The 144,179-nt window shown below is 39.5% G+C and overlaps 2 protein-coding genes across 3 annotated transcripts; both read right to left on the bottom strand.

Annotated features, from left to right (window-relative positions):
* Positions 1-28,459: 28,459 nt before the first annotated feature.
* Positions 28,460-40,105, bottom strand: SLC35D3 (solute carrier family 35 member D3). Its single transcript, XM_053461039.1, has 2 exons — positions 39,296-40,105; positions 28,460-29,707 (listed from the first exon to the last, which is right to left on the bottom strand). Exons 1-2 carry the CDS (start codon positions 39,729-39,731, stop codon positions 28,884-28,886), a joined length of 1,260 nt encoding a protein of 419 aa, XP_053317014.1. The 5' UTR covers positions 39,732-40,105; the 3' UTR covers positions 28,460-28,883.
* Positions 40,106-52,187: 12,082 nt separating this feature from the next.
* On the bottom strand, positions 52,188-143,896 carry PEX7 (peroxisomal biogenesis factor 7). Of its 2 annotated transcripts, none has more exons than XM_053461040.1 (10): positions 143,669-143,896; positions 138,860-138,917; positions 136,897-137,047; positions 127,589-127,666; positions 123,833-123,941; positions 99,449-99,555; positions 89,895-90,008; positions 84,111-84,166; positions 67,124-67,223; positions 52,188-53,050 (listed from the first exon to the last, which is right to left on the bottom strand). In XM_053461040.1, the coding sequence occupies exons 1-10, from the start codon at positions 143,793-143,795 to the stop codon at positions 52,979-52,981; spliced, it is 972 nt and encodes a 323-aa protein (XP_053317015.1). In that variant the 5' UTR covers positions 143,796-143,896; the 3' UTR covers positions 52,188-52,978. The 2 variants fall into 2 exon arrangements, with proteins under 2 accessions (XP_053317015.1, XP_053317016.1); XM_053461041.1 differs by having other exon boundaries at positions 84,116-84,166.
* Positions 143,897-144,179: the final 283 nt, after the last annotated feature.

Here is a 144,179-nt window from a genome sequence, read left to right as displayed (position 1 = left end):
CCAAGTAGTTCTATGAGGCTTGGTTTCCATTGGGTTTTTTTTTGCTAAAAACGCCTATAAAAACGCCAATAGCGCCACCTGGCGTTTTTTTGTGAAAAACGCATGCAGCCAGATGTTAGCTGTAATTCAATAGGAAATCGCAAAATGCCATTTCCACTTGGCGTTTTTCTGTTTGGCGTTTTTTCAGTCCTCTTTGGCGTTTTTCTGCTTTTTTGGGCTCTGTGGCAGTTTTTCAAAACTGCAGCATGTTGACACTCTGGCGTTTTTTGCAAGAAATCTTGGCTTTTTTTCTCCAATAGAAGTCTATGGGAGAGAAAAAACGCCATGAAAAAGCCATGTGGGTTTATTGCCTTGGCGTTTTTTATGGCGTTTTTTCCACAGTTACAATGCAGAGGATGGACCCAGTATCTGTGTGTCCTACGAGAAATAGGCTGAAAACAAACAGTTTCACACAAAACAAAGTCCTGGACTGGTTCATATTGAATTTTACACCATTTGGAACAAACATGCCATTACAAACAAACATATGCGACCGGATCCTGCGTGCCAAAAGCAACAGCAAACAATTTGCACCATCATTTGGGGCCAATCTTCCCAGAGGAGCAGACATTCGGAATAAAGCATGCCTTACAAACCACAGAAAAGAGACAAAAGGGTCTACCAAGTAAATGACATCAGGAGAGGGCAGATACTTCCCATTTATCCTAATCCCTTTTAGCTGGGTGAAACTTCTAACTTGTAAAGGCTGGAAAAACTGCCTAAGGTCAAAAAAAGCAATTTCCACAGAAAGGCTAAAACGCCAGAAAAAACTGCAGAAAAAACGCCAAAACGCAGGTAAATGCAGTGGCAGTTTTCTTGGCAGTTTTCCTGGCGTTTTTCATCAAGAAAAAAACGCCGGACAAAAACCCAAGTGGAAACCTAGCCTAAGGCTTGGTTTCCATTGGGGTTTTTTTTGCTAAAAACGCCTATAAAAACGCCAATAGCGCCACCTGGCGTTTTTTTGTGAAAAACGCCTGCAGCCAGATGTTAGCTGTAATTCAATAGGAAATCGCAAAATGCCATTTCCACTTGGCGTTTTTCTGTTTGGCGTTTTTTCAGTCCTCTTTGGCGTTTTTCTGCTTTTTTGGGCTCTGTGGCAGTTTTTCAAAATCGCAGCATGTTGACACTCTGGCGTTTTTTGCAAGAAATCTTGGCGTTTTTTCTCCAATAGAAGTCTATGGGAGAGAAAAAACGCCATGAAAAAGCCATGTGGGTTTATTGCCTTGGCGTTTTTTATGGCGTTTTTTCCACAGTTACAATGCAGAGGATGGACCCAGTATCTGTGTGTCCTACGAGAAATAGGCTGGAAACAAACAGTTTCACACAAAACAAAGTCCTGGACTGGTTCATATTGAATTTTACACCATTTGGAACAAACATGCCATTACAAACAAACATACCCGACGCATCAACTGGATCCTGCGTGCCAAAAGCAACAGCAAACAATTTGCACCATCATTTGGGGCCAATCTTCCCAGAGGAGCAGACATTCGAAATAAAGCATGCCTTACAAACCACAGAAAAGAGACAAAAGGGTCTACCAAGTAAATGACATCAGGAGAGGGCAGATACTTGCCATTTATCCTAATCCCTTTTAGCTGGGTGAAACTTCTAACTTGTAAAGGCTGGAAAAACTGCCTAAGGTCAAAAAAAGCAATTTCCACAGAAAGGCTAAAACGCCAGAAAAAACTGCAGAAAAAACGCCAAAACGCAGGTAAATGCAGCGGCAGTTTTCTTGGCAGTTTTCCTGGCGTTTTTCATCAAGAAAAAAACGCCGGACAAAAACCCAAGTGGAAACCTAGCCTAACTATCCATTTCAATAGTGACTGGTTAAATTTATCTAATAATAGTTTTGCCAGAACACTCCAAAGCTCTTTGAACCCCTTCAGTTTCCTTAAAGTACATCCTTAAAACATGTGACAAGAAGCCCATTAGGACATACAGGTATTCAACGACAGTCATTCAGTCGGGCATTCCTTTCTGGTAGAGGTCACTTTAGGACAGGAAAGCCTCAACAGCGTCTTTCTAGACCCTGCTGGGCTCTCCCATTACTTCCCCTCTGCAATTATGGCAATCGACAATGCAGGGCTGTGGAGCCTTGCTTGCTGATCACATTGTGATCAGCTCAAACAAATCAGGAGGAGAATAGGGAGAAAAGTTGTTTCTCACCCTTCCAAAAATTGGAGAAAATAAATAAAAAATAAAGGGAACAATGGCATCACTGGCATAAAAAAAATATATGAGAGAAATAAATAATATAAACATTAAAAAAAGCGCCCCTCCATGTCTCAGTAGCAATTCTACCACCACTCTCACTCAAGCTGCAAGTCCATCAACACATACCTGCTAAACATAGCTCATCTGGAGGTGAAGATCTTAATGCTGGAGGCCCAGGGGACCATTTCCTCTCTCCATCTTCTCCAGATAATATTCCTAGACAACTCCTATGGTATCTACCTCACTCATTCAAACCACTGTATCTTTAAATGGCTTCTCAAAAGCCTGTGCCCCTGTAGCTGAAGGACTGTCCCATAATCAGGATGGGAATTAATTATATGCATGTTCATTTAAAGATTTGGCTGTCAATGATGTTTTAAATGGTTAATATGTTTCATGGAAAGGTATGCTATACTATGCTGCAGAAAATGTTTTTTCAGACATGCATTTTCTTCTACTTTAGTGGATCCCACTGAATTTTTCCCAGTACCACCATAAATAAAAATGTATACATGTAAACTAAATGTGATGCATTGTGTTTGTTTTAGCTGCTAAGTGCTAACCTATTTTTATCATGAACAAAAAAAATCAAATATTATACCTTCTCTCACATAACTTTTTCAGGGCCAGGTGCTAAAATATAAAAATATCTGCTTTACAAACTTATACTGTAGGTTTTACTTTAATTGTAGATTAAACTGTAAACAGAATAATTTACAAAAATGGTTTTGACCTTGAAGGGAAAAGCAACAATTTTACTTGAAACTGTTACTGAAATCTGTCATTTCTTTTCGTCTTATCAAGCAGAAGTAAATTGCTGCTGTATACACCAAGATAACTTATTTCCAGATGTAGACTCTATAGTTTTCAAAGTACATTTTTTTAGATGCACAAATGATATAACAACTGCATACATTTCAAGCAATTGCAAAAATTAGTGTGCTTTAATTGAACAGCTTTCCAATTTCTTGCGGGCCAAATTGCCAAGCATGAACATATAAGTTAATTCATGAACAGCTGATAGTCTGTTTGCATTTATGTGAGCTCAATTCTAAAAGCAGAAGAGAAGAATCAGGAAAGAATGAATAAACATCCATAAAGGATAAGAAATCAGTTCCCCCCAAAAAATAGGGGCACAGGTTATCTGTCAATTGATTAATATTATTAATTGATTAATTTGATTTGAATATAGATATTATTATACAAGGTTTCAGACATTGAGATTTCAACTTTAAACAGATTTGGTTCCAACCTGGACCACAAATGCATTGGCCTTGCATGCCTGATATCCAGACTTACTGGGGTGATATTCGCAGATGGCATCCACTGACTGGTTTACTTACAAGGCTATGATTGTCCTTTTGTCTTTTTATACACTTGTTTTTTTTCTAATTCTTTTAGTGCTTCTGTAACTTCAACATTTTACTTTTAACACGTTCCTCAGTAGTGGTGTTGGTATTGTATATCTTTGTATTGGTGAAAGATAAGCAGAGATGCAACCTTAAACTGAAGTCAGTTGTGTTGCAGAGGTGCAGTAAAGAGCCTGGCTTAACAACTCCTAACTAAGCCACCTTGCACAGTAACATCTCTGTTCTCGTAACTAAGCCAAATAACAAGGAATCTTGAGTAAGGTTCTTGTACAGAAATGCAGGTTTGTATTGACAAAGACAACTTGGTTATATTTGATTTTGTTCCAGAAAACTTCCTTTATCTGCAAACCTGAAGGTTCCTGCTCAAATGCCTGGGGTGAGCCCTAGGCTAGGATAGTGGCACCTGAATGCAGTATTTCTTCACCTCTTCCCCCTTAAAACACATATACTAACATGCTATCTTGTTTTAGCACCCACTCACTCTAACATCATACACTTACACATACTATCTCTCTCGCGCCACTAACCTTAGTCTCACCATAGGAACTCTAACACTATACACATACATTAAAACCATACAATAACACACACATGCGAACACCAAATACTAACACACAAGCTCATGCTACCTCCATACACACACTCTAACACCATATGCTGACACACACTCATAACGCCATACACTAACACCTACCCACACACAGAGACAGAGAGAGACAGAGAGAGATTGCTCTCTACATTGCTTCCTACATACTGCTGGGCAGTACTTTGCAGGGACAGAGTTGGAAACAACATATTTGAATAGAAGTAAATTTAGAATTTGCTTGATACATTAATATTGCTGTATTGATTCTTTGCAACTGTTATCTCATTTGATATGAATAGAACCTTTGATCATGTTTGATGGGAAGACCACAGCTTTATTAATTTATTTTTATTTCCATAAAAATGTCAAAATATTGTGCATAGACGATTAAAAGAGAACTAGTTTCAAAATCTACATATACTGTAGTTATGATTATTCGATTACCTTTAGGACCTAGAAAAAAATGGCTTAATGTGTTCATTAAATAAACATCTAAATGTATTACTGTAATAATAACATTTAATTATATACAATAATAGACACTCTCACTCCGTACTTGGGAAACAACTTTGCTGCAGTGAGAATTTTTCCTTCAAATAGGCCCTGTATGCAAATCTCTCCTCTCTATCTGTCTCTCCCCTTTCTCCCCATCTCTTAGCTTTCTTAATTCCTGTGGTGGGAGCACGAGGTCTGTTCCTACAAACCTCTGTTTCAGTCACACAATATTCTAGAGATCAGCATGAATAGCTGACACGCTTTGCAAGACAGCTGTGAAACAAACCTGCTCCATTTATTTTGGGCCAATTTAAAAATGTACCAATTGGTTACCTCTGGCTGCATGCCACAACAGTGTCCTTGGCGTGCCTGTTGTAGTAATAGAGTAGGGATGCTGGGCCCCCTGCATGGCTTGCCAAGTACACCAGTACCAGTGGGACCCTCTGATTGCAGCCCTGCTGCTGTGTACATGAAGGTTCATGGTGGTTTCAAAGGTTATAGTAAGGCACATCATAGATTAGGACAGCAGGGTAAAAAAAAATACAAACTTAATAGAGGACTCCTTAGGCCTTGGCTGGTCAGATCACCCTCATGACAAGTGAGTCTGTCAGTCACAGACTCACAGCACAGCACAGCAGGGAAGAAACTCAGACCTCAGACCACCCCAACTGAATTGCGGCCAATCCTCTAGGCAGAGTGATGTGACTAAAAAAAGTCATCATACACGGAACCCCTGAAGCCACAATTTAGTGCCACTAATCCTTTTTAATAAGATACGCAGGTTGAAATAGAGTAAATAACACAATACCTTTACTTTTGCTCTCACTGATTTATGGACCTAGACCGTTTTGTCCTCTGAAGTGACTACAAATTCAGGAGGGCGTTTTATCTCTGGATAAGTAAAAATTAAATAGTTCTATTTATTCCTACAGAAAGTAAAGGGCCAGAAAACAGATGACTAAATACACACCAGGACAGGTTCTGCCACCCAGACACACACAAGGACAGACTCTGCCACACTGACACCCAAACACACACACACACACACACACACATCAGGACAGGCTCTACACCGACACCCAAACACACACACATCAGGACAGGCTCTGCCACCCAGACACACCCACATCAGGACAGGCTCTGCCACACCAATACACACACCAGGACAGGCTCTGCCACACCGACATTTCCTTGGGCCCTGCTCCACGCTCCCTAGCATGCAATCACTCCCTCCACTACCACACCAACAAAAAAAATTGTCACACCAACTACAGATTAGGGGAAGACTGTGATAGTCAGTGCAGTCTACCCCCCCTTTTCACCCTGACCATGACTTTGAGAGGTCCTCTCCCCTGAAATCATTCCCAGACCCTTTGTCCCTCATTCACTAAGCCATACCTCTCCTTTCCTTCCTCCCTGTGAACTATAGATCAAACACATATTAACAACACTTGCATGTATAGATCACATACACACCCTATATTGGCAGATATGCATAAATGATGTATGGAAACATAGCATAGCAGGTATAGATCAACAGAATCAACACAAAAACCAAGCTTTACAGGTATAGATCAATTGAAAATCACGTTAACTCAGCATTGAAGGTATAGATCAAATAAACAGAATCAGACATACAAACCCTCTTTTTGTAGGTATACAATAATAATGTATGGAAACAGAGCGTACCAGATACAGATCAACTGAATAACACACACCCAGCTTTGCAGGTATGAATCAATTGGAATTCACATATAAACTCAGCATTAAAGGCATAGATCACAGGTTGCACACCCCAAAGCCAGCCCTGGTGTCCACATTGTCCACATTGAACTTGATCAGCACCAAGGCATATTTAGACTGAATGCCGGATTGTAGTAGCCGGTAACTATGCAGGAAACACAGTACTTGAAGTAACAAACATTAACCAAATTGTGTGCAGAATCTGAATCCGATGTGACCTCCCCTTTATCACACACACATTACAGCCCAGCCTGAGCCAACTTTGTCCCCTCACAGCCCAGTGTAAGACATCTTTGTCGGCAAACAGCCCTCCCTTCATGTACCATCTTTGCATTTCCCCAAATCACTTAAACATTCATGACAGATATAAACACTTACACAGTTACTCACTCATTCACACAAACCATTTACACATATTCATTAATGCAGTCTCACAAATCATTCAAGCAATTCATCCACACATTAATTTATTAATTCTCGTATGCATTCACACAATTCATCCACACATTTATTCATTCATTTTCATACACATTCACACTAACCCCTATTCACATCTACCCCTCCCCTTCTGATCTGCCCCTTCTCACTATGTACCCCCTCTCCCCCTTTTCACTGTCTTCCCCCTTTCTCACTATCTACCCCCTTCCCCACTTCTCAATATGTACCCCCTCTCACTATCTATCCCCTCTCCCCCTTTCTCACTATCTAACCCCTCTCTCCCTTCTCACTGCCTCCCCCCTCTGCCCCTACTCATTATCTATCACCTCTGCCCCTTCTCACTGCCTTCCCCCCTTTCTCGCTATGTACCCCCTTTCCCACTTCTCAATATGTACCCCCTCTCCCCCTTTCTCACTATCTAACCCCTCTCCCCCTTCTCATTATCTACCACCTCTGCTCCTTCTCACTGCCCCCCTCTCCCTACTTACCTTGTTGCCGGAGTCCTGCGGTGGAGGCGTGAGGCGTCCGTGTTCCCACTCTGCCGGGGTGCGCGCTTCACAGCTGAGCGCAGGAATATGACATCATATTCCATCACTCAACATGAAACGCCGGCTCCGCGACGGAGTACCGGAGAGTGGGGGCGCCAAGCGGTTGCTGAAAACTTCACGAGCGACCACTCGGGGGGGGGGGGTTTGTGTGCACACACTTTCCATTATTGGAGGAAAGTACTATAGGAAGCCTGAATAATGCTTAAGTATCCATGGAGAAAGAGAAGAAAAGTTCTGTCTGCATTATTCTGTCCTCTTGGAGTACTACCGTAACAGGGTAGAGCCTCAATGGACATCACAAATCAACCTCTAACCCATTCCTACAAATGTGGCAGATGGTCTGGCGAAGGCTTTGCCCTGTTTGCAGACTCACTTAGAAGAGGCCAGTATAATACAGCTGAGAGCTAGGAGAAGAACAAGACGCAGAGAAGACCAAGAATTGGAGAAAAACAAAAAGAGGAGCTGAACAAGAAGTGGAGACAGCTACAGGAAAAGGTAGAGAGACACTGAGGGAGAACATGGGAGAGAGAGAGAGAGAATGTGAGAAAAAAAACTTTTCAGCTTTGTCCTTCATTTTCATTGGCAACTTTCATTGAAATAAAAATTTGTACAAATCTGAATGCACAAGTCTACTGCATACATTTGAGGGCTTTCATCATTTTTGACCCACCATAAGTGTACAGAATCATTTATTAAAACCAATTCTAATAGCCAGTTGCAAGAGCCAGAGTAATTCTTATCCTGATGAAGAGATGTATATTTATATCAAAATAGCTAGTTTCATGCATTTTCAAACTGATTAAAGATTATACAGTTGTGCATACCCTTGCAGAAATTGTGAAATGTTTGCACTGATTTTGAAAATATGATTTTATTTAAGGCTAGTAATCATATGAACGAAAAGTGAGGGTAAGGGGTGGTGACCTATAGAAAAAAGGTCGCACTGCTGCAGGGTCCAAAAACTACACAAAAACTGGGGAAACATAACATAGAAGAGGAATAAACCCCGCGCAAAGATGACCTAAAATAGAACACCAATATGTGCTCCAATAATACAAATGGAGCAACTAAAAGGCAGATAAGGAACACTAAGCAGTGAAGTAGGTTCTGCAAATAATGGCGTTTAATGCTGCAGTAGGAACAGTAATGCACGATGGATGTACAAGCAGTGACTGAATCCAAATGCTGGTAGAACAAAAGACGGGGCTATTCACGTAGTAGTCCAAAGGGAATAGAGTCCACGCCGCTAGAGATGAACTGGCATACATACAGCGTCAAGCGTATGTAATTGTTACAGAATGGCCTGTCATACAGGGCCCCAAGGTAGTCAGGGATGGCTCCAGCCTGGCTGCCAAACAGGCAGGAACTCCACTGTGTAAACTAATCCCATTAACAGGATTGCTGCCAGGGGGAGATTCAGTAGCTAAAGGGGATTAAAGGTTGGGTTGTCTACATGTACCTGTTTATCAATGTTGATTTATGTTAATGAAGTTCTGTGGCTATATGAGTCTATGTTTTACAACAATAAACTGTTCATTCCTGCTGTACTCAGTTCAAGGTAGTTGTGTCTACTTATTGGGTACACATAGCAGTGTTCCAAGGTGTGCATGCTGGCTGGTGCTGGAAGTTATTCCGGGGACAACAGGAGGATACTGGATGATCTCTGGGTGTTACTACAGCTCTCTTGGTGAACCCGTTACATTGGCGGCAGCAGCGAGATCCTCCTTGCAAACCTCCCAGCAGAATACCAGCGGGTATACCAGCAGCAAGCTAAAGATGTGTTGGAGCGCAGCAGAGTCATGGGCTACCTGAATGCCTGGATGGAGGCTCTCAGAGTGGACCAGGGTGTCCAGGGAATAGTCCTCCCATCCTCCAACTAGATTGGCGAATGCCGTACCTGGAAGAGCAGCCTCAAGAGGACTTGGTGGCTGAATTGGAGACGTTGTTTCCACTTGAAATGAGTGTGGATTGTGGATACCGGGCCCTGTATTGGCAGGCCGCACAGTGGTGTCCAGAGCTGAAGGGTGACTACCTGCCAGAGGGCGACGACTTTGGCGGCCCGGGATTGATAATGGATAGCCTACAGGTGGACCGAGAATTTGGGAGCCCATGGAAGTATCGGAAGCGAGGAAATCCAGGAGTTCAGGGAAGGGATTCGCAGATGTGCCCTGTTACCTGCCAGACCTGTGGGCTGTTTTGGATTATTTGGTTTACCAAGAATGGATCCTGGAGCAGGCCTACCGAGGACTCTTTGACCCTGCTCAGCAGTGTGGCCCTGAGGAGGTGGATCCTGTGAGTATTGTGCCCCCACCAGAAGCACAAACAGCCTCTGCCCACTCCCTTCCCTCACCCCAGACCCTTTGCCCTATTCCCCGCAATATGGCCCAGGAACTGACTGAGACCTGCCCTGCATGTCCCAGCCAGATCCCCCAGCTGAACTGCTGGCATCAAGGCAGAGCACTGTTGGCCTCTGCCCACCCCTTCCCATTGTACCCAAGCTTGACCGCAGCAACCAAGGAGGGTCCGGTCGGGCAGCCCCAGAGTTAGTGGTGCCCCTGGATTTTACAAATGTAGCTGAAGTGCTACCCTTGGGGCAGAGTGCCCGCTCTCCTCTGTGACCCCAGCTCCATTGGCTTTACCCCCGCAATATTGCCAGGAGGTGGTGATTTCTATGGATCCTGTATCCCCAGCAGAAGTGTTGGCAATGGGAGAGAGGCAGATCGACAGTATACAGGAGGGGATGCATGTGGCTTCCCTCCCCTCGCAGTGGATCATACAAACATTTGTACCATGCAGGTGGATTGGACTACGGTCGCCACCAGCAGTCCCCAGAGGTGCCGGGCAGTTAGCCCAGAACCCCATATCGAAAGGAACCCCAGCCATTCTGTTTTCTCCCCAGCGGCAGGGAGGACTCCAGGGAGAAGGCACATTTGGCCCTTCTTCCCAGCGGCAGTTATGTTATTTGGGAGAAGCAGAGTGCAGCTGGGTGAGTACTGCTCTTTTGTTAAATTGTTTTGTGGCTGGCAGTGGTTGTCCAGATATACAGACTGACTTCGGAGTCAAACCGTGTGGGGTCTTATCAGACGTCAGTCTCCCCCAGAAAAAGGAGATATGTGATGGAGTGTGCGATGGAACTGTCCATCACTGGGGCCCCTGGAGAGGACTGAAAGCAAGCCTGCTACCCACAGATTATGAACCCTGTCTCCCTACCCTGTACTTCTGCTGTAGCTTCTATGAGGAGCACCGGCATCACATGACCTTCCAGTGCTCATAGAGGTTCTGGTGGAACACCTGCTGCCCCCACCAGACAGAAGGGAGTCAGAAGCACTGATAAGTCGGGGGGGGTGTTGTATGGGTTGCATAAGGCTTTTCTAGAGGTAGAGTGCCCCATGATATGCCTTTTAACCCCCTTTATGCCACTCTGCCTCAAGAAATGCCCTTTAACCCCCTATATGCCACTCTGCCTCCAGAAATGCCTTAAACCCCCTTGTATGCCACTCTGTCCCATGTGACATAAAGGGGTATAAGGCATTTCTGAAATAAGGCATTTCTGGAGGCAGAGTGGCATAAAGAGGGTTAAAAGGCATATCTGGAGGCAGAGTGGCATTAAGGAGGTTAAAGGCATATCATAGAGCACTCTGCCTACAGAAATGCCTTATGCCCCCCATTTAACACCCCCACCAAACTTACTGGTGCTTCTGACTCCCTGGTGTGTAGTCGGGGAGGCGGGTAGACGTATATGCGATTTTCGTAGGCAACTTCCGCTGCAGCCGGAAAGAGGTGCCGTTAGCAGCGGGGGTTGTCTACGCGAACCGCGTAGATGTCTACCCACCGCCCTGACTACACACCAGGGAGTCAGAAGCACCAGCAGCTGGTTACCAGACAGGAGGTCTCCATCCAAACAAATTTGGCACACTGGGCAGTTGCCCAGGGGCCCAACATTCTAAAAAAGCAGTACCGTATTTATAAGGGAGGGGGCGAGCAGAGAGGCCACCTCCCCTGGGCCAGTCTTCAGGGGATTACCGAGGTAGCTGCACGATTGTGCTCTCCCAACCAGCCCTGCTCAACAGGGACCCCCGTGGGCAGTGTGCACCCAGGCACCATCAGCGCTGGTCTGGGGAGGAGGTGTCCGATGAGCAGGGCTGGTTGGGGAGTTCACAATCCCTCTCTAACCGGCCCAACATTAGGGAGTGTGCCGGCAAATGATGCAGAGCACTGGGATATGATGTCACCTCGGCGCTCTGCATCAGTAGCCGGCGCATAGTGATGAGGGAGCACTAAAGCAGAGCCTGGAGCGACAGACCTCGTGCTCCCACCACAGGATGGAAGATAGAAGATGATGGAAGGTGATTGAAAATGATGGAAAATGAGAAAAGTAAGAGATGGGGAGAAAGGGGTGTAAGGACTGTGTATATGTGTGTGTGTGTAAGAGCAGTGTGTGTTTATGGGCAGTGTATGTGTAAGAGTAGTGTGGGTATTTGTGTGTTTGTAAGCTGGTGTGTGTGTGTATATGTGTGTGTATGGACAGGCATGTATAAGGGCAGTGTATGTGTATATGTGTGTTTATGGGCACGTGTGTAAAGGCAGTGTGTGTAAGGGCAGTGTACGTGTATATATATATGTGTGTGTTTGTAAGCTGCTGTGTGAATGAGCAGTGTGTGTGTAAGAGCAGGGTAGGTATTTGTATGTTTGTAAGCTGGTGTATGTATATGTGTGTAAAGGCAGGGTTGTGTAAGGGCGGTGTATGTGTATATGTGTGTTAATGGGCAGGTGTGTGTAAGGGTAGTGTATGTGTATATGTGTGTTAATGGGCAGGTGTGTGTAAGGGCAGTGTATGTGTATATGTTTGTTTATGGGCAGGTGTGTGTATGGGCAGTGTATGTGTATATGTTTGTTTATGGGCAGGTGTGTGTAAGGGCAGTGTATGTGTATATGTGTGTTAATGGGCAGTCGTGTGAAAGGGCAGTGTATGTGTATATACGTGTTAATGGGCAGATGTATGTAAAGGCAGCCTGTATGTGTGTTTATGGACAGGTGTGTGTGAAGGCAGTGTGTAAGGGCAGTGTAAATAAAATAACCTCTGTAAAAAAATAGCTGCGCGGCACAATTTTCCATTCTTGCCTCAGGCGCAAAAGGAGCTAGCTATTTGTTTGGCTCATTTTTAAATCATAATGATAACAGATATAAATGGGCCAAATGGCCCTGATCAAAAGTTTACATACCCTTAAATGTTTAGCCTTGTTACAGACACACGAGGTGACACACACAGGTTAAAATGACAATTAAAGGTTAATTTCAAACACCCGTGGTTTTTTAAATTGCAATTAGTGTCTGTGTATAAATAGTCAATGAGTTTGTTAGCTCTCACGTGGATGCACTGAGCAGGCTAGATACTGAGCCATGGGGAGCAGAAAAGAACTGTCAAAAACAAGGTAGTTGAACTTTATAAAGATGGAGAAGGATATAAGAACTGTTCAATCACTTATTAAGACTAAGAAAAATATGGCCATTTCTTACAATACTTGAACAAAGATGAGCTGCATGGTGGAGTTGCCAGAAGGAAGCCTTTACTGCGCCAATGCCACAAAAAAGCCTAGTTACAATATGCCTGACAACACCTTGGCACAGCTTCTGGCACACTGTCATTTGGAATGACGAAGCAAAAATAGAGCTTTATGGTTACAACCATAAGTGCTATGTTTGGAGAGGGGTCCACAAGACCTATAGCAAAAAGAAAACCATCCTCACTGTGAAGCATTGTGGTGGCTCACTGATGTTTTTGGGGAGTGTGAGCTCTAAAGGCACAGGTAAGATAAATGTTATCAAAAATACTGGTAGACAATTTGCATTTTTCTGCACGAAAGCTGCACGTCGTTGACTCTGGGACTTTCCTGCACGACAATGACCCTAAGATGAGTGTGTAAAAGAAATGTGTTTTGCCTGCTTACTCATGTTTTCTTTAAAATGGTACATATATTACCAATTTTCCAAGGGTATGCAAACTTTTCCTTACAATTTTACTTGAAATAGCAAGTATATGCAAATGAGGGACCCATATTTTTTCTTATCTGATTGTAGTAAATGTTTCACATATTTTCAGTAAACGTTATGTTCTCTGGTAAATAATCCTGTTCTCAGTAAAGAAGCATCATATCTCTTGGGTTTCCCATCAACTTTGAATGTCAACAAATTCCACCATTTACTATGTTACACTTAATAGTATGCTGTTCATTCCACAAAGGTGATAAAATTGTTCTATTTAGTTTTCTTTCTGCCTTCTATGATTATTGAATATTGTCAGAGTAACACATACACGATGAAATGTTCTATGGTGTTTACTTCTGAACCTCCTTTATGATGCTTTCTGACAGGAAGTGTTATGTTTCCTTGGATAGTTCTACTGTAGATGTTTAATATTTTCAGAGCTGGCACTACCAACTGACACACATATTTCTTTTATTATAATCCTCAGATAAGAAGTCTTTAAGGATTTAAACTTTTAAAACTTATAGGTTATAACCATATCTATAGAGTGTAATGTATTTTTTAAATATATGTTCGATTGCTATTTTGGAACAATTCTGTCATATTGACTATAGGTCCTATCCATTAAACAATATTTTTGCTGAAATATAGTTTTTATTTTAGGCTCATTTGTAGCCTATATTTTGTACAGCATTATTAATCCATTTTTAAACATAAAAACTTCATGAAATCTCCCTCTTGTAATCAAGATAAGGTTTAGATGCAGAAATCGTGTGATCTTGCCACAAGGAGCACAAGAACCCTCTATATTGTCTCCTCTCTATATATATATTGTAACTGAACATCCTTTGAAGCACAAGGAGTTAGTCAGAGATCTTTCAGAATCACTTGTCTTCTAGGGTAATATAAAAGCCAATTCCAGATCCAGATAGAATTTAAATATTTATTTTCTTCAAATCAGCAGCTAAACAAAACACGCCAAACAAACAAAATAAATCCAGCAAGGCTTTTTTGTCCAGTAGCTCTCTTGGCTGGCAGTAAGAAGAGAGAGTGAATTGAACCAAGCTGGGCTTTTTAAACCCTCCTGATTAGACCAGGTGAGCTATACTTGGTCACCTGTAAATCCTGGTCTGGATTTTAAAAACTGTTGGAGCACCAGCCCACCCTGCTCTTCTGGATACTCCACCCCAGGGACCCATTACACAATTTTCTTCCTATATTGTAGTTTTTTATTGTGCTTCTCTTTCCCTGGAATTTTACATATAAGGACACACAAAATTAGCCAAAGCAGGGCGTATATACCACCTATCCACTACTGTACTGGCCTTTCTGTCATAATATATATATTTGTAAATATTTTAAAGGCAATTGATTCCATTGAATGTGAGGGAAATAGCACACTTTGGTCACACTTTGTTAGCCAAGAGTATAATTCATTTCATAACTTGCCAATCTTACCATTTTTTAGTTTTGATCCCGCAGAAAACATTAACATGTTCAAAGAGGAACATGATTTATAACATTTTTTATAGCTATGCATATATGGTAAATTGAACAATCAGTCAGTTAGTGGCCTGGTTGTCTTGCTTACCGAGCTTGAATTATAGTGCTGGGGAAAGCATAAATGAACGCCACATGAAGGCAATTATCATTAATAAAAGCTGCACACATGGATGATTGAAATGCACAACAGCACTATATTTTAACTGTGTATGAGACAGTGTTCTTTACAGAAGTGTTCATTTGTTCATCTAGTGTGTGTGTGTGTGTGTGTATAAATATACAAACATATAAATATACAATATTTTTTTTGTAAGTTGTTCTCTAGAAAGGCAGGGTCCGGGGCCAGCAGAGCACAGGCACAGGCCCCCTTGAAGACGCAACGTGACACTGGAGGGGCCAGGTCACACAGTCATCGGAGTTCCTCGTGTGGCAGGCAATCCCGTGGAGGAGAGAGCAGAGCAGACAGGAAGCTATGGTACTACAAAACAGGGGCTTCCAGGTGGAGGGCATGAGTACACAAGGCGATGGGGGCTACAATACACAATGGGGGAAGGCTGGGGCATTACATAAATCAATACCAAAGGGGGTGCTGGCTGGGGGAATATATACACAATGTGGGAAAGGCTGGGGATAATACACAAAAGGGAACTGACTGGGGGCCATTACATAAATCAATATAAAAGGGGAGGTGGCTGGGGGCAATCCACAAGGGGGCAAAAACACAAAAGGGGGGTCAATGACAAAGCAGTGCGGAAAATACATTTTCTTAATTTTTGTAGCTTAACCCATTCAGACGTGGGTGTCGGCTTTGCACAGCCTGTCCTGGTGTGTGTGTGTTTGTGTCGGTGTGGCAGAGCCTGTCCTGGTGTATGTGTGTTTAGGTGTCAGTGTGACCGAGCCTCTCCTGGTGTGTGTGTGTGGCAGAGCCTGTCCTGGTGTGTGTGTGTGTTTGGTTGTCAGAGCCTGTTCTGGTATGTGTGTTTGGGTGTTGGTATGGGAGAGCCTGTCCTGGTGTGTGTTTGGGTGTCAGTGTGGCAGAGCCTGTCCTGGTGTGTATTTGGTCATCTGTTTCCTGGCACTTTACTTACTGTAGGAATACATTGAACTATTTAATTTTTACTTATCCAGAGATAAATCCACTTCAGAGGACAAAACTTTCTAGGTCCAGAAATCAGTGAGAGGGAAAGTAAAGGCTTTGTGTTATTTACTCTATTTCAATCTGAATATTTTATTAAAAAGGATTAGTGGCACTAAATTGTGGCTTCAGGTGTATGATTATTTTTTATAGTGTACTGATATACTCCCAATCCCATCACATAAGATTCTATCCTATATTATCTGCCTTAGCACTGATGTCATCTTTATCCAACACACATGGATGCCAAGGAGTTAAGATTCTGTCTATTCCCAGGTACATATTTGTACCTTTTGGTTCCTGGAATTTTAATAATAATGTGGCATTCTGTTATCATAAAGGAACAATGTAATATAATTTTAGAAATAATGATTTATAGCTATATTGATGGTAAGGGGTGTGGCGTGTGAGCACAAGAGCTTGACCACGCAATACAATACATGGGGCTGGTGTCCAAATATTTTCAGGGCTGCTTTTCATTCCCAGTCCGGCCCTGTAGAAAGGCACTGACACTAATTTGTCCAATTTTTTATAGGTCTTTGAGTGGGATCAGAAATCCTTTCTTCTGGTAAACCTCACATCACAATTTTCAAAACAAATAAAGTGAAAAAGTTTACCTGTTAGATAGAATAACAGGAATTTTTGGCATGATCGACAACAATTTCTCTTGGATACATAAAAGAACACCACATTGAAGGCAATTAATAATAAAAAGCTACACACATACATGATTGGAATGCACAACAGCACTATATTTTAACTTCATATGAAACAGAATCTTTAAAGTATTCCTTGGTGCACCTAGTGTGTGTGTATAAATAGATATACCGCATTGGCTCAAATATAGGCCCCACACGACTATAGGCCCCACACGACTATAGGCCCCACACGACTATAGGCCGCACCCTTAAGTTTGGTTTTATTTTAAAGAAAAAATACGCATTAGCGGAATGGTAAAACAGTATTTTGTCTAATGAACAGGAATATATGTATTTTAACATTTTTGGTATCTATCAGTCTTTCAGCATATGTTATATACAAACAGAAAACCAGAAAACCAATAGCCATTTTAAGGTCCCCCCTTAATACACAATGCACCTTACTAACAGATATGCCCCTCTGCCCACTGATATGCCACTCTGCCCCTCATATATTCTTTATAACCCCTGATATGCCACTCTGCCCCTGATATGCTTTATGCCCCAGATATGCCACTCTGACCCCCAGATATGCTTTATGCCCCCTATAAATGCCCACCTGCCCCATAGAAGTGCCACTCTGCACCCCTGATATCCACCTCTGCCTCCTAGAAGTGCCACCCCCCTGACTTACCAATGCACCCCCAGACTCCCTGGTGTCTAGCGCGTTGGACGGTGAACGTCTGTGCGATAAGCGCATTGGAAAGTCAGGGAGTTGGCACTTCTAGGAAGTCTGCACTATACGGGTAGGCAACCTCAGCTGCCGACACTTCTATGGGTGAGCGCCAGACCGTTATGTCATGCCGGTGCTCCACCATAGAAGGCCCGGCGGAAGTTCTGGCAGCGGAGGTTGTCTACGCACATCACGCAGGCGTCCATGGCTGCCGGAGAGGAGGATCCTGCAGCACTGTGGGGGATCTGGATCCTAACCCTCCTGCTTATCCACAGCAGGGCTAAATGAAAAAGAAAAAAAAACACCCGCCCCGCACCCGGGAAACTGCATGTCCTGGGCGTCGGGCTATGCGAACTGCGCATCCCTGCGCTAAACCACAAATTTAGGCCTCACCCCCACTTTAAAGACCTAAGGTGGGGAAAAAAAAGTGCAGGCTATATTCAGGCCAATACGGTAGATAGATATAGAAAGATTGTAAGGTCCATTTATAGAATATAAGATTTTTTTAAAGTAACCTGTTCACCAGAAAGGTACTGAACACTTTTAATTTGTCCAAATTGTTTATAGTTCCTTGAATGGGATCAGAAATCAGTGCTTCTCATGAACCTCGCATCACAATTTTCAAAATAAACTTTGCTGAAAACTTTACCTTTTACATAGAATAATAGGATTTTCTTAGCATGTTCAACAACAATTTCTCTTGGATATATAAATTAATATTTGTTCTTTTCTCTATTGCTGGAAACAAAGTTGACTAAGTATCCATAACTGGGCTAAATTTGAAGGACGTTGTCTGCCTTCTGAGTTCTGAAGTTGGGTCCTATTGACAATAACATTGAAGATGAGGACAGTGCAGGCAGAAAAGCATCTTTAGTTTTGATGATAAAGTGTCAGCTCTTAACCGTCTTGTCCCAGTTGTGGCAAAAAGTGTAACTTCTACTAGGTCCCAAAGAAAACATAAAACATGCAAAATTGTCATGATGTTAGTATTTCCTCTTGTCCTGTTTTGATTTAGTAATTTCTGTGTAGATGAAAAGTTTTTATCATTATTTTTGGCATTTGTTTTTATAACATTTATTTTATTGTTTGAACGTAAATAGTTAATTTATGTTAATTACAGCATATTTAAATTGTAACAGTGGAAATTGCCAAAATTAAAAAATCTAAATGTTTTTTCATCACATTTTCTTATAGAGGAATATTTTAAAGATCATTTTTCTATTTACTGCAGTTTTGAAGGTAAGCATTTTATTTGAAGTTATATAGCAATAATTTGGGTAACAATATCTAAAAACAAAGATTATTATTTTTAAAATAAAACAAAAATGTTATCATCAAACACACAAAAAAATTGTTTAACAAGCATGATTTAACTTTCTATTTTTTAACTTTCCGAATTGCAACAGATTGTTATTATATCACCACAATGGAGTAATACTGAGCTTGGCTCCAGATATATCATCTCATTTTTCTTAAAGAGGCATCTAAATATTTAGCCAAATGATATGATTGGCTTGCAATCCTCATCTGCTTCTAATAATGCAACCCTAAATAGCACAGAAAGAAACAACATTTTGAAGGATTTTTGTTCTTCTAGTCAGTTCGCTGTATAAATCAAGTTTTAGAATAAAATGAAAATGTTGGAAAGTCAAAGAGGTAATTTAGACTCCATAATAGCCAAGACTTAACATACTGAAACAAAGATTGACAATTATTTGGAATTCTGCTACTGTTTTCCTGATGAAGATTGTCACGAATTAGTTGGTCCCAGCTGTAATTCAAAATGAAAAGTCAGTAATGAAAGCTTTTATTAATTCCGCCAAGTGGCCAGGATCCTCCAGCTCTTGCTAAATGCAAGTACAAGCACCAGAACATACCGTATTGTTTTCAGAGCATGTCAAGTGAGCATATGATAGGATACAAATTAACTACTGAGTTTTATATCACTGTTTGCCACCAACAGTCTTTGGTGAAACTGATAGCAAAATTGAAAACCACAATCTTTCAGTTCTATCCTAAAGGGCAATAACATACACAATCACACCCTCTCTGCCACAATCTCCCTCATTCCCAAGGAGGGCAAAAGACCCCAAACTTTGTGGAGCTACCACCCTATTTTGCCGCTTAACTTAGTCCAACTCTTTGTTAAGATTCTGGCAAAGCGCGTTAAAAAGGTTTATGCCCTATCTTGTTCAACCAGGTTGGATTTATCCCAGGCCGTGAGGCTCATGATTGCACTGTCTGTGCCCTTGATCTTATCCATCGTGCTAGAACATCACAGACCCAGGCAATCCACCTGTCAACCGACTGAGAAAACTGGACTTAACATTTATGACAGAAATCCTTCGACACATGGGCTTGGGACCAAACATCTTACAGTAGATTCTTTCTCTATATTCTGCCCCCTCTGCCAACATTTGGATTATCGTTACTCTATAAGACTCATTTCCCATTATAAATGTCACGAGGCAAAGCTGCCCCCTCTAGCCATTTCTGTTTGGGCTTTGATTAGAGCCTTTCCTACAAGCCATTTGTGACAATCTGGATGTAACTGGTCTCTGCTTATTCGTGACCGACCATAAGGTCCTTGGCTATGCTGATGACCTTTTGTTCACAATCACCCAACCCAGAATCACCCTACAAGCTATCATTAGGGAATTCTGTACCTATGGGGAAATCTCTAATTTACAGATTAACAACTCTAAATCTCAGATTCTGGATATCTTCCTGTCACCCGTGAGCATCAAGCCCTGGCGAATTCCTTTACCTTTGCATAGTGCCCCTCAAAGCTAAAATACCTTAGCACCTGGTTGTCCAGGGACCTTTCGCAAAGCTACCAATTCAATTTTGCTCCTCTCCTGAAAAAAAGAACTTAAATCATTGGTCCAGGTTGTCTGTCTCATGGACGAGTAAGATCAACACCTTGAAAATGAATGTCTTGCCACGCTTATTATACTTTCCCCAAACACTCTTGATTTATTTCCCGCCCTCATTTTTCACCTCAGTTCACAGTTTGTTTCTCTACTACATTTGGGAGAGGAAAGCCCCAGGCTTTTAACCCTCCCCCTTTTTTCTTCACCATTCAACCATCTTCAGTGCTGTTGAAGAGGTGGTATTCCCACCTTAACTCTTGTGGTTACATAGCCTATCATGTTATATCTCTCACTTCTGGGGTCTGTTACCCCCTTTCCCAATAATATCTGTCCTTTGAAAGCAATAAACAATGATTTACCCTGAAAACCACTTGTATTTTTTATTTACATTTTGTTGTGTGTATGTATATGTGTGTATGTGTACAAATACATGTGTACATATATAAATATGTATATATATATATATATATATATATATACCCAAGGAAAATATAGGTAGTTGTATATATACTAAAAGTTTTGTCAAGTTGAGTACTCAAAGTACATATCATAATACAGATCTGTGTTTATATGGACATTATACATTATACTCGACATTTTACCAACATTTTAGCTATACAAAATTTTGTAGTGCTCTTTGTAGGGCAATAATAATTTGGTTTACACTGTAACAACTAGTATTATTTGGTGAATGATGATGCTCTAAAATGCAGAAGAGAGAAAATTGTCTGTTTGCTGTGTTATTTGGTGAGATCTGTATTAAGAGCTATCTACAGAAAAACACAAGGTCTGGTGACACTCCTGTCGCTGTTGAGAATGTATGGATTACACATTAATAGAATCCTAATAGAAAAATATTTAGTGAGACATTACACAAATAGGCACATGTAGGGAAAAAATAATATTTTATACTGTATTTTGTTCTAAAATAATATAGTGTTTGCATACAAGTTTTTGCATTTAAAAAAAAGAGAAAACATGAGTTCATATCCATACATAACTGAAATCGTATGAAATAGTGTGAGTGCTCTCACATGCTCATTTCCAATAAATATTGATACACAATCTAATTATCTGCATGTAGATCAACACAGTCACGATAAATGGTAAATTTTTTACTTAGGTGTGCAGTTAAAAACAAAAGCCCAGTGCACCACAGCCACTCCATACAAGTAGATGGTCCATAGTAAATCATTTTTTCTATTGTACAAAACATTTCAAGGGAAAACCATTGTTTTTAGTCTTTAAGTTAAAGGTTTTTGGCAGACACAAAATTCCTTAAGTAGCTATAGATCTACACTGTTAGAAAGAATAATACTTAACCCCTTCAGTCCCCTACGGACGTACCGGTACATCCAAAAAATGCATCCCAAGAATTCCCTATGTACGTACTGATACATCCTGCCCTTCTTGCAGCGGCAGGGACACATCCTGACAGCCTGAACTCCCCCCTGACAGCGGAAGCCAGCATCTCCGGCTTTCTGCTGTCCGATCTGATGTAACAGCATGAAAACCAGAAAACTGTTACATTTATAAACGCAGATCGCGCGATCAGGCATTCCCTTCCAGGTTGCGTCACTGCAGACGTCACCCGGAAGGTCATCGGAGGACAGGATATCCCCTGCAGGGTCTGTCCAGATATCCTGTCCTCGGACAGTCTGTGGGGACTTGCATAGAGATCACAGTGTGATCGGTGCAGGGGGGTCGCAGGGAGGAGAGTGAGAAACCATGTTTCTCACCCTCCTCCCATGCTGAAAAATGAAACGGAGAAAAAAAATTGTTAGTAATTTAAAAAAAATTAATCATAAATAATACAATAAATAATAATTAAAAAACAATAAAGTGAACTAAGTGATGTCATTGTGACATCACTGGCATTAATAACATGTTCAAGAGGGCCCTAAGAGGACCTCTAACCATTTTGAAAAAAAAAATATAAAAAAATATTTAAAAAAATAAAATTAAAAAATTAAAAAATATAAATATAAAAAAGATAATAAAAAAAGAAAAAAAAACTTACATCCCATTTTCCTAACACAACATCTATAACCCTCCTGCCCCCTTTCACAACCCCCAAACCCGTTAAGCCATAAGCATAAAAACTCTACGAATAATGTACACCTTTTAGTATGACCCTACAAGTGTTGGAAAAGTATGGAAAATCTATATAAATTAGGTATTTCTGAAATCAGGACACCTGAATTGATAAACTTGGAGGCGATTTTCCATCACTTTACCTAATTTTGTGAGGATTCAGAGGGAAAATTTATAAAAAAAAATTAGGTGTTTTTTCTAATCTTCACTAGTTTTTACTAGATTTCTCATTCTAAATTTTCAGCTAATCATCTAACTATGGTATCAAAAGAAAGCCCTATCTCTCCTCGAAAGAACAATATATAGTTTACATGAGTACACTATTCACAGGAAAAGAGAATAATCGCTGAACCGACATAGCGCAAAAATGGCAAAATTGCTCCGGGACTTGAGGTACCAAAAACCCCTGGCATTGAAGGGGGAAAATTACCTATGACTATAATCTATTATTATAGTTCAGGCTTTTTTTTTGCTTTGTGCCTTGACCTATACCATAGAAATATTAGTGTGCAAAGCAAGACATTTTGTTCCCAATGGGCACCACCTGGTCTACATTTCTCATAAGGCACACTTATCAGGAACATAGCAGGCAGCAAACAATCTTATCGAAAAATAGCCAGTCTATTTCCTATTAAACTCTAGTCTGCCTCAGCAATGTCCCTGTCCTACCCAGGCCCAACCCATGCTGTCTTTTGTTGTAAAGGAAAATATTTAGTTAATGCATTTTAACATCTCTGCATCTGTGAGGATTAGTAATTTAGATTTTATACGCAAACGTCTTTAAACTAGAGACACAGCAAGCCTTCCATTGCTGATAAGAAAGAGGCAAACAAGCCCTTATGTCTAGAAGAGTGGTCTCCAAACTATGATCTGGCCCACTACAAGTTTTTGTCTGGCCCGCATCAACTTGCCCAGCTGGCAGGGCCAGACTGAAATTTCTCAGTAGGCTGCCTCACCTTGGGCCGTTCTCAATGTAGGCCATGCAAATATATGTGGCCGCAGCCGCAGCTGTGGCCGTAGCTGTCAAAGAGATCTGTGCCGATCGAGGCACTGATCTCCGATCAACTGCACCTCTTCCAGTCAGCATCGCACAGAATTTGACATTAGCGTTGACAGGTAGACACTCAGAACAAGACCACATGGCAGACCTACAGGCAGGCAGACTGACAGACTTGGTCAGGGACTGAGAGATAAGATGTTAAATACACACAAAAATATGAATCGAAGCATGCTGAGGGAGGGCATGAAGGGAAATTTTGGTGCAATACACTTACACACACACAATCTAACACCTTACACATACTGTATTATGATTATTATTATTAACTTGTATTTATATAACGCCAACAATCTACGCAACACTTAATACAATACATATATTCAAGGGGTTTGACAAGATGATCTTACACTCTTGAGGGAATGAGGTGACAAACATAAGGCACAGAGAGGGTGAGAGGTAGTGTGGTGGTTGTATCAATGACAAGGAAGTTCAATCAGCTAAGATGGTATGCTTCTCTGAAGAAGTGAGTTTTGAGATGTTTCTTGAATGTTGGGAGGGCTTATGCTGAAGGTTCTGTGGAAGTAGATTCCAGAGAGATGGGGCAGTGAAATCTTGTATCCGGGAAAAGGTCATAAGTGGGGAGGAGAGCCTTAGCCCATGGGAAGAACGTAAGAATCAAGTAGAGAGTGTTTGCTTATGAGGGCAGAAATGTATGGAGGAGAAATGTTACGGAGGGCCTTAGATGTTAGTACTAGGATTTTAAATGTAATTCTAAAGGTAATTGGGAGCCAGTGGAGGGTTTCACAGAGAGGGGAAGCAGAAGAGGAGCGGCATGCAAGGAAGATAAGCCTAGTAGCAGCATTTAGGACTGTAGAGGAGAGAGTCAAGACAGTGGAATGGCAACCAGAAGAGTGTTGCAGTAGTCAAGACGGAAAAAGCTAAGTGAATGAACCAGAGTTTTTGTGGATTCTTGGGTGAGGAATGGGCGGATGTGAGAGATGTTTTTTAGGTGCAAGTGGCAGGATCTGGCAAGGGACTGAATGTGAGGGATGAAGGAAAGGTTAGAGTCAAGGATGACCCCAAGGCATCAGGCCTGGTTAGTAGGAGAGATAGTTGTGTTGTTAATGGTGATGGAGATGGAAGGAGGGAAGATAATGAATTCCGTTTTAGAAAGATTAAGTCTCAGGTAGCATTGTGACATCCATGAAGAAATAGCAGACAAGCAATTGGTAATACAGGATATGAGAGATGGAGAGAGATCAGGAGAAGACAGGCAGATTTGGGTATCATCTGCATATAGATGATACTGGAGGCCAAATGAGTTTAATAGTTTGCCAAGAGATGAAGTATAAAGAGAGAACAACAGAGGGCCAAGGACTGAACCTTGGGGGAAACCAACCAAAAGTGGAAGGGGTGATGATGTCTTGCAAGAGAAGCAGTTAGACAGATCCAGGAGAGAGCTGTATCTTGAATGCCTATAGAAGCAAGTGAATCAAGAAGAAGGTGGTGATCAACAGTATCAAAAGCAGAAGAGAGATCCAATAGTATTAGAATGGAGAAGTGACCTTTTGCTTTGGCAGAGAGCAAGTCATTGGAGACTTTTGTTAGAGCAGTTTCAGTAGAGTGAAGGGGTTTGAAACGAGACTGTAGTGGGTCAAGGAGGGAATTAGAGGAGAGGAAGTTAGTGAGGCGATTGTACACAATCCGTTCAAACAGCTTAGAGGTAAAACGAAGCAGAGAGATAGGGCGGTAGTTAGTCAGATGGGATCTGAAGAAGGATTTTTTAGAATGTGATTAGCGCATGCTTGAAGGCTGGTACAGTTCCAGATGATAGAGAAAGATTAAATTGGTAAGTGATGGACCCAGGGATGGAGATACTTTGTGAGGTGTGATGGGATGGGGTCAAGGGGACAGGTTGTCGGGTGAGAGGAAGAAAGAAGAGTGGCTATCTCTTCTTCGGTTGTAGGGGAAAAGGCAGTTAGGATGGGATGAGTGGAGAGAGTGGTGGTGGGTGGTGTAGAAAGAGGGTTGTAAAGAAGAGAGGTCTTGTCTAATAGTCTCGATCTTGTCTTTGAAGTGGGTAGCAAGATCTACATACATTAACACACAGCCACTCCAACAACATAAACTTGTGAATACATATGAACACAGCCAATCCAACACCATACACTTGCAGATACATACACACACACAGCCACTCCAAAACCATACACTTGCACATACATACACTTTATTTTAATTAAACTTGTAAGATCTTCTTAGGGTATTTATTAAAAATGTTATAGGCATATCTGCTTATCTTTTCTTGGTTGAACTAAACCTTCAATGCAGAGTTTGCATGTGATATTCAGTTGATCTATGTTTCTATGTGGTTATCATTTCATCTATACCTGCAATACCTGCTGTAAGCACAGCATCTTTTCTTTGTAATTGTCACCTTTCTCTTTTGTTCTGAATCATACCAAGCACATTAAAATCCAAATCCTAAAAAATCCAAATAAAACATATTCATTCATTTCTAAAACTTTCTTTGGCCTGCACAAATGTGTAAAATATACAGCATAGCCCTGTGACTGAAAAGTTTGGAGACCCCTGGTCTAGATGAAAGACAAGCACGAATGTAGTGACAGATGCATAGGAAGTATGCAAGATGTTAAAGAGTGAGAGGTGGGAATACTCTAACATGTTAGCATGTTACACTCAGATAAAGGAAGACACATACACAGACTGATGTCAAACAACATAGAAAGAGACACAGCCAACTGCATACTGAAAGAGAAAAAAACTGACAGACGTAAAGGATTCTGCTCCAATCTGTCCGCTACATCAGTGTTTTTAAACAGTCCAGGTTTTCTGAATCTCTGTATTGAAATAGAATGTGGTAATTACAAAATCCTGCCCTGTCAGTGTGCCTTAGGACTACTGTATTTAATAACATTTGGTGCTGATGAAACCTGTGTGTGTGTGATTGTTATTGACCTTCTTCAATGCAGCTTAACAGTTGTAGTTAGAGTATACAATATTAAACCTTACAGTTTATTTGTAATTGGCATCCAGCATACCACAGCCTTGAGGGCTTCTATAATTTAGTATAATTAGTAGTTTTGCACAGTGCAGCATGTTCATTTTCAGGGCATAAGTTCTTCCTGTGCAGTGTTGCTTACCCTACTTATACGTAATAGTCAATATAGCGCAATAGAGCTCCAACTCCATGAACATATATATCAAGTGGATTTCATGAGAACATCCAATACTAAAGAAAGCAATATGTAAACTCAGTGTGTTTTGGTTAAGTGATGCTTTGAAAAATTCAGTTTGTAGTTTTGTCAGTAATCACCTCCATGTATTATTAGTGTTGTCATTAAAATACACATTTTCATGTGTAGGGGTCTTCTATGTATTTATTCATGCAGCACACCACAAGAGATTAACACAATGGCGGACAAACCACAGCTCATGACCAATATAACTTCATGCCATCTCACTTGGACCTCAGACAGACCTGCAAATGCGACCATGAACACTTACTGTTTCTCACACACTCAGTGTCTCCCTACTCTCTCCCTACAGATCTCTTCTGTGTCCTTGTCTCCTTTTCTGCCGATCTGCTTCTTCTCTTAGTTCTTCTTGTTCTTCTAAAGAGATTCATATAAAGAGCAGGGACGGGGAGAGGCTGTCCACGTTGTGCGTGCCATGGGTCCGTTTTTTTCTGGAAGTACTCCAAGAAGCCGAAGATAAATTTGTAGGGCAACAAGGAAGCGTTTCTTCACTTCTCCACAAATCCATCTGCATTATTCTGACTTCTTAGAGTACTTCCGCAAAAGGGGGGAGCCATCACGAACACCATGTGGACAGCCTCTCTCCCTTCCTCCAATCAGGGGTGTGGGTGGTCGGGGAGTTTCCACTGTTTTGAGGAAGAGCTCTGTAAGCTGTGATGAACACAGCTAATACCAAGGAGAAGCGGATGAAGAAAGAAGACAGAAGAAGGGGCAAGAGAAGACGCGGTGCTGTGGGAAAGGATACAGGGCCATGGAAACAGTTGGTGTAGAATGTATGGGGACATTGAGAGTGTGTAATGAGTAAGAGCATGACAGAGTTTGAGAGAGCATGAGTAAGAGTGAGTAAGTTATAATGTGAGTGTGAGAGAGTAAGTGGGAGTGTGAGAGAGCATGAGAGTAAATGGGAGTGTCTCTCAAATATCTAAAGTCTATAGTATATGGTTCTTTCGTAAAGTTGGGCCACCTCTGTATTAATACAAAAAGAATTGTTAGTATTAATATTGGTCCAACAAACTAGTCTTCCTTTTTACACCAGGTTTCTGCCACTTTGACATGTACCACATCAACATTTTCTTTGTTAACAGGAGCACATTTGGAGGCAATAAAATAATCAGTTGGTGTAATATACCTATAATGCCTTTGTCACTCTACAAAGCTCATGGTAATTTTTTTATTTTCTTCCCTATGCTAGGTTCAACTTTATTTTACACATTTTTCACACCTCCTGCCATATATGTATTTCTGTGCAGAGAGTATTTCCTAATGATGAACTCATTTAAAACAATCGTGCAAAACATTTTAGCCATTTATGTTCCAAAATATTTGGAACATAAAATACATATTAGATATGTATATAATCTACACTGCCCTACTATAACAAATTACATGCACACTGTGGTTGCCAGCCCTAAATAATGAGCATTAAAATAAATAAAAAATACATTATGTTTGGTAGGTGAAGGGGGTAGAATATTTACCCCCTGTTCAAGTTTTCATTATGTCCTGCATTTAGGAAACACATTTTGTGTGGTGTTTATCCAACTTTATCATAACTTTTAACTTTCCTGTTTTTAGACTTTGTGCCCCTTCTCCTTCCAAAGATCTCCATTCAATATCTTCAGTCTCATGATTGTTTGTTCGTAAATAATTTAAATTTTCCTTTTTTTCCGTTACTACAGGAACATCTAGCACTTGCTGCATGCCTGAGAACCAAAAACTACAGAAATATTAACTATATAACGGTAAACTGTATTATCCATCAACTCGCAAAAATTGCGAGTAGTAAGCAGTAAACAAGTTTCTTAAAAACAGTAAAAGTATAATACAACTGAGAAATGTAATTTAAATGTGAAGGGGATCATAAAAAGCAATCAAGTACAATTGTTGGAACCTTACAAAAATCTTCATCAATCAGTTAAATAAATGATTGTTTTGGTGATCATGCATCTCCTTCCTTCATAGTACGTAAGATGTTTAAAATTTGATTGTTGCATATTTTTCAATTAACTTAGATTAAAACTCATGATGAAATGTATAAGACTATGATCTTTATAACAGTTAGAAAATTCAAATTTAAGTCAAATGAAATACTTTTACAAATGAATGGAGTTTATATGACAGACCATTTTCATGAATACTTATTTTTCACGCCTCTTAGCATAAAAAGTTAGTTATTCTCATTATCAACAATTAACATCCACTTTACAATTATGGACTTGGCAGTTCCTCATTCTCTATCAGGTAATCTTTCTTCAAAAATCTTACGCCCCTCACCATCCTCCATACACCAAGATATGCATCCCTTAAAGAACCCCTATTATCTCCATTAGGGTAAGATCCTACTGGCTCATGGGATTGCAAAACTGCCTTCAGTGAATTCTCAGACTCAATTTCTTCAGTCGGACAGACAGTAGGTGGTTTTTCATCTGCTTGCCTTTCAATAATGTTGTCCTGTGAAATCTCTTCCATTACAAATGGGGGTTGTTCTCCAGTATGCTCTAGTTTGCCTTCCTTAGTAGCCTCCTTTTCCAGATCTTCATAGTTGATCTGCCTTTTAGTCTCAATATATTTGGCTACACAATAGATTACAGAACCAAAAGTGTTGACAACCACTCCTGCAATAAAAAGTGAAGTGGGTGCGACATCGCTGAAAGCCAGCATGCCGACAGTAATAGTGGCAATGCTCTTGACCACACCAACGAAGCTGGTAGTGACAGCAGAGTTTATGTAGGTGCAGTGAAGTGTGGTAAAATTCATGGCACAACCAATAAGAGTACATGCAATAAATGTGCATACCATAGTTGGATCCTTCCAACCAGGGAAAGACCAAGCATTAATAAGGTCCATGCTGGCAAAAGAGAATATAATCAGCAGAGGGGTGGCTGTAACAGCAATGATGTACTGGGCTGTGAGAGGTCCATGGTCACTATCAATACTTGTCTTCTGAATGATTACTAGATAAGCAGCATGTACTAACACAGCCAACACTCCAGTAATGTATCCTACGGTCTCACCACTCAGATCACCAGCTCCTGTTTTGAACAGAAAAGGAAACAAAACAATGGATCAGTTTTTGTATGAATACAAGTACTTTGTAACAACACATTTCTATTTGAATTGGAAATACGTAGCAACATCTGAGCAATTGTATGTTATTAATAAAAGTAAATAGTGAAACAAGTCCACTGTATCATGCTATACTATGGACACATTTAAATGTTAGTGAAAGCTGTTCAGTATACAGGACAACAATTATATCTAGTCTCCTTTTGGTAAAACTGTATTTTATACAAAACAGAGAAGTCCTGGGGACCTAAATTAATCTATTTGAGATTTATGGGGGGGTTTTCAACTCAGTTCTAACTAGTCAATCACTTGTGGGTTAACGAATCACAAAATTGCTATTAACCCGCAGGAGTCAGACAGTATTGAGTCATGTTGAGTTGTTGTTGAGCGTGAAGTCATGTTGGCAGTAGCCAGTCTGAAAATTGGACATCTTTTCCAATGCATACAAGTTTGCAAACTCAGTTGCATTCAACATTTATTGAACTAAGACATCAGGGAATTTAGCGGTGAATACAAATATTGTAGAATTGACTGTTAATGTTTGAATACATGTCTTGGTTTTGACCTCTCAAACTAATTTTTGTGACTACATTGTTTAATGGAACAGCATTACAAAGATACATTACAAGTACTTTAATAAGCATTCTTTGGAAGTTAAAAAAATAAAAACATTTGCATTAGGGAGAAGCAGCATAATGCCTCCTCAGTAGTATGATTCTCACCACTGACTGGGTACTTGAATGAGCAAATCATTGGCACAAAGGAGCTTCCACTGAATTTCTTTCGTCGCATTTGCAAGGGGGGAACCCCATGCAACATTAATTGATACAGTGTTCCAGTGCTGGAGCTGGCTGCAGGTAAGTATACTACATGTCAGAACACATCTCCTGCATAGAAAATAGCTGGTAGGCATTGAAAGGGCTAATGCATATGGGGAAATTCTACAGAATCCCCTATGCATTTGCAAGGGGGCCACCACGTAAATTTAATAGGAGCCCTCAGTTATCATATGCATCAAAGTGCATATCATGGATGGAGTGTCCCTTTAACATTCAATTCAACTCAACAAGCTGCCGATGGACCATCTGAATTGAACTGAAAAAAATCGATAAGAAAAATTTTCAAAGTTTTTGCATTTGATGAAGTATGCGTCAGTAGTGATTTTCCAGAGAACAAGCTTACAGTTCACTTCCATATGGGCTTTTTTCCGCTTTTCTCTTGTAACAAGGTATGGGGGAGATCACAGATGTCCCATCCACTATGAGGTTGTGCACAGCACATAAAAAATGGTGATATCCTTAAAAGAAACCTGAATGATCATTATTGCCATTATTGATGATTATTGCCAGCCCAGTCCTCATTTATAATTTAAAAGTCTCTCAGTGGGTGCTCAAGCTGAGATCGGGGGAGGATCCTAACTCCCAACACATACAGCCAACAAATTGCTCAACGATAACAAGAAGTATATACCAGTTAAAATTATAAACTCACTTTAGCCCTTCATAGTAAACTCCATGGCTTTTGATGAAGCACATTAAGTGCTCCTTCTTTCATTCATGCGCTACTGTCATGTTTTTTTCTATTAAGGACTAAGGACCGTAATAAAACTGAGTTTACAATTTTATCTGATGCTTAATTCTCTGAAAATCTTCTGAAAATCAACACTGGCATATAAAAAGATAAGAGCCATGAAGTGTAAAACTAATAATAGAAAGAACGGAGTCGATTAAAGTAGCCTAACATGATTTGAAGTTATCTAATAATGTAAATAGTTTAAGAACAAGTTGATTTGGGAACTTTGCTTCAAATAACCCATCTTATTGATATAGTGTATGTGTAAAAGCGCCAGCTCCTACCACTGATAATGTAAAGCTTATGTCTTGTAAAACATTATTAAAATATTATTTGCAACAACCGTGTATACCTATACATGCAGCTTTTTTCTTACCTGCACCAAATTGTGAAAAAAACAAACATGACGTTTCTCTTAATTGGTTTTGTTACATTTGCAAATGTCCACGGAGAAGCAGACGAAGTAAGAAGACACAAGGAACAGCCGATAAAGAAAGAAGACAGTAGAACAAGAATAGAGATTAAACAAAGTATATAAACTGAGCTGCAGCTAATCCCCAATTAGATAGGAGAACAGAGCCTGGAGTCTTCAGCGCTAAAACATACTGTAGCTATTATTAATCCAATGTTAAAACCATCACAGCACGGAAAGGTACATACTTAGTTAGTGGACAACATGACGTGTTTTGTCCAGACAGGACTTACTCATAGGTGAACCACCATTAGATACGCCCAGATCTAAATACCTTGGGCAATCGCAAACCCTGCTGACATGTATAAGCATTTGCAGAAGCTCAGAAACACAAACACACATTAACCCCTTAAGGACAATGGGCGGTCCCTAAACCCATTGAAAACAATGCTTTTTGAGCCCGTACATGTACGGGCTTTGTCATTAAGGGGTTAAAATGTGTGTATAGGAGGGCGTGGCCTAACTGCAGAGCTTGATGGTGGCTTGAGTGAGGAGCTCTGCCTGCGTGTTGGCGTAAAAGCGGCTTTAAAAGCTTTCCATTACCGATTATTACATCGCTAGGTGTGTGGTTTATCACCTGGAAGCCTTTGGGATAGCATCTAAGCATACCAAACTCGGCTCCAACCGGCTAACTCAATGTCCTTGAAACAATATTTTTTGTTGAACTCGACGCCGGATCTGCAGCCTACAATACTCTGGTTAGCCCACAAAGCAGTAATTCGAGGTCACTTTATAAAGGTTGCCTCAGCAGAAAAAGAAAAGGATGCACTCACTCTCTACCCTCACTGATAAGCTTACGGCTCTTGAGCTCACAACAAATCCTCCTGGTCTCCTGCAACACACGCTGAACTGCAAGCAATAAACAACGAGATCCATAAAATTATTCTTCAACAAACTAAGTCGGTCTTACGACGGCTTCATTAGATTTATTACTCCAAAGGTAATAAAGCGGACACTCTATTAGCAAGAAAACTTCGGACTCACTCGTCATCCTCATTGATTCATTACTTACAAACACCGGAAGGATATATAATCCTAAACTCATCATGGATCAGTTTGCTGCTTGCTATGAATCTCTCTACAAACTTAAAATCCCATCAACACAGGCCACAACCATAAGACCTTTCTTGTGTCCCTCCCCATACCCAAGCTCTCAGAGGATTATTGTTACTAAACCTCCCACAGTGGAAGAAATGACTCAGTCTATATCTGCTCTCAAAGCACACAAGACGCCTGGTCCTGATGGTTTGCCTAATTCATACTATCAGAAATGTAAGCATGTTCTAGCTTCTCATCTCTGTCATCTCCATACACATCAAATGGAGTCCTGTTCACTTCCCTCAGAGATGGCTGAAGCGCATATCAATACAATACCCAAGCCAGGGAAGACCCCAACTGAACCGCCTTTTACCAACTCTGATTCAAAATGATCAAGTGGGTTTCATTAAGGGCCGTCAGCCCTCTGATAACACAAGCCGGATTGCAAATATCTTTCACTTAGCCACCTCTCAACGGCGTCCGTGCCTCCTTCTCTCCTCGGATGCAGAGAAGGCCTTCGATCGGCTCCACTGGGGTTTCATGTTGCTGGATTTCTGTCACGGCCTTTTGATATTTCTAACGGCACGAGACAAGGCTGCCCTCTCTCCCCGTTATTGTTTGCATTGGCAATGGAACCCTTGCGATAGCGGTACAGTCAAAAGCGGATATCAAGAGATTTGTGTGCCACTCACAGATCCTCTGACATCTGTACTAGTGTTACATTCTCTTCTTAAGGATTTTGGCAACATCTCGTACTATAAAATCAGTTGGAGTCAATCTCAAGCTTTGAACCTAGGCTTCTCTGTAGAGACGGTTGTGCGATTATCAGAAGCATTCCCGTATGGCTAGAGATCTGATTACCTCACATATTTAGGAATTAAACTCACTAAATTATTATTATTATTATTATCCTTTATTTATATAGCGCCAACAGTTTACGCAGCGCTTAATACAATACATAAATTCAAGGGATACGACAAGACAAGAATTGACAGACTAAGACAAACCGATACATTTGGTGGAGAGAGCCCTGCTCGCAAGTAAATCTATCCACACTCTTGCTAAAGTGAATTGCCAATACATTTGGCGGGCAATTTTCATGGACTGGTAGAATTGTCTCCTTCAAAATGAATTCTCTAAAGAAATTGCTTTATTTATTTCAAACGCTGCCAGTACCTGTATCACCTACCTTCCTACGGGAAGTTCAGTCAACGGTGTGTACCTTCATTTGGGCTAAAAAAAAAAAGCACGGCTCTCGATTCGGAGTTTACAGTGCCCCAGGATGTTAGGTGGCCTGGGGGTACCAGATATTAAGAAATATTACCTTGCAGCTACCCTCGCACAGGTGGCATGGGTTGATCTTGAAAATATGTTTGCAAGTCCTTTGGCATTAAGGGATCTGTTCGCCCAGCCCTCCCCCGTCCTTTTACCTACCACAAAACTGTCGCTGACCCTATGGGATAAATACAGATCACTCCTTGGTTTCCCATCAACATTATCTGAGCATGTCCCCATCACGGTTCTGCGCTCCCTCCTACCCCACGTCCCTATTGACTCCTGGATGCGAGCTGGTATATCCTTCTTTCCTCACTCTTTCTCCGTCCCTTCCTTCCATGGACAGAGTGCATATTACCATTAGCCAGGTTGGGTTTGATACATCTCCCATTTTTTTTTCTCTTTGTATACATTGATATTTGTATTCCTCTGACCTTTTTTCAATTCTGTCTTTTGGAATGTTTGTTTTGTTTACTATTGCATTATTCCGATGCTCAGTGGACCTTGTTTTATTTATTGATGCGTTACCACATCGTCTTGATCTGGGATGAGGTCAGATGAGCTATGTACTGCTCGTTTCTCTTGTTTTTATCGGCCATCGATTAGACTAGATGGTTGATTATTTTTTAGATTATTCGATTAATCGAATAAAAAACAATATGCAATTTTTTTGTTTATTTAAAATAATTTAATGAACAAACTGGGTGTTAGAAACAAACAGCAGAATAAAAAAAGAATTTACATTAATTTACATTTACATTACATGTTGCATACAACACTTTTATCTATTTATCACAATGGATTTCTCTAACCGCTTTCTTATTTTACTATGACATAATAATAAAAGCTAAGGTACAAGAACCCAAGCACAATATTTCTCAAACTAGGTTTTAATACCTAAAACGTTTTACTGGTAAATATTATTTCACATGTAAACTATTTTTTCATGTTCAGTAAAAACAATGATTGAGAAAAAATGCATTTCTTGTTTTTATTTGCCAACCTGTCCCCAGGCTTGCCACTCTGCCCCCAGATATGCAACTTTGCCCCCAGATATGCCTTATACCCACAGATATGCCAGTGTTTTAACCCTCTCAATGATTTGACACCCAAACACTGCTGGTCCTTCGTGATGGGACTGAAAGTGGGAGAGTGGGGGTTTTAAGGAATGCAAATGTTCACACACCCTGCATTTGAACTGTCTGCCAGTCCAACCAATGTACTGAATCTGACAGACAGTGTAGGTAATAAGGTAAACAACATTTTAGTGCAGCAATTGGCATATGTTTTTAGGTCAAATTGTACTCTAGTGACGGTGGAGAAGAATTGTTTGCCCGCATGAATATAATTGCAGCACATGCAAACCTGGTGGCAACACCTAAAGTTATGAACTGTCCTCAACCACGAGGGAAGAGGCTTGCTATTGCTTGTAGAAGTAAACATACAAGGGGACAACAGTGTCACCACCTTCCTGTGTAAAAACAGAAGTATTTCCTTAAGCAATCGGCTAGCTCTGTATTCTCATTTACATAATTAATTAATTTGTATTTAATTATTCCTGATTTATGTTTTCTTCTCTTACCTTTATATCTAAAAAAAAGGCTTTATCACTCATTTTTGTTAACCCTGTAATTTTCTCCTCTGTGTGTGCTTTGGAGCATTTTCTAATGTGCTTTGCCTCCCTAAGCTTAGGCTTGTATTTGCTTCCATCTTCTTCATTTTGTCTGTTTATATTTCCATAAAGGTCATTTCTTCTCAATAAGTATATTTGCCTCATCTGTGGAGTACCACAGTGGCTTCCTTTTTATTTTACTCTTGCTAACAAGTTTGATGCAATTTTCTGCTACCTTTAGCAGGACATCTCTTAAATGGCTCCACCTCACCTGGACTCCATCTAAAGATGTCCAGACCATCAAAGACTCACCTACCAGTCTCTTCATTTTTGGAAAATCCACATTTCTAAAATCAAAAACCTTGGTTTTAGTGTGGTGCATGGTAACCTCTCTCCTTATACCGTATTTGCTCGAAAATAAGGAGAAAAAAAGCCCATTATAATATATATATATATATATATATATATATATATATCACTAACACATTCAACAAAAAAATGTTGTATTAGTTTCCCTCCATTTACCAGCTCCTTGTTTCTATTTGGGTCTTGGTATGTAAATGTAGCAGCCTTTAAACTGGTTGGTTAATTTACAAAAGGGAGAGCTGGCAGGAGAGTTTGCAAAATAGTTGTGGTTTAAATCCCATTACTTTACTGTCCATTAAAAAGGACCACTGACAGCTTTCTACAACCAGGGGCGGACTGGGAATGTTTGTACACCAGCCCATATATTTTATTGTGTGCTTGAGCTTATGTGCCAACACACCACACCAGGGGCTAAACCACGAGACTCCTGTGTGAAAACTGCACTGGGGCATTTCCACCATCACAAACAACATGTACCGCAGTGCCACCTTTGCCACCAGCTTGTATGTGCCATCTATTCGGCCAAACATGTATTTGCCATCATTGTGCCCAAGCAGCGTGACTATGCCCCCAAGCAGCTTGTCTGTGTCATCTTTGTCACAAAACAGCTTGTATGTGTGCCAAAGAGCCTGCCTGTGCCATCTCTGCCGCTAAACAGCCTGTCTGTGGAACCCCTGCCCCTTAACAGCCTGCCTGTGCCATTTCTGCTTCTACTTATACATTAATTCATTCATTAACTCATTTACTCATTCATTCATTCACCCATTCAGCTTCCTTCACCCCCTTACCTCACCTGCAGGTTTTTTTCTGGTCCAGGGGCCATCTGAGCAATACTGGGGCCATTTTGATGTCTATGTTGCCAGACGACCGCCTAATGCTGGCCCGCACCTTACTGCAGTGGGATTCGCACACTGTATGAGAATCTCTCTTTTCTCACCTAGGTAAAGCAAGACATCGGAATGGCCTCAGTGCTGCTCAGCTGGCCCCTTTTGTTAATGGTAGGCCAGTCCATCTCTGTCTATAGCAAAAAGATCTAAGCTATCCCTGTGTTATGCATATTTAAATTAGTTAGGAGATGTTGAAAAAAATCTTACTTATTTAACTATACACAGGGCCAGTCAATCTGTTCCAGCGACCGTAGTTGTTTTATTTTTATCTGTACAGTATATAGTTTACCAACAATGTGGAGCTTATTAGCTGTTTTTACATCCCTTCGTCACTGTCATGCAAAATAAACTATACAACTTAACATATATTTAAAACAGAATTAACTTTTTTATGTAATGTCATTTAAACATACCTCTGGATACTATAATGGGAATTCACATTCAATTCTTTATTTTCAACATATTTTGAAAAAAAAAATCTTCTTCCTAACATATTTTTAGGTTAATTTTAACCATTACAATTGAGTTTGACTTTATTTTGCATTGCAAACACTAGGACATTAAAGACACCTTGGAGGTAGTATATTGTCCAGAGAATACCATTTTACATCAGCTACCTTGGTTTGGGAGATTACAATTTGCCTTCCCATACTGAAAACCAGATTTATAACCCAGACTTTAACTCAGGAAGCAACTGAGGTCTTCCACCCTTCATCACTATTGAAATGCTTTGCCCTTGCCACCTCAAGGGGAACTGTAACAACTATACATTGCTCTTTTGTGTGTATATATATATATATATATATATATATATATATATAAATAAATATATATATATATATATATATATATATATATATATACACACTGGTATATCTCAAAGATACTAATAACATATCATAGTTCTCTGGGAAATGTGTAGGTGACTTATTTTTATTGACACACCGAGTCTTGTGCATTCAGTCAAGATCAATAATAAAAAACAATAAACTATTGATGCTTTTAATGCAATTCTGGACCACATGGTGTTATATATGACTAGCAAAACCATTCATTTCAGATTGTTTGTGACCCCCTGTTTTACAACTTCACTGGGGTCATTTAGGTCCCCAGACAATGTTTACAGAAATGTGATTCTCACCTAGTTAGGTTCTGCTGCACATCCTAAGCCAGCTTCAAATCTGAAGGTTAATGTAAATCTGTCTATTATTTACTAAATAACTAAAAGAGTTTGTACTACATGTTTGTTTTTTCTTATATTTTTAAAATTATTTTAAAGATAACATAATGAAATTATTTTTTTATATTATTCCACAATTTTGGAAAATTAATAAACTCTTGTTAATTATATTCCAACATCCCATTCACTCATAATGCAAATGTTATCTAAAACATGGATGCATTCGATGCTGGGCTTCATCATGATTAAATTATAACCAATTTAATTTGCATCAGTAAGCACTTGTGCCTTTCAATGATTTATTTATCATGTGAACAAATACTGCACACCTTTAGGGGGTAGTGACTAGAATATAATTTCCAAGTCTCAAATTTGCCTTAAATTAAACAGACATAGTTATTAAAGTGTTATGGCAGAAGATCAAGTGTAGCACATTTTGTTATCCATACTTGATTGATACAGTTTGTAGATAAAAGGGTCCCAAACTGGTATTATTTCATCTTTTTTCTGTGTTTATCAAATAAAGGTATCAACTTCGAATAAATATTTCATTAAACGTGGTTAAAAAACGGATTGATCCACATCCTAGGCATATCAGATTCAGGTGTGTTTTACGTTACAGAGAGAAAATGAGATTTCCTTATTAATGAATAGTCCCCACATCCTGGGGAAATCTCTTGCTGGTGCTCTCTCGCTGCCAATCAATTGATCAATGATCGACAAGCTTTGACAGACTGCATAATTTTATGAAGATCATGACCTCAAGAGAAGTTCCTAAAGTCTGCTACAAGGAGTCTAAAGTCGAGATTGCTGAGAAGCAGATGACATGCCCTCCTTTTCCCTTCCCCGGTATCCACGTTCAGTTAATACTACTGCATTGTCTAAATCCTTCCAAGTGCTTTGTTGTAACTCTGCCAAATAGGGCTTCTGGGATTGCTTTTAGCGCTGTCATCTGATGATCACCATGCAAACCACCTGAGGCTTGGACAACTCCTACTTAGTCTAAAAATGACATTATAAGGGCAGGTGACACATGAAATACTTGTTGAAGTAACATCTCTGTCATAGTAAACCAGGGCACAACTACTCCATTTATTCTTGTAACTTCATGTAAAAGATTGAAGCTCACCATAGTGGCCATTGGTGACTTACCTGCCAATGCAGCACCGCAAGTGGTGATGAATACGGCTACCAGGACCCCTATGGAAGGTAACCCGTTCCTCAGGACCAGCACTCCAATCAGCAGGGTTACCAAGGGCAGGCATCGCTTGAAGACCACGTACATAGGCAGGCTGAGACCCCTTAAGGACCACAAGGTCAGACTGGACTGTAGGGTGGAAAGTATTGTCACCCCAATAAACATCCGAGCCAAGCTCAACCCATATGGTGGGACTGAGATCTTCCCCCAGCGTCTTAGCACTTCTAAGGTAATTGCTGCAATGGAACTGGTCATACATTGCACCAGAGTCAGGAAGGAGAATTGGTACCTACTAATAAGAAACTTCAGTAATATGTTTAGAGAGCCAGAGAAGATCCCATGCGCTACAGCCACTGAGATCCCCAGCAGTCGTCCTCTGCAGATTTGCATCCTGAGCTCAGCACCTAAAGCACCAAAGAAGAGTTTGCCTACACTGCGAGTACAGAGTCTGCAAGGGGAATCCCCTGATGTCTTACGGTCTGCCTGTGACTCAGTGCATCAGCATTACACAGTCAATCCCTTTTCTTGTATTTCTGGATAGCACCACCAACCACCCTATTGGTAATGCTGAGTAGGATGAAGATTGGAGGAGGAAAAACTAACTCCCTGGATGAAACTGATCACTGATCAATAGAGGGGTACAGAAAAAAAAAATCAGTGAACAGAGAAACCTCTCTGGAGTATTTTATCTCCCTCCCCCATACGGGATCCAGAGTCACTGACGCATTTGGACCAGGGTACAAATGCTGTTTCCATTTACTTAATTATATGTGAGTAGTTTATGGAGATTGCTATTTTTTTCTGTTGGCTTAATGAGTCACTGTTAGCAAAAGGGGAGGAATGGTAAACTGGGATAAAATTGGGTATTTTATTTAAACTTTCCTAATCAACGCAAAACTTTAGAAGTAATTTTTCTATATGTTTGAAACTAATAGTGAGACATTTTCTTTCGATTCATCAGTTTATAGTAAAGATAGCTTGAGAATTAGACGGTTTAAGACAAGTTAATTTGACAATAGGGGGTCGCCATTGACACCAATATATCTCACCATTAACCATTTAAGTAACCCATTCAGTAGTTCCGATTAAGCCTCAGAAAACCAGCTATCTTGCACAAGCATCTGAACATAGGTCTGTTCTATCGTCCTTTATGTCTGGCAAGGGTTAAATGATGCATCTATCCTATGCATTGAAACACTGATATTGTATAGAGATGTGAACAGTGTTATGTTAACTCTTGCATTAAAATAAAAATGAAATACTGCAGTAGTCTGCTCTTTGCCCATTCAAACAATAGGTTAATCTTGAATGAAATTTCCCCCAGCTCTCCATCTCAGTGTAAATTGATGTGTGTGTGGGGGGGGGGGGGTTAGTAGTATGTATCCTTATCTTATCGCTGACTTTTTTCCCTATATTAATTTAATATGCAGTGTATTGAGTGACACCCTTGACAACAAAACAGTCAAATGACTTGGTTTTATTATAGCATGATGTCAATGTAATCGTAGAACATAAAGTTAAACTATCAGATACTGCAGTGGTGTATTAGAATAAGCTAAATTGGTTACAGTTTGTAAAAAGAATAATTCATTAATGTCAGTAGGTGTTATTGTAGACCCAGCAGTTCCTGTGAACCATTAACTCTATGCATTAGAAAAATCCCAATCCATGCTGCAGTCTAGTAACAGGTTATTATATATATATATTATATATATAACAGTATTATTATATTATTATATGAAACATGCAGAATGTGCTTATTAACATATAATATGACGGCTGAAGGGACACGTGGAGGACTGAAGGTGGGTAAATCACACAAAATACTACCTAGTGTGTATGTTAAAACCCTTTAGTTTGTATTCACATCAATTTCCAGCATTAATGTTGTCTGAAATAAAAATAGAAGCTCCATAAAACACTTTATTAAATATCCTATACTTTATGTAGGCACCTATTTCGCAAGTGTGTTAATAGACTCCCTGGCAACGAATGGGTCAGCTCGTACCGAATACGTGTTGATTCCGAACTTGTTTCGTCGTTGATCTTTCAAAGTGAGTTTGGGTGTTGATGCGCCGTGAATCTCCCGTCCCTTTATTTCTTATAAATGATCCGGGTGCCCGGCAGCGGTATAAAAAGCAGCGAATGCAAATCCCTTTCCTTAAGGCGTTTCTGTGTTGGTGCTGAGGACAGCTCCTCTCTCTGTCTCAGGGCACTGCGGCAGTGCTTCACTGCTATCCTTACAGTGTCCGCAAGTCACTGCATGCATGTAGTTTAGCACTACAGAGCTAAAGGACTCTTCTGTTACGGATTATTAACTCGGATATTCTGTCCAAGTTTCTGTTTCCCAGCTCTAGGTGTATGGGTTTATTGGCACAATATACTGCTGTGCATCTAGTGTGGAACCTCTGTAGATATATTTAAAGAAACACGCTTGCTAGATACAGTTTAAGCCAGTCTCATTTAATGAGAGCTATTTATGATTAATGAAGAATTTTAAGGACTGCTTTGAAAGTTTTTCAGGGTTATTTTAGGGATTAATGACATCATTTAAACTCAATTGTTTTATGTTTTGAGACTAACCGCATTTCTTTACGATAGGCTGTTATAGAATAGACATAAATACATTCTCTAGACATGGCTGGCATGATTCAATGGCCCTTCTAAGAATAATTGAACACTGCAAGCTTAAAGCATGTTCAAAGAATCTTAGCCACTGCATCTATAAGTAGTTCAAATAAAAACATCTAATTGATGTTAGCAGATGTTGTTACCACAGTTAAAGCTCATCAGTTTCTATTGTGGCTTTTTATGGATGTCCATGTTAGCTGTGATATATATATATATATATATATATATATATATATATATGTGTGTGTGTGTGTGTGTGTGTGTGTGTGTATGTGTGTGGCAAAAGTGGTTTGCAGAAATCAACAGGCACTCTATAGTCTTATACAAAAATAAAGCATTCACTTATTGTGACGTACAAAAATAGTGGTATATCGAATGTTGCATGTGCTCTAGCTCTGTTGTCTTTTGCTCAATCTTATTCATAGTCAGGGACTTTGACTAATGCAAGGATGTGGAGGAATAGACTTCATTAGTATTGCCATAAAGAATCAGCTCAGTGTGGTGTTTGAAGAGGCAAAGTCACCCAAAATAGTACATGATATGATGTTTATCAAAGCAAACAAATAAAACCACAATTTTCTTAATACTAATCTACATTACTGTACATAACATTGAGTTTCATTCTCAAGTAGAAAATATATTTTCCCCATAGAATTTCCCTTTACATTGGATCAATACTGAACACTCCTTTTGCCTAAATCTGTTTATATTGATTTCGATGTAGCTTTTAGGGGTTGCAGTATAGATTCCACAACTGCTGTTTAGGGTCTAGTTCAATGGCAAACCATGCAATTTCAACCGCCATTAGCATCAATTAAGGTTTAGGTGGGTTATTAAATAAGGCCAGTGTGTGTCGAGAGCTACTAGTAGAATACATGCTACCTATGGCGAACCACTGGTTGAAGTAGACCTATCCGTAGCACTTTAGTTAACTGATGTGCACACTGAACAGTAATACAGAACACAAACCATTACGAGATTAGAGTTTCTGATATAATTAATGTGGAAGCTTGACCATTTTTAAAAATATAATTACAGATATAAACATGGACAATAATGCTCAAATGTTATTATGCTCAACTAAATTTTAATTTATGTTTTACTTACTTGCATGACTGTAATTGATTTCAAATGCACAGAGCTCCTCCTTTATGCTTTGGTATATATAGGGTTAAGGAAATATGTTCCTCTCTAGCTCTGATATGTTTTCATGTCAGGCATTTTAATGTGCTCATCTATACACTGTTTTGACATTGTAGTCAGTGTCTTTGGAATTTTGCATATGTAGCAGTACATATTTTTTGCTAAATTCACAAGTAGGAACAGACAACAAAATTCATGTTTTGACATGTAACTGGGTCATTAATGCATAGAATTAAAAATTTCCCCGATTTTCAAGTTGTGAATTTGTCAGGGTATGTGTGAATAGTTATGGCCTTTGAAACTACAACTGTGTCTGTCAAACTCTTTGTAATGCCTTAGGCAAAATAGTCATTTAATACAGTATTGGAGTCAACACAAATCTTATTTAAGTAATAATATAAAATGTTTGTTTGAACACCAGTCATAAATCATCATAGATGCAGAAGATGTAAGATGTGTAAAACATGTAAATTACAGAAAAAGATGACATATTTGTATGTTTTGAAAAGTACATTACCTGGAAAAGAATATAAAATAAAAAAATCCATTCTAAATCACATAATGTAATCTACCTGTTGAAATGCAAATGTGGCATTCAGTATGTCTGTCAAACCACCAGAGAACTTAAAATAAGAGGTTTAGAACATCTCCGTGGTATATGTAATAAAAATAAAAACACAGTGTTCCCAAATTGTAGCGTTTTCATTTTTTCTGATTTACAAATTATAAGCATTGATTTGGTATTGCCCCATTGGCGGGGGGCGGGGTTAATATAATACAAGACCTTCAAAAAGATAGACTGAATGGATATATAGATTCTGCAAGCATGAAAAAGGCGGTCTCAATACTGACTAATTTAGCATTTATTGGCTAATGTTATTTTCAGTTTTGCACACTATACCTTCCAATTCTATAATTATTTTTATAATATATTTTTATTCATGATTCATTTTTATTATATGTATTTATAACCTAAATATATCCATAAATTATGTAATGTAGTTTATTTTAATTGTTCCCTTTTTTGAATTTCAAATGAGATGCAAAATGTATTTATTTCAAATGAGACCTATACATCATGATATATTATTTATGTACTGAAGTTAATTAATTTTTATAATTAAATTTTTTATGGTATAATTGATATTATATATTTAGATAATATTTTCTACATTGTACATAAATAGCATATATTTATTTATTTATAACATTGATGTAATTTTCAACATAACTGTATAGCTACTATTTATTACTCCATTTTTTATAACAGTGTACATGCTTTTGCATTGAAGTACTGTGGTCCACAGTGGGCAGTACTGGCAGATCCGGCGTTTTATCTGGGACTGACGAGCATTCCTGAGAGCTTCAGGGCTTTTCGTGCGAGGTGGGCGTTTCGGTCCTTGAGGTGGAGCCCGGTGAGCTGTCTGGTCGCACTGCCTTCCCTTGAAGCTACACGCTGCTTTGATATGCTTAATCGCTTCATCAGGAAGCATTCGGCCAATATAAACGGACAGTAGACAGAACTCAACTGTATATACATTTTTATAGATTAGTTAGCAGACCGTACACTATAATTTTTTCTCCTGAATAACCGAGCTTGAACTTTACGAAATGAGTTGAGATCATCTGGACTACTATACTAAACGATTCATATTTACTCCTATGATGAGAAGCGGGACTTAATTCATGTTATTGAGCTCGGCGCACCTCTCTCTCCTCTGCAAGCCCTCTAGCTCGGTCTTGGTGCCGGCTTGTAATGCTGAGCGCCGGAATATGACGCCCTGGTGATACTGTACCATTGGAGTTCTGTTAAGAGGTTTTTCTCCATACATCTTGATGAGCTTGCTTCAAACCCTAGGTTTGTGGGGGGTATTAATCTTTATAATTTTTGATATTTTACTTATACAACATTGCATTATTATTTTTTATTTTTATTTTGCTCATGTATATGTGCCCCATGCTGTGTCTATTATTTTAAATTTAGAGGACAAGGATAGCTTTTCTTGGGAAAATCAAGTCTAGATGCTACAAGGTAAAAGGACATTCATAGGATTACAAGTATGATTTACTAGTCTTCTAATTAGACTATACCTATCGAAAATATTACCTGTCAAGGCAGAGTGTACATACCCCTTGAATGCAAAGTGCTATAGAATCTTGAAATTGTGTGTATGAAGTTTGACCACTGTCACTCCTTGATTGACTTGCCTTTGGACATAATGTGTCCACAGATTAATAGATATGAAGATTTCAAAACAGCATGCATAGAACATTTTATTACAGTCATAGTGGGACTACTACATCTGTGATGAATAGTTTCTGTATGTATAATTAACTAGTATAATTAACGAGTCCAGGATTCCTGAAGAATATGCTTGCATGCACATATTACTTTGATCATTTCTTAAACCCTTACAAACCGGGCTGTTTTTGTATTTTTGCACTAGTTTGTGGGATAATGAAACGAGGGATAATTTCATAGCTTTGCCTAGCCATAGACTGAGCATAAATGTGGGTACTACAGATGGGGCTGGTGCTCCAGTAGGAGCAGATGGTGGGCTTTTTTATGATGGCCTATTTTTTGGGAGGGTTCTGGTGCCATGGTGACATCACTTAAGTCTTTATTATTATTAAATGTTATTTCATTTTTATATTTTTTTATTTTATATATTTATAGGCTCTATTGCCCTGTGATTTTCTTTGATGAAAAGACCCTTTTTACTTTGTTTCCAAGGAGCAGAAGGGCACTGCTCCGGAGAGCAATCACACATCACTCCTGCATATTTTTTGGTGTTGCTGAATGCCTCGTGTAGCTGAGTTATCAAAGTGATCTTTGATCGCTTTCTTACCTCATTTAACCCATGGCACGGTGCCGGTCATTAAGGGGTTCATTTTGTAATTAGTGTATGCAAACTACCAATATAAAACTGCATTCTGTCAAGTAAGATATTCAAATCCTGCTTACATTGTAAATGAGCCATACAATATAGTACTCTTAAAATTGATTTGCCTCCTTCCAGATACCATCTATTTTTCCATATTTGTCTCACTTAAATCTGATAATTAGACAAAATAACCTTAGTAAACACAAACTGTAGTATTTAATTGATGTCATGTATAGAAGGAAACACTATCAAACACTACCTGACCTCAACCATTTAACCAAATTAAATTGATAGTCGGGATCAATTTCATAAGACACTCCAAGGTATGATTACTGACAGTCCTGTTGAATTTAAACATCAATTAAATAGGACTTGTGAGGTAAGTAAGTTAAAAGGTCTCAAAAAGCAGCACAATATGCCGCAATCTAAAGAAATTCAATAACAGATGACAAATAAAGTAATTGACATCTATCAGTCTGGAAACTGTTACAAAGACATTTCTAAGGCTCTGGGACACCAGCGACCCACAGTGAGAGCCATTATTTACAAATGGAGAAAACCTGGAACAGTGTTGAACCATCCCAGAAGTGAACCAGCCAACCAAAATTCCAACTCATCCAGGAGGTCACAAAAGAACCTAGACTAACATGTAAAGGTCTGCAGGCCTTATTTGCCTAAGTTAAGATCAGTGTTTACAATTCCAAAATAAGAAAGAATCTGTGCCAAAATCACATCGTTGGTGAAAACCACTGTTGACCAAAAAGAACATAAAGACTTCTCACATTTTTCTTCTTGATGACCCTCAAGGCTTTTAAGACAATATTCTGTGGACTGATGAGTCAAAAGTAGACCTTCTGAAGACATCTGGCTTCAAGCTAACACAGTATTCCACCATAAGAACATGATATCAACAGTCAAACATGGTGCCAGAAGTGTGTGGTTGTGGAAGAATACTGGTGTTCTACATATGAGTCATATGTTATTGACCTTAGGTCTTTACAACTTTCACCGGTTACAGATGGTTAAAATTGAATTAGTGTGAGTTTCGAGTAGCAAAACAGGAACCCATGATCTAAGACAGAAATCATGATTTAACCTGATTATGCTTAAGTAAGGGATATGCCAAATACGCCAATAGAATCATAAAAACTTCTGAATATAAAGGAATGTTTGCTTGCCTCATAAATATATATGATTGTACGCAATCAAATCAGAGATCTTCTGATACTTACACGCCTATCTGTGTGACTGATTTCTCTCGAGCCGCTCGGTAAAGTTATCTATATAATTTGGAACTCCAAGGTATAGCAGTACTCGGAAATTCTCGACAGTGGTGTTAGCATGAGTGTGTACACCTATCAACTTTCCTGAAGTTTTTCCTTTATAGCTGGCCACACATTGAACGGGCAGTTGCAATACTACCACAATTGCCCTCCTGCTAATATATAACTATCCCTTAAGGTTTCTAGTATCCTAGGCGAACTACACCTTTGCACAGTTCTCCTTCATGGACTTGCATGCTAAAATAAGGAGGGACCTGGCAGCAGCTCTGACCACAGTTCTGTGCCCTACACAGTCATCTACATTTACCTTTATGGAAGATGTTGCACCCTTCTGCCCTCATTTTGTAATGGAGTTGGCACTTCCAAGTCTCCTGTACCTTCTGTTTGCCATTGAATTACTTACTGTATCACTCTATTTTACTTCATAAAGGGAAAAATAATAATAATTAGATCAATAGTTTTGAGGTATGTGCTTCTGTACCCTATAGCATAATTGTTCTAAGGATGTGCATCACAACCTGGCACATATTCATAATGGCTGGTTTATTATGTGAAACATATGATCCAAAAACATAAGCCTTTCTAAGTCTGAATAATGCATAATATTCTACATGTTTTACTAATACATTCATATACTCTGAGCACAACTAATTATCTATACATTTTCTGTGGGTGCCAACTTACAGATTTAGTACATTTTCCATCTAATTACTAGTCTACAATATCACATGGCACTGCAACAATAGAAGTGCTAGAACCATTAATAAAAGGGCACATAAAAATTGCAATACTGTAGAGCTATTTTCAATGATGGAAAATCAAATGTGTAAAATCAAATAATGCATATCAACTGGTTCATATTGCAAATGTAAAAACAGAGAATACATGTACAATATTGAAATATGTGTTTATTTGTGTAAATGAAATTTGATGATTGTCAGATTTTAGACAACTAGATTCTGATTTTTACAATTGCCACCCTCGGTGTAAACATAACAAAATCTGAGTTTTTTTGTTGTTGTTGGTTTTTTTGCAGGACTCAGAAGTGACAACATGAAGAATTATTTCAGGATGTGTTGAGTTCCAATCTACCTAACTGGTCACTGAACCTAGTGTCACTGTGATATTAGAATAAACTCCATGTATACGAGTGTACTAGTTCAGATTAATAAAAGTTAACTTTTTTTAATCCAATTCAGGCGTGAACGCTGCATGTTCTTTTTTTTTAAAAAAACATTTGACTTATATAATTAATATTGGCATTTGAGAATTATATCAGTGAATCAGAGCTGTGCTGTTAGCATATGTGGACAATAAGCAGCATGGAAAATCTTCCAGCAGAAAAATATAAAATGCTGTGTCATCACTTGTTGGTGAAAATTAAAAGCAAAACCAGTGGAGTCAGTAGAAATGACAAACGGGAGATTACAAATGGCATGATTTTATAGATGACTGGAGGAAAGCACACTAAATCACACAGAAGAGCTGAAGCATGTTAGTAGCCCCTCTCAGCAAACTATGCAGTCAGTATGCTGTACTAAAGGATGGTTTATCAGATGGTGTGTTGTTTAAACACAGAGATGTGCAAAGGTAGATTATACCTTGCTCAGAACAATCTGTTACTCTCTATGAATAAATAGATGGTGATTTCAGTGATTTAGCCATCAGCGTACAGATTATTTAAATCTTCTCGATTAAATAATCTCTTTACTACAGAATAGAGTTATACAGTATCTCACAAAAGTGAGTACACCCCCTCCTATGTTCAAATTGGGCCCAATTAGCCATTTCCCCTCCCCGGTGTCATGTGACCCATTAGTCTTAGGTATTTCAAATGCTGGTATTTGAACCCTTTCCATGCAGTTATTCTACTACTATCCTTGGACAAACTTTGTGGTAGTAATTTATTTTGTGTTCTTTTATCACTAACATATGCACTTCAGGTATGGATTTACAGCTCCTGGTATATGTCAAACAACACCCCAATATGTGTTCAGCAACATCTTTTGATTACAGTGATCCACCCATGGATGGATTTCTCTAGTTGTTTGGGGGCTGAAAGGCCACATTTGGGAAGTGCGCTTTTTTCCCCCATTTTGGTCAGTCTGTGCCCTATCTTTGAACCCAGCCACTCCAATTCATCCCATCAAACCATATTTTCAAGTTGGAAAAGGCAAAAAATATATATATATATATATATATATATATATATATATAAAAATATTTTTGTGAGCAAGTCCTAAAATTAGCACATTAGCTTAAAACAATTCTCGCATGGAAAGAGTTAAAATACTGCCATGCCCATGGGGTGTCTAGTTAAAAAAAATTATGATTTGATGGGTCAATTGAATTGGCTGGGTTCAACAATGTCCCAATTAACACGCGGGGGGGGGGTGTTGCCACACATAGAAAAAACCTGACAAACCCATGCATGTGGGGTATCACTGTACTCAGGAGATGTTGCTGAACACATATTGGGGTGTCGTGTGACAGAGACATATACCAGGAGCTGTAAATTCATACATAACGTAGGTGTGTGGGGAAAAATACACACAATAAATACTACTGCAAACTTTGAAAAAATGCTGGTGGTAAAATGTGTGCATTCAAAGAGTTAAAATGCCAGCATTTGAAATACCCAGGGGTGTCTAGTTTTCAAAAATATATGGTTTTATAGGGCACACTGAAATAGCCGGGCTCAAAGATGTACCAAATAGGGCATGGGCAGTGGATCCCCAAATGCCAAAGTTCAACATTGAAAAATGTGCATTTCCCCCCCAAAGCCAGGCAAACCCATTCATGTGGGGTATCACTATACTCAGATGTTTGCTGAACACATATTGGGGTGTTTTATGACAGTGACATATACCAGGACCTGTTAATTCATACCTGAAGTAAAATGTGTGTGAAAAAAATGCAAAACAAAACTACCACAAAGTTTGACAAAGACTGGTGATCGAATTAGTGCATGAAAAGAGTTAAAATACCAGCATCTGAAATACTCTGGGGTGTCTAGTTTTCAAAAATATATGGTTTTATTGGGCACACTGAAAGGGCTGGGCTCAAAGATGTACCAAATAGGGCATGGGCAGTGGAATACCAAATGCCAAAGTTCAACATTGAAAAATGTGCATGCCCCAAATGTGGCCCTTTGCCATGGGGTGTCTAGTTTTCAAAAATATATGATTCGATGGGGTAAATTGCATTGGCCGGCTTCAAAGATACCCGAAATGGCACATGGGGGAAGAATTACCAGATTTGGAAAAAATGGTTTTGAAATAGCAAAACGCTACCTGTACTTATTGCCCCATAAAGTGCAGAAAAAAGCAAAAAAACATAAAAACATTGGGTATTTCTAAACTCAGGACAAATAGTCGAATCTATTTAGCAGGTTTTTTTCATTACCTTTTATAGATGAGTAAAAGATTTTTCAACTAAAATTTAGAAAAAGTCATTTTTTTTCAATTTTTTTCACCATATTTTACACTTTTTTTAATAGCAAATAATATGATACAATCAAAACAATGTCATCTAAAGAAAGCCCTTATTGTCCTGAAAAAAACAATATATAACTTGTGTGGGTTCAGTAAACGGGAAAGAAGAAAATTACAGCTAAACACGAGCAGCGCAGAAATGTTAAAACGGCCATTTCACGAAGGGTACAAAAAATGAAATCAGCCTTTGTCACGCAGGGGTTAAAGAAAAGCCACAATAAACCACGTTTTACTTTTATTGTGGTGTTTTCTTGTCAATAACCGGGCACACTAACAACCCGAAACACATATAAAAATCCTTAGGGTCTGGTTAAAATAAAAAAAAAACTGTTTTAGGACCCAGGGACCCAGTTTTCTGTCTCTCCTGCTCACAATCACAGTCAGACAGAGAGAGACAGAGAACAGAGAAAAGGCAGAGCTTACAACTGAAAAGGAATTGACAGCATCCCATTGTGTATTTAGACGTACATACAGGGCTGAACAAATAGGCTATATTTTTAGGTGTAACATCATTTGATATTACAGCCTAGAAGTGAAAAGCACATATTAGTTTATGTCTGCAACAAGACATCTAAAGGGTTAACTCACAAGACGGTAATCGCTGAATGCTAGTCAGTACCTCACTATTCCTCAGCCGTAAAAATCAGATAGAGATTTGAACAACACAGTCAATTGAGATTTGCAAGAACTATATATATATATATATATACTGGATGAAAAAAAGCATGCATGAGTAGATTCTATAAAGAATGTTAATGTATGAATTTAGAAAGGAATTCCTTATTGATTCAAATAAGTATGTTCTACTAGACTATTCAAGCTACACTTCCAGAATAAAAGAAATGACTAAAATGTTACAGATGCAGAAAATACTGGTTTATTGAGCAGTATATATCTGGTTCAGGCGATTCTGAATTGGATCTACAAAATATTTTTTCCCTTTTATGTTTAAAAGGATTTCTGGCCCTAAAAAGAGAAACCGTCTGTCAATAGTTCTGCATGCAGAATGTTAAAATTCTGCTATTAAAGGGTAATAAAGCTGGTAGTTATAACTTTGCACCAGGATCACTTTTTATACACTCCCCTCCCCCTTGTTTAATGGCCCAGTCATTACAATGAGGCATTTAATGATTGGTACAAGAAAAATACCATTAACAAGTCACCTGTTAGCTATGTTTCCATGATCAGCCATTTTCTGACATTCATGGGAGTTGTAATTTTAAATAAACAAGAAAACTCACTGTTGCATACTTTTGCAACAGTTATGCTACATTGAATTGTTTATTAACTCTGGTAAAACCCTACATTTAACGTCGATGGGGTTTGAGTAAATGTTTTATAAGTAGACAAAATATACATACATGTACACACATATTAACAACTTTTATTTGATAGAAAAATACACTTCAATATCTGTCAAAAACTGCCACTTTATTTTTAGAACAGTTAAAATAATCTAACACTGAATAAAAGGTCAGGAAACACAGCTCATTAGAATGAATTACATTATATGTCCATCATTGCATTAAACTCCCACCCAAAATAATAACACAGGCACACAATAACCCTGCTACTTATTTTGTTTATTTGGATTTAATATAAAGCATTGTCTTTAATAGTGATTTTGTTATAACCTTTTCACACTACAATACAGTTATTTTAGTCATATTTACCGTTAAAAAATAAATATTTACTATCTTTCTAGCCTCCTCCCCTTATGTGTCAAATGGCACGCAAACTGATGTCCACAGTAATGTCATTCCGGTAGAAGAGTACTGAGAAAATGGTAGAACTATGTTACCATGGCAACAACAAGCACATTTGCCACATCAGTTAAATGGTTTTGAGGCATGACTAAATATTGTCTTCATATTAGCTGTTTCAATATTTATGTTACGATTTTTAAAATGGGTAGTACCTTTAAAAAATTATACATGTACAAACACGTATAAAGTTAGGGCATATTGATCCATGAATTAATGAATAATCCTTCATTCATACATATTATACCATCATTCTGGCTTATATTTTTTTTATTACACACACTTCCTGCAACACACTTAAATTATTACCAAGATCAAAATAACATTTAAACAAATCAGAGATGTAAAAGATTTTCAGTTCCTCAAAAAAAGGTTATGTCATAATGATAGTGGATACAGAATGTTTCCTAATCATATTTTAAAATTAGAAAAAAACTGTTAAGAAAAAGGTAAGGACAGACATGATGGGGAGTATATCTTCACAGTTTCGTCCCATGCACAGTCTGCTATCTGGAAAATAAAACAAAAAAAATCTGATTATTAAAACAAATATGCATACCTTGTTCTAAAATGAATCACCATGAAACTACAAAAAATATTTCTTTAAGTGCCAGCAGTCCAGAAATATTTTTCCTTCCAGGAAGTCACACACTTAAATAAAACTTACAAATAAACAGCCTAAATTTTACTTAGAGAACCCTATGTATAAATTTCACGACGAGTTAAGCTATTCATAAATGGAACACTGAGTGCTGGGTGGTTGGGACACATTTTCCTTCTGTGATGCCAGTCTAATTTTCATAGTTTTGTTACTTTTAGGTGGCAACCATATAAACAGGAATCTGATTTTGTGATATAATGGTAAAAGTCCACCCCTCCTCAAGTTAATATTTTACCTATTTTCTATATTAACAAAATGAAAACTAAAGAATTTTCTTAAAAGCTCCTGTTACTTGATACATTTGCATAGCATGTGTGGTACATACATTTTGATTGCACACTTAGAACATGATGGGCTGTACACAGCACATCACAGGCTAGATAGACAAAAGAAAGTTTTAAATTCCAAAATGTTTGCTAGATTCCACTTATAAGCTTATAAACGTATAAGCTTTTTTTTGAATTTTTAATACATTTCTATCTATCTACACATATCCACTATATAACCAAAAGTATGTGGACATCCCTCCTAGATATTAAGCTCATGCGTTTGAGCTACATTCATTGCTAACAGGTTTGTGAAATAAATCACATAGGTATATCATCTCCGTTGAAAAATAATGTACTGAAGAGCTCAGTGACTTTAAACATGGCAGTGTTATAGGACAACATTTTTGCCCTGGTAGATCTGTCCAGTCCACTGTAAGTGCTATTGTTGTGAAGTGCAATTGTGTAGAATTAAGAACAGCTCAGCCATGAGGTTGTAGGTCATGCACACCCACAGAGCAGTGTCACCAAGTGTCCTCTGTAGCATCACTCACTACAGAGTTCCAAATTGCTTTTGGAAGCAAGATCAGCACAAGGACTGTACGTTCATCACTTCACGAAATGGCTTTCCCTGGCAGAGCAGCTGCATACAAGTCAAAGACCATTATGCCCAATGCCGAGTGTTGGCTGGAGCAGTGCATAGCACACTGCAACTGGGTTCTAGAGCAGCGGAAACACCTTTTCTGCAGTGATGAATCATGCTTCACTATCTGGAAGTCTGATCGGTGAATCTGGGGATGGTAGATGCCAGGATTACCCTACCTACCAGAATGCAAAGTTTGGTAAACAAGGGATATTTTTCAGGGTTTGGGCTAAGTCAGTTAGTTCCAGTGAAAGGTAATGTTAATGCTACAGTATACAAGTACTTTTTATTCAGTTGTATGCTTCAAACTTTGTGGCACTAGTTAGGGGAAGGCCCTTTCCTGTATAGCTGTGTCCCTGTGCACAAAGCAAAATTCATAGTTTGGCAGGACTGTTATGGAGGAATTCGAGTGGCCTGCACAGAGCCCAGACCTTAACCCTCTTGAACATCTTTGGGATGAATTGGAAGACCAATTGCAAGACAAGCCTTCTTGTCCAACATCAGTGCCTGGCCTCAAAAATGCTCTTTTGGCTGAATGAGCCCTTCAAGAAGAGTGAAGGGTGCAAAAAAAGGGGAGGGCGCAACATATTAATGCCCATGGTTTTCAAATGGTCCAACAAGCTCAGATAGGTGTAATTGCCAGGTGCAAATAATTTTGGTCATGTGTACCTACATACACACATGTTGTAATCTATATCTGGAAAATCTGGAGAACAAAATCATCAGCTGAGTAAATAAATTCTTCCTAGTCACAGAAGATGAGGTTTCTGTTATACTTCTTTCCTCTTGCTCTCGTCTCATTCCCTCTCATCTTACCTGGTCTATTTTCTACATACCCTAACACCTTCGATCTGTTCCTCCAGTGGAATTCTTCCCAGCCTCCTTCTAGCATGCCATTGTAATTCCCATTTTTTTAATGCAGTCTTAGCAGTCTGTCAAACTACCACCCCACATACTTTAATGTGACCTATAACAAACAATTCAATTGCAAAACAAGCTGAAATCTTGGAGGGGGGGACTATAAATAAAAAACTCACAATAACCTGGTTGCATAAGTGTGCACAACCTTAAACTAATACTTTGTTAAAGCACCTTTTATTATTTTATTACAGCAATCAGTCTTTTTGGGTAGTTATCTATTAGCATGGCACATCTTGACGTGGCAATATATGCCCACTCTTCTTTGTAAATGCGCTCCAAATCTGTCAGATTGCAAGGACATAGATGTTCAATTGGATTCAGGTCTGGGCGCTGGCTGGGCCATTCTAAAACGTTAATCTTCTTCTGGTGAAGCCATGCTTTTGTGGATTTGGATGTGTGCTTTGGGTCGTTGTTGTGCTGAAAGGTGAACTTCCTCTTCATCTTCCTAACGGACACCTGAAGGTTTTGTGCCAAAATTGCCTTGTAGGTGGAACTGTTCATAATTCCCTCCACCCTGACTAAGGCCCCGGTTCCAGCTGAAGAAAAACAGCCCCAAAGATTGATGCTGCCACCACCATGCTTCACTGTGGGTATGGTGTTCTTTGGGTGATGTGCAGTGTTGTTTTTGCGCCAAACGTACCTTTTGGAATTATGGCCTAAAAGTTCAACCTTGGTTTCATGAGACCATAACACATTTTCCCACATGCTTTAGTTTTTGCAAACTTCAGCTGGACTTGGATGTTTTTCTTTGTAAGAAAAGGCTTCCATCTTGCCACCCTACCCCATTCATATGACGAATACGGGAGATTGTTGTGACACAGTACACATGTAGGACACAGCCAGTACTTTAATGTTGCAGTAGGCCTCTTGTAAGCCTCCCTGACCAGTTTTTTTTCAGGAGCTCAGAATTATACTAATAATAATATAGCTGTAACACACACACACCAATATGTATAGAAACAGTAGGAATTTGTTTGCCAATTATGTAAAAAAAAATGCATTATTATTTGATTGAATCCCATCTTATAGCAGGTACATGTCAGCTCTCATAAGCAGATAGAAAAGGTGGCTGTGGGTTTAACAAGTATACTGAACAATGCATAGGAACTGTGAACATGACTGCTTAAAGAAATGATACATTATGACCATTGTACAAAGTATTATTTAAATACAGTACTGTAGCTTCCCTGAAACTGGTAATGGTAAAAGCTTATCAGAGCAGGTATGTAGTGATGCATAGCGTAGTGAGCACATAACACTGTGAAAAAAAAATGGTACAAGCTGCCAAGATTATTTGCATTAAAGAAACATGAGTTAAGTTAGATGTAACATGTAATAAACTGTAACCAATGACCCTATTGTTCACTGTTCAAAGGACAAAAAAAGTCAAAGTTAAGCTTAACTTTCTGAAACGCAAATGGCTGTGCCCTTTGCCGCTCAACATGTTAGAAAGACAGAAAAAAATAGAATGAAAACATGGTGTATTTGAAAATGAAGAAAATGCAAAAAGACTGGAAGTGTCTGTTCATTCTTCTCTTTCTTATGGAGCGGACAAGAGCTGATGAGGAGGAAGGCTGGTGTGAGGTAGGCTTGATTTGAGCAAAGAAATGTAAAAAAGGGCTTTGATATTATTACACTGGCCTGAAGTGCCAGAAAGAAACTAGAATAGTCACAGGTATGGGTGAAATAGCAACTATTTACTTATTATATTGATAAATGTTGTTTCAGTGACCAGGTTTTAGGTGTTATGAGTAAAAGAAACAGGTAATTGCAATTCATTTTACACCAGTATTTCCTACTGCATCTTTGTAGCATTCTCTCTTTTGTGCAGCAGGCAAAATGGGGAATCTGGCCTAGATAGAGGATGAGATGGTGTGCTGGAAAAGGTAGTGGGTGATTTTACATAGTTACATAGGCTGAAAAAAGACATGCGTCCATTAAGTTCAGCCTTTCCTATATCTGTTAATTTGTTGCTGTTGATCCAAAAGAAGGCAAAAAAAACCCCGGTTTCGCTCTTTCCAATTTTGCACTAACCAGGGAAAAAAATCCCTTCTTGACCCCAAAATGGCAGTCAGATTTCCTCATAATTAAAGATTATATCCCTGAATATTATGTTTTTCCAGGTATCCATCCAGTTGCAGTTTAAATGTCTGTACAGACTCCGATAAAACTACCTCTGCAGGCAGAGAATTCCACATCCTTGTCCTTACTGTAAAAAACCATTTCCTCTGCTTTAAACTAAATCTCCTTTCTTCCAATCTGAATTTTAAAACACATTGAAGAGAAGGTGACAAAATGACATGTTAAAAGTTAAAGTGAATCTTTTGTGTTTCCTAATCATACATATTTATAGTTCTATATACTAAATAAATCTATGTCATTTGGTTAACTTATTAGCAATACGCATGTTTAAGGAACACACATTATGTGTACCATATGGAGCACCATCTTTTGCTTGTTGTAAAGATTTGTAAGGTTTCACTAATTAAAAAGACACTCCAGCCATATGGAATTTAATACATATGATATGTGAGGGCCCCCTTTAAATTCACATTTCTAACTCTCAGTAGAATCTTATTGGTTCTTATAGGCTAAACACAGGTGGACTGAGGAAATGCATTTTTGGACAGAAAACAAACAATATGCTAGTTCTCCCCCTAGATAAAATAAAAAATAAATAAAGTATTTTATAACTAAACATTTTCACAACAAACTAGTTTTCATTAATTCGGATGTCGTGAAAGCTGTGAAGACAACATTTTCCATTGCAAAAGTAAATTTTAGATGCATTGAAGTAAACCATTCAAAAATGTGTAGATAATGTCAGCCACAGGTAAGTATGACACATTATATGTACTTTATGGCATCAAAATAGAATATATATACAAGTAATTTTACATGAATGCTACTGGTGATGGTTCCTGATGGTTTTTAATATGGTTGCCTGGGTTATGCATCACTAACCAAGATTTACCTTCTCTTGAATCCTAGCTTAATCCCAGATGGCATCGTCCAGGGAACTGTGGGAATGCATGCAGCCCATCTGGCAGACTAGTTTGTTTAACATGTTTTATCTCTATGTGGGCCTAAAGTCAACAGAGATATAACACATACTAAACTTAAGTTTTAAAAAAACATTTTAGGATATATTAGGGCGGTAGCGCGGGCAGCGCATATTGGAAGGGCTATCACCAATATACTAGAAAAGGGATCATTCACTGCCCTGGAGTATGGAGACCCGATGATCAGCTCCAGTTCCTGGATCTTCCACTCCGAGCCTAGCAAGTGTCAAGGTATGACTACGCTATAATATATCGTTAACATAAGGAAAAGTTCCTCAACATGTGGTACGCAAAATACTTATTTTAGTATAAAAGTGAAAAGAGCTTTTTCTAGTTTTATGACTACTGTTACGTGTAAAACCTTAACTCTTCCTCGGTCTGCAGATCTCTTCCTCCCCTGCCTGTCACCTACTATGTTAGACTGTCTAGCTGGGTAGGGTGCTATTAGTATCGACTGTGTTCAATCCTGAACCCAACTGCCAACGGAGAATACATTGGACTCCTACAACTAAGCAAATAAGTTTAAAATGCAGGGTGACACCATACAAAGAAAAGTACTGCTTGCCCTGCTTTAACTGACATTGCTGTGATATCTATACACCTGTGAAATATTTCAATAAATAAGAGTTGGAGGAAAAAAGCAGTAGGTGTTTGCAGCAAAAGAACCTGATTTTACAGTACCCTGTTTATTTTTCTCCCATATTCAGCTTTCTGCAAAAAAATATGTTTTGCCCTCAGCAAGCATGTCCTTTACCAATGTTAATAGCTAGATCTGTAACTTCCACTGAACTGAAGATAAATTGTTGCATTCCTGCCTCGTGGTGGTATGGATAAAGGAAACGGCCATATGCACATTTTCCTGTCTAAAATTAGAAAACCAAAACATAACTATAAACAGGAAAAGGATAGCTGAATAGAGATTTAGGAAATGTTGCTATGATTAACTAATCAATATAGCAGGTAACTGGGTATTTATGGACAAAGTGAATTTTACATAGCATCGCTCAGTGCCCTGTGGAGTTCAGTTGATTGGGGTTTTGATTTATGGAATCTGCCATGACCAAGTCTATGGGCAAGTCATTTGTTCCCTTTCAGAAGTCAAGCATGGACAGAAGTAATTTGTGTCCCCATCAAGCTCAGCTATTGGGTTATACTAAGATGATGATGATGATGAGTTGAGCTATCAAGGGTAAATTAATTAGCTATCTGGCTAAACTGGGTTGTTAAATTGCATATACAATCGTTAACAGATTCACTCTGAGAGTGTGAGTTCTTGTCTAGTTCACCGGTCTTTGAGTAACCTCTGGCTTCTTTGTGTTTAGGCACTTAACTTGTGGGAAACATGGTCATCCAAAAAGAGACTTACCACATTTCCATAACTGTGGACACTGCCTACACAGTACACTGTACCCAGCACCATTCATTTTTAAGAAGCACAATAACTGTGGCCGCAAAGGTGAGCCCAGAAGTTGAGGATCAATCAATTGTTGATTGTAGGGCAGTCCTGAGTAGAGAGAGTATATATATCCTGTACAGATGAGCAGCAAGTCTAATAGGAATTCTATTCTAATAAGTGGTTTGCCAGATGTAGTCCATCTATGAGTTACTGTACTGAAAACTGTCTGTTATTACTAATGTTTATAGTTACACCCTTTGGTAAGGAGCAGCTATATAGTCTCCCTTTGCTGGTAGAGCAGAGAGTCTCAAATGCCACCAATTAATCAAACAACTCAAATAATTCAGGCAACTGAGTCATTAAAAAGGTCCCATGGCGTATATACACACTATAAACACTGTACTGAGATCTTTTATTAAAGAATCAATTATCTGCAAATACTTATACAGTGTTTTGGTAAAATGAAGCAAATACAGATCTTGTTTCATTTCCCAATATTTCTATAATAATTCACACAAAAGTCAGTTTCAGCTCAAGGCCCTTATCTTGCTGAGAGTTCTTTCACTGAAACTGTCAGCAGGATGACTGGAAGTAACTAGCATTTCTCATTGAACATGTTTACATAACTTATTAGATTATTATCCCCAATACAGGTGGATAAAAAGTGCAATATACTAAGCACAATACCACTAATAAGCCATAAACCTTGAACACTTAAAGACACCCATTAACTATGGAGGACAAGCAGGGTGACCTGACCAGGAAGTAGGGTGTTTGGAACAATTGTTCCTTGGTAGAGATGGGTTGTGAACCCAGCTCTGTTATCACAGCTTCATGAAAACACATACGGCAGGCTTATTGATTTTTAAAATTAAAACTTTAAAATAACCTATTTAAAATGCCAGTAAATGTTTAAAACAAATTTAGCTTGTCTCATAGGAACTAACTTTAGTGTTCATTTACCACTTGCAAATAAAATGAGGTGTATCTACTAATCTGCTGATGCTTTGTGCTAAAGAAGCCATCTCGCACCGCTTACTGTTTTGTTGGCTCAAAAGTAGTAGAGAGGATACAGGTAAGATACAGGTAAGATACAGTATAGATCTAGTGATCTAGGTAAAAATCATGTGGGACTCACAGCAGAAGCAGTGAGTGGCTGTCAGATCACTGTTTTCAAGCAAACTGCCTTCTCAAAATTTTGTTGAAAAAAACAAAACAAAAACCAGCTTCTTTTGAATTACTCAATATACTTTTTAACATTTAGTGGGTATGCATAATGTGCATTTAGTGGGTATGCTTCTGCATGTGTAGGTCAAAAAGTTTAGGAATACAAAATGTGCCCTGTATTGAGATATCTTTCATAAAATTTTATATAACTTTGCTAAACATTTGACATTCATAAAAAGCTCAACTGATTAATGAAAAGTAAAGCAAAATATAGCAGATATTAAAACAAATCTAATAACAAAAACTATTGAAAACTGCTGATTTGTTGTGCAGCACATTACAAAGGCACAAATGTATTAAATTGTTTCTAACGTAACATACATGATCACTTCATTCAACTTCATGATAAAAAGTCTCTCATTAGAAAGCACCATATACGCCTCACTGTTCTTTCAGGCTAGTGCAACACTGAGCGGTCATAGATCCCATCCCATCCCATAGTCATCACTCACCTGATCTACATGCTCACATAATGGATAGGCTCCACTCCAACATTGTTTTGATGCAGAGCAAGGTATAGATTGTTATATGATACATCAGAATAAGATATCATATTTTGATCTGAGAGTGATTCATTTATGCAATATCAAAAATATATACAAATAGTGTGTATATATATATATATATATATATATATACTACTTGTGCAGTCAAGGGATGTGTTTTGTCTTTCCAGTTTTGAAACATTATCATAAGGAAAAAATGCGTATGTCCTGGGGTAAGGCACCACATGCTGATTTTTCCAAATTATCATCACAATAAATTTTCGTTTTCAAGCCAGACTAGTTTGTTCTCTCCGGATTATTAATTTATATTTGGGCCAGGCTTTATCCAACATTAAGAGTCTAAGATTAATGTTATTCTGCCATGCACAGTTGACGTAGTGGCATGTAAATAATAATACAATAAAAAAAAGTTTAGAGCCAGCTAGAAAATTAAATGTACCATAATGTACTGCACGTTTGTTTATTGAAAAATATTTGCAAGATCAATGCACATTCACAGTCAGTGAAAGCCAACATCTCACATTTTTAAAGGCACATTCATTCGGCCATGCTGCATAAACTCATATCAACCTTTAGAGTTTATTTTTCAATTAGCTTATATTTTGGGTTTCCAAGTGAATCGTATCTACCAGGCTTAATTAAAAAAAGTATAATAATATTATGTAATGCAAATTTCACTCTCGTTTCTGTAAGCTTTGCGTTCAACTCCAGTTTCTCCATGTTTTTTTATTTTGCAGGTTAAATGGATGCATATGAAAGAACTTACAAAATACTTACTTATGCAGTCATGTTCAGGGGGCTACCTAAGACACTGCTGAAATCAAAACTATTCAGCTTTCTGGGTTATTCACTAAAGGGGGTGTTGGCAGGAGAGCTGTGGTCTTAACTCCTTCACATATATCATTTTGCAAAATCCAGCTTTGTGGCATACTTCTAAAGTATCATGAGAGTTGTAGATCAGCACCTAGCAAGCTGCAGTTAGAGGAGAGGCCAGGTACAAATGCATTTTATATCCCAAATAACTAACTGCTAATAGTAAATAGGTACACAGGATTTGTCTCCTGTATACAAATGTTTTTGCTTTTTGTTGATATAATCCTTGGAATTGGAACAAACATCTTTCCTATACTTTGTTCTGTTTCAGTGATCTGAAACCTCATACAATTAGTAATCAATGAGGGATGGGATTCTAATTGGAATGGGTGACAGGGACAACTTTTTATTATTCACTTCTGTATGTGCATCCTCATAACGAAGAAAACCTGGATCATTGCTTCACAAAAGCCTATTAGTCATAATTCTGACACTGCAATATATTAGGAAAATGTACACAATCAATTACACAGCTAAAAATAAAATATTTATGCCTGTGTAGATACTCTTCCCCTATTGTAGACCAACATAAATTTTATAAAAGCACTAAATTATATAAAATCTATAGCGAGAGAGAGGGAGAAATTAACATAATAATTCAATGTGACTGTATAGAGACTATTTTTGATACATCAATATTGTCTATTAGACTTGTGCATTCGGATTCATAAAAATTTTCATTTTAACAAAATTTGCCAATTTCGTGAATTTGTACAAGTGTCAGAAAACGATCAGGTACTCCCAATGCAACAAACGCAGAAAAAGAGAAGTGTTTCTCTTTCTTTGCGACTCCATCTGCAATATTCAGGTTACTTGAAGTACTTCCACAAAAGGGCGGAGCAAAAGTATTTGCGGAAGTACCAGGATGATACCACGGAGAATTGGACACAGAAGAATAAGAAGAGGCAAGAGAAGAAGCGGAGCTGTGGAAAGGGAGACGGCGACACAGAATCGGTCGGCTAAGAAGGTAGGGAAAGAGAGCATGAGAAAAAGTGAATAAGAGTGTGAGTAAGAGTCTGAGAGACTGTGACAGAGTGTGAGTGAAGGTGAATGACAATACATTTTGTTTCTGAATGGAAAAGCCCTCTGAATTTCACCTAAACCCAAAAGGCAGGAAACAAATTTTTTGTCCTAAAACAAATGGATCAAAAACAAAATGAAAAAGTAGTCTGAATAGTTTTGGTTCATTTGCATAAGTCTAGTTTGTATATATCTTACACACGTGTATTTGAAGGAAATGTTCCTATACAGAAGGCTCCCATTCTTTATACCCCATATGTAATTTATAAATGTACAGTGTCCTTCACTATGGCAACAAAGCATTTAAATGTTTTCTGCATTTTTTTCCAAGATAGGCTTGCATAATCTTCATACTTAGTACAATTTTAAATGACAAATTAATTAAAAAGGAAAAACTGGCATATTATGATTCTGCTAAAACACAATATAGGATTTACATGGAAAATAAATCGTTCACATTAACATTCTTTGTTTACGCACTTATGTATATATAACAAATATCTTTTGCATTTTTGAGTCTGTGGAGTATGGCCACAGACCCAACCTTTCGGAATTTTGCTTAAGCCCCCCCGAGCCTTTGATCACTCCTACAGATGGCTCAATCCTGATGATTGCTGGCAGCTTCAGGGAAGGGGCTGAGTGTTTCTTCATTCGAGTGGTACAGCAATTTTGAAAGATGTTGGCGTGAAATCAGCTGGACTATGCCCGTATGCCCCTCTGCTGTCTAGTTTTCGAAATATAAGACCTCTAATGTGCCTCAAATGAGACATGGACCTAGCAAAAGTGATCTTTCAAAATTCCTAGTTTGAAAACTGTAATGCAATTTGACCTCACAAGGTAAAAAAAAAACATGCCCTATCCATGCATATGGGGTATTGCTGTACTTGAGTCTGTTGCTGTATACAAATTATACATTGTTTCAGTAATTGCACATACATTGGGAAACAAATATAATGAAATACCATATTGGTATATAATGTTTTGCTAAGTAAGCCCTACTATACACACAAACTTGAACCTGGTGCTACTAACAGGTCCCCCCATAGGCAGGGAAGGGTATGCAGGAGATAATGTTTACCTAGAACACTAGAAACCCTATGGCCGGCCTTGCTGTCTGGGTGTTCATGGATTACAGAATAAAGTAGCAAACTATATTGTAATTGTGCCTAGGGGTACCATAACTAGGGGTCATAACTGTTGTCACATAAGCCTCCGTGACTTGGGGGGCGCCTGGAGGCTGTATCTCCCATTATAGACTGTGGACCGCTGGATTGCATTACAGACTTCAGCAGACAACATTGGACACTAATTGCATTGCAATATCTGTTCCCTTGCTTGGATTTATGTTTAAGTCACCCTGTACCTGATTAGGGGTAAAGAGTGGCAACAGTGAGAGAGCCAGAGCTCTCTTGATCTCAGTTTCCCCCTTTCCCTGTGCCTGTCTGACCAATGTTATTGGTTCTGATGGCAGGATTGAGTAAGTTGGTGTGGTTTTCTGTTATAACTAATTTGCATATGATCTGCATATTGTGTGATGCATGCTCACCGCCAGCCTATTGAAAGGCTCTTGGAGGCTGGTGGTGATTGTTTCCTCAATAAAGTTAGTTCCTGTTTTACCTCAATACGAGTCCTGTCTTGTTATTGGGGTAATGTTATTGGGGCACTATATTGCTATGATTCTGTATACTACATTGCCGCCAAGGTTCCCAAAGAGCTATGTTTTCCGATGTCTTTGACGCTAGTCCTGCCTGACGGTTGAAGTTTGTGTTCCCAGTGGCCATGGGGAGAAGGAAGGATTGTCTAGCAGGTGTAACCAGTCGGGGTACAGGTCGTTCCCATCATAACTGTAAACCCAGCCATCTTATTCCCTTGATTTTTTCTTTTCTCATAATAAAATTGGTGATTACCCTATATAGGGCAAGAGGATTGAGAATGTTATAAAAAAAAGTTAATGTTTAATATACGTTATGGCATTTTGGGAGGTTCAGACTGTTATTTGAAAGGCTGAGCACAGCAACTGAAGTGATGGAGGCTGGTTAACACCTTAATGTGAAAACTAAAAAGGTGTTAAAACCAGTGTTAAAAAAGGTATGTGTCTGTTTTAAATGCGACAAATAAGTCATATGATATTTTACCGTTTTGCCAGTGTGATGGAACCAAAGTTCTGTGCATATAAGACCTATCTTGTATATGTAAATTACTAGCATGAGAGGTTATTGTTAAAGGAAGTGTTTCCTATTATAAATGATTAATAGTAGAAAGCCAGGAGGAGGTCATGTTGAATCTGTGATCTAGCCTATTCCACCTTTTTCATTCCACAAAGGGAAATTATGACTAAACGAACAGGAACACTCAACACTGTGGGTTTCTCATTTACTCTTATGGTAAAAAGGGTCACTATACTGAGAGTGCTTGCAAGCGAACAAGTTCACTAATTTGAACTAGCAAAGCTTCAGCACTTGGCAGCTCTACTATGCATGTGTGTGGTCTACCACATCATGGCTGAGCTGTTGGTTTACTTCTAGATGCTTTCACAAAAATAGCATTTATAGTGGATTGGGACAAATTTAGCAGGGCAGAAATTTCACAAACTGACTTGTGGAAAAGGTGGCATGCCTTGTTTAAGGTCAACTTCAGTATGACTCATATATTGCCATGGTTTATGGAGCTGACATGTGCTTGATTTTATACCTCTGTTAGCAGTAGGTGTGGCAGAAACACCTAAACTCAATAACTCAATAAGGGGTGTCCACATACACTATATGACCAAAAGTATCTGCAAAAAAACAAATGTTCCGCACAATATGTACTACAGCAGCCAACTTCATCACCTCTGCCTTGTATATAAAGGTTTTGGCTGTCTGCACTGATGTTTCAACCCATCGAGTGTCATATAAAACGTGCCTATTATTTTATTATAGTGAACTTCATTTGAGTCATTGTATGAAAGAATGACCCCTTTTGCTGCTGATTTATAGTTTCACTTTCATATAACACTATTCACAAGAGTAAAAAATAACCCTCCTTCTACCACGTCACCTGAGATACCTGAAAATATTTATGTATAAACTCCTCATTGCTTAGGTTCACAAGTTCTGTAGGCCCAATTACACTTGCACCACACAAGATAGACACATAAGCTGTTGAAACGAAAATGCAAACATTAACAACCACAGAAGGTATGACAGAAAGCTAGCTATGCACTAGCAATCTAAGCCACACAATACATTTTATACTGTTTTTATATTACTGGAAACTGACAAAAAAAATGAAACACTGGAATTGTAATTGGCAATGTTTTCTCCTTCATTATCCATGCAACATAAAGGCATTGTATTAGGAGTGTTAGTTACATAGTTACATAGTTATATAGGCTGGAAAAAAAGTTCAGCCTTTCCTATATCTGTTAATTTGTTCCTGTTGATCCAAAAGAAGGCAAAAAACCCCAGTTTGACTCTTTCCAATTTTGCACTAACCAGGGTAAAAAAATCTCTCTTGACCCCAAAATGGCAGTCAGATTTCTCCTTGGATCAATAAGCTGTTTCCCCATAATTAAAGATTATATCCCCGAATATTATGTTTTTCCAAGTATCCATCCAGTTGCAGTTTAAACGTCTGTACAGACTCTGATAAAACTACCTCTGCAGGCAGAGAATTCCACATCCTTATTGTCCTTACTGTAAGGACTAAATCTCCTTTCTTCCAGTCTAAACGCATGACCACGTGTCGTATGCATAGTCCTTATGAACAGATTTCCACACAATGGTTTGTATTGGCCCCGAATATATTTATATAATGCTATCATATCCCCTTTGAGGCGCCGTTTTTCTAAACTAAACAGTGACTGCTTTATAAATAAATGCAGCTGAACTTGAATTTATACTTTGAGCAATGGTTCTTTTTAATGCCTGTTCCCTTAGGTCTCTAACAACTGAGCAGTTTCTACAAAAACAAAACAGAAAACAGCCAAGTAAGTAAGGTTAATAGTACAGTTGCTAAATCAATTACCTGGCCAGGTTCGTGGATGCTGAAATCAAGGCCACAAGTAAACTCTGTATGATGATCCACAATCTGAAGCAGGGGAGAGGGCTTTGAAAAATCCCACAACCTATGGATAAAATAGAGTTATATGTTATTATCCACATAATGAACTAGATCTGAAAAAGCCTAACAAACCATTTGTTCTAGAGAGACATGCTCACCGTTTGTATGCTAGAAGAGAAAGCAGCAGATTTAATTTCAACTGTTAAATCATTTGTTTGCGTTTCTTTATTATAAGCACCATGTAAGCCAGTGCTCGACAAGCCCCCAGGGTTTTACAGGGTTGCTATGATGAATCCGGCACCCTATGCTTTCCTGCAGAGGCGTGGTTTAGCGGGTTCCATGAGGCTCCCAGCGGGGTCACGTAATGTGTGTTATGTAACCTCACTGGGTGCCTCGCGGCATTCACTTCACCACACCCCTGCAGGAAAATATAGGGTGCTGGATACATGATGGGAGAGGATAGGCAGCGACATGGTAGTGGGAGTAGTGTGTGTGTGCATACTAGAGTGTCAGAGTCAGTGTGTATATGCATAGTGCTGGAGTCAGCGTGTCTATGTATAGTGCTGGAGTCAGTGTCAATGTGAATGTGTGTGTATATAAGCCTGGCCACCAAGAAAATAAAAACACGATTAGGGAAGAAAAATAAAAACTGGCTCCTAGCTTTTGAACAGAAACAGAAGGATGAGCTATGCAGTACAGTTTCCAATATAGGCTATATACACCACTGTTGCAGAGTGGTGGAAACAAACTGGCTGCTATGTTACTATATACACAAGTGTTATAGAAAGGTTAAAAGAAACTAGCTGCTGAAACTAGTGCAGACACTAGAGCTGCTGTCGAAAGCTGTCTTTTTGGCTGGCTCCTAGATCCAAATTTATTGACATTTGCTGTAAGCAATACAATACAAGGTGGGAAGGCCAGTTGGTGGTACACTGTAGGCATAGACAAATCTGGGTCTTGGTTTCTCAAGGCATTGAGATTGAAATGGACTTGTTCGCAATATAAGAAAACCATAGGAAACAAGTGTAAGATTTAGAATAAATAAGTAAGCTTTAGTCAGGTAGGTGCCAACTTCCACTACTCCTTAAGAGCTGGGCCAAGCTAGATGTTGGTTATAGCTGTACACTGGCCAGTGCAGCTATAATTTAAACAAACAAAAAGCAGGCAATTAGGATATGCCAAGGACATTTATTTTGTTTTTCACTCTTGCAATCCTGTTGTATTTTTATGTACGACCACACATTTATGTATATAAAATACTTGTTTTCCAGCCTAAAATATCTGACAATATAGATAGATAGATTAGATAGATAGATAGATAGATGTATATGATTTAATATATTGCATTTGTTAAACTAACATTATATTCATTAAACCTTACAAACTAGCTTTGGGAATTAACCAAGCTTGAGGCTATACAACAGCTGAACAAATTTTGCTTCATATAATAAATAATTATAAGTTAAAAATAATTTATACTTACACATAATTGTAGTTGTGAGAAAATCCCTTTAAACAGTATATTTTAAAATCTCAAGTGTTTTGCTTTAAATTGTTAATTGTTAGCAAGAGTTATGTAATGGGTTTGTCAATTAATCTATGTACAATATATTAATGACTCAAGGATAATTAGCATTAATTATAAACCTGGGACCACTTCTTTAAACAAATACACTAGACAAGAAGCAAGTTGGCCTGAAATGGAAATCATCAACTTCAGCTGGCAGATGGATTAAAAATAAACACTTAGCAGCTTATTTCCTTCATCTTCTTTTTACGTTGTTTACTCTTTATTATTAGTTAATATTTAAAATCACAAACACAAAGTACATTATGCTATTGCTACGTTTCACTTTGATTGTATTAGAAAAATAATCTTCAAAAGGAAACAATAATTTCAAATGTTCCTTTACTGAGTCACTTCAACAAACACACAAAATCAGCACAGTTTAATCAAACAGGGTTGCAGGGTTTGCTTAGCACAGTATTACTGTCTTCCATGAAAAACTTCAGGGTTGGCAACATCCAGCCCCGGGAAAGTCCAGCCATCTGTGCAAAATCCAGCCACGTCCAAAGCATGTTTAATACATGTAAAAACATAAAGGGGGCACAACAATGATCTATTCAACATGCAAATTTTGATGACCCAAAGTGACTATATTAGGAACTGCAAATAAAACAAAGCTTCTGGCAGCAGCCCAATCTTCAAAAAGAAGCATTCAGCACAGTCATGTTGCATCTTTGGAAGGCCGTCTATTATAACCTGCATTAATGCCTTCATGTCCATTTTGAAGAAAGAGTACACAGAAATGACTAGCTTTTCCTCTTTGCCTGACTACAATTTCCACATTTAAAAAAAAATAGAAATCATACAGATTTTGTGATTCTGTAAGATTTTCTTAGCATATACACTTTAAATTTTAGACTTTTTAGACTATTAGGGAAGTTGTTTTTTCCCCACTTCATAAATATTGTACACAGGATGTATAGTGTTTGTCTGTTATGGAGAAAGAGACCTTGCTGCTTGAAGCACCAGCTAGAAGCATCAAATGCGACAGGACCATAATGAAAGGTAAACATATAATCAAAGTAAATGATAGCAGTGATGGATAGAGAAAAGGAACCATGGGTCATCATATGTCCATAAGAACACATTGTATGAGAAAACAGCATGTAAAAACAATCAGTAAAACAATAACTAGAAGCACACAAAACAGAGCAGGTATGAAATGCCATAATAAAGAAATATAACAACTTTTATTATGATCGCAGTTGTAGATGGGAAATAATATAGCTGTAAAGAGTTAATGGGTAAAAAAACGCATTGATAATAAGTGTGCACTGAAAAATACAAAACCATGACGAGTGGAACCAACACACATCTCAATAATGGGATCTAATGATATGAGTTAGGTATATCTAAAAATATTTCCACTGAACATCATTAGTCAACAAATATAAGACACTTTTTTTAATCAAGGATGGAATGCCCCACATAACAAACGAGGCATGTAACCTGCAGTATCAATATTTGGCAATGCAAGAAAGCAATTTTTGTGTTCTGAGGTAGGGAATAGTCATTTTAGAATGCTTGGGTTGAGCTGCCCATGTTATAAGTCCTTCATTCCAACTTTAACAACAACTGAGATGAGCCCCTTGGGGGCATAGGTTAAGGACTGTACACTAGTGTTTTTATTTGTAAATATCTAATTGTATCTGGGGTCGATTTACTAAAGTATGACTTGCAGTTTTTACTAACTGCACAATACAATGTGAAAGCCAACAACAGTGAGCTTCTCCCGTAAGAAGCCTTTTGCTGCACTGATGTCCATCAGTTTGAATGTATATTATTACACTGACACACATGCTAGCACAAAATTACACACTCATGCTAACACACACATACACATATGCCAACACTCACTCGTTCTATCACACAAATCACACCATCACACTCCTACCTTCATTAGAGCCCTTTTTTACGTTACATGACCACTTTGCTGACTGTGCTAATATTTTGTGTCATTCTCAAAACTTTTGGCCACGACTGTATGCCTAGGTTTGTTCTCTATTTTGGCCATTATAGTGCATTATAGTACAAGATGCACATTTTTCCAACTTAGCATCGTGGGACTACAAAAGTGGTCATAGATGTGAATTATCCATTAGAAGCAGATGTTGATGAAAAGAAAGACACTCTTTGAGGTCTTTTATGACCACAGAGATCTCTGTTAGCACGTCTCTGGTGACATTACATGTTAGGTTTGCTCTGCAATCAGGGGGTTCCCATATGCAACAGAGGGTTCTTCATTGGGGGTTTCTTCTACAGCAGTCAGGGGAATCCTACAGGGAGCCCTCTGGTTGCTGCGTGCAGCTCTGTGACAGCTCTGTCATTGGGCAGCAGCATACATACAGGCACTACAGACCCAGCAAATCCATCCCGCCATCACAGGGATTGAAGGTAACGACACTTAAGACAACTCTGACAACTCACTGCCACAAGTTTTGCCCCAGCTGCCATAGGGGAGACCAGGCTGTCATTTGACAATCTGGTGTCCTTGGATAGTCCTTGGACATGTCCTTGGTCCTATACATGTCCTTGGTCCTATATGACCATTTTTTGTGACCTATCCCATATATCCTAGGTCACAAAGGGGTTAAAGCACACACATATGCATTTATTGGGGTTGTCGGGGACAGTAAACGGCCCCTTTAAAAAGACATAATAAAGATTGGTTATGGTTTAAACTAAGAAAATCTGTCCAGAACATTTCACATTATGTACTAATGTTTATTCTTCTGAAAAATAATGAGTTACTTAAATACTTAACATCAATGTTAAGTGGTGGTAAACTTGGAATTAGTACATTTTTAGGGCAGTCTATTAATAGTGCTTATTTTGCAGTACACATACATTAATAATATTAGTGTTTAGCAAAAATGAATATTCAATGATTAACACTGTGCAGGTTTAATAATATATACTTGACCATCTCAGCAAGCGGCCATTGTACAAAGTTAGAAGAATTTACACTTTGCATGAATTCCAATTCCAATTATAAGTTTAGCACATGTTAACTGACACTGAGTATTTTCTGCTTAACAAGACTTAGCAAGTTGGGAGCAGTTATGGTTGGTAAAACATAGATAAAAACCCTCCACTGTATACAGAACTCTGCGACACAAATCCCCCAGAGCTTATTCCATGTAGAAAATGGTGTGTACAACGGTGTGTGTGTGTGTAATCTCTGTTATATAGCCCTTTATCACTGGTTTGCAGGACTTTACACAATCTTCATTCTGTATTCCCATCCTTCATTTCGCATACATACATTCATTTGAAGTAAGCTAATGGCTACCATTCTCACAGACAATAATAAATTATAATAAGCTGTTAAGCTGGGGTGCGGCCAATATACGAATTTTGTTCTGGATGCAAAACATCAACTGAAGGCAAAAAAGAGAAAAGACACCTGCAATAATTCAGTCTGCACAGGATGTCACTTCAGCAAGATTTAAACGAAGGAATCTAAAACAATTTCTTCTTTAGTGAATAAACCTTTATATGATTATCTCAATCTTTGTAAAAAATAAATCAAAAGCAACATTTGTGCCAACAAATAATTACCAGGTTGTCCCTGGAGCTCTAGTTCTCCCACTTCGTACCAGAGGTAGTAAGGAAAAAAAAGGCAAACGGGTTACAGGCTTGGACTAGATGTAAATAGTCAAAAAAGGGCAGGGAGTGAAGCCGGGAGTCATTTTGGCAGGGAGTCAACAAGACCTACACAAGGAGTAGGAGTGATCAAACACAATTCCCCCAGTCAAAATATAATATGCTGGCCAAGTAATCAGCTATGGTTTCCCAAGTCTCTGGGTGAAACTTGAAGAATATGTGGTTGATAACAAAAGCAAAGTAGAAACATAATAGGGATTTTTACACATCATGAGTGTTTTTAACAGTATCTTTCCTCTTCAATATTTTGAGCCCCAATTCAAGCTTTTTTTTTCCCGCAAGAAGGGTTTTTCTTAACCATCTCTATAATGCTATATACAGTATATACTACCGTGTTTCCCCGAAAGTAAGACAGTGTCTTACTTTCTTTTTATCCCTAAAAGCCCCACTATGTCTTACTTTCGGGGTATGTCTTATATTGGGAAAAAATTGCCACTGACCTGACATCCGGTGCTGCAGCAGTCTGAGCGCGAGGGGGCGGAGCTTCCACCTCCCGCTGCTCCCATCACAATGCAGCCATCAGGCTGCTGGGAATGTAATCTAAACGGCCGGTGCGTGCTGATGCCGCCGGCCGGAGCTACTTTAACACTTTTTTTTTATTATTTATATGGTAAGCTGGATCGGCTTGCCATATAAAGTAAAAAAAAAAGTATTAAAGCAGAGGCGGCCGGCGGCATCAGCACGCATCGGCCGTTCAGATTACATTCCCAGCAATCTGACGGCCGCATAGTGATGGGAGCAGCGTGAGGGGTGAAAGGTCAGTGCGAGGGGGCGGAGCTTTCACCCCTCACACTGCTCCCATCACTAGACGGCCATCGCACCCCCCCCCAGCTCTGCGAGCTCTGGAGCTGCTTAGGGAGAACCAGCGCCTGCGCGCCGCCCTCTGCGCACTCTGCCCCGGGTACCAGGCAGCTGACAGGCTGTTCTTCGGCTTCACCTGCACGGGACAGACTCTCCCTCAAAGCCCGCAGGACTCCCGCGTCCCGTACAGACCGTGGGACGCGCAGCCACGCGCCGCCCGCCGGGAGGTTCAGCCTCTGTCCCCGGTCACCGTGCCCTTCAGTGCTCTGCAACCGGGCGCTCAGCAGCCAGCACTGTGCCGGGTAACTCATCCCTCCTCGGGGAAGAGCTTCGGTCCACCCGAGCCTCAAACACACGATCCCCCGCAGCCGCTGCTCCCGGAATCCCCTGAACTGAGCAGCCTCCCGCACAAGCTTAGGTTGAAGGGGGCTCTGGCGCAGCCCCACTCTTTGTACCGCACGTCACCGGAGGCAAATCCCCCGTGTTTCCCCGAAAGTAAGACATATGTCTTACTTTCGGGGTACGGCTTATATTAGCCGACCCCTCTGAAACCCCCGATACGTCTTACAATCGGGGGTGTCTTACTATCGGGGAAACACGGTATCATTTACCATGAAAAAAATTCTAAAAGATAAAATTAAACAATATATAGTTGTATGAGGTTGTTTTGAGATATATGACCACTATTGAAGTCAGAGTCCCACCATGTGAAATTTGAGGGGGAAAAACGTTTGAGAAAATATTTAAATATTGTTCTTCTATTAGCTCCAACCCTTTTTAAATTTTTTACATTTTATCCATACATAATAATGTCTTACAATATATCATTTGTGTGGGTACGTTAATTGAGAAAGAGGGAAATTACAGTTGACCGGAGACATAGTAAAGACATGAAAATTGCTTTGGTTTTGTAGTATAAAAAGCCCTAGCAAATAAGGGCCAAAATAAGGGCCAAAACCCTTGGCAGGCTTCTCTTCTCCTCTGAGGAAGCCTCTGCATTTATGGGTAACACAAGGCATCCACTTTTACTCCTTAAGTACTTTTGATGTATTTCCAAATCCAAAAGAATTTCACTGAATTATATATATATACACCGTATTTGCTCGATTATAAGACGACCCTGATTATAAGACGACCCCCCAAATCTGAATATTAATTTAGGAAAAAAAGAAAAAGCCTGAATATAAGACTACCCTATAGGAAAAAAGTTTTACCAGTAAATGTTAATTCATCTAAACTATTTTTTTTTAATAAAAACTATGATTGAGAAAAATATTTTGGTTTTATTTCCTTCTATTTTCCAACCTGCCCCCCAGTTATGCACATCTGCCCCAGAAATGCCTTAATACCACAGAAATGCCTATATGCCACTGTGCCCCATGATATGCCTTTTAACCCTCTAAATGCCACTGTGCCCCATGATATGCCTTTTAACCCTATATGCCACTGTGCCCCATGATATGCCTTTTGACCACCTATGTGCCACTCTGCCTCCAGAAATGCCTTATACCCCTATATGCCACTCTGGCATTTAGAGGGTTAAAAGGCAAATTATGGGAAAGTGTGGCATATAGGGAGGTTTAAGGCATTCAGGAGGAAGAGTGGCGTATAGAGGGTTAAAAAGGCATTTCTGGAGGCAGAGTGGCATTAAGGGGGTTAAAAGGCATTTCACAGAGCACTCTGCCTCCAGAAATGCCTTATGCCCCCCATTGAACACTCCCCCGCCCCCCCCCAAACTTACCGGTGCTTCTGACTTCCCTGTCACGTAGCTGGGGCAGCGTGTAGATCCCACGCACTTACGCTGCAGCCGGAAGGAGGCGTGGCTAGCAGCGGGGGTTGTCTGAGTCCATCGCGCAGACCTTCCCCAACTGTCAGAGATCAGAGTTCCCCGCACCGGTGCGGCACCGGCACCGGTGAGGGGAACTCTGATCTCTGACAGCCAGGGAAGGTCTGCGCGATGGACGCAGACAACCCCCGCTGCTAGCCACACCTCCTTCCTGCTGCAGTGGAAGTTGTCTACGCGAATCACGTAGACATCTACACGCTGCCCCAGCTACACACCGGGGACTCAGAAGTACCGGTAAGTGGGGCGGCGGGGGGAGACAGGAGGATCCAGGTCCCCTGCAGCTGCGGGGATCTGGATCTTAGTCGTCTCATAGTCAGACCTATTTGAGGTCTGATTATAAGACGACCCCGATTATAAGACGAGGGGTATTTTTCAGAGCATTTGCTCTGAAAAAAACCTCGTCTTATAATCGAGCAAATACGGTACTTAGCAGAAATATATATAAAATCTAAATATATTTATTACAGAACATTTTTAATTTCTTTTTTTTTATTTTTAGATACACTAACTTTTTAGTATATAAGACATACTTAAGAAAAAGGTCTTTGTATGCCATCTTTGTATGTCACCCTTCATACCTGATCCGTAAATGTATAATTTAACCTGCAGCTTGGACCCCTTAATTACAGCATTGTGCAATCGGAAAGCATTTGAAGGGATTCAGATGGGTTCCAGGGTTGTCAAGATCACTGTCTTTGGTGATGACTTCTTACTCTATGTAAAAAAAAATCCCTCTAACGCTCCCGTTGTTTTTGCAACTCATGGCACCTGGAGCCCCACAGGGTTTAAAATAAATTTGGCAAAATCGTGAGTGCTCTATCTTGAGCATGGTTTACATGCACTGGGAATTAGATGGGCCCCTATACATAGATTATCTTGTATTCCCAGAACTACCCTCAGCTCACAGCCAGCATCCTGTCTCAACTTAGGGGGGTGGACATCACTTCATTTGACTTTTTAGGGTCGAGTAGCCTTTATCAAAATGGAGTGCTTCCCGAAGTTGCTTTACCCTGAGGTATTAACAGTAATGCTCACTATGGCAGATCTGCGTATTTTGAATACTGCATTCTCTAAGTTCATATGGAGAAACAAAAATGTATCTGTGAATGAGGGAATGAATGTTTGTGGATGAGGAAATGAATGTTTGTGATAGCATTGATGTGTAAGTGGGGGAGAAGCATGGCACAGGGAGGCTGTTTGAGGCTAGGATGCCACAGGCAGGCTGTTTGGGGGCAAAGATGCCACAGAGAGGCTTTTTGGGGGGCAAAGATGGCAAGTCCTATGATTCCAATCTGGGTACTAAGCAGGTCCTGTGGATGCAATCTGGGTGTCATGGCTGACATCATAGTAAAGAGGGACAATACGCAAGGGTGTGGGGGTATTAATTCACAAGAGGGTGCCGGTGGGGGCATCACAAAAATTAATACTAAAAAGGGGTGGGATAAATATACAATATGGGGCTGGCTGAGGGCAATGCCCAAGGGTGTGGGGTTCGGTGTGGCAGAGCCTGTCCTGGTGTGTGTGTTTTGATGTCAGTATGGCAGAGCTCGTCCAGGTGTGTGTATTTGGGTGTCGGTGTGACAGAACCTGTCCTGGTGTGTGTAAGCTTGGGTGTCATCATGGTAGGGCCTAACCTAGTGTGTGTGTGTGTGTGTGTGTGTGTGTGTGTGTGTGTGCTTGGGTGTCGGCCTGGCAGAGCCTGTCCTGGTGTGTGTGTACTTGTGTGGCAGAGCCTGTCCTGGTGTGTTTGTGCTTGTGTGGCAGAGCCTGTCCTGGTGTGTGTGTGTGCTTGGGAGTCTGTGTTGCAGAGCCTGTCCTGGTATGTGTGTGCTTGGGTGCAAAGCCTGTCCTGGTGTGTGTGTGTGTGTGTTTGGTCATCTGTTTCCTGGCACTTATTGAAGGAATACATTGAACTACTTAATTTTTACTTAAGCAGAGATAAAACGCTCTCCTGAATTTGTAGAGCACTTCAAAGGACAAAATATTCTAGGCCCAGAAATCAGTGAGAGGAAAAGTAAAGGTATTGTGTTATTTACTCTATTTCAATAAGCAGCTCTCATCACAAAGGTAGACACTTGGATGGTGGTTGGGTTCTTCAGAGTCTGTGAAACCCAATTTAATTGTCTGACCTGATTTCATTATGCTCTACAGGGCACAATTCCCTTTGGTTTCACGGGACTGTTGGGTAATAAATATATAGTTTGTAGGCAATGTTTGGCAGTACTATTCCCACCTAAAAGTATCAGCCATTGGGCAAATGTTTTCTGTTTCATTACACTTACCCTCTGGCTAGTTAATTCCATTGAAGACTTCACATTCAGTTTTTTCTGCAGTGCTGATTTGCAGAGCTGCAATAATAAAACAGCCAAAAAAAGCTAGAACCCCCCCCCATACTCTGCTGACATATCGACACTTGTGCATTATAAATGTCCAACTGGGATCGTTTCTACAAATTTGTCCCTTTACATGTTTTTTATCCAACTCAAACTGTGCTCAGAATTTTTGTTTTAGTTGGCACCAAACCAGTAAAGGAAATTAAGCTTGATCACATAAATAATGTGTCCTCTTGCACTGTGCTGTATCGTTTTAGAAACTGGTTTTAGAGATAAATGAAAATTAAACAATTTACTGTAGACAGTAGGCTGACTAAGCATTGGCAGAGGTTAAGCCATGGATCCTGCTGCAATTAAACAGAGCACAATTGGGTTTCTGGCTTTTGCTACCTGAAAGGGGCAATTAGCAAAGTGATAGATCTTTCCAGTTCACCAGCGCTACGAATAACAATGAGATTTAAAAGTAGGAAGCAGAGATAGAGTAGGAGGGAAAGGAAATGGGGAAAACGCACACTGCTTGAAGCTTGGTGAATCAATACAAAGGAACAGACTAAATCACTGATTGTCTTAAATGCACTATGCAACTAGCTGCCATTATATAAATGAATCTAGTTTTGCCTTTAGCTCTTCAACATTTCATTCTTTTGCGGCAGCAGAGACTAAAAAAAAGTGCATATGAGGCGAGGGTTGCTACTATGGGACACATACCTTTTCTGTTCCCAGGACCTTAAATATAACATATTTGCATTCTTTTTTCACTGGGTTAAGTTACAATTGTGGATTCCGTAATCTGAGTTTGTTTAACTGTATGCACAGTTGTGTGGAAAAGAAACACTCTTAAATCCTATGACTTTACATATCAGGATATAATAACAATCACCTGTTCCTTAGTAGGTCTTGAAAATAGGTAAATACAACCTCAGATGAACAATAACACGTGCCATATTACACTGTGTCATAGGTTATTCAACAAAAAATAAAGCCAAAATGGAGAAGCCATGTATGAAAAACTAAGTACATCCTTAGTGCTTTCATAGGAATTAAGATGCTAAGTAGCAGACAGGTGCTGCTAACCAAATGCCTTTGATTAATTGATTATCAGCAAGTGTGACCACCTCTAAAACAGCCAGCGTTTTAGCAGTTTGCTGATATTAAAACATCAGCAATTGTTGCTGCCTGTCAATCTGGAAAGGGTTATAAGGCCATTTCCAAACAATTTAAAGCCCACTATTCTACAATGAGAAAGATCATTAAAAAGTGGAAAACATTCAAGACAGTTGCCAAGCTTCCCAGGAGTGGAAGTCCCAGCAAAGGGTCATGCAATGTCAGATCATGCAATGCTCAGAGAAATTGCAAAAAACCCAAGGGTTACATCTCAGACCCTACAAGCCTCAACATGTTAAAAAGTTAATTACAGTACATTTAGAAAAAAGACTGAACAAGTTTTGTTCGTGTGGAAGAGTTACCATGTTCTAAAAAGAACATGGCAGCATAGTTTAGGTTTGCAAAGTTGTATCTGAACCAACCACAAGAGTTCTGGAACAGTCCAAAACAGTTTTGGACAGACAAGACCAACATGGAGATATTTGGCCATAATGCACAGCACCAGGTTTGGCAAAAACCAAACACAGCATGAAATACCAGTTCATCCCAACAGCTTTTTGGAACAGAACTACATACGAGGCTTAGAACAGGGTTTATTGATAACCTGGTCTTGTATTTTAGACCTTTATAAACCTCTTACACAACTTAAAGGGGCAGTAATGTCTATTTGTCATGGATCAGTGAAGCAAACTGTAAATCCAAAGAAGACATAAGCTGTAAATTAGCTGCAGGTTTTGTTTGATTGATGATGTGGAGCTGCCAGACCCAGGCCTTCTATTAAACTACATTGAACAATCAGTACTAGAGGAGGGTTCAATACATTGTACAAAATACAATGCTGAACAGACCAATTTTTTTAATGGAGGTATCCTTTCGTTCTGGAAAAAAAATCACTAAATGACAAATGTTATTTGTGCACTTTGGCAATTAGTAAGAATCGCTGACATTTTTCAACTGAATGATTGAGGCACTTAGACTAATTATTTTATTTAGCACCGAATGCCAACAATGTCCCGAAAGATTATGACACACTCGACAGACAACAGCTGTCACTCACACAGATTTAAACTGGCAATTGTACTTAATACGTCAATGCCACATTAATACCCATTTCTTTCTGTGGCACATGGAAGCAGTCTATGAGAAACTATAAACTACTCATTAATCATTTGTTCATAACATAGTATTCTTATGTAAACATAATCTTCCTAGTTGATTACGTTTAAAGAGACACTACAGCCACCACATAAACTTTAATGCATAGGCTCTGTGGTCTCTTTAATTGTTCATGGTGTCTCCCTTGCAAATGGGGAGATACTAAAGGACACCCATATGCACTTACCCCTTTCCCACACCCTACTTTCAGAAGAATGCATATTAAAGTGCACTCACACAGTACTTTTATCAGACATCCCAACCTGCAAAAGGTCATTTCAAGGAGGTGGCTTCACCGGCCACTGCAACGCCCCCAGCCACAAACACGTATGAACAAGGACATGACAATTTATTATGACAGAACATAGCTATTATTTAACTACATATTGCACAGTTGCTAATGTAAATAGCTGTTCTACTTATTTTGTGCTGCAGCATGTTTGGCAGATTTGAGCATTTTGCTGGAAATATCAACCTTGTACCAGTCTGTGTCAATAAATTAGTTAATTTTGCAAGACATCAAATTCACAAGAGTTTTGTGAGACAGTTGACTTCTGAATTCCTTAGACATCACAATTAGAATTTGGCAGCACCAAAAGCAGTTTCATCAAATGGCAGAACTCTTTGAATCGCAACTTCCCTGTACTCACAGATTGTACTTTGGACAGCTTCCCCCAGAATTCATCAACTGGCAAACTTTTGTAGTTTGGCACCAGTCCCTCAAGGTTAGTTGAGACATATTCCAAGACTTCTAAGGGGAGCTGTTCTCTGGTATTTGACTTGATTACATTTGGAAATCTCTATGCCAAAACCAAAATCTGCTCTGGATTCACTTGGTTCTCCATATTGACCACTCACATATTCTTCAAGATTTGGTCTCTCATTGGGAACTTCTCAAAGATTTTTCAATGCTCCTGACATAGACTGCTGGACATCTTTAAAGAACTGCTTTGTCTTTACAGCTTGCCTACCGAGAAAACTGATAGGTCTCTCTTGTTCTAGTTAACCTATCAGGATGAGTCACTCACTCTCCTGGTTTCTCCACAGACTGTCTAGCACAAAGGAGGACCAGAGCACAGGCACTTGTGTCAAAAAGAAATAAAAAATAAAGTAACTCTGGGCTACTATAATAATTATTAGACTTATGCATTCGGATTCGTAGGAATTGCAAATTTACCAAATTATGGTTGCGACAGAATGACCGGTCATACAGCCTGGCTGCCAAACAAAGATAGCACAGGTAGGAACTCCATCGTTTTACTAACCCCATTAATAGGATTACTGCCAAGGGAATAAAAGGTTGGATACATATATCTGTGGGTCCAAATTCACTCACACTTTTGCTCACTTGAATTCTTGTTCACTCTCTCAGGCTTTCTGAATGTTTCCCTACTTTCTCTGCCGACCATTTCCGCTTCTGCCAACCACTTCCGCATCTTCTTGATTTTTCCCCTTCTCTTCACTTTTCTATCTTTAATCCTTAATCTGCTAACTTCTATCTTTGTTCGAATCTCCACGGACATAACCCATAACCTGGCGTGAACTTCTTCCAAAAGGTCAGAGCTGTCACGTTTACCTCAGTTCATCTGAGGGAAAAACAATGGTGCTTTTTAGTGACATCTTTTCCTCCTACTGGAGGATAAGAGAGATGACGCAATCGCCACCATATTGCCCTCAGTTGGTGCTTTTGGTGATGACCTCTTCGGCGATTGGAGGATCAGGAAGGACGTCACTACAGCTCCACCATTTTGGAGGAAATTGCTAGATTATATCTGCGGAAATGCGGACAAAGAAATGAAACACCAGATTAAGGATTGAAGACGGAATATAGAAAAGAGAAGAAGATGCAGAAGAAGATGCGGAAGTGGCCGGCACAGAAGGTAGGGAAACAATAAGAGAGCATGTGAGAGAGTAATTGATAATGAGAGAGTAAGAAAGAATGAGAGTGATTGTGGGCAATGGGCAAAAAGTTATTTCCAAAATTTAAAATGTAATTTCCAAATGGGCAGGGAATGAAGTTTATTGCCCGAAAACTAATGGGCCAAAAACGAACCAAAAATTTGCCCGAATCGTTTTTTGTCCATTTGCACATGTCTAATAATTATCCACCCAAATGTAGTAACCTTTATGCAAAAGTGGATCCCACACTATTTTCCCACTAAGCATCCAGAAGGATCCTTCCCCTGATATATCCTGAAGGCCACAGTGTAGGTTTGTATAACTTTATGCCATACCTTGAGCATTTGACGGGATATACTGCCTAAAATTAAATCTGCCCTTGAAAAGAGCAATGGACTCATCAATTTAAACATTCAGTCTGTGCAACAATAGTAGTGTATGTAGTTTTTAAAAAAAAATATCTATTATTCAAGGGTCAAGGCACAAAATGTCCTAATTTTGTAGAGGCCAGTGGGGTGCCAGGTTTGACATTTGCTCCCTTGGTCAGCTGACAGCCACTGGGCAGCATAGATGTTAGATTAAGCTGTAAACAGCTCAAAAGAAGAAAGAGGAAAAACAACTAAAAATATATCACTTGGCTCACTTGCATCAACATCACGTAAGGGGGGAGATTTCAGGCCGTAACATATTTGGAGGTACTCAACAATGGTCAGGCAAAGGAACAGATTCCATGCACCTCATTTTAGGAGGTGGAACTGGGGCATCAGCAGCATCTGACATGTCAGATATTGGTTCAATATCTCACGTGACACTAGACACATTAGATATTGGCTCAATATCTGACGCTGCCAGTGTGGCTTTTTTTATTATTATTATTATTTCTTCTTCCTCCATAACCTATCCACTTACCAAACTTACCTAACACTATATACTAAAATATATTTTTTTCTCCCAAATCTCTCTAACCACCCACCAAATTAACCTAACACTAAAAAAATGCACGACACCTCTCTATTGTTTTATGTTTTCAGTCAAAAATTTGCCTAGCTCAGGGTTTAGACAGCAAAATCAGCAGCTCTTCAAGATGCCACATATCAGCACAGAAGTGTTTTTATTTCCTAAGCAGAAGTAGCAAAAACTGTCACAAAAAGGTTAAGTGCACATAAATAACATGATCATTTAAGAAGTTGACATACATTTCTGGCACTTTCAAATTCATATTCAGGACCACAAAAGATCATGAAAGGACAGAAACATTATTGCAAATGAGTAACAGCCAGGCTAAAATTGGTGTAAAGCTTTGGGAAATGTATAATTGCAGTAATTGTGTTATTCTCAGGGTAAATAATAATACTACTACAGCATTCAATGGTAGGGGTATTCCATCCTGAAATGCTGTAAGATAAAATGTGTGTAAACATCTACAAAGTTAATTAATATTACAAAAGTTTTGCTTAATTGTGATATAACACATTCACATTTCCAAAGAAAACAAACAGACGTGATTATCTAAAATATTGGTTACTTAAAGGGAGGCTCTCATGGAAAAACAGATTTATTTTTCTAACATTAGTTTTATTTACTACAAGGCAGTATGATAAGCAGTCAATCAGAGCTTGAACACATATACAGTATACGATAATTACACATCTGTCTAAAAAATAAAATACAGTATTTTTGAAAACTCATTTTTAACATGATACAGAAAAATTAGGGATTGGATAATGTGTAGTAAAGGTGTTGTCTGCCAAATGTACTTAGGGCTAATATATGAATACATTTTGCCAGTCAACTCTGCATTCCCTTGGGAAACATCAAACTGCACATTATTATAAAGCATTGATCTCTTTACACATTCATTTTCTATTCCATTAAAAGCCTTCTCTTTACTCACTTAAATGGTATAGTCAAACAATACAAAAAAAAAGTCATCATAAACATTAGCCTTAAATAACTCTTAATTGAAAGAATGAGAACTAATATGTTAACAGATTTTCAAACAAGCTATTTTCCAAATAAGAGTGACTGGTAAACAAAGACAATACAATCAGTAAAATATTCTAAAAAAAAAATAAAAAAATGGGATCATTGATTATGCAAAAAATCATTATTATCCATTGGTAAAAACTACTTACATTATTTTTATCTGTATACAACACACATAAAAACCCATTAAATAAAATAAGCATATGTTAAGTAGCCTAGTTAACATTGGGCTACAAATCCCACCACCCCTCAGCAAAGGAAGGATTATGCGAACCGTAGCGAAGCAACAGGTGGAGAGAGAAAATTTACTCATTGTTGATCTAACATGTTATTCATTGAGACTGTGGGAAAATGTTTACTGTAGCACCTGTCAGAGCAGATTTCTTTAAAACGAGCTGTTTGGTTAACCTTCAGCATCTAATTCATTGAACACATAAATGAGCGAGGAACAGGAAAGATATTAACAAGAGGTGCAAAAATAAATCCCTTTCTTTCCTTACATAACCAATCTGAAGATAAATGAGTAGCCTTTTACGTAGAGTGGTTAAGGAGCGATTGGCACACAATATTATTGAACAAATCAGGAAACCATACCTTACAGTAAAATCGTAGGAGCACGACGCCAGAACGCTTGATTGAAATGGTGAAAACTGAAAAACATTAAAAAGTACATATTCAATAGTTAAAACAGAAGGAAAAACATGGATGGCAAACCTATTTTAATAAAAAAATGTGCTAAACAAGATACAAATTTGTATTTTTGCTGGAGTCCGATGCATTTTAGTGTATATCCTGGTTGCTTCTACTAAAACCAGGGTACCTTCCTTATTCAACTGTAAATAAGTAAAATTGTTTTGTTCTCTCATGACTTGTCGACTAATGCTGACATACCACACATATCCAGTATATTTCAAATCATCAAGCAGGGTGCTTTTATGAAATACATACCGTATATACCGGCGTATAAGAAGACTTTTTAACCCCAGAAAATCTTCTTAAAAGTGGGGGGTCGTCTTATACGCCGGGTACTAACTTAGAAACCCCTAAAAAATGCATCCACCGGGTACTTACCAAGCCGGAGGTTCCCACAAAGCCACCAATCTCTAGGGGAGGGGCGAGTGAAGAAGCCGCCTCCCCTGGGCCGGTCTTCAGGGCCGCGCCAAGGTAGGTGCAAGATCATGATCTCCCCAACTAGCCCTGATCGGCAGGGCTGGTTGGGGAGATCACGACCTCCCTCTAACTAGCCCGACATTAGGGAGCTCGAGGTCTGGCACTTCAGACCTCGGCTTCCCTGCTCTCTAATCACTACGTGCCGGCTATTGATGCCGAGCGCAGGGATGATGTCATGTCCCGGCGCTCGGCATCAATTGCCGGCGCGTAGTGATGAGGGAGCAGGGAAGCTGAGGTCTGAAGTGCCAGACCTCGTGCTCCCACAACTGGATGGAAGAAAGAAGACAGAAGATAAGGTAAGAGATGGGGAGAAAGGGGTGTGAGTGCAGTGTATGTATGTTGGTGTGATATGGTCGGTGTATTTGTAAGCTGGTGTGTGTGTGTATATATACATATACATATACATGTGTGTGTAAAGGCAGGGGTGTGTGGTGAGGGCAGTGTATAAATGTGTATGTATGGACAGGCATATGTGTAGATATATACATATATATATACACACATATATATATATATATACACATATATATATATATATATATATATATATATATATATATAGTGTGTGTGTGTGTGTGTGTGTGTGTGTGTGTGTGTGTAAGGGCAGTGCATGTATATATATGTCAGCAAATCACCGGTAAGGTACATTGCTTGTCGTGATTGGCTGGTTGTTGTATGCTGGGTAGAGGGGTAGTCTTATACGGCGAGTATAGTCCAAACTCTATATTTGAACTGTAAAAGTTGGGGGTCGTCTTATACGCCCGGTCGTCTTATACGCCGGAATATACGGTAGTTGTATGGGGTTAAATATGGGACCTCTACTGTGCCTCAAATGAGACGAACCCATTAGAGTGATATGAAAAATGTCAAGTTTGATAACCGAAATGTGCATGTTACAATTTTGATCCCACAATGTCTGGGATACATGACGTACCCATTAACGTGGTATATTTCTGAATAAAAATTAGAAACTTTTTTCACATATCCAAAAACATGGTGAAACTAAGTGGATGTAAAAAAAAAAAAAAAAAAAAAGCTTGTGTGGAATCACCTGCATGGAACATGCTGATTTCACCTAAATCACATACCATATGTTGTCTAGTGTTTGCAAATCTATAGTTTTAAGAGGTAAAATTTAAAAAAAGGACCTCTGCTATGCCACACATAAGACATGAACCCAGCAAGATGATTCCCAGTTCAGAAACTGTAATGTACATGTGACAATTTTCACCCTGCAACGTCCAATAAGCATGGCATACCCATGCATGTTTTTTTGGGAGTCATGGGCGTTTTTTGGGGGGGAGTTGCGGGTGGGAGCGGGCGGTCAGACAATGTACACTCCCGCAAGGCTGCCTTCGCCTTGCCCCCTCATAGCATGTCTTCTCTTGTTCCGCCCAGGATCCCAGCGGAGTCACGCGATTTTACGTCACTTCCCGTGACTCCGCTGGGCTCCTGGGCGGAGCAAGAGAAGAGGCGCTGTGAGACGCTGTGAAGGCAGCCTTGCGGGAGTGTGCGGGAAATCTGCAGTTCAGGTAAGGGGGTGGGCGGGATTCACCACATATGTGACAGGAGCGGGCAATATTGGACACATGTTGCGGGAGCGGGCGGGATTGGATATATATGTTGCGAGAGCTTAAAAAGTATTAAAATTCCCCTGTTAAAATACTTTGGGTTGTCAACTTTCAAAAAAAATATATACTTTTGTTCTGCACTTTTAGCTTTTCTAATCACTAATGAGGCCCAACTAAAAGCACTTAAAAAAAAAAAAGTTTGGAAACAGTGATGCATATTATTCATGTTCAGCCATTTCACTACAAAAATAGCAGATAACACCAGGCATATGAGGGCAAATACCTAGATACATTTTTTTTTATGTACTGGCTATGTAGTTGTTATAGGTGAAACTGTGAAAACAGGTTTTTACTTTTCTCATAATAAATGAAAGTTTATATACATTACTGTGCAAACGTTTTAGGCAGGTGTGAAAAATGCTGTAAAGTAAGAATGCTTTCAAAAATATACATGTTAATAGTTTATTATTAGCAACTGACAAAATACAAAGTGAGTAAATATAAAAAAAATCTAACTCAACCCAATATTTTATGTGAGTACCATTTGCTTTGAAAACAGCATAAATTCCAATTCTCCTTCTAAAGCTGTCACATTTCAGTGATGTTTTGACCTGTTGGCCATTAGGAGATTGTCAGGACTCGGGTGATCAGGTCGGGTAGGAGCCCATGCGCAGGGGATACTTGGGGGTTCAGTCTGTAACCCACGGTGCATGATTATGCAAACAAAGACACCACAAGCAGAAATCCAGGTAATGCAGTGTATTTTATGTATATAACAGGACCAGCAAATAAGGGTAATACAGTCTAAGCAAGAAACCGGACGTATGGCAAAATAAAATACCGGTAATAAGTCTTTTGGCAGGGAGCCCACTTGGAAGGGTACGAAAGGCACACAGCCCGCTTGGAAGGACACAAAGCAGGGAGTCCACTTGGAAGGACACAAAGCAGGGAACCAAGAACAGTACAGGTGCAGAGCCACAGCAGGAAGGTCCATAGACTTCAATACAAAGGCCCTGGCCGAAGGGCAGGTTCATAAAGGCAGGGTAATCCAGGTAACAAGGCCCAGCTGGATGTATTGACTAGGGCTCAACCCAGGTAACAAGGCACACCTGAGTTCTGAGTGCTCCAGAGGGTGCAGGGTGGCCACTAGCGGTAGCAGATTTAAACGCCACAGGTATAAAAAAAAAAAAAAAAGCCATGGTTCAGGCAGCGAAAAAGTGGTTCCTGACAGACATACAATTATGCCCTGAAAAAAAGTGGTCAGAAAGGTACACCCTGCTTTTCTTACATTGCATTTCCTTACCAATGCACTGGAGATTAGGCTGCCTAGGTTTCAGTCCCTTTTGCTAGAGAGATTTGCCAGCCTCTTTGTAGTGAATACTGAACATGGCAAGGTCATATATCTTAACTCTTTTGCAGTTTATGGTTTACCAAAAAAAAACATTAACATAATAATCCCATTTACTGGAAGCTATTAATTCTTCAATTACAAAAACAACCATAGTCAAACAATCATAACACAAATACCAAAAAATTGAAAATCAGTTATGTCTTTTTGCCAACACCCGCACGCTGTGGGAACTGCACACAACATAAACCAATTATAGCTAAAAGTTACATGGTGACAGCTGTTTTGCTCAAAGCATCCTATGGATTCAGGGCTAAGATGCACAGAGTCCATGACAAAGGGCACGTTTACGTCTGTTTACTAATATGGATTTATTCATGCACTAGAGCGGCAGCTTAAAGCAAAATAGAGTTTGCAAGTCACTGATTTTTGTCCCATTTAGAACTGCAATAATAAACACACTGCAGTTTCTGACTTGTTTCTAGTCAAGATACTTAAACTATTTTCCGGTTCTTTATATATTCATTGTCAAATAGCGTGGGGTGTTATATAATTTTATTTTAAGTTTAGAGTGAGAAAAGGCATTTTACTTTAGTATATAGTATCTATATTTCTGACATGATGTTTTACCTGCCTGGATTCTTTGTGTGCACTGCAGGTCATAAAGCACAGCCTCTGAAAGTATTTTTGTTTGGCTGAGATTGGGGTGAAAAAGGAGGCAATCACTGGAGGGACTCTCCAGTTTCTCATGCAGCCTTCTGAAAACTAAATTCATATTAAGTATATTAAAGTACTTTGCAAGTAGTAGGGGTGGATCTAGAGCCTTACCTCAGACCTCACTAACACACAGAAACACAGAAATGCACGTTAATACAGAGGCACACAGACACTCAGCACTAACACACACTCAGCACTAACACACATGCACACACACACGCTATCATATCCAGACACTCAAACACAACTCTACATACACACACTAATATACCCAAAAACACATGTTCACATACTAAAATACCCCGACAGACATTCAATTACACATCCAGACACACGCTAACATACAGAGACATGTTCACACATTAACACACCACGGTATTAACACTAAACATGAGGGATCTATGCCTGTAATTTAGGAGGTTTTATCTATACTTTTAATGCTAAGTTTTGATGTGAATTCCAATTGATCTATACCTTCAAAGCAAAGTTTTTGTGTTATTCTATTTTTCCATATCTGCTATGCTATGTTTCCATACATGATTTATATATACCTGCAAATACAGGGTTTGTATGTGTTGTTTATTTGATCTATTCCTTCAGTGCTGAGCTTACATGTGATTTCCAGTTGATCTATACCTGCAGTGCAGGCTTTATATGTTCTGTTGATCTATACCTGCCTATTCTATGTTTCCAATATGTTATTATTGTATACCTGCAAATACAGGGTTTTTATGTCTTATTCAGTGGATCTATACATGCACGTGTTCTTTATTTGATCTATACCTAAACTACAGAGAGTAAATAAAAGAGGTGTGGCTTAGTGAATGAGGGGACAAAGGGACTCTGGGGATGATTACAGGGGAGAGGACCTCTCAATTTCACAGTACGGTCAGAAATAGGAAAGACTGCGCTGACAGTCTTCCCCTAATCTGCAGTCAGTGTGGCAAATAATGCTTTCCTGGGGTCCATTTTTTTTCAATATAAAATATATTGGCAGCAGGGTCCAGTATTTATATATATATATTGACAGGAGGGGCTAATATTATACATATATATATATATATATACACATCTATATATATTGGCAGAAGGGTCTAATATTAATATATATTAGCAGCAGGGTCTCGGGGCAAAGGTTTAAAGGTAACATCAGAAGTGGTAGATGTTAATACAGTAAAGACATTTAAGCAAGCATGGGATAGGCATAAGGCCAAGCTAGATATGGGATAAGGCCAGGTACTAAGGAAAGTACTCAGAGGTTGGGCAGACTTGATGGGCCTAATGGTTCTTATCTGACATCACTTTCTATGTTTCTAATATATATTGGGAGCAGGGCCTAATATATATTGGCAGCAGGGGCTTAAAAAGTGTCAGAGAAGCATGCCCATTGCCAACTATTGCTAATACAATAGGAGAATAGTAACAGTGGTGCATAAGTGATTTCACAGTCGGTAATTGTCAAATACTGATCTACTATTCACTGTATTTCAGAGCAAATAAACACTGTAACAAAATGCATCAGATCGGCCTAGTGTTAATTACTAAACTATGGAAATGTCAGACAATGCTTACCTTTACACGTCTAATTGCATAGGTATGATCATGGAGGTCAAAAACTGGATGGCGTACTGAGCGCAGGTCCCAGCCTCTCAAACTACAGTCAACTGCCCCAGTAACAAGAAGGTTCTAGAAAACAAGCATATACATGTTTACATGTTTAGAGGTGACAGCACTATTTTAAGATTTTCCTAGATGCAGCATCGTTAAGCTTGGCAAATGAAAACGGTGGTTATTTTTCTTACTCCATTTTTGGTTCTTCCATTTTTGTATTTCTGTTATCATTAATGGTAAGCAGTTGGAATTCTCTATAGCCACCAATGAATTCCACAACTGTGTAGGAACATACTATCTGAGCTATTTGTGTGGAATATCCCAGTTGCTGGTTCTTTTTAAGAATCCTCTATCATTATTCTGCACTAATCCCAAAGGCCTGTTGTATATGATGTGACACTATGGGGGAAAGATGCAAGTGACTGTGCAGCAGCATGAAGCCATTTATCGTTGATAAAACACTACAAATGTTATTAATGTAATTCAAGAATGGAGCCAAATCATCCCAGACAAATTCTTGGAAACTACACAACCTAATTACAGTAAAACAACAAGACTCAGAAAATAGCAGTTTTCCAAAGAAATGGAAGATGCAGTATCAGCGCTAATTGTATCATTACTAAAGAAAGTTGATGTTATACACATTTCACATATAAAACTATTTCCATTCTTTTGATATTTTGAAGCGCCTGTTAAAGGGATAGTCTAATGTCCCATGCATCCTTACCAACAAAGAATCCATGAACAGAGCTGATCTCATGAGACCCCTTCCCCCATACCCCTCGCGGAGCCTGCACTGAAGCTGAAAGCCTGTGAGTATACCGGGTGGGCGCAGTCAGCTGGAGATAGCTACACATATCTCCTGCAAACCAAGGAACTTGAAAGTGGTCAAATTAATGTGAGGGGATTCTGCAGAACCCCCACCAAGCATTTGCAAGGGGGGGGACACATGAAAATTTAGAGGGATCACTGAGCTGTCATATGCATTAAAGTTTATATAACAAATAGAGTGTCAGCTGGCTGGCACACTGGTAAAAGGCTTGATCCTACCTGCTGTCATCCAGGGATAATGTATTGTGACTTGACAGATGCCCCATCACCATTATAATCCACCCTACCCAAAGTAAAAACTAATTAATTAGTAAAGTCTAATAAAAAGTTGTGCTGTTTTATTTTAAATAGAATAAAAATGGGCATAGGTCCATGTGGACTAGGCCTCCCATCACCCTTAGCCAGAATGATGATGGAGGTGATGGGAGGTGTAGCCGGCAAAATCTGTAAAGTGCCATACTTGTGGACCACCCATATTTTGTGTCTTTAGCAACATTTTGAAATTGAACCCCTTATAGTATGTTTCTACCCAATATATTGTGTACTATTACTTCATTGGTTCAGTGTGCAATCTTCATGTATGTACCACTACATATCTATGATACATTTATTTATGGTGTGTTAGAAAATTATATAGTTTTCATTACTTTCTCTATTTCTTATGGAATGTACAGGTAACAATTAGGGAAAATTATGTTTTTTGTTTTGATTATCCTGTAATCACAAATTGCCTTAATTTAGGTATGTTTGAACAGTTTAAAAATCCTGAATAAACAAACTGTAAAAAGTGGCCTGACTCCCAGCACTCAAAGGATCAGGGCAAGCAGTGCATCAAAAAAAGAATCACTTAGTGTTCTAAGACCCCTTTGTTAACAATGGCTTATGTTACGCAGCTGGCGCTCTAAAGGTTAAACAATTATATTTGGAAATTGTTAGTATTAGTATTGTTAAGTATTCAGCAATACTAGGAATGGTTTCTTCTAAGCTGCACTTTGTTATAAAGGTTTTAAATTCAAGAGAGTAAGTGGATAGGGAAAAGGTTGAGGTCTTCAGGATTTTATTTTATCCAGGTATGATCACAATTAGTCACTAAACTTAGTTCCTAAAACATATATTTTTACAATAATTTAAAAGATTGAGGAAACAACAAATTTAACTAGCTATATGTACTGTTAATTAACACATTTAAGAATGCATTTGTTTTAACATAAAAAACATATAAATACACATATTTCTTTAGCCCAGTTTCTTTGTTGTAAAATGCTGAGGCTACAACCAATGTGGCAAAAGATGTGTGTGCAGAGAAAAATATAATCATGACAATGATAAAGCATGAAAAGCTTATATAATTTCATTATGTGACAGCCTTTTTAAGATAATTTAATGCATCATCTGCACATTCCTATCAAACAAATTATTAATTTTTCATTTTGTTTTAAAATAGATTTCATTTTTTTAATTAACATTCAAAGTTTCATGCAGAATCTGTTTGGGGTCAACGTGATTTCATTTTCACTGAACTGAATATAAGGATATAGATCTAACCATTCAATTCATTTAGGAGGCTCCCCAAAGGCATTTTGCTGAACGTGGATATTGAGAAATGGATAGTCATGTCTTGTAACTGCAGGAGACAATAACATATTGGATCCCGCTTTTCATGGAGAAATAAATATATTGCTGAATTCATGAAAAGTACATTAATCAATATAATTTTCTCATTAGCCATAAACACCTAAAGCAGAAATTGCCAGCAGGGCAAGAGGTTTTAATGTTAAAACCTAAGTTATTTTTTGTAGGTGGCTTTCATCTAAAGTTCTACTGTTGTAGGTGGCTTTCATCTAAACAGCTCTTGTCGGGACATCAATGCTAAGGTCGATTGAGCTGGTGCAAGAAGCAAGGAGATGAGTTCTGGTGCCAAGCTGTTTAAGTGCTCCCCATGCTGTGGTTGTGCTTGGCGTCCTTCTAAGCAAGTTTAAACACCTGTGTCTGGAAGGGCTGAGAAGAAACATGCATAATGTATTGTTCAGATGACCTTGGCTAAAGCATTAACATTAACTATGCAATACAAAGGACCAGACGTTCTTTGAGAAGATGCTTATTGGGTTTGTGAATAAAGTGAATTCACATATATATGCACGCAACGATCAGCCGTAACATTATGACCACCTGCCTAATATTGTGTAGGTCCCCTTTTGCCGCCAAAGCAGCTGTGGAGGTATGGCCACTGAAGGTGTACTGTGGTATCTGGCACCAAGATGTTGGCAGCAGATCCTTTAAGTCCAGTAAGTTGTTTAGTGGGGCCTCCATGGAAGCATCCTGGTGCCATGTGTTCTCCAGTTATGATGTAAAGGATGTAAAGCAAAACATGATTTATCAGACTAGGCCACCCTCTTTTATTGCTCTGTGGTCAAGTTCTTATGCTCACATGCCCATTGGAGGTGCTTTTGCTAGCAGACAGGGGTCAGCATTTGCCCATGACTGGTCTGCTGCTTTGTAGCCATATGCCCAACAAACTGTGATACACTGTACGCTCTGACACCTTTCTATCAGAACCAGCCTTCTGGTTCTACTCTGACCCAGCCATCACAATTTGGCCCTTGCCAAAATCGCTTATATCCTTATACTTGACCATTCTTCCTGCTTCTAACACATCAATGTTCGCTTGCTGCCTAATATAGCCTACCCACTAACCCACTATCAGGTGCCATGATAACAAGATTATTAGTGTTATTCACGACACCTGTCTGTGGTCATAATGTTATTATATATATATATATATATATATATATATATATAAAACATACATATTTACCAATTTTTTGGACCTGCTAAGAAAAAGATGAATATTGTTATGTTCTGATAAGGAAAACCATAGAATTCAAGAAGGGCGTACCTTCTTTTGCAAACAACTGTTTGTAGATGTATATGCATACACACACTGTATTTATGTGTGGGTTTTGAATTATGTACAGGACTTAATTCTGAAATAGAATACTACCATAGTATACTGGAAACCAACAACTCTAAGTGGCAGTATGTGATTTTGAATGTTAATTACTTCAATTTAATAATTTCTATGGGACATGGCAGCCTTTTATTATATTAGGTAGCCTTTGGGTATTTTAGACATTGCTGTATAGCAGTATTGAATTTGCACTACTATTCTTAATAAATATCAAAATCTTATTAAAGGGGAGCCATAAACCAGCAGAGCAAATATTGCTTTTTAAACCTAACATGTTAACAAAATTGAATTTAAATCACAGGGTTTTCTTAAATTTCTATAAATTTCCCCCCAGACATCAAAGTAAAGGTCAGACTAAAACTTGCTATTTAGCTTCTCATCAATTTTTGGTTGTTTTTCTGCTTTTGCTTAATACATTCTTTTTTCACATATTACCAATCAAAGTAATTCTGGGATTCTGCTTATTGCTTATAAGCTGTTGTTCACATATCATAGGGGTGTTTTGGTCTATGGCCTTTCGGCTGCAAGGAGCATTATGGGTCCAATTGGCTATGAAGATTTAACAAATTCAATTTTTGCCAAGTGTCTCACCAAATCTCCAAGTGCAGACTCCATTGACTCCAATGAGGACCTCTGTGTAATGTACTACAACTTAATTTATTTAACTCACATGTGATCTAGCTGCTTATGTTACAATGACACCTCCACTGGCATATGTGCAATTCTGAAAGCTTTAACAAGCATGTCCCAATAATGCTTTAAATCATTAAATTAGAATTAAGAAACATTAGGAGGTTAGTTAATAGATCTGTATGGGAGTTATACATCCAAAAACACTGATTAAAACAAACTCACTGCAAGCATTTTTGTAAAAAAGCATACAGTTTGAGAGCCCTCTCAATTAGGATGTAAATGATGTTTCTACCGTATTTTCCGGCATATAAGACGACTTTTTAACCCGTGAAAATCTAATCAAAAGTCGGGGGTCGTCTTATACGCCGGGTACGGAAACTTACCGAGCCGGACTGGAGAATCACGAATCTCTAGGGGAGGGGCAAGCAGAGAAGCCGCCTCCCCTGGGCCGGTCTTCAGGGCCGCGCCGAGGTAGGTGCAAGATCGTGATCTCCCCAACTAGCCCTGATCAGCGGGCACCCGATGAGCAGGGCTGGTTGGGGAGATCACGACCTCCCTCTAACTAGCCCAACATTAGGGAGCTCAAGGTCTGGCAGGGATAGGATACAGATCCCCCACAGTGGTGCAGGGGACCTGCATCCCACTCTCCGATACACTCAGCCTCCCCTGCTGGCACTTACCAAGGGGGGAGTGCCGGCACGGGAGGCTGTCTAAGCGCATCACGCAGACGTTCACCGGCAGCGGCGATGCGCGTAAACCCCTGCTGCCAGCACGTCTGCTCGGTGTGCTTTAACAATCTCCCTTGCCGGGAGTCCCAGCAAGGGAGATTGTTAAAGCACATCGAGCGGACGCGCCGGCAGAGGAGGTTGTTTACGCTCGCCGGTGAACGTCTGCGCGGTAAGCTTTAACAATCCTCCTTACCAGTGCAGAAGTTGTATACCGTTCTGCATAGAATAGATGTCCCCTGCCGGTCCCGCAAGACACCCGGGACTCCGGGAGTCTGCACTGGTAAGTCTAGGGGAGGGGGCACATCTCGGGGGACACACAGAGTGGCAGCATATCTCGGGGGGGGGCAGAGTGGAAGCATATCTCGTGGGAAGTGGAGGACAATATGGGTAAGGAGCACAATGCTCTCAGGATACTGTTCTGACTATTTGGACTACCTGTATATTTATTATTGATGTCAATAGTGTTCTATATATTTACTAAATTTAAAGGTGCACTCCATAGTGAGTAACATTAATTATGCACTTTATGATGTTTACAAAATTACCGTATTTGCTCGATTATAAGACGAGGTTTTTTTCAGAGCAAATGCTCTGAAAAAGACCCCTCGTCTTCTAATCGGGGTCGTCTTCTAATCAGACCTCAAATAGAGGTCTGATTATGAGACTAAGATCCAGATCCCCCGCACCGCTGCAGGGGACCTGGATCCTCCTGTCTCTCCCCCCCCCCCCATTTAACACCCCCCCACACACACTTACCGGTGCTTCCTGTATTGCCGGGGCAGCGGGTTGACGTCTACGCGATGCGCGTAGACAACGCCCGCTGCAGCCGGAAGGAGGTGTGGCTAGCAGCGTGGGTTTGTCTGCGTCCGTCGCGCATACCTTCCCCGACTGTCAGAGATCAGAGTTCCCCGCACCGGTGCGGGGAACTCTGATCTCTGACAGCCGGGGAAGGTATGCGCGACGGACCCAGACAAACCCCCGCTGCCAACTCCACCTCCTTCCGGCTGCAGCGGAAGGAGACGTCAACCCGCTGCCCCGGCAATACAGCAGGAAATTGGAAGCACCGGTAAGTGTGTGTGTGTGTTAAATGGGGGCATAGGGCATTTCTGGAATGCCTTATACCCCTATATGCCACTCTGTCACTTAGGGGGTTAAAAGGCATATTATGGGGCAGAGTGGCATATAGGGAGGTATAACGCATTTCAGGAGGCAGAGTGGCGTTAAGGGGGCATTTAATAGAGCACTCTGCCTCCTGAAATGCCTTATACCTCCCTATATGCCACTCTGCCCCATAATATCCATTTTAACCCCCTAAATGCCAGAATGGGATATAGGGGTATAAGGCATTTCAGGAGGCAGAGTGGCACATAGGGGGTCAAAAGGCATACCATGGGGCACAGTGGCATATAGAGGGTTAAAAGGCATATCATGGGCCACAGTGCCATATTGGTATGGCAAGCCTGGGGGCAGATGTGCGTAACTGGGGGACAGGTTGGAAAATACAAGGAAATAAAAACAAAATAAATATTTTTCTCAATCATAGCTTATATTAAAAAAAATAGTTTACATGAATTAACATTTACTGGTAAAACTTTTTTCCTTTAGGGTCATCTTATATTCTGGCTTTTTCTTTTTATCTTAAGTTAATATTCAGATTTTGGGGGGTCGTCTTCTAATCGAGCAAATACGGTAATAGGTGCACTTTATAGAGAGTAATATACAACTATACTTGAATGACTCAGCATTTTATGATTTTTTGATGGTTTACATGCACTTGAGACACTTTATATATATATATATATAGCCATATTCACTCCATATGCTCTGATTTCCTAGAAACCTCTGTTGTCTATATTATGAAATATTCGATATATTTTTTATTAATATGTTTTTGTACAATAAAATAATATATTTTAATATAAGGGCTAGTGTAGAACTCTTTTCATATAAGGTATACAAGTTTTCAGGAGTTTCCCTGTTTTTGAGGATGAGATCCTTATACATACCACAATATTTATAACATCATGTTATTTGTGAAAAGTGTGGTTGGATTCTTTTGTGTTATATATATATATATATATATATATATATATATGTGTGTGTATATATATATATATATATATATATATATATATGTGTGTGTATATATATGTGTGTGTGTGTGTGTGTGTGTGTGTGTGTGTGTGTGAGGGCAGTGTATGTATATGTCTGTATAACAACCAGCCAATCACCGGTAAGGTACATCGCTTGCCGTAATTGGCTGGTTGTTGTATACTGGGTAGAGGGGTAGTCTTATACGGCGAGTATAGCCCAAACTCTATATTTTAACTGGAAAAGTTGGGGGTCGTCTTATACGCCCAGTCGTCTTATACACCGGAAAATACGGTAAATATTATCAGCAAAGTTGTGTGAATAATGTCTAAATATATGATATTACTACACATAGTACAGACTGAAGAGTAAGACAGTATGGTGGGGCACCGGACAGTAGGACTGAGGCTAGGGAAAGTGAGGCAGAGGTACAAATGAGTCCTACAGATTTCTTTTTCAAGGACTGCATACTAGGGAGGGGTCTGATACCAGGGTTGGGGTTTCCGACTGCTAGGGGCAGCTCCTGAAATATTTTGTACAGGAACACGACAGGTAAGGATAAGAACAGAGGACAGGCAAGCATTGTAGGTAGGGAAACTGCTAAAGAGCTTTGTAGTTTAGGATTTTTTATTGAATCCTAAAGTGTAAAGGCAGCCAATGGGTTAGGTGTTACTACAGTGGTGTGTAAGGAATATAACAGCAGCATTCATGATAGATTGTAATGGGGACAAGTATTAGGAAAACAGCTAAGATGTAATCAAATTGAGTACACAGGCAAGAGCTTCCACTGCATTATGGGTTAGGAAGAGGAGAACATAAGCAAATAGTTTTTAAGATTTAAGTTTTTGGAAATAGACAATGTAAAGGGTGAATGACAGGTCAATGACACAGAAGCAATAACTGCATGGGATAGGGATGATGGTTGTATCATTGGCATTGAGGTAGACTGGCAAAAGAATGTTAGCATTGGAGGCAGTGAAGACTTACTGTTAAAAGAAAGACTAAGACAGAGGTGGGACAATTAGTGACACAATCAAAGAAGAAGCAGAGAGATCGGAGGAAATGCAGATCTGAGTGCCACCAGTATATAGATGACGCTTAAGTCAAAGGATGAAATTAGTTTGCCAGGGGAAACAGTGTAGAAGGGGGGCATAGAACTGGGATGCTCCAAGAGGGAAAGTGGAAAGGATGTATTTCTGGAAAAGGAGACATTGACGGTGTAATCAGAGACCAAGACTATGAAGTTTCTGTAGAACAGCGTGGTTGACAATGTTAAAAGCTGCAGAAAGATTATCAAAGAGTAGTTACCCTTGAATTTAACAGTGAGTATATTCATTTTGATTACAGGCAACGCCAGGTGTAATGTCAATCTTGGTGGCAAGCTATACATAAGGGATTCAAATGTGGGGTACAGGAATGCAAAGACAAACAAGTAGGTTGAAAGTGAAGAAGAGCTGTAAGGGACTATATTAAATGAGAACACTGTAAATAAACAGAAATGGTTAACAAGTGCAAGGGCAGAATATAGTTTATAAAAGCAATATATTTGCTACATATATGTAAAAATATGTAACAAATTATGTATCATAATAAAAGACCCTCACCTGGGAGCAGTTTAGAGCAAATTAGCTGTTGCTAGATTCTGCTAGGCCTGGGGAAATTAAAAGGTGGGGGAGTTACCAATAAATCAGCTTAAATTCATTCTAGGCGCCTATGTATGTGGTAGGGTTTTCAGCCAGGAGAAAATCAGTATCAAATGAGGAAGACACTTAGACTGAGAATGGTAATAATATATTTTTGTGAAAAATAAATTTTAAAAAATTTATTTTGATACAGAGTCGCATTTAATCCCATTATTATATCTGTCCTTCAACTATTTTAACGTATTATGTAGAACCAGTAAATATACATTACTGTCCACAAGTTTGGGGTCACTTAGCTGTTTTGATGGAAAACAAAGAATTTCCTGGCATTGCTAACATAATTGCAAAAGGGTTTTCTAATGATCAATTATCCTTTTAAAATTAAAATTGGATTAGCTAACACAATGTGCCATTGGAACAAAGAAATGATGGCTGCTGACAAAGGGCCCCTTGCACCCTTATGAAGATATTTTTCTATAAAATCAGCCGTTTCCAGCTACCATAGTCATTTGCAACATTAATGTCTACAATGTATTTCTGATGCATTTGATATTTTAATGGACAAAGTTTACTTTTCTTTGAAAAACAAGGACATTTTTTTAAGTGATAGCCATACATTACCTGATCGTATTTGCACCAGTCACAGCTCAAAACTTCTGCTTGATGAGCTGGGATCACCAGTTTGCATACTGGGGATTTCACATCCCATATCCTTAGAGTCTGGTCTCCTGCAAATCAAACACAGTGATTATTAGTATTAACAATAACAATTAATAATGGTAAAAGTAGAAAATATAAAAAACAGGTCTCAGACAAAAGAGCTTCTAATTGCATTCCAGGAGAAAATATTAGACTTAATTACCAACAAAAATGATAACCAAAAAAAACATTTGGTACAAATCAACAATAACAAGGGTGATCTTCGACAAAATTGACAAAAACAATCTGCAAGTTAATTAAAAGTTTAGTTTAGTGCAGAAAATACCGTATTGGCTCGGATATAGGCTGCACCCTAAAAGTTTGGTGCTTTTTTAAAGAAAAAGTTTTTAAAAAAAGCACCAAAAAAACATGCTGCCACTGTGTCCCCCCCCGAGATATGCTGCCACTCTGTCCTCCTCCCCCCCGAGATATGCTGCCACTCTGTCCTCCCCCCCCCGAGATATGCTGCCACTCTGTCCTCCCCCCCGAGATATGCTGCCATTCTGTCCCCCCGAGATATGCTGCCACTCTGTCCTCCCCCCCGAGATACGCTGCCACTCTGTCCTCCCCCCGAGATACGCTGCCACTCTGTACTCCCCCCCCGAGATACGCTGCCACTCTGTCCTCCCCCCCCGAGATACGCTGCCACTCTGTCCTCCCCCCCGAGATACGCTGCCACTCTGTCCCCCCCCCGAGATACGCTGCCACTCTGCCCCCCCCCGACATACCAGAGCAGACTCCCGGGTGTCTTGCGGGGCCGGAGGGGGACATCTATGCAAATCGCGTATTGTATACGCGTATTGCGTAGATGTCTTCCGCCAGCCCCGCAAGACACCCGGGAGTCTTCTCTGGTAAGTCGGGGGGGGGGGTGTGTGTAAAATGCTTAGACAACCTCCCGTGCCGGCACCCCCCCCCGTGAGAAGTGCTGGCAGGGGAGGCTGTCTGAGCGAATCAGACAGTAGGATACAGGTCCCCTGCACCGCTGCGGGGGATCTGTATCCTATCCCCGCTGCCTGCCCGGCGCCCGGGACTGCATGTCCCGGGCGTCGGGCGCTAGACCCCGAATATAGGCCGCAAAAAAAAAAGTGCGGCCTATATTCGGGCCAATACGGTATATGGTGTGTTGGAGAAGCTGTAGTGATTACTGTGCGTCATATAGAGTTAAGTAGAATTACTTAACTCTATATTGCTCATTTATGGTACTAGCCAAACCTTGTAGTTTGTGGACAAGCTATTTTTTATTATCTTTCTATCATTTCATCTATTATTCTTCATTCATAAATTAATATTGGTGACAAAAATAGGCATTTTACTGACCTTGCGCGCAGTGTGACTATCTTTCAGTTCTTTAACATTTAAAATCTGTTCCTGAGTAGGTTAAGACAGTTGCCCATTTACATTAACAGCCAAACCTCTAGTTTGTGGACAACACAAAATATTTTTTATTATCTCCAATTAATAGCTGAATAATAAATATCGGTGACAAAATCTGACTGTGTAAAAATTCCTGAGTAGGGGGTATGACTTAAAATTTTTATTTTTATATAAAATATTTGGAAATATCTGTGAGGAGTGATTCCAGTGTTCGTGGGTTGGTCAGAGCTGGTGGCAGGCATGTATGAAAAAAGTAGTAGTCAGGTGACCCCCAGTATTGAAGTTGAAATATGCTGCTGCACGACCATGCTTACTCTGGGGGAACCTTCTTTTTTAGACAAAAAAATAATAATAATTCTATAATATTGTGGTGAAAATTCAGTCCTGCTGCATGGGGCTGCATATGCCTATAATTTGCCAGTGTCTGCCTGCCCAGACCCAGTGCCCTACTGTTGCTGCACGTCTTTGACTGTCTTTTTTTATATAAAAAAAAATCTATAATATGGGGGAAATTCAGTCCTGGTCCACATGACTGCATGTTCCTATCATCTGCCAGTGTCTGTTTCCCAGGCCCAGTGACCTACTACTACTACTACTTCTGCTGCATGTCTTTGACCGTCTTTACTCAATGTTCAATGGGGTTGAGGTCAGGGCTCTGTGCGGGCCAGTCAAGTTCTTCCACACCAAACCTATCCAACCTTGTTTTAATTGACCTTGCTTTGTGGACTGAGGCACAGTCATGCCGGAATAAAAAAGGGCCTTCCCCAAACTGTTCCCACAAAGTTGGAAAAATAGCATTGTCCAAAATGACTTGGTATGTCATACATGTGTACATTCGCAGACAAACATTGTTTTGCTTGAATATAAGACAAGGTTTTCTTCAGAGCAAATTCACCACAAATTTTGACAAACGCTGGTGGTCAAATTAATGCATTTGAAATACCTTTGGTATTTTAAAAATATATGATTTGATGGGGTAAATTGAACTGAGTGACTTCAAAGATGTCCCAAATAGGACATGGGGGCAGTAGGACCAGATGTCAAAGTTCCAAGTTAAAAAAATGTACACTTCCCAATGACTTCCCATGACAAACCCATGCATGGGCTGTATAACTGTACTCAGGAGATGTTGCTGAACACATATTGGGGTGTTGTTTGACAATCAGGTGTACCAGGAGTTATAAATTCATACCCGAATTACACTTTACCGCATTTGCTCGATTATAAGACAAGGTTTTTTCCAGAGCAAATGCTCTGAAAAATACATCTCCTCTTATGTTCAAGGTCATGGTCGGAGTTTAATGGTTTTCAGTGGCATCTAGGGGTTAAAAGGCATATCAGTGAGTCAGAGTGGCATATAGGGGTATAAGGCATATATGGGGGAGTGGCAAATAGGGGGTAAAATGCATGCCAGGGAGGCAGAGTGCCATATATATGGGTGTATAAGGCATATCTGGGAGGCAGAGTAGCAAGCCGTGGGGCAGATGTGCCTAACTGGGGGGCAGGTTGGCAAACAAAAGGAAATAAAAACATTATAATGCAGTTTACATGTGAATTAATATTTACTAAGAAAACTTTTTTCTTATAGGTTAGTCTTATATTCAGGCTTTTTCTTTTTCTTTTTTTTATTAATATTCAAATTTTGGGGGGGTCGTCTCATAATCAAGCAAATACAAATATATATATATACACACATATATATATATATATATATATATATATATATATATATATATATATATATATGAGAAGCAGCGAATGTGCATTGTTTATAGCATTGTTCAATGAGCACATTTCTGCACTGTTTACAAAAGATTTATAAATACCTTCAACAAACAATTCTGCAAATAATTCTAGCAAAGTGCAATCAATGGAATGTGGTATGTATTAAAGTAAACAATATGAGCCAAAAAAAGAGCCGCCTTTGTATTACAGCATGTTAGAAAGACAGAGACAAAACAAGTTTTAAAATACCAGAAATGGTTAAGAAAGTCTGAGCCAAACCAATGCCTTAAGGTAAAGAAGCCTCAGTTTCACAAAAGATTACTTCCTTCAAGGATTGATGAACACTGCAATATCTAATGGCCAATACAAAATTAGGTCTGTATTAGACCCAATGTATTTGTTATCTTCAAGAACCCTGTGTAACAATCTTCAAAAGTGGTTCCAGTATGTTACCAAGGGAAACTGATTCCTCTAAGCAATATATTTAGAAAGCCTACTTAATTTGATGAAATACTTATTTGTCACACAAGAACAACAGTGAAACAATTCTCGCCAAAGTAATTTGAACAGCAGAACTAAGGCTGACATAGCTATCTGCGCATTGTTAGTTCATGAAAGTTGATTTCTTAAGGCCACTGACAGACAAGCACCAGGTTGCCAAGGTGTCTGTAACGATCCTCTCAACAAAAGATGCTTGCTGGAAGGCCAGTCTGGTCATAAATGCATGTAGTATGTCTCCAAACTGGACCATCCCGGCAGTAAGTTCTGGAATATTATTATATCACAGGTCTTCTTGTAAAGAACAAGAGAATGCCACCAATGAAGCTTTCAGAAATCATAAAATGTATGCATCATAGTTATGCTGATGATACATGTGTCAGAATGTGGCAAAGGTAACATAACATTTATCATGCCTGGATGTTCACTCTCCTTTTAGATACCTTAACCTCTTAATGACCAATGACGTGCCAGACACATCATGGAAAAGCTCTCAGTTAATGACCGATGACATGCACGTCATGGTATTCAGCAGCACAGCAGCAGCACAGAGAACTGCAGCTGGGGCCCCGTGTGGCCCCTCCCTGGGGTGTCAACGTCCGGACGTCTGATTTACAAGAAAAGGAAGCCCTCCTGACCTGTTGTTTCTGTAAGGCAAATTGTTATGTTGTATATAATTATTATTATCTTTTATTTATATAGCGCCAACAGTTTACGCAGCGCTTAATACAATACATATATTCAAGGGGTATGACAAGACAAGAATCGACAAAGACAAACCGATACATTACGTGGAGAGAGCCCTGCTCGCAAGGTATATTACTTGTTATGTCCTGTAGTGATGTGGAAAATGATGGCGCTCTATAAAACAATAAGATTTTTTTTGCAATTTACCAACTGCGTGCGGGATGGCATAAAGTTTGATCCCTTAAATTTTGTTTACAATTTTTTGTTTACAAACATTTATCTTATATTTCTTTACTTTCATTTTGATGATATGGTAGAAGGCAATATTTCTGAGGCTGCCGATCAGTCTTTGACCAATCAGCAGCACTCAATCTCTGTAATTCACTGCTGCCAGCGGTGGGTCCCCCACTTGCTGCTTATGCCTGGATGTGGTCTGTGGCCCGCAGTTTGGAACCCAATAGTCTCGAGATTCGGGACCATAGATGCGAGATTCAAGGCTTCTGCCCCAGTAGCCCCGTTGCGATGCCACTGGTCTGCACTGCAAAGCATGCATACAGTAAGTCTTGTGCTGGGTGATGTTGGACCCCAAATGAGGACCCAGCTGGTGCATAGGGGCCCTTGTCATGCTGCAGGTGTATTTGCAGAGCCACAGATAGACTCCACAATGGGCATCCTCGCTTCCTACTTCCTATCATATGACATGATAGGCCTGTAAGAAGCTACTTTTTAAATCACATGTTGCAGTTAGTAAGTGGAAGCTGTATAGATCACTACTATTAAGAAGGCGGCAATAATCGTGGTTACTGTGCAAGGATCCCAGCCATCAACCTGCAGCTACAGGAAGAGAGATACTCTGTGGGTAGGAGCTGGGATCTAATTTTATGGGAGTCAGTGTGTAGTTATGTGGGGATATCTCTGTAGTAATGCATGAGGTTGTGCTTATTGTACTTGTTTCTGTAAGTCAAATTGTTATGTTATACAATATTTTTATGTTTATTCATTGTACAGCGCTTTGAAGTATTATGTGTTTCTCTGTATGTAAAGATGTAATTCTATACTCTCTTTCCTGAAGGCTGCTTTGTTAAGTGCAGACATTCAGTTAGCTGTCAGTTATTTTTATAAATAAACAAAAATTTAAAACATTAATGTTAATTAAAAATTAACAATTATATACAGCTGGTATAAATAAAATCTGAAAATAATTTGAAATGGTTTTTTTTTTAACCTGGGGCTTGGGGCCCAAGGTTAGACATTTGTACTGCTCTCTCTCTCTCTCTCTCTCTCTCTCTCTCTCTCTCTCTCTCTCTCTCTCTCTCTCTCTCTCTCTCTCTCTCTCTCTCTCTCTCTCTCTCTCTCTCTCTCTCTCTCTCTCTCTCTCTCTCTCTCGCAATTACAGCAAAAAAAGAGATGCAAAGAACAAACAACGGCAACATTAATCCAAGAGTAGGGACAGACGTGTCACAATGGACATTTTCAGAACCAACTGGATGAGTGGAGGATACCATAACCCCCCCCCCCCAGTACTAATCTTGTCCTTACCTTATGCATGTACCAGTATGTCCAATAAAGGCCCTTAGGACATACCGATACATCCTGACTTTCATGCAGTGGCAAGGAGATGTTTGACAACCTGGAGGCCCCTCTGTCAGAAAAGCCAGCATGGCTGGCTTCCTGCTGACCGAACGTTTGTAACCGCTGCTGGTGTAAGCACGGGTAAACTGTCATATAAGGAATGCCAATCACACTATTGGGCATTCTTTTTCGGATATGTCACTGCTGAATGTAAACCTGAAGGTCATCAGACGACAGGATATCCCCTGCTGGCCAATCACACACATTGCAATCCCCAATGCAAGCCTATGCAGATTTGCTTGGTGATCGCAGTGTGATCAGTGCAGGGGGGAGCAGAGAAAAGAGTGAGAAATAAAGTTTCACCCTCTCCCTATAAGTGAAAGAAAAATGAATAAAAAGTATTGTTTTAATTTATTTTTAAAATATATACTAAAAATAATAAAATAAATAAGTAAATAAAAAGCAATATTGAGCATAATAAAGAGATCCCTCTATGGACCCCGGGAATCTATATTGCAACAAATAAAATATATATAGAGAGTGCAACAAATAAAATATAAAATTATATCCCATTGCCCTAGCTCTACATGTTATAACTATAAATAATATATAACTTTATAATAATAAATTATAAGTATAATCCCCCTGCCCCCGTTCACTATTCCCAAACTCGTTAAATCATAACTATTAAAAATACAACCCTTTAGGGTACTCTTGACATACTAGCACTCAAAATTATTATTTGTATGCATGTTTCTATTATTTCAAATGAAAATCCTAATTGTTCGGAAAAAAAGGATGTATAAATTATGTGGGTACATCAAGCACGGAAAAGGAGAATCTTAACTAAGCCCCCATATCTTAAAATGGCCAAAAATGTACGGTATTTCGCAAAAAAAAAACAAAAAACGGTAGTGAATGAGGTTAATTAATAATGTGTTTATATTAGAAGCACTCAATTCCCTTACTAAATGCCCAAAACCAAAATATAGTAATGAACATACTGTAAAGCTAAGCAATTTGCAAATAATGATGATTTAAGAATTCTAAAGAAGTGAAATGCCTGAGAGTAATTAGCCATCTGAAAAAATAAATTAAAGCATTTTTAAAAAATGCTGTACGTTTGTTACAGTTTAGCTGTTTAGGATTTTTAAATGTATAGCTTATTTATTTAACATCACAAGCTCCTATGTCAGCTAAGCCCTACTATCCTAAACCATTAAACGGTTAGTTTACCATAAAAAGGCAATATATTCTTTTTAAAGGCCACTCAAGCACCACCTTGCAAACGCTCTGCACAATTGTGGACGGGCCTATGGGTGGGTCAATATGAGATGCTCACCAAGAACAGACAGTCGCTTTATAGCCTGCCTTAAGGACCATCCCCACTTGAGAGCATCTCAAAGTTTTGCTCTCTTGTGCTATTACATACTAAAACACAATAAAAATATGATCTTGAAAACAAGGGTGGATCCAGATCCTGATCTCAGGAGGAGCACTCACACTACCACATACTACCACAGCCAGACACTAACACACCCAGACATTCACACTACTAACACAACAAGACACATTTACTCACGTGAACACTGATACTAACACAACCAACACTAACACACATTCTCACAGACACAAACATACACACAATAACATATGCAGACACCCGCACCAGCAGACACACTCTGACACTCACACACTAATACCAACACGCTCATCCAGAGACTTACACAAATACACCCACTCAGACACTCACACCAACACAACCAGACACTCAACACTAACACACACAACTAGACACTCACATACCAAGACACACAGTCACACTAACATACCCACATAAGCAGACACACACTAACATACGCCCACGCTAACACATACACACCCAGACAATAAAAACACAACCAGACACATTAACACACACATTGATACTAACACGACTGGACACAGACACCCACACTTACAAACACACACACTAGCATACTCAGATACACACATTCACATACCAAGACACACAAACTATCATATCCAGACACAAAAACAGTCACACATAACTCACTTACAAATGTGAAGCCTCAGCCTCTCCAAATGTAGCTCGCAGTGCAACACAACGTGACCCCCACTCAACCCCACCTCCTTGGAATTATGGGAATAATGATGCTGCTGTCTCCCCCTATGTTTTTAGTGTCTCTTCTGCCTACTTCTTTTCCCTTTGATTACCCTTTCTGTCTCTTTGATTCTTATATGACCTCTTTTTCTATATCTCTTTTTCTGCACCTAACTCTTCCTCTTTTTTCTGTTTTTCCTAATACCCCCCCTTCCCCTTTTACTCTTGCTGTCCTTATTTCTGCCTTATTCTGGTACGGGAATCAAAGATACAGCAAAAGAGAGTTCAAAGGGAAAAGAGACTGCAAGAAGTAGGCAGAAAAAAAAGAGAAGATAGAAAAGGGGGAGGGGTACTTGAAAAACACAGAAAAAGAGATGGATTAAGAAAATCATTAAAAGAGATGCAAAGATATATGGCAAAAAAACATACAAGAATCAAAGAGACAGAAAAGGTGAGATTAATAGTAGACAGTAGTCTATTTTTCCTTTTGATCTTGTATGAGAATAAGGCAGGAAAAAGCACAGCAAGATAGAAAGAGGATAGAAAATGGCAAAGCGAAAAACAGAAAAATGAGAAATACACTTCTCTTTCTTTTTTTACAGTTACTTTGCTCTTTTTCTATCCCTTTTCTCTCCTGCTGTCCCTCTTTTATTCTTCCTTGCCTGTCCTTTTCCTTTATTTTCTTTTTTACATTCAGTTCTTTGACTAACCCTACCCACTACACAGAAAAAGCCACCATCGCTACTTACTGCCTCCAGGGTCCTACTCACGCACTCAGCTATCTCCCACACCAGGCCCGGACTGGGACAAAAAATAGGCCCGGGCATTTCAGACTGAGCAGCCCATTTTTATGAAAAAAACATATATGTACATACACATGCATAATACGGGAAGCCTGAAGCCACAATTTAGTGCGACTAATCCTTGAAATAAATATTATAGCGTAAATAACACAGTACCTTATCTTTTCCACTAAATGATTTCAGGGCCTTGAATGTTTTGTCCCCTGAAGTCACTACAAATTCAGGAGGGCGTTTTATCTCTGGATAAGTAAAAATGAAATAGTTCCTACTGTAAATTAAGGAAACAGATAACCAAACACACACACCAGGACAGGCTTTTCCACACCGACACCCAGACACACACCCCAGGACAGGCTCTGCGACACCGACACCCAAACACACACCAGGACAGGCTCTGCCACACCAACACCAGACACACACACACCAGGACAGTTAAAAAGAAAAAATGGTTCAGCACTCAACTCCCAGGAAGCTGGGTACTAGCAGGAAAAAAGGGACAGCATAAACCCTCTTGAAGTATATAAACACAGAAAAGAATCCCAGCACTCCAATCAGCTTCCAATCCTTAGGTAACTTTATTTAGAGAAAGCAAAACAAAAAAAGCAACATTTTGGCCAAACAGGGCCTTTTGAGCTTGACAAAGGCCCTGTTTGGCCGAAACGTTGCTTTTTTTTGCTTTCTCTGAATAAAGTAACCTAAGGATTGGAAGCTGATTTGAGTGCTGGGGTTCTTTTCTGTGTTCGTACACACACCAGGACAGGCTCTGTCACACCAGCACCCATACACAAACACACACCAGGACAGGCTCTGCTACACTGACACCCACACACACACCAGGACAGGCTCTGTCACACCAGCACCCATACACACACACACACACACCAGGATAGGCTCTGTCTCACCAACACCCATACACACACACACCAGGACAGGCTCTGTCACACCAACACCCATACACAAACACACACCAGGACAGACTCTGCTACACTGACACCCACACACACAGCAGGACAGGCTCTGCCACACCGACACCCAAACACACACCAGGACAGGCTCTGCCACACCGACACCCAAACACACACACCAGGACAGGCCGTGCCACACCGACACCCAAACACACATACAACAGGACAGGCTCTGCCACACTGACACCCAAACACAAACACCAGGACAGGCTCTGCCACACTGACACCCGCATCCGGAGGGTTTCCACGGACGGTTTCACTTTGGTATTGATTTATGTGATGGTAGCTGCCCCCAAAACAGCCTGCCTGTGGCATCTTTGCCCCCAAAACAGCCTGCCTGTGGCATATTTGCACAATATACTTAAGGCAGCAGTTTCCAACCTTTAGACAGACTAACAGTGCAGAACTGACTAACTATTACAATCTATTCAAATTGTGAGATTCATAATACCTGGACCATTGGTGTCCTTTAAGAACTGGGTTTAAAAACTGCCCTAAGGAATACATAAACACACATACACATGCCACTAGACATATACTCATACATAAATACATAATGTATAGTCCCAGAATTAGACAGAATTAGAATGCATTAATTCACTCACTCCTTCACAGATACTCATTAATTCACTCATTCACTCAATCTCACATACTCCTTCATAAAGCCTCCCTCACCCCCTTACCTGAACTGATGATGTACGCGCCGCTCGGAGACTTCTGCAGACAACCTGCTCTACTACTGCACAGGGGAAGCAGACGCGCAGCAGGGTCATGTGATGTACGTGACGTACATCACGTGACTCCATTGGATTCCTGCGTCCCCCTGGCGGTAGAAGAGACGCTGCTCGCGCGTGTCTGCCAGGTAAGTAGCGGGCCCAGTCACAGTTGCTGCGGGCTTAAGGGGCAGGTGCCCCTTTTGCCTTGCGTTAAGGACGGCCACATAGGTAGGTAGGGGCCTGGAGCTGCAGCTCCGTCAGCCCGTGCGTCAATCCGGCCCTGCCGCCGCCCGGCCCACTGGGCAAATGCCCGGTGTGCCCGATGGCCTGTCCGGGCCTGTCCCACACTGCTGTAGATAGAGAGAAGACCACGCGTATCAGGACACCATGACGTTTTTCTTTTTCTGGAGGTCCAAGTGGCAGACACCGGAATTCTACTCCACAAACATACAGCAAAGCTGTTGGCCCTTGAACATTCTTTAAATGAAAAATCTATAATCAAAAAGGTTGCCCCTAAAATTCATAGCACTCCATCTACCAAGCGGTGAGTAGAATACTGTTTTGTAACATATCGTTCCCTAAAAAACAAACAGTTAATGTTTAAAATATCCCTAGTATATTATGTCACTGGGCAATCCCTGTTTGTTTTTGCCTTAACATAGATCTCAATGATGCCTGAGTAAAAATAAAATACATAAACAAAAAAACATTAATTGCCATATCTGTCACATAAAAAGTGAAAAATTAAACCAGCAGAGTTCTGAATATCCTATAATGAGCACATGTAACAATGATCGTAGACTTTCTGAATACTGTATAGTATCAACAAGCAAAGGCTCATGCATATTTAAAACTTGATTGTTGCATTATTTTCACAGCGAAAATAATGCCTTACTAATCATAACTTGTTTGCTTCTTGTATTTTTTCTGCATACTTTTTGCGCAGCTGTTCAGTCGGAGCTCCTGAACAAAACAAATCTGAATTACATAAAGCACTATGGATGAGTGGGAAATATAAAAAGCAAAAGAGAAAAGACCGAGTGAGTGGCCAACACAAATCTTATTTTGGAAGGTGGGTGTATAGCTTTACAATCAACAAGATATTTGCATTCAGTAGTCATCAAATACCTATACTTATTGACAATCTCTATCACTGTGCATTCAAAGGAAACACAAAATATAAGCATCCGCTATACTAAAGGGCAAGGTATCTAAAAGGAAAAATAAAAAAAAAACATTCTACACTTTCAAGGTTAATAGAAAACAAAAACAATAAAAGCCTATTTAGGTCTGTGTAGAAAGAACCAGGTGTCCTAAAAAGAATGGGACAAAACAGATATATACTGATACTGATACTTGCACATTACTGATCAGCCGAACTAACGCATACCTACTACACAGGTTCATTAGGTGGAAAAGAAACTTCATAGATTACTAGATATAGATAGATGAACAGAAGCATCAGCAGAGGTACACAATATAATTGTAAGGTTAAAAGGACACACCAGTGTAAATCGGGCTCCATTATGCATGAAAAGTTATACAACTTAAAGGGGAACTTCCACAGTTTTCATTGTGTGGGATAACTGTGTAGGCAGTAGGCTAATTCGAGTTGTGTGCTTAGCAAGCTATTGTTTGTGTAGCAGTGTATTGGAAAACTTACCTAAAGTTTTACATGGCTGTCTTTGCTTCATAGTTTTCACAGCGTGCACAGGCTGCCGTATGTGTGTCTAGCAACATCTAATGAGTACAGTGATACCCCACATGCATGGGTTTGTAGGGTTGTTTTGGAGCTAAACGGTCACATTTGGGACATGTGCAGTTTTCATTGTTGAACCCGGCTAATTGTGTTTTTTTTTTCTCGATGCATTTCACCTACACAATTTTAAAACATTGTCTGCCGTTGATCTTGGTGTTGCTGAATGCCTTGACATTGAGGCATTACAGTAACACCGTTTGGGTGCAGAAAGTGAACGTAGATCGCTTTCTATACCAGTTTAAAGCCATGGTGGTCCTGGCACGTCAATTGTCGCTAACTGAACGTTTCTGCGTGACGTGCCCAGACCGTCAATTGTCGTCAAGGGGATAAATAGGACCTGTCTTGAAAAGTGATGTAGGCTTAAAGGTCTCACAAAGCAGCACATGATAAAGAAATAAGAACAGATGAGAAATTAAGTTATTGACAACTATCAGTCTGGAAGTGGTTACAAGGCCATTGATAAGGCTCGGTGATAAGCCATTATCAACAAATGGAGAAAATTTGAACAGTGGTGAACCTTCCAAGAAGTGGCCAGCCTACTACAATTCCTCCAAGAGTCCATTGCAGTTGTTTGCATGTTAGTCTGGATTCTTTTGTGACCATCCATCATATTCTGTGAGTCAAAAGTGGAACATTTTGGATAAAATGAGTCCTGTTATAACTGGCGTAAAGCTAACACAACATTCCACAATAATAACATTGTACTAACAGTCAAACATGGTGGTAGTAGTATGATGGTCTGGGGCTGCTTTAGGACCTGGGTGAAGGGGAATTTCTGACCATCAGTTAGTGACCTAAAGCTCAAGAACACTTGGGTTATGCAGAATGACAATGATGTAAAGCACACAAACAAGCCCGCCTCTAAATTACTCAAAAGAAACAAAATTAAGATTTTGGAGTGGCCTAGTGGACTTGAATCCAATTGACATGCTCGAAAACCCTTCAATGTGGCTGAATTAAAAGAAGAGTGGGCCAAATTTTCTCCACAGTGATGTGAAATACGTATTGGTAGTTTTCTCAAACATTTGACTGCAGTTGTTTAGGGGGCAATCACTTCACATGCGTGATATAAGTTTTGATTAGCTCTTAACCCGTCAAGAGGATAAAGGAGCTTAGAATGATCAATGATCACTTCGTTCAGCCAGTGTTGCTGCAATGCCTCGATACAGAGGTATTCAGAAACACCAAAACTTGGAATGGTTCTCTCATTGCATCTGACCCACCCCTGAACCCCTCATCTCCTGCTGTAACCCCTTGGTTTCACCTGGTATGGTTCTCTCATTGCATCTGACCCACCCCTGAACCCCTCATCTCCTGCTGTAACCCCTTGTTTTCACCTAGTATGGCTCTCATTGCATCTGATCCACCACTGAACCCCCATCTCCTGCTGTAAACCCTTGTTTTAACCTGGTATGGTTCTCTCATGGCATCTGATCCACCCCTGAACCCCTCATCTCCTGCTGTAACCCCTTGCTTTCACCTAGTATGGCTCTCATTGCATCTGATCCACCACTGAACCCCCATCTCCTGCTGTACCCTTGTTGTCACTAAACAAAAGGCAACCTCCACCATCCTTAAGTACTGTGCACTGCATTTTTAAAATGTTAGAACAGGGAAAGTGCAGCACTCCAGCTAAAGTGAACTACAAATCCCATGACGCCCACTTACCATTTGAGTATTCAGGTGGCGAGTGGGAGTAATAAATGTGCATAGAATTAACTGTAGTGTTCTTTTTTTCTTATGAATTTGTAAACTGGATTCCACCTGATTAACCTCCTTTTGCCTCATTTCATTTTCAACCTGCCAACTATTTATAGATGATCCTGTGTAGTTGGTTTACTGGTTTGACAGGAATATGATGGTTGAGAGCAGTCACAAAGTAAAGCTTTGTGACAAGGTGTATATTGGTACAGATATGTCACGCTAGTAAAAAACAGACATAGCTAGAAACTGAATTTTTCTTTTGGTAAGTCTACACATATCCTATTCCAGCCAGGGTTAAGTTGAGATAGGTTGGTGGGGAAATAGTTGCACAAAAAATGGTTGAATGAGCCTTATGAAGCTAAGTTGTGTGCTTTAAAAATATACATCTCTGTGTGGCAGTTTGTAACGTGGGAACGTGGTTAAAGGCATACCAGCTTTTAAAAACATATAGTTTGAATAACCAAAATAGGTGTACCAAAAAGGGTAAATATTTTTTTTTGGGGGGGGCTTCATTTATACTAGCTATTTATAAGAGAAAGTGCGTAAAAAAATAACAGCAAAATTCTCGAAAATGCTTCCATTGTGTAAACCAACTTTAATGCTACAGGGTTAAAAAGGCATTCTTCCCATTTACATGGTACAGATACAATACATAAAAAAAACATATTATACCTTAAACACCAGTGAAAATACATATAACCACAACAACAAACTCATTAGCTAATTATCAAAAAAAAAACCAACTTAGAATGTACAATATGTTTTTTTTATACCATGAACCACTAGTCTCCTAAAATCTTAAGTTTCACATGAAAAGTAATCAAATATGAATCACATTATTTCCATTTTAAAGGAAAGCAAATCAGGCAAGAAATTAGTAAATTGCACATAATTAAGGCAATAAGAAATGTCCATAATTTGCTGAAATGATCAAAGCTGACAGCAAGTAAGGCTCCTTTATGATGAGCAAATGTATGTCAAGAATGCCCTCAAAAGCCTCATAAATGCATAACCTTGGATGTAATTCCCCTGCTTCAAATAGTCCTACATACAGTCCTTGTCTCTAATCGATTTATAGTGATTCACTATTACACCACAACATTATATATATACAGATACATATGTTCACAAACACAAAGTAAAACTCACTTACATACACACATTCTTTCTCCCACTCCTACTCTCCATCTTAGAGGCACCTTTACCCTAGCCTCTCCCCTGACACTCCAATGCCATACACATGCTAACACCTTATAGTAACACACAAACACTACATGTTAACATACACACTCTGTCATACAGTAACACACATACCCACTGGAAAAACTACAGGGTTCTTAGCAGTCCCAGTGACCCCCTCTTTCTGTCTCCTCGTACCCGTCCCCTGCACGAGGAGACAGGAACGTATTGGGGTCACGTAACATCATATGACACCACGGTGAAACCGAGGTTGCTCAGAGAGAAAGCTGCAGGAGCGATGAAATGAAAAAGCGGGGGCGGGATATATCTATATGTGTGGGGTGAGATGGGGTGTGCATTAGTGAGTATGTGTGTGTCATTTGTGTAAGTGTGTTTATACATGTTGTATGTTGGAAGGGGATGGAAGGGGATACAAGGGGCAAAGAAGGCATAGACCAGTTGCGTGGGGGCAATGATGGCACAGACCAGCTGTGGTGACGTTGGGGGGCCCAGGGCCAATTTTTTGCAACAGGGCCCCGTGGTTTCTAATTACGCCCCTGCACGCAACAGCATACCCACACACTAACACCACATTCTTATCCACCAGCACACACTATTCAACATACACTAAAGCACACACATAGTAACAATATACATATATAGATACACATAGTGTTATTGACAAATTACTTTAAGCACACATTGCAAAATTATACATCCCAATATACACCTATGGGAAACAAATACAAAAGAAGCAAATCAAAACCAATGTGGCTTACCAGGAAAGTAAAACAGGAAATAAGAAATAAAAAAATGGCATTTAAGCACTATAAAAGTGAGGGGACAATCAAAGATGCCAACAAACCTGTAAAAAAGCGATTAAAATGGCTAAATTGGAAAATGAGAAACTAATTGCCAAGGAGAGTAAAACTAATCCCAAGAAATTGTTTCAGTATGTAAATGGACAAAAGTTTGAGAATGTTGGTCCTTTATTATCTGAAACAGGAAACTTGGTTAGTGAGGACAGAGAGAAAGCCGACATCTTAAATTCTTTTTTTTTTCTTCTGTTTATACCAAGGAAGAACCAATAATGGAGCCCCCGCTGGCTAATTTTAAGAAAACCATTACAGCAAACATGGTATTGGCTGACTGAAGAAAAAGTGCTCAAGCAATTAAATACTGTTAAGGTAGACAAGGCCCCTGGCTCGGATGGTATACACCCAAGGGTACTGAAGGAGCTAAGCCTAATTCTGGTCCAACCGTTATTACTGATCTTTAGGTAGTCTTTCAGTTCGGGCATAGTTCCATTACTTTGGCGCAAGGCACATGTTGCGCCCATATTTAAAAGGGGATCAAAATCTCAACTGGGCAATTACAGGCCAGTAAGCTTAACATTAGTAGTGGGGAAATTATTTGAAGGGCTGCTAAAGGTATACATTCAAGAACATATCTTGATCCAGACTCCAATTAGTAGAAGTCAACATGGATTTGTGAAAGACAGGTCTTGTCAAACCAACTTATTAGCATTCTATGAAGAAGTTAGTAAAAATATAGATCTGGGTGTGGCTGTAGATGTGATTTATCTGGATCCACATAAAATGTTACTCTACAAATTGACAGAAATAGGCTTAAAGGCAAATGTCCAAATGTCTGTATTTGGACAGAAAATCAGCTAAAAGATAGAATGCAGAGAGTTTTTGTGAATGGATGTTTTTTAGACTGTACACAGGTATTAACTGGAGTGCCTCTGGGTTCTCTCCTGGGTCCTTTTCTTTTTAATTTTGTTTAAAAATGATCTCCCAAGCTGCATTGAGAGCCATGTCACAGTTTTTGCTAATGACAATTAGGCAGGGTAATTCAGACTAATCTTCTTTGCAGGAGGATATAGACAGAGTTGGGGACTGGGCTTGCAAGTGGTAGATGAGGTTCAACATAGATAAATGCAAAGTTATGCATTATGGTAAAAATAATAAAAATGCGACATATAATATGAATGGAATATCCTTGGGGAAAACTAATGAGAAGGATTTAGGAATAATGGTAGACAATAGACTTGACAACAGTGCACAATGCCAGCAAGCAGCCGCAAGGGCCAATAAGGTCTCGGCATGCATAAAACAAGGTATTGATTCACAGGAGGAGGATATCATCTTGCCTCTTTACAGGTCAACGGTAAGAACTCACCTTGAATATGCGGTACAATTCTGGGCACCAGTCCTTAAAAAGGACATTATGGGACTAGAAAAAGTGCAAAAGAGGGCTACAAAATTAATAAGACGATTGGAAGATGCTAGTTTTGCATCTACTTTTAATTTCACAAAAAAAAATTGTTCCCATTGACTTAAATGGGAGGATGGCCAAATACATATATTAAGAAATATCTAATAAGAACCCAAAACCACCAATATGCAAATAGAGTTCATTTATATTAAAGGTTGTGTTCTGCCAACTCTCCTGATGCAATTAAACGTAGCATTAGAAACAGTGTTCCTAGTACAGTTAAATTCACATTCCTATCCATAAAGTTATTTTGTAAAAATTCGGCATTATTCGTATTTTTAGCAAATGCTTAATTGTCATGTGACAAATAGATTACAAAAATAGTATCGTCCTCTATGTATCGCAGACACACAAGTTAAGTTAATTATCTTGAATGATTGAATGGAGTGAAGTGGAGCTTAAGATAAACATTTATTAGAAGTAATATGGCATCTACTTCCCAATTTATTGGAGGGGCACCAAACCTATTAATGCATGTTGAAGGACTAGTTGTGTGCATGCCAAGTGGTGACATGAACAGAGTAGAGGAACTATAGGCTGATACAAACGTTTGAAGATAACTTTTGGATTATATAGTTTGGCAAAGGATCTATGTTTATAAACATGTCTGCATACTTCTTACTTCAGTAAGCATAATTATACATTTGTGAATAAAATCGTTTTTTACATTTTCCAATATTTTCTCCTTTCGCCCATATCTTCCTCCTATGTACAATTCTGGACCTGATATTGAATGCATAAGCCTGGGGTTCATTTTGAACATACAAGCCAGAGCCAAGTCTTAAGGCCCTGAACTGCGTGAGTGCATTTTAAAATCTGATTTAAAGACAGTGTTTTTCTTTTAACAAAAACTATTATATTCTTATTTTTAGGTGTATGAGCAACAAGAAGATCTTCATTAATAATTGTGCAAGCAGGCACTTCTACACCAGACTGTCCCATGCAGAGTTCTAAGCCTGAACCTGTCCCTGCACAGAGACTGCTATCTGACATAGTACCAACAGTCATGACAATATCACATGTGCAGATGTAAAAAAAAAATGTATATTATAAGCAGCAACAGGTTCGGGCTAAGACCTCGGCATAGAGCAGGCAGGTATAGAAAAGCCCGCTTATAGATGACTGCCTGCCACAGCCTTGGCCTCCTTCTTAGGAGCCATCAACAGGAACAGAGCAGGAAACTGGCAACTGGAGGATAGCAGATTAGCAGACGGCAGCAGAATCTGGGGAGACTGGCAGACGGCAGTGGAGTATGGAACCATTGGTTTTAAATGCCATTAACTATCGGGCCACAGGTGTCATGGGAATCTAGAAAGGAACATGTGGGGAGAAGTAATCCCAGCAATCACTGAGCCTCCTAGTGACAACACTAGTAGGCGCACGGTCTGCCATGCTCAGGGTCGCTGGTTTATGTCTTATAGTCCTGTCAATCTTATACATTATGAAAGTTGCTTTTGTGTTGCATTGGAGAACACCACAGGAGTGTGACTGTGAATATTGTTGTCAACATATGTGATGTGCAAAAGATATCCATGACACCTCAAATAAAATTAACAATACACAAAAAACAAGGCATAGACCAGGGGACATAGCAGGATTCTAGCAATTCTCACTCAGATCAACCTATGGTAGCTTTCCGCATGCAATCTACATTTTCATGTATATACTCTTACCAAAGACTCCCCAGAAAATAGCAAAAAACAAACAGTATACAGTGTGTCAGTATAAGTTATTGGAAGAATACATTTACTCTGTTAAACTACTTGTGGTAGCTGCTTTCAAATGATAGAACCTGCACTAATAAAGCAAGTTACTAAGGAGGATTCAGCAAGAAGTGGTTTTGTAGCGCTAGCTCTTTCGGTTCACTATTCTGACATTTTCGTGTCAATTTGTATTATGAAGATATCCCTGATATTTATGGTTACTACTTTAATTAATTACAATCTACTGCAAGGAAATTGTATACCTTTAAATGATTCTATGTATGTTTCTTTGTAAAATGTCCAAATATAAAGTGATTAAAAAACTTCTTAGAAATGTGTGTGTTTTACATGATTAAACATTCAGAATAAAGAATATAATTACATATCTGTTTGCTTACTGTGCTGCGGAACTCAATTTTTATCTTAGTGTAAGAGCATTATTAGGCACAATGCCAGCAAATAAAGAGCCATTTTGTGCTATCCATCAGGAAGCCATTTTACTTTTATCAGTGAATGTCTCTTGAGGATGCCACTTACAAAGCAACAATCAATGAATTGGGTTTTACACCCAATAGCTCAATATTCGAGTCACTGGGGTCATCAAATGATTTCCAAGGTAAAATACAATAAATGTACATTGCACAAAACAGACAAAAAGCTAAAAATAATACTTTCAATCTTCACAGTGTCCCTGAATATGCCCTATATACACATATTCCTCATATAAAGCAATCATTTTATGGCCACAGTTAAACATTGGCATTATATTGGAGTGTGCATTTCTTTCGAAATTCTTAGCAGAAAATCTGTGATTTCCAGGTAGTAAAACCAGATTCTGCACAATCAGTACAATGACTCATTACATCCCTTTCAAGCATCAGGCCATTGTTATTTATGTCATTTCTTTAATCACATTTTCCAGATGACCAGTTTCTTTGTTAGCCAGACATTGATCCGACCCTATGCTGCTGGAGGACATCCTCTCAGGCTCCTGTGTTATCTTATCAGTCCTGCAATTGCCTGTGACATCAGTATATGAACTGGTTTAATAAAGAACACTTGCACTATTAACATTTCATAGTCTTTAATTAATTTTCAAAGAATAAAAAAATACTGTTTCCAAACATGCCTTGAATAATGAACAGTATGCACTATAGACTATGATAAGGGATACAATCTTGTGTTGTATGCACTCTTGATAAGTGCATACCAGGAAACTCATTGGCAATTTATACCAGAATCCTCAAGGTCCATTGTTCCACATTGTTTTTAAGACCCGATATTAAACAACAACCTCTTTCTTACAGCATGGTTAGTTTTAGGCACCTTCACAAGCTATTAATAGCATATCATATGTAGGAACTAGTTACAGAACAGCCTGAAACTTATGGCCTTATTGACGCATGGAACAGCATTTGGTTACCATTCATGAAGATGATTCAGCCATCTTGTTTTCATACAGGGAAAACCTGTAGATCGATAAATGATGTTTGGCTGTTAAAGCAGGTCATGTTTACATGGCCAACAATCCAATGGGTACACACGTCTGTTCTCTCATGAAAGCTAATCGGATTAAACTGCCTCAACAAGCAAATTATTACCACACTTGGGATATAATTAATGTCAATTCCTTGCATTTTAGTTAAACACTCTCTCTAGCAATTGTCTGCTAAATTTACTATGAGATGACCTTTACTTTTATGTCTACTTAAACATAAGATTTTTTTATCCCAGTATTTATATTATTTATATATATATATATATTTTTATATATATATATATATATATATATATATATATATATATATATGAAGGGACAGTATTCCTTTACAAAAAGGGTGCCAGGTCGATAGGGAGGGGAGAAATACACTTACACACAAATTCTGAGAAAAGAAATATAAAATGAAGGATACCAGTGGTTTACACATGACAAGGGTTCTATTACCGTTTATTATGTCAATAAAGTCATACTAGTTTATTAAGTGTACCAAGAGATGACATAAAAAGCACACAGTCAGTTCCACAGAGTGTACAACCTTGTTAAGAACTTGCAGTCTGTTGCACTGGAACCACTGGAACAAAGACATGATAAAAATGTAAAAATCTGTTGTTTTCACACATCTCCATAGGTATATGCTAAGGAACACATATCTCGGAGAAAAATGAACTCTAACATTGTAGAGACCTCTGGATTTACATTTGGAAACCAAGCTTTATTTTCCCCCGGATAAATTAGCAAACTTTCTTTTACTAAATCAGTGAGGCATAATTTTTCTCTTGTAGACAAAAGCAATAATTATCTATTAATTACAATATACTGGGGCTATAAGTGTCACATCGCCTTGTACCTTATAAAAACCATACAGATCAGTAACCTAGAAACAGACATCTTAAATTAGGGACTGCATTCAATTAGTCCCTCAACACTACAAAGAGATCTTCTTTCGGAGGCAGCACGCCTGCTTCTTGTTCGTTCATGTAATACTTTGTCAGCGCTAAACAAAGTATCAAATTATCATCAAGAGTCTTGTTTATTATTAGCTAAGCATCTAAATATTTTCGAGAACTGCTGTTATTGTAAGGGACGTTTAACTAGCTTTTGCATAATGGTGCAGACATTCGGTGGCATCTATGCCAAGAGGTGTTTTTCTTTTGATTAATAACAGGTGTGGTGATAATACATGCTTTTCTCCTACCTCATCATATGCATCTAAACAAATGGCTACAGCTAATTCACCAGTCCTTTCTATAAAGGAAGGAGAAAACAAATACTGCAAGCACTGTCAATTTTGAAGATACACAAAAATGCACATTTTTTAACTTTGTTTTCCCCTAGATAAGTAGATGAGCTACCCGTAGTGGCACCAACCTAGACCCACCTTAAGGCTCCCATGTCAAGCCAACTCACCCTCCAGAGGCATATGTTATCCTCAAATGTAAGGACACAATGACAGAAGAGGAGAAATCAATTTAAGGGTTTCTACATTCTGGCTCGACACACATCCTAACCTGTTTAAAAAGCTCTACTTTGAGTATGAGGCTTTGATGTTGGTCTCAGATGCAGGAATGGAAGAGCACAAAGGTAGGAATAAAAGCTAAGGCAGAAGCTGATGGCAACGGTGGTCACATTGAAACACAGAAAATGCGATAAGCTGGTGTAGAATTAGTACATTTAAATGTCTTCCCAAAATAGCATCCATTTTACATACACCTAACACTGCGTTAAGCGTACTCCTGAATTAGCTTAATAGTGTTTTTATGGTAACCTGGAAATTTAATTGATTTCACCTTTCTTCTGTTGCATACTATTGTCTCTCTTGAGTGACAGAATTTACTATACACATTTCTTCTCCTAACTTTGTTTTCAAGCCATAAAGTGCTTTTTGGATAAAACAGAACAAATTCTGGGGATACAGCTTTTAAAAATACTCTGTAAAAAGAATAAAAACCACAAATGGTGCAATAACGTTTAAAAGGTTTAAAACAGCCCCCACTAGTTGTGCCACACTCACAAGATTGTAGTAGGAACTGCGCCTTAAAGATAGCCTGTATCTTAGGAATCCTGAAGATTTACTGGAACTTTTTAAAACCACCTCAAAGTTTTAAAAACCGGTCATCTGCTGGATACAAACGGATGATAGGCAGGCAGGGTATCTTCCAAAAGTTCTTTATTTAAAATAGCCCATTAAAAATGCTTAATGTTTCAAGAAACTAAGTCCAACGCGTTTCGTCATATGTTGACTTCATCAGGGACTAGTTATAATACATCAAGAAGCATAAGCTAACAAAATATAAACTAAAAACCCTTGCCCGCCCTCTCCTTAAATCATCCAATCTGTTCTTCTATTGGTATAGAGTATTTTTAAAAGCTGTATCCCCAGAATTTGTTCTGTTTTTCCATATACCTGTTATAAGGGGCTTTTTGAAGGAAGAGTCCTTGGGGAAGCTACCACATATGTGTTCCGAGGAATGAATAGAGGGTTAAAAAGCTAAGTACCCTGTTTTTATATTTTTTCATTCTTGTAGTACACAGTTACAACTGTATCATAAAGTGCTTTTTGCTAGTTCACTTAATGCCACCAATTATTGGGTTAAGCAGCATCCCATATGCAAAAATGTTCTCTGATAAACTATAATGATTTGTAACTCTATCTTTCTTAAAAGAAGCAACAAGCATTTTTCAAAACTGCAATGTGATGTCACAATCCTTGATGCCTGCGCACATACGTCCAGCAATTGAGGCATCCGTCTCAAAAGTGTCGAGCATACTCTTAAACATGCAAGACTTCCACCAAGGTCAGTAATGGAATGCCCCTCTCTACACTACATAAAAATTAATTTTAGTTATGTTATACTAACTGTTTAATACAGGACTCTGGGTGCTACTATGTGGGAGATATATAGCTGGCTGTCTATCCACGTCTCCTATGTAGATACATGTCTCTATTATTAAAGATTATTATTATTACTTTCTTTTATTTATATAGCGCCAGCATTTTACGCAGCATGTCTCACAATACATATATTCAGGGGGTATGACAAGACTAGAATTGACAGAATAGGACAATACATTAGGTGGAGAGAGGCCTGCTCGCTAGCTTACAATCTCTAGGGGTTAAATGTCATATCAACTAGCAGTGACAACATTTTGAAGGCCACTCTGCGCTTAAACAGAGAACCCGCTGCCACTAGCTAAAGGTATTTTCTAATACATAATATTACAGTATTAAATTGTTAATTACTGCTTGGTACTTGCAACAATCCACATTTTTATAGTGCATTATATATATATATATATATATATATATATATATATATATATATCACTGTCCTAAATACATTCCTGCCAATAACATGTGGAATTGAAAATGAGCAGGCAATATAACGGAAACAAACTTGTAGATGTTGATGAACCAGATTTCTGGTTATTCTAGGTTTCCAATGGATCAATGTTACCTAATATTATGTTACAATGCAGACAACGGAGAACTGTTTTCCTTTTTAAATATTATGCTGCCATCTGGTGGATCAAATTGAAGGAAAACACAGTGAAAAACTTCCCTAATGTTACATGTAATAGGATGTTTTTTTTTAATCTTTTCAATATTTAAAATACTAATTTAACATTGAAATAGTACAAATACCTTCCGGCATCATGTGTGATAGCACCACATTAGTATGAGCACGATCTCCTTGAGGCATGCAGTAAAGAGAGACAAAATAATATGCTGTATTACCTGAGGCAGATGCAAAGCAGCCTGGTATATGCGGTGACCATATGGTGCTGTAGACAATATTTTCATGGCCAGTAAAAGTGCACAGAGACTTCCCAATGGAGGGATCCCACTGTCATTTAAGAGGATGGAAGATACAAGAAGTTACATAATACAGTGCAACCTGCAAATATATCAAACAGGCAGTTATTCAATATACTCACATGTCTTCCTGGCTGTTGATCCAGAGTACAATTGTGTTATGTGATCTTTTATTTATGATGAATAAAAGGTAGGGTTTTAGGATAACTTTATTTTTTATAATGCTTTGCAAGCGATATCTTTTCTGATTTAGTACGACTGTACTGAACATAAGCTGAGTATAAGAAGAAGACTGAATGGTGACACAGACCTAGCTCTAGCTCAGGGGCGTCCAACCTGCGGCCCTCCAGCTGCTTCAGGACTACATCTCCTATAATGCTCTTTCAGCTAAGGGACTGGGGATGTAGTCCGGCAGCAGCTGGAGGGCCGCAGGTTGGACGCTCCTGCCCTAGCTGGTAACTTGAACACCTACAGACTAGAATTAGGACTTGTGTAGGGCCAGGCCTTATTAATATGTAAAAATATAGTACTAAACATATATATAAAATTATAGTAAAATATATGAGAGATTTATTCCAGTGCTCCAATTAGTTAAGATGTTATCTCATATGTTTCATATGAGAAGGTGTCATATAGCACAAACTGTTTCCTATTCACTGTGGCAACCAATATGCCAGTAAATCTATAGGTGAAATACTATGTATGCTGAAAGATTTCCTCATTTAAACCTCTATATTAGTGGTACTAAGGAGAATGAGCACAGTATTCACGGAAGGGATGGAACGGTCATTACATGCCAATGCCATATCTGGTATACATTTTCTTGTATTCAGAACTTTTACTGATGAAGTTTCAATTTCCATGTCTGAGCGCGTAAATGATGAAGGCGTAAAAACAATACTGCTTATGCTTTAAGTACCAAGCACAAATGGGCACGGCAGGATCTCCCTTTAAAAGGTCAAGTTTCAGTCAAAATTATTGTAGTCGATTCAGATATAACTTTTACGCTACCTTCACGGTTTGCAGACAATATTGCAGCAGTGCTATTTTTTAAGCCATTGTGTTAAACATACCGTAAAACAATGATGTTATTCAAAAAAGTTCCAAAATCTGTAAAATTTTCATTTAAACAACCTGTAACTTTTTTGTATCAATGACAGTATGTTCTTTCTATATGTTATTTGCCCAGTCTTAAAGCAGCTGAATTTGGAAGCAACTCAGTAAAAAGAGTATTTGCTGCCAAGTTCAGTGAAGTGTGTAGAATAAGTTGAAACGAAACAACCGATCCATTACTTTGTTATGTGGTTGAGCAGAAAACAGATGTTAGTCCCAAATAATAGTTTAACCCCTTAAGGACCGGGCTCATTTTTCGTTTTCTACCCTGTGGGACCGAGGCTGTTTTGACACTTTTGTGGTGCTTGTGTTCAGGTGTAATTTTCTCCTCATCCATTTAGTGTATCCACATAAGTTATATATTGTTTTTTTCAGGACAAGATGGGCTTTCTTCAGATACCATTATTTTGATCGTATCATCTTATTTACGATAAAAAAAATAAAAAAAACATGGTGAAAAATTGAAAAAAAAGACATTTTATGACTTTTATTTGAAAAATCTTTTACTCACCTAAAAAAGCAAGTAAAAAAACTAGCTAAATAGATTCTAATACTTGTCCTGAGTTTAGAGATACCCAATGTTTTTATGTTTTTTTGCTGTTTTTTGTACGTTATAGGGCAATAAGTACAAGCAGCGTTTTATGATTTCCAAATCTTTTTTAACAAATCTGGTCAGTCTGCCTACATCTCCTCTTTGGAACATCTTTGAAGCCGGTTAACTCAATTTAACCCATTCAAACCATATATTTTTGAAAACTAGACACCCCAGGGTATTCCAAATGCTGTTATTTTAACCCTTTCCATGCACCAATTATACAACTACACTTTGTCAAACTTTGTAATAGTAATTTTTTTTATTTTTTTTTCCACACAAATTGTACTTTAGTTATAGATATACAGGTTCTGGTATATGTCACTATCAAACAACACCCCAATGTGTGTTCAGGAACATCTCCTGAGTACAGCGATACCCCACATGCATGGGTTTGTCAGATTGTTTGGCTGGTAAAAGGCTACTTTTGGGGCATGCGTAATTCAGGTGGTCATTTGGTCATTCTGCCTCCATCTCCTCTTTGGAATATCTTTGAAGCCGGTTAACTCAATTTAACCCATTCAAACCATATATTTTGGAAAACTAGACACCTCAGGGTATTCCGAATGCTGTTATTTTAACCCTTTCCATGCACCAATTATAGAACTACACTTTGTCAAACTTTGTAATAGTAATTTTTTTCACACAAATTGTACTTTAGTTATAGATATACAGGTTCTGGTATATGTCACTGTCAAACAACCCCCCAATATGTGTTCAGGAACATCTCCTGAGTGCAGTGATACCCGATATGCATGGGTTTGTCGGGTTGTTTCAGATTTAAAATGCCACATTTGGGAAGTGCGCTTTTTTTCTCCATTTTGGTCAGTCTGTACCTATGCCCTATCTGTGAGCTAGGCCACTCCAATTTACCCCATCAGCCATTTTTTTTATATATTAGACACCCCTTGGGTATTTGAAGTGCTTTTATTTTAACTCTTTGAGATTTTTGAGAAATTTTAGCACTTGCTCAAAATAATAAACTTAATTTTTTTATTTTTTTAATACTTTTTTTATATTTTTTTTACACATTTTGCTGGTACTGGATGGTTCATCTAGTGACATCACTGCATAATTATTTTTAAATGTTAGCACATTTTTTTTTTTTTCCATTTTTTTTTTGAATATTTTACTAATCACATAGTGATTAGAAAGCTGGGCTCCATTGACTTGCATGGTTGAATGCAGTACCTGTATTCAACCAGCAAGTGGAGCCAGTTCTCTAGAGGGTCTGGAGACCATCTAGCAAACTTTTTCTTGTTTGTTTTTTTTACAGAGCGGCGGCCATCTTACTTGATGGCGAAGATCACCGGCAGCTGCGGCTGTGACCGCTCTCCGGAGCGGTCACAGCCCACCTAAAGGTAAGTGTTTGGTGTCGCTGGATGCCTCCTGATCGAGGCATTCCAGCGACACCATTTAAGTTTAGGAGGTGATCGTTGATCGCCTCCTAAACGCTTTTAAAACGGGCGTCCGCCGCCATACAATGTATGGCGGCTGTTGACGCCCCGGGGAGGGGCCAGACATGGCCCCCGATGCCGATCTCGGCCTTGCTGAATGCCTCGACATCGAGGCATTGCAGCAAGGCCGTTTAAGCGAAGAAAGTGATCCTTGATCACTTTCTAAGCTTATTTAACTTTTTGACGGTTCAGGACCGTCAAAGGTCATTTAGTGACCTTCTTGTCATGACGGTCCTGAACCGGCAAAGGTCGCGAAGGGGTTAAAGGATGAGGGCACCCTAAAAATATCTGATATTAGAATAGCTACTGATAAAGCTAAGCTAAATCTCGTCATTCTGCTTAAAGTTGTGACAAGAAACTTTGCCTTATAAAAAAAGCAGTTCTTCAGGGATGCACAGAAATATAAAAGAAGAAAATACATTCAAAGCCTAATTCTGAACAGGCTAGTGGTACTAATAAGGTAAACAAAGGAGATTGGAAAATCTTGCATTAAGTGTCTGTAAGACAATAACTTACCAGTTTAGCTGTGTGATCCCAAGAGCCTGATACTAATAACTGTTCTCCACGTGTCTGGCTCCAATCGACACTGTAAACCTAGAAGAAAAAATAAATGGGAATATATTATATATATATATATATATATATATATATATATATATATATATATGTGTGTGTGTGTGTGTGCATGTTCAGACACAAATATTAGTAAATATGAATCTTTAACCTCCTCAGGTGATTGTCTTGGCTTGAGGCGTAACTTGAGGGTCTGTCAATATATGTTGCTATATAAATGCTTTAGACTTGAGAAAGGGAGAAGAGCTCCCGAAAGCTTGTCATTCTAAAATTCTGTTAGTCCAATAAAAAAGGTATTATCACAAGATACTTATTCCATCTGTTATTTGATATTGCTATATAAATAAAGAATAACAATGAGCAAAAGAGGCATAACCAGGACACACAGGCAGAGAGCGACATCACTCGTAAAAGCGGAGTTCACATAAACTATATGCCACTGTGCCCCCCTGATATACTTTATACCCCCTATATGCCAGTGTGCCCCCCAGATATGCCTTTTACCCCAAGATATGCCCTCTGCCTCCCAAATATGCCTTATAACCCCCGATATATGCCCCTCTGCGCATCGCCAGTGAAGGACCCAGGTCCCCTGCAGCTCTGCGGCGGATCCTACTCTCTGGCAGCCGGCGAACGCTGCGCAATGCGCACACACCTCTGCTGGTCGGTACTTCTATGGTGGATCACCAGAAGTTCATGTCACCCTGGTGCTCCATCATAGAAGCCCCGGCAGAGGTGGAGGACCGTAGCGAAGGATGTCTGCGCACATCGCACAGACGCCCGCCGACTGCCAGAGAGAAGGATCCAGGTCCCCTGCAGCGCTGCGGAGGATCTGGATCTTAGTGTTATTACCCAACCTTTGTTTGAGGTTGGATTTTAACATGAGGGGTATTTTTCAGAGCATTAGTATTATCGATTACAGTGGGGCAAAAAAGTATTTAGTCAGCCACCATTTGTGCAAGTTCTCCCACTTACAAAGATGAGAGAGGCCTGTAATTTTCACCATAGGTACACTTCAACTATGAGAGACAGAATGGGGGGAAAGAATATAGGAAATAACATTGTAGGATTTCTAATGAATTCATTGGTAAATTCCTCAGTATTTGGTCACCTACAAACAAGCAAGATATCTGGCTCTCACAGACCGGTAACATCTCCTTTAAGAGTCTCCTCTGTCCTCCACTCGTTACCTGTATTAATGGCACCTGTTTGAACTTGTTATCAGTATAAAAGACACCTGTCCACAACCTCAAACAGTCACACTCCAAACCACACTATGGCCAAGACCAAAGAGCTGTGGAAGGACACCAGAAACAAAATTTTAGACCTGCACCAGGCTGGGAAGACTGAATCTGCAATAGGCAAGCAGCTTGGTGTGACGAAATCAACTGTGGGAGCAAATATTCGAAAACAGAAGACATACAGGACCACTGATAATCTCCCTCGATCTGGGGCTCCACACAAGATCTCACCCTGTGGTGTCAAAATGATCACAAGAACGGTGAGCAAAAATCCCAGAACCACACGGGGGACCTAGTGAATGACCTGCAGAGAGCTAGGACCAAACTAACAAAGGCTACCATCAGTAACACACTACGCCGCCAGGGACTCAAATCATGCAGTGCCAGACGTGTCCCCCTGCTTAAACCAGTACATGTCCGGGCCCGTCTGAAGTTTGCTAGAGAGCATTTGGATGATCCAGAAGAGGATTGGGCGAATGTCATGGTCACATGAAACCAAGGTAGAACTTTTTGGTAGAAACTCAACTCGTCGTGTTTGGAGGAGAAAGAATGCTGAGTTGCATCCAAAAAACACCATACCTACGGTGAAGCATGGGGGTGGAAACATCATGCTTTGGGGCTGTTTTTCTGCAAAGGGACCAGGACGACTGATCCGTGTAAAGGAAAGAATGAATGGGGCCATGTATCGTGAAATTTGAGTGAAAACCTCCTTCCATCAGCAAGGGCATTGAAGATGAAACGTGGCTGGGTCTTTCAGCATGACAATGATCCCAAATACACTGCCCGGGCAACGAAGGAGTCCAAGGTCCTGGAGTGGCCTAGCCAGTCTCCAGATCTCAACCCCATAGAAAACCTTTGGAGGGAGTTGAAAGTCCGTGTTGCCCAGCAACAGCCCCAAAACATCACTGCTCTAGAGGAGATCTGCATTGAGGAATGGTCCAAAATACCAGCAACGTTGTGTGTGAAAACCTTGTGAAGACTTACAGAAAAAGGTTGACCTCTGTCATTGCTAACAAAGGGTATATAACAAAGTATGGATATGAACCTTTTTTATTGACCAAATACTTATTTTCCACCATAATTTGCAAATCAATTGTTTAAATTAAATCAGACAATGTGATTTATGGACTTTGTTGTCTCATTCTGTCTCTCATAGTTGAAGTGTACCTATGGGAAAAATTACAGGCCTCTCTCATCTTTGTAAGTGGGAGAACTTGCACAATTGGTGGCTGACTAAATACCGTATCGGCCCGAATATAGGCCGCACTTTTTTGTCTTTAAAGTGGGGGTGCGGCCTATATTCGGGGTCTAGCGCCCGACGACCGGGACATGCAGTTCCGGGCGCCGGGCAGGCAGCGGGGTTAGGATACAGATCCCCCGCAGCGGTGCAGGGGACCTGCATCCTACTGTCTGATACGCTCAGACAGCCTCCTCTGCCGGCACTTTCCACAGGGGGAGTACCGGCACGGGAGGTTGTCTAAGCGCATCGCACGGACGCTCACCGGCAGCGGCGATGCGCCGTTGCCGGTGAACGTCCGCACGATGCATTTTAACCCCCCGACTTACCAGGGCAGACTCCCGGGTGTCTTGCAGGGCCGGCGGAAGACATCTACGCAATACGCGTATACAACTTCCGGTGCCGGCACTTCTGCTGAGTGCCGGCACCGGGAGTTGTATACACGATGTGCATAGATGTCCCCCTCCGGCCCCGTAAGACACCCGGGAGTCTGCTCTGGTAAATCGGGGGGGGGGGGGGACAGAGTGGCAGCATATCTCGGGGGGGGAGGACAGAGTGGCAGCATATCTCAGGGGGGACAGAGTGGCAGCATATCTCGGGGGGGGAGAGGACAGAGTGGCAGCATACCTCGGGGGGGGGACAGAGTGGCAGCATATCTCGGGGGAGGAGAGGACAGAGTGGCAGCATATCTCGGGGGGGACAGAGTGGCAGCATATCTCGGGGGGGAGAGGACAGAGTGGTAGCATATCTCGGGGGGGAGAGGACAGAGTGGCAGCATGTTTATTGGTGCTTTTTTAAAAAACTTTTTCTTTAAAAAAGCACCAAACTTTTAGGGTGCGGCCTATATACGGGGGCGGCCTATATCCAAGCCAATACGGTACTTTTTTGCCCCACTGTAGTTGTTGCAGCCCTACTGGCATCAGCCATCTTTTTGAATGTGTATATTGTGCTTGCTCTGTGTTATTCTGATTTGACCTCAACTAGTGCTTTGACCATCCTGACCTGTCTCCTGTCCTGGCTTCTTCTACGTCCTGACCGAGTCTGCCTTCCCGGTATTTTGATCCTGGCCTATTTCCAACAATATGCTTATCTCCTGCTGGCTGTTGTTCCTCCTGACCCTGGGTTTGTCCATCTCCAGTGTACCAGTCTCATCTGTCCCTTGACCACGCGCTGTGGGATATCCAGGTATTAGCAGCCTACTGCTTATGTATTACCTGGTCCGTCATCTCTCTCTGTTACTAAACACTAAACTCAATATCCACATTTATATTTGCATATAACTATTTTTGTAGGAAAAGGGGGATCTGAAATTGTAACACCTCTGAAGAAAAAGCAATACAAAGACACATATTTCCCTTCTGCAGGCCTTAATTATAATCATCAAGGCAGTAATTTAGTACTGGTTATAAGTAGCTATTCCTAGTTAGCATGACAGGTGCACTGAAATTATCTTCTAGGCTGTGCAATTTGAAAATATGCTCTAGTCACTTTTATGTACAGTATGTATGCCACATATAGATATTTTCTATTCCAGTAAAAAAAAGCAGTTGTTACAGAGAATAAGAGCTTTAGAAAAAAGATAAACGCTTCATCGCTATGGTGTATGTTTTCATTATTTGGTACTGAAAATTCCAAATTACTATATTATTAAAAGCATACTAGTATTTAATTATATTTGTTTGCAGCCTTTGTAGTGCCTGAAATGCCAGGCATGACCTTTACAGTTTACAAACAATGGCAACTATGATTACTTAGAGTTATTTTTAAAAGCACCAATAACTACTTGACATTTTCCATGTGGTCCTTCTTTTACATACCTTGTGTAACCCTGAAGATATCTGAAGAGATTATGGGACCACTGGTCCGAAGGACATATTAACTTAAGTACATGAACAATTACCCAATGATTTTTCTTATTTTTATCTTCTAAAAAAATGAAGAGCTTGCATTTTTGTTTGCAGGGGACTAATATATTCTGAGGGAGCCCCACTAACTGATTAATCTTATTTGGTATCAATATCTCAGTTTATAGTACAGTAACATGGTTTGATTTGGTTCCTCTCCTTTGCTCATGTTGGCAATCCAGCCTATTTAGAATGTTACCATGATAATGGCAGACTTTTATGGGTGCCAATTACTAAGAGTTATACACACACAAGCACACATTGTACCACCAGCTTTTGTCAAAGTTTGCAGTAGTATTTTTTTCGTGTTTTGTCCAGATACATTCTACTTAAGGTATGAACTTACAGCTCCTGGTAAATGTTACAGTCAAACAGTCAAACAACACACCAAGCAGCAACATCTCCTGAGATACAGTGATATGCATGGGTTTGTCAAGTTATTTGGGAAGCAAAAGGCCACCTTTGTGAGTTGTGCATTTTTGGGGGAATTTTGACATCTGGTAAGTCTCTCCCCATGTCCTATTTTTTTAACATATTTGAACCCAGCCAATTCGATTTACTCAGTCAAATCATACCTTTTTTAAAAATAGACACCCCTAGGACATTTAAAATGCCAGTTTTTTTAACTCTTTAAACGTAAGGATTTTTGTGAAGATATAGTGCTAATTTTACGACTTGCTCATAACACTGAAGAAATGACACTGCTACAATGTAAAGTAGTGAGTGTACAGCCTGTATAACAGTGGAGATTTGCTGTCCCCTCAAAATAACCACACACAGCCATTAATGTCTAAACATTGGCAACAAAAGTGAGTACACCCCTAAGTGGAAATGTCCACATTGGGCCCAACTAGCCACACACACCCCCGGTGTCAAGGTCTCAGGTGTAAATGGGGAGCAGGTGTGTTAAATTTGGTGTTATCATTCTCACACTTTCATACTGGTCACTGGAAATTTAACATGGCACCCCATGGCAAAGAACACTCTGAGGATCTGAAAAAAATAATTGTTGCTCTACATAAAGATGGCCTAGGCTATAAGAAGATTGCCAAGACTGTGAAACTGAGCTGCAGAACGGTGGGCAAAACCATACCGCCATTTCACAGGACAGGTTCCACTCAGAACAGGCCTCGCCATCAAATTGTTCTGCATGGCTGTCATCCCAGAAGGAAGCCTCTTCTAAAGATGATGCACAAGAAAGCCTGCAAACAGTTTGCTGAAGACAAGCTGACTAAGAACATGGATTACTGGACCATGTCCTGTGCTCCGATGAAACCAAGATAAACTTATTTGGTTCAGATAGTGTCAAGCGTGTGTGGCTGCAACCAGATGAGGAGTACAAAGACAAGTGTGTCTTGCCTACAGTCAAGCATGGTGGTTGGAGGGTCATGGTGTGGGCCTGCATGAGTGCTGCCAGTACTGGGGAGCTACAGTTCACTGAGGGAACCATGAATGCCAACATGCACCGTGACATATTGAAGCAGAGCATGATCCCCAGAGCATGAGATTGGGCCGCAGGGCAGTATTCCAACATGATAACCCCAAACACACCTCCAAGACGACCACTGCCTTGCTAAAGAAGCTGAGGGTAAAGGTGATGGGCTGACCAAGCATGTCTCGATACCTAAACCCTATTGAGCATCTGTGGGGCATCCTCAAACGGAAGGTGGGGGATCACAAGGTCTCTAAGATCCACAAGCTTCGTGATGTGGTCATGGAGGAGTGGAAGAGGACTCAAGTGGCAACCTGTGAAGCTCTGGTGAACTCATGCCCAAGAGGGTTAAGGCAGTGCTGGAAAAAAATGGTGGCCACACAAAATATTGACACTTTGGACCCAATTTGGACTTTTCCACTTAGGGGTGTGCTCACTTTTGTTCCCAAGGTTTAGACATTAATGGCTGTGTGTTGAGTTATTTTGAGAGGACAGCAAATGTACAGGCTGTACATTCACTACTAACATTGTAGCAGAGTGTCATTACTTCAGTGTTGTCACATGAAAAGATATATACATATACACACACACTATATATATGGACACAGTGAAGGAAAAATTATTTGATCCCCTGCTAATTTCGTATGTTTGCCCACTGTCAAAGACAAGATCAGTCTATAATTGTAATGGTAGGTTTATTTGAACAGTGAGAAACAGAATAACAACAAGAAAATCCAGAACAACACATTTCAAATAAGTACTTTTCCCCCATTTTAAGTCTTCAAAGTGGGGGTGTGGCCCATAATCGGGGTTTAGCGCAGGGATGCGCAATTCATATCGCCCGAAGCCCAGGACATGCAGTTCAGGCGGGTGTTTTTTTTTTCTTTTTCATTTAGCCTCAGGGTTAGGATCCAGATCCCCCGTAGCGCAGCAGGGGACCCGGATCCTACTCTCCGGCAGCCGGTGGACATCTGCACGATGCGCGTAGACAACCTCCGCTGCCGACACTCCCGTCGGGGGTTCTATGGTGGAGCACCAGCGTGACATAACATCGCGCAGACATTCACCGGTGCTTCTTTGTCATAGAAGCAATGGCGGAAGTGCTGGTAGCGGCGACACCAGGGAATCTGGGGGGGGGCACATCTAGGGAGCAGAGTGGCATTTCGGGGGGCATAAAGCATATTTGGGGGGCAGAGTGGCATATCAGGGGAGCAGAGGGGAATGTCTATAAGTGATGTGCATTATGAATTAAGGAGGGGACCTTAAAATGGCTATTGGCTTTCCAAATGTCTGTTTATAACCTATGCTGACAAACTGCATAGAAGATACCAAAAATGTTAAAATACATGTATTCCTATTTATTAGGTAAAATACCGTTTTACCACTCCACTAATGTGTATTTTTTTTCTTTAACCCCTTCAGTCCCCTATGGACGTACCGGTACGTTCAAAAAACGCATCTCAAGAATCCCCTTTGGGCGTACCGGTACGCCCTGCCCTTCTTGCAGTGGCAGGGACACATCCGGAAGGTCCCTGCCACTGCAGGTCATCAGAGGACAGAATATCCCCTGCACTGTGATCTCTATGCAAGTTTGTGGGGACTTAGTTTGTGGAGACTTACATAGAGAACACAGTGTGATCCGTGCAGGGGGATCGCAGGGAGGAGAGTGAGAAACCATGTTTCTCACTCTTCTCCCATGCTGACAAATGAAACAAAGAAAAAAATTGTTAGTGATTTAAAAAAAAAAAAAATCACTAAAATAATACAATGAATAATAATTTTTAAAAAAAAACAATAAAGTGAGCTAAGTGATGTCATTGTGACATCACTGGCATTAATAACATGTTCAAGAGGTCCCTAAGCGGACCTCTAACCATACTGCACTAACAGTACATTTAAAAAAAATGTATATATAAAAAAGATAATAATAAAAATACAAAAACCCTTACATCCCATTACCCTAACAAAACATCTAAAAAATATATAACCCTCCTGCCCCCGTTCACAACCCCCAAACCTGTTAAGCCATAAGCATAAAAATTCTATGAATAATGTACACCTAGTATGTTCCCTATAAGTGCTGGAAAAGTATGGAAAATCTATATAAATTAGGTATTTCTGAAATCAGGACACCTGAATTGATAAACTTGGAGGGGATTTTCCATCACTTTATCTAATTTTGTGAGGATTCAGAGCAAAAATATATAATAATTTTCGCTAGTTTTTACAAAATTTCTCATCCTAAATTTTCAGCTAATCATCTAACTATGGTATCAAAAGAAAGCTCTATCACTCCTTGAAAAAACAATATATAGTATACATGAGTACATTATTCGCAGGAAAGGAGAATAATCGCTGAACCGGCAAAAATAGCAAGATTGCTCCGGGACTTGAGGTACCAAAAACCCCTGGGACTGAAGGGGTTAAAATAGCACCAAACTTTTAGGGTGCAGCCTATTTTAGAGCCAAAACGGTGTGTGTATATACACACACACACACACACACTATATACATATTTTTTTGTTTTGTTATTTTGTTAGTACTATTTTTTCTTTACACTTTGTTGGAACTGGACCGTTCCTCCTTGGGAAATTATTTTTACATACCAAATATTTTACTATGATACAAATACAATTATTTTTTTAAATTTATTTTACTAATCACATGCAAACTTGTTTTTCTTTGTAGTGCGCCGTCATCTTGCGAGAGGCAAAATCTCTTGCAGTATTGCTTGTGACTGGTCTCTGGAGAGGTCACAGTGTGTCCTGGGGTGGGTCTTCGGTGTTTCTGAATGCCTTGCTATCGAGGCATGTCAGCAACACTGTTTACGCTTTTTAAACCAGATGTCCATCCCCATATTATATATGGTGGACATTGACATTTGGGGGAGGGGCACAAGTGGCCTCTGCTGCCGACCTGAGTGTTGCTGAATGCGTTGTCATGACGTGCCAGGCACATCAATTATCACCAATGGCAAGTTTTTTAGTGACGTGTCTAGTCCCTTTGTCATAAAGGGTTCAACCATTCATCCACAGAGGAATTTCTGAAATACTTGAATCATATTAAAATAAACAATATAAATAGGGTACAAGCTAATCTAAAAAAGCTTCCTCCTTTACACTCCAAATACACACCTACACACTAACCCAACGATAACACCGCAGAGTTTATTTGTTAATAATGGGCCTCCAAGTGAATCTGCAGAAGATTTTCAGTTGCTTCACTATACATTGAGAAGAACCAGAGAAAGCAAGGGCTGTGCTGAACCTGCATAGTGCATAGAACGCCAATGATTGAAGGAAAACCTATAGAACATCTGATGTACAGATAAAGTTCCTTTTTGCCTATGGCATGTGGTTCATACCACTGTAGTTTTGGTGCCCTTCACTATACCTCATGCAATCTTTTTTGACAGCATTTACACGTTGGCGACTTACCTCTTGAGTGTGTTCTTTCAAGACTTGCAGTGGACCCTCTGGCTTCGATGTATCCCACATTTGAACAGACCCATCGCCACTGGATGTTACCAAGATATTTTCGCTGACCTCGCTCCATGTAACATCAAACAAGGCATCAGTCCAATCAAAGCTATGCCAGATAACAAAGAATAATTTCTAAAGGTTAGTGAAATCTCAGCAAGGGAAATTAAATTATCTAAAATGCATACATCTTAAATGAATATAATAAACGTAAAGCACATACTAATACAAATAAGTGTAACAATAAAATGCTATGCACAGCATAAACTGTATGGTTTCTACATGATGGTTTATTATGAACTATAGAGATTTTGTTCAACTTAAAAGGTACTGTTTCACGTAGGCAGCCTCTTAAAATATCCCCAGGTAAGTGCTGCATTATGTAGAGAGAAGTAGAAGAAAGCTATAATCTGTCATTTAGTTTTTCTCCTTAATGCTGCCTATCTGTTTGTGATGGGACCCTCCATCACTGGGACCACTGGAGAGGCCTCACTGCCAGCCTCCTCCTTATTGACTATGGGCCCTGTGGTTACCCCCAGCAGTATATCATTTCATCACTGGCTGAGGGGATTATCTCCAGCAGACAGCCAGGATCTGCAAGCAGGGAGTGACCGCCATTGTTTTAATTTAATATCAGACCCCATAACATTATTATGTTGTATACATCAGTCCCCCTCCTATTGAATTGTTAATCCCGCTACTGCCCCTGTTGTCTCTGGGAGGCAGATTAAGGGGGCGGTTTGTGTCCCAATATCTTATTTTTTTTATGTTAATGTGTGTTTTGCTGGATATATCCAGCTCTGTGTGTCCAAAATAAATCAGTCTTCGTTTGGTTTTACCCTACACTGAGTCTCGGCTAGTGACTGGGAAACCGGGGAAAGTGTGTTGCCCCAGGCCAAGGGAGCACAAGTCAGCGGAGGTAGTCGGTCGGACTAACCAGATCCGTGACACTGTTCAAAACTGTGTCCTGTCATTCCTCAAAAGCCCCTACACAAGTGGAGAGAGACTCTATGGAACTCTTTTATACTCCAGCTTTGTCAGCAAAAGAAAACTACATTAGCATTAGGTGCTACTGTTTTCATCAATGCTTGGTAACGGAGGCTGAACGCTGAAGAAATTATTACCAACAGAGGAAAAGTCTGCATTATTAATTTGAAGACTGGAGCGATCATCTGTCTTTATACTTTTTACATAGACAGTTTGACATAAAGTGCTTTTTTGTCTTATTTATCTATTTATATTTATTAATCTATATGAATTTTCTGTTTACTTTTATACTGTGTCTTTTAATTATTTATTGTATTTATTATTTGGAATATACCCTAGCGTCGTGTGGATAAATTGGCACTAGTGTGCTTTTTTTTTTTATTACCATTAATTACCACTAATAACGACCAGTATGATGATTTCTGTTCCTGATCGCTAACCTTAATGTGCAGTGGACAGATTCCAGTAAATCATATCAGCATACCAGTTAATATTGGGAGTTGAAGAACCTAAAAATCTTGGTGATGTAGGTAACATCTGTATCATAAGCTACTGTTTACAAACATGGGACAATAAAATGTTGAGACCAAACAGCCAAAGATTACCAAACATCATAATTCCTAAAGGAGTATCATCTTGGAATAGTCTCTAAATTGCTGTCAGAGCAAAGATGTTAGACATCAATGTAGAAAATGACTGACCAAAAGTTGTCATTCCATGAGACCTATGTCAGCTCTGATTCAGGCATGCAAAGAATCTGAATCACAAACCATGGCCTTGTGTATGTTAGAAAGGCCTACAAAGTCCATTACAGTGAATCTCTAAGTGCTAAATATGACACTGAACATCTCATTTTGCCAAGAGTACTAACAATTGTATTTATTACAGGCATGATAAAACTTAAAAAAAAATAATTACACAAAATGAGCATTACCTCTTGAGAACAACTAGTCCAGCGTCATTTTGTTCTAGAACAAGCAGTGTTCCACAGCCTAAAATTACAAAAACAAAATAAGAATAATAGTAGCAAAATGTTGTTACCACAATTTTATGCTTCCACTTTTATTAGCACATGGTAAGGGTGGGGGAGGGGCAACAAAGTAAGCTTGGGAAACCACTATGTTATAGCAAGAATTGCTGACAATCTGAGGAAAGAATTACGCTATTGCTGGTTTTAGAAAATACTGAATGTTAATTATTATTGTTTTAATCTAGTGATCTGGCATGTAGAAAACATTAGTGGAATATATATTGAGTAATATCCAAAATGTAAATATTGCAAAAATGCTAGATACGAATGCTACAATCTAACTCAACTGGTACCATTTTAATTATATTATTGAGTTTAATAATGAGCAACATAGCAGACAAATGAATGCTGCTGCTGACTGGGCTATACCCATTGGTGCTTTGTTGATAGGGCCGCTAACAATTTTACAATTAAATATTTATAGTTATAAAAAATAGGAAGCCTCTTCACGTAACCACTACCCTGTATTGATTTTTATGTAATCGCAAAGCTAGCATGTCCTATGTCTTGGTTTCTCCTCTGTATGATTGGTTGCAAGTTCACCACTCTTCAAAATATGACACTACTTTTGTTGGGTATAAAATTTGCAAATGATGCATTATACTAGAAAATGAATACACAAAAATATATCAGGAGGTTACTGTATATATGCGCATATGGCATCAACATAAGAATAAGACTCCAGTGTGCACTGAGTTTGTGTGAAACCATTATTGATTTTCAAGGACTTTACTATACATAAGTGTAGATTTGTGCAAGCATTTCTCAGCATCTCTTCACAATGTTTTGATGACTTCTTGATGGCTGGTGACAAGTAGGGTGACCACATTTTATTTCTGCCATTCAGGGACACACTATGAAGCACATGAGATTACAGACACAGGTATATATATATGCATTAGACATGCATTTTTAACTACATAATATGTACTTATCTCTTTGAAGTAAAGACCATGATTAAAATATGATTTCAAAATAAGAGCTAAACTGACAGTTAGTTTTCATTCTTTAATATTAGACCCTACTGCCAATGCCGATATATATTAATATTAGACCCGGCTGCCAATATATATAAATATTAGACCCGGCTGCCAATATATATAAATATTAGACCATGCTGACAATATATACCGTATTTGCTCGATTATAAGACGAGGTTTTTTTCAGAGCAAATGCTCTGAAAAATACCCCTCGTCTTCTAATCGGGGTCGTCTTCTAATCGGGGTCGTCTTCTAATCAGACCTCAAATAGAGGTCTCATTAGGAGACTAAGATCCAGATCCCCCGCACCGCTGCAGGGGACCTGGATCCTCCTGTCTCACCCCCCCCCCATCATACACTCACTTACCGGTGCTTCCTGCTGTGTTGCCGGGGCAGCGGGTTGACGTCCACGCGATTCGCGTAGACAACGTCCGCTGCAGCCGGAAGGAGATGTGGCTAGCAGCGGGGGTTGTCTGCGTCCTTCGCGTAGACCTTCCCCGACTGTCAGAGACCAGAGTTCCCCGCACCGGTGCGGGGAACTCAGATCTCTGACCTCTGACAGCCGGGGAAAGTATACGCGACGGACGCATACAAACCCCCGCTGCCAACTCCACCTCCTTGCGGCTGCAGCGGAAGGCGACGTCAACCCGCTGCCCCGGCTGAAAGCACCGGTAAGAGAGGGGTGAGAGAGGGGTGAGAGGGGGGGAGAGAGGGGTGAGAAGGGGGGAGAGAGGGGGGAGAGAGGGGTGAGAGAGGGGGTGAGAGAGGGGGGAGGGAGAGTGTGTGTGTGTGTGTTAGTTAAATGGGGGTATAGGGTGTGTGTGTTTAATGGGGGCATAGGGCATTTCTGGAGTGGCGTTAAGGGGGAATTTAATAGAGCACTCTGCCTCCTGAAATGCCTTATACCTCCCTATATGCCATTCTGCCCCATAATATGCCTTTTAACCCCCTAAATGCCAGAGTGGCATATAGGGGTATAAGGCATTTCTGGAGGCAGAGTGCTCTATACAATGCCTTTTAACTCCCTAATGCCACTCTGCCTCCTGAAATGCCTTATACCTCCCTATATGCCACTCTGCCCCATAATATGCATTTTAACCCCCTAAATGCCAGAATGGGATATAGGGGTATAAGGCATTTCTGGAGGCAGAGTGGCACATAGGGGGTCAAAAGGCATACCATGGGGCACAGTGGCACATAGAGGGTTAAAAGGCATATCATGGGCCACAGTGCCATATTGGGGTGGCAAGCCTGGGGGCAGATGTGCGTAACTGGGGGACAGGTTGGAAAATACAAGAAATAAAAACAAAAAAAATATTTTTCTCAATCATAGCTTTTATTAAAAAAATAGTTTACATGAATTAACATTTACTGGTAAAACTTTTTTCCTTTGGGGTCGTCTTATATTCAGGCTTTTTCTTTTTTCCTAAGTTAATATTCAGATTTTGGGGGGTCGTCTTATAATCAGGGTCGTCTTATAATCGAGCAAATACGGTATATATATTAGACCATGCTGACAATATATATATAAATATTATACCCTGTTGCCAATTCGTTTTATATTGAAACTGGGCCCTGGGCCCTGCTCCACGCTCCCTAGCATGCAATAATAATGTATGGAAACATAGCATTGCAGGTATAGATCAACAGAACCCACAAACCCAGCATTGCAGGTATAGATCAACTGGAAATCACATGTAAACTCAGCACTGAGGGTATAGCTCAAATAAAGACCACATGGAAAAAGCACTGCAGGTATTGATAAACTGAATAAGACATACAAACTCTGTATTTGCAGGCACACAAATAATGTATGGAAACATAGCATAACAGATATGGATCAACAGAATAACACACAAACCCAGCTTTGTAGGTATAGATCAATTGGAATTCACATAAAAACTTGGCATTAAAGGTATAGATAAAAAAAACAAAAATTAAAGGCATGGATCACAGGTCGCACACCCCAAATCCAGCCCTGGTGTTCACATTGACCACATAGATCCTGACCAGCACCCAAATTACATGCATAGGACTTGCGATCTTTGTCCCCAAACACCCTGCCTGTGCCATCTTGGTCCCCAAGGCTCAGAAACTCTGCATGTGCCATCTTTGCCTTTCCACAAATCAATTATACATCTATTATGCACACAAACACTTTTACAGCCACTCACTAATTCACACTTTCATGTACATAATTCATTCACACAATAACTTATTCTCTCACTCATTCACACAAATCATTTACACATATTCATTAATGCATTCTCACTAATGCATTAATTCATACTCTTACTCATTCACACAATTCATCCACACATTATTTCATTCATTCTCACTCTTTATTTCAATATTCTTACAACCCCTTTCTCACCGTCTACCCCCTCTCCCCTTCTCACAATCTACCACACTATCCGCTCCCCTCCCCTCCCTACCTCCTCACTATTTACCCATCTCCCTCCCTTCTCACTATATACCCCCTTACCCCATCTCCAGACCAAATAGTAAAAGTAACAGAAACATAAACTAAATGATTTTGGTAGAGTCCTCCCCACTTAGTAAATTTATTCAACAGATTCAAGATTATTTTTGTAAAAATGAAATATAAATAATGAAATGACTCTAATCAGGAGATGTCGAGAAACATAAATCTGGTCACTGTTCAGCAGTGGCACCTACTGCGTAGAAGAAATCCTAAGTGAAATTGCAAAAAAAAATTATATTTATTTTAGTATATGTTTTTTACATAATATTTTTTTTGTTTCTATGGTTTTTAAAAGAAAGCCCTACTTGTCTTGAAAAAAAGGATGTCTAATTTGTATGGATACATCAAACACAGAAAAGCGGAATCTTTATTAAACCAACATAATGCTAAAAACGGGGGGGGGGGGGGGAATACATTATTTACAGTTTCCAAAAAAAAATTCTTGGTAACGAAGGGGCTAACTTGCCAGGACAGCCCTGATAACCATTTTCCCACCTGTCACCTTTCTGGCCAGTGATCTAAAGTGCACCATTCCTGCAAGTAACTGTGTAAAAGTATCATAAGGCTAGATGGCAAGCTTACAAGGATGGTTCTCAACTCCTGATGTATCTGTATGTATTAATAATAATAATAATAAAATCAGCTGTTTTCAGCTAGCGATTTACATTAACACCTACACTGTGTTTCTGATCCATTTCCTGTTTTTTTAATGGACAAAATTAGCTTTTCTTTGAAAAACAAGGACATTACTAAGTGACCCCAAACTTTTGAACGGTAGCATACCCATCACAACATTATCTCGTACTCTGGACTGAGCTGCGGATTTGGTCACCCAAAAACTATCAGATTCCGTAGCACTTTTAGAACGGGGAGTATTTTAAAATGAAGAATAACATTAACACTGATAATATCTATTAAACTGGAAAGTATAAGTTTGTGCAGGACCACATTTTACATACACTACAGGCCAGCCTATGGCTTAATGGTTATCCCATGCGCTGTGGATGGCAGGTGCGCTGTAACATAGGTAAAGAGTGTGTGGGTGGTAGGTGGTGGGGTATGTGTGTATGCACTTAATCCTAATGGGCTGTTCCAAAATACTTCTACAGGGGTCTCAAACGCAAGATTAACTAAAATACTTCATTAAAATATTACATTTTTATCACCGCAGTAAAACTACAAAAAGCTAACAAGCTGTTTCATGAACCTGTAAACATGCAGGTATTTAAATAGGGAAGCCTCCTTCACCTGATATGCCATAATTTTCAGAGGTGGCACATGCCAACCGAGATGGGATGTAGGGGGAGAACTCCACTGCATATCCGTGCCTGCCAGGGATCCGGATAGTCCGGGTAACGCTACTTCCTGCTGCCATGGCAGCCAGGACATAAAAACAGCCCCGCTTGACAAGGCTGGTTGGCAGTGACCTGGGGAAGATAATAGTGCTCTATGATGAGGGAAATGACGTGCACATGCTTCGCTACCGGCTACACTTCCCAGTGTAACAGGGCGAAAGGAGGAGCCTGCAAACACATATGTAAACAGGAAGATACACAAAATAAGAACAAAGTACCGTCACAGAAAAACTGGGAGTGGCTAATGAAACGAAGCCTTAAAGGGGCGTGACCAAGTCATTCCGCGTCCCAAGCCTCGTTCTTGTGTGACATCGATGACTTGGGAGACAAGTAGTTCTGTCTTTATGAACGGAAGGCATTAGAAAAGCAAGCGATTTCATTTTCAGATGTGTTAGGTATGATCG

This window comes from Spea bombifrons, chromosome 3, assembly GCF_027358695.1.
Source record: "Spea bombifrons isolate aSpeBom1 chromosome 3, aSpeBom1.2.pri, whole genome shotgun sequence".
In the NCBI taxonomy this organism is placed as follows: Eukaryota; Metazoa; Chordata; class Amphibia; order Anura; family Pelobatidae; genus Spea; species Spea bombifrons.
The sequence above is the reverse complement of the archived record's forward strand: the minus strand, read 5'-3'. Positions and strand labels throughout refer to the sequence as shown.

What these genes read in the sequence shown, in the direction of transcription:
- SLC35D3 (XM_053461039.1), bottom strand. Translation starts at nt 39,731, where the DNA reads ATGCAAATCTGCAGAGGACGACTGCTGGGGATCTCAGTGGCTGTAGCG. An exon ending in TTGCGGTGCTGCATTGGCAG is followed by an intron (nt 29,708 to 39,295) that starts GTAAGTCACCAA and finishes TGTTCAAAACAG; the next exon opens with GAGCTGGTGATCTGAGTGGT.
- PEX7 (XM_053461040.1), bottom strand. Translation starts at nt 143,795, where the DNA reads ATGGCAGCAGGAAGTAGCGTTACCCGGACTATCCGGATCCCTGGCAGG. An exon ending in GGACTAGTTGTTCTCAAGAG is followed by an intron (nt 137,048 to 138,859) that starts GTAATGCTCATT and finishes TATCTGGCATAG; the next exon opens with CTTTGATTGGACTGATGCCT. An exon ending in GCATCCACGAACCTGGCCAG is followed by an intron (nt 53,051 to 67,123) that starts GTAATTGATTTA and finishes TTTATTTTCCAG; the next exon opens with ATAGCAGACTGTGCATGGGA.